Source organism: Acanthochromis polyacanthus, chromosome 3 (genome assembly GCF_021347895.1).
Source record: "Acanthochromis polyacanthus isolate Apoly-LR-REF ecotype Palm Island chromosome 3, KAUST_Apoly_ChrSc, whole genome shotgun sequence".
Lineage (NCBI taxonomy): Eukaryota > Metazoa > Chordata > Actinopteri > Pomacentridae > Acanthochromis > Acanthochromis polyacanthus.
The window spans coordinates 32,652,497-32,776,621 of NC_067115.1; the positions used below are offsets into that span (position 1 = coordinate 32,652,497).

The following is a 124,125-nucleotide window of genomic DNA, read 5'->3' on the forward strand; positions in this document are numbered from 1 at the left end:
ACTGTGGGTGAAATGGAAACTTCAGTCTCCACATCACCGACGACGTCGTCACACTCCAAAGCAGAGCACCTGTCTGCTGAACAGAGAATAATAAACTGCTGAAACAGTTGGTCTGTCCTTCTGTCAGTGAAAGCTAAACAGGAAGTGATTCACTGAGGATGTCGTCCATTCAGTCTCCTTCTTCACAACCAGATGAGGTTTTCCTTCTGTTGGCTTCACTCAGAAGCTCCTCACAGTGAACATGAGACACCTGAGATGAAGACAGACGTCACAGCATCAGCATCAACAGCAGAGGTTCATTTTAAAGTATCCCTGGAAAGATTTCCTCTGTCATATATATTTTCCAAGCACTGAAAGACAGAGAGGCCTATAGTCACTTTAGCATTAGGAGACAGGATTTTATTATCCAGCTTATCTGTGGTGCAATTTAAATGTAATAACTGTAGTGTTCATCATTACTTTGGACATATTCAGGGAGGTTATTTTTCTAATCTCTACTAAGCTGTACTACAACATGAATCATTCATTAAACAATGTTAACGACTAGAGAGTAGATTAACTGTTTTCTCCAGTTTAACTTTAGAGACTCAGCAGATATTCAGGACTACCAACAACACAGAACCTTAAACTTACTGATTTAATCACATTTAGGTTTTCTAAACATTACATTAATGTGAACCAGCGTCTCCATGAACAGTTCTATTAACTAAAAGTACCACATTACACAAACACAACACACTTCAGCTGTTTACATGAAACTCAACCCAAACATCGTTAGCTTAATGCTACGTTAGCTTTAGTCAGGCTACAACTGAGCAGCTAGCTCGGTTAGCATCACTAACATTAAAGCTAATATTGAATGCTAACTCTCTTCTCTGGTCAACACACAGAAATAAACTCCACCAACATCTGGAGTGTATTTCACACATTATATATGACACTAAAGTTGCATATAAAGTGCATTAAAAGCAGCACCGATAAGAAAATAAACACTTACTGAACTATCAGAGTCTTTTCAGTCTCTGCTGGTAGAATCAGCCGAAGGTAGAAAACTGGTTAAAACAAGCCAACGGGCAAGAAAACTGTCTATGGAAAGGGTTCTGCTGCTCCACTCATAAATAAACCAACAGTGATCATACCAGAGTTAATCCAAAGGAGGAGAGCAGAGTCTGGGCTGCCTCCTCCACAGGACCTGTCAATTATTCCAGATTGGACTCTCCATAAAGTTAGAGTCCCTATATTACCAGAGTAGCGACATAACGGGTCCAAAAAATTTTGGTCACGTGATCTATTGGCGCCATTTTGTTTCCCATTCATGAACGCTGGGTTTTCCTGTTAACGTTGTTTACAATGCAGAGAGTAATTCTAGGTCCTTTTTCGCTTCCTAAATACCTGAAAAATGACGGGCTGTTGTGCCTTTGGGTGCACAAATCGATCGGAGAAGGGATTCCACATGTTTAGATTTCCCAGTAATAGTGAAAGAAGGAAACTGTGGGAAAATAAAGTCCGGAGAGTGGGATGGAAACCGACTTCATCATCATTTTTGTGCCAGGTTAGTCCCATGTATGTACTTTCATGTTATGATGTATGGGTGAATGACAGATAGAAAAGTTTGATGTGATTTTAGGCAGTTGTGGTTATTTTGACTTTGACCATTTTCATGCATGGAGATGCATGAAATACAGGCCGCTGAGATGTGCAAACGTATTTTGCTAAATTGACCAAAGCTGCAAACTCGATGATAGAAACATTATACACCCATGGAAAGCTTACATTCTCACCACTTTCGGATGTGATTACCACAGCAGGTAATATAAACACATTTGTCCAACAAACAGCAAATAACGTAAACAGCACAACTCACCTTTGAAGGCTCATAACTAGTCACAGATGAAACTAGACGAGCCCTCAGTAGAGGGCAGAATCACGCCCTCTACTGGCGAAAACCCTGTCCTCCCTATATAAATGATGCAATATATATCAATTTTGATCATCATACGTATCTCCCTTCCTACTTGATCTGCTGACCTGTAACTCCACAACAGAGTAGGGGACCTTAGACTGATCTTCAGTGCCAAGTTTGATTATCCTGACTTCAGCACTTGCAGAGATATCGGAACGGACATAGCCACATACATACATACATACATACATACATACATAATACATACATACTTACATACACACTTACCCAGCAAGCCAGATACCGCACCGAATGCAGTAACCCCGCTGACGTTCGTCAGGCGTGGTTAAATATTCCACAAAAAATGGCCATAATCCAACCTTGGACATCCAGACAAAACAAGCCAGTAAAATATTTTGTCCAAAATATGTCTTGACATCAGTAAGCAATCCACAAATAGCTAAGTGAGTACACACACAGTCACGGGTGCATTAGTGCGTGGCACAGTGAATGGAAACAAAATGGCATCAAATCCCCAGTTGTCGCTACTCTGGTAATAGTACTACTCTACATAAAGTAGCCCCGCCCCCTGTCTTCACAAAACTTTAAAGCTCTATAAAAAAAATCAGTATTGATTTATTTTAAGATCGGCCACCTGATGTCTCATTTTGACCATGAAAACTAACGAAAAAAATTATACTTGGATTCGCCTTGTATTTCAATTTTAATTTTTGCATTATAAAATGAAAATCAAATAACCACTCCTTTTTTTGTTTTTTAATACCCATTTCAGAACGGAAAATCCAATTGCCGGAAAAATACACGGACCTAAAATCAACGTAATGTAAAGTGGTACTATGTTAGATTCAAATGTCAACAAGTGGAGTCTGTTTTGTGTTTTTTATTCGTACTGAAGTTAATCCATCACAGCAAAATGTGACTGCCAGACTCTGATTAATATTACATAATCACACTTTCACCTCAAACTAAGAGAAAATGTCAATAGTTTGCAAGAAAATTGGTCTTCTCTGGCTCAATGAATGACAAAAAAGCTGTTACAGGTTGGGAACTTGCAAAACAACAGTGATTCTTAAAAATTGCCAGTCAGTGTTGAATGTTGCATACATTAAAAAAAGAAAAAAAAATGGAACTCCATTTTATTACAAGAAAAAAATGCTTTCATTTTACTTAACAATTTCCTTCTGTCATGTATTGCTTTAAATAAATCAAACTAGCTTGTCAGCACATCGTTGCTTTACAGTTCTGTGAGTTATTACTCTAATCTCTGATTTTCCACTGTCTGATGCGATGTTTCTAGAACCTTCTCAAACAACAAAACTCTTAAGTTAATTACTGATAAAAGGAAATTTTTCAATAGAACCTATTTTAATTTGTGTAAATTGTGCTGTGTAGTGTAGCTGCTGTTGTAACAAACACTGGAAACTGAATTTTGTGACAGGTTTCTCTCACACTGTCGCTTGAGCCTTTGTAGATGCTACCATTATGTACAGACAAACACAATGGAAAAGGGTTTCTGTTCAAAGAGTTTCAAAAAGCTAAAACCCATCATATCCAGTCTGCAAACATGACTAATTTAGTCCCTGCACGAGCAACCTTTAATTTTAGTTCGTGTGTCTGAACCTTGACATTACAAATGGCCCTGTCATCTTGGCCTCAATGTGCTGAAGGTCACATTTCCTTGATGTATGTCATGTAGAACTCTGTGTTGTGTGAAAGTGAGCTGCTTTAAAGGTCTTGGTGGGACAGAAGAACGTGAGGCAGGAGTTTTCGTCCCGTCAGAGAGTTTAATCAGCAGGTGGTTTGAACTCCTCTGAGACTCAAACCTGAAAGAGTCGGAACTGAAAACACGAGGACAGCAGGGTTTGTTCTACCAACAGTTTGTCTTTGGATAGTAATAATCTACAAGCCACAGTCGTTACAGTCTAATGAGCCAAAACAGATGGGTATTTAAAGAAAGGGTGAAGCTGGTAGTCCAGGTCTGGGTGTGATCCGGATTAATCTGGAGGTCTTAATATCTGTGGTTCATCCTCTGACTTCATTCTGTTTTGTGGTTCTTGGATTTTAGTTCGTTGCTGGGGCAAAGATCCAACACATAGGGCTTCCTTCTCTCTGTATTCCATATCTAACGAGCAGATCCTCTCTGTGAAGAACTCAGGTGAAGTGGGGCATTCGGCTGCAGGTTCTGGAAGAACAGACGGAACATTTGATGGACCACATCAAAGTTGGTCTTTTCATTTGGGCAGTTGTATGTGTTCATTTTAACTGGATAGAGAAAAGCATCAAGAAAATCCAACCAGACTGACAAAAAAGGTCAAACACAAACAGATGTATTTCTCTGAGAAATGTTACAGAACTGGACATAATTCTAATCAAAAACCACACACTGAACACAAAACCCCATTAACACCGATGAAAGATCAAAGGTGCATCGTTAAAATGGAACCACGACTTTTAGGAATGAACATAGGAATTAGTTTTTAAGCTATGAAGTTATCGACTACAACATCGATCTCTGTGGATGGCGTCAAAGAAAAACATTCTTGACTGAAACTTTGCTAATCTAAACTGTGAGATTATAATTTTACTCAAGAGCAGATACCCTTTTGTTCTACTTTAAAGTGATGCTACTGTTGAGAGGTAATTCAATTTTGAATCAGTTGATATTTAGGTGACACTGTACCTCTCCTGTGAGCAATATGCACAAATAAAGTCACATCTAAGAGAAAATTTAATGACACCCAGGCTGGCAAAAATAAAGGACAAATTGTAATAAGTGATGAGACACAAAGATCACAAATTAATCAGACAATAACTGTAAATTTGGCACTTTCTTCCACACCATCTAACCAGATAGTTTTTCTAGATGGCATTGCCTTAGTTTCCATTTTTACTGTTAAAAACCTTGGAGTTATTTTTGATCGGAATATGTCGTTCAACATACACATAAAACAAGTTTGTAGGAAAGCTTTCTTTCATCTGCACAGTATTGTAAAAATCCAAAACATCTTGCCTCAGAGTGATGCTGAAAAACTAGTCCATGCATTTATAACTTCTAGATTGGACTACTATAGATCCTTATAATCAGGATGTCACAATAATTCTCTTAACAACCTCCAGCTGACACAAAATGCTGCAGCCAGAGTTCTGACAGGAACCAGTGACGGAGATCTTATTTCTCCCATATTAACTTCTCTTCATTTTGTCTCTGTTAAATCCAGCATAGAATTTAAAATCCTTCTTCTAACATTTATAATGACCAAGCTCCATCATACCTTAAAGACTTTTTGTACCATATCACCCTAATGGAGCCCTTCGCTCTCAGACTTGTAACTAGTAGACAGATTAATGGCTAGAGGGGATGATGGGACTTTAAAAAGATGAAGTGATGTTTACATGAAGAGCTATTAAGAATAGAACAGAACTTTGGAAAATAAAGGACCAATAAGTCCAAAATAATCGCTGCAGAAAGGAGTTAAATGCAACCTTAATGAGCATCATTCACAAAAGGAAAACATCCCGTTTATTTTGGCCATGGAATCAGTGTGATTAATAAGAAATAAAAACTAGAATCTTGCAGTAGTCTGGCCACAACAAAGCAACACAACCGGTTCGCTGTGTTACCCTGACAGATTCCTAATCCTGGTGTTGACGCTTAATGTCGTCCTCTGAAGACTCTGAACTACACCAGCCTGGGATGACTCCATTCAATTTCTCCTCCAGTGTCTTTTGTGCTGTTTTTGGTTCGAAGTGACATTTTGGGATTTAAAATAAAGATGTTGTCACCTGACACACAGCTATAACCCTCTTATCTAACCACTTCCTGTGTCTTCTCTGATGTGGGGTTCAGCATTCCTCCATGCAACATAAGCCTTATTTACCGCTTACGTGGCCTTTGCTACTTTTGTGCGCTTCATCCTTTTCCTCCTCATGAGGGTCACCTGAGGCCTCTTCAACCCTGCGATCAGCAGCAGCAACCTGGGCCGCGACTTGGTGAGCCAGCTTCTCAGTAGCGTCCCCTTGGGAAACCTGCAGGAACAGCAGTCAGTTAGAGACATGGTGATGTCCACGAAGCTGCTAATTTCAACAGTGTGTGGTTTTACTCATTTACTGCTTCATCATAGTGTGTAAAACTACCAAGATGGTAGAACGCTTTCCTAGACCTCCCAGTCTAGTACAAAGAATGCAAATCAAACAAAACAAAATAAAGATAGTGGACATGGTAATATTTAAACTTCAGTCCAGACACTTTACATCCATACAGATAATCTAAAAACACTATCATATTAATTGGAGCTTCACAGTTCTTGGTAATGCATGGGAAAAGATGAAATACCAGTGGAAGAAAAGGACAATAAGAAAAAGTAGACAGCACATTGTGAACAATACAAGAAATAAATCATTGTTTATACAGTTGACTGGGTCATGGACGTAACCATAGAAACAGCTTTCTATCACACAGACAATGCTGTGTTTTGTAATAGATGAAAAATAAATATTGGATCATCTATCTGATCTTCAAGACTGTGAATTTGTTCATTCACATCAACTCTTTCTGTGCAAGAAGCAGAAACGCTTGCAAAGGTTAGAACCAGACCTTCAGCTTGGATAAAGACCACATGAAGGTGAGCAGTAAAAATGTGGTGTTAACAACCATGCCAGTACCTCCAAACAGAAAAGCTTTAATAAATCTGAATTATCATTTAATCACAAGGTCTTCTCAAACACAGAGCCAAGCTGCCACCTCTGAGTCTGAAAAATAAAGCCAACCTTCAAGAATCAGAGAGTTGCTTGAATGAATAAAGTGAGTTCATCCCAACAGACGTCCATGTCAAAATGTCCAAGTACAAATTAACAAAACAACAAAACAGTGTAGGTATCAATAGCTAATGTCCTAATGACAACTGGATAGAGGGAGAATTTTATTTGAACTCAAGAATTTAAATTCAATTGAAGCTTCAATTTAGCGTTCCTCACAGTCGTACTATCTCTGTGTAGGCCGGCCTTTTCAGAGGAAACCTGGATGACAACATTGATGTCCAGGATACTCGTTTTTTCCCACTGTTGGTTATTTGAACAGATGTCGCTCCATTCACTTCTAAACAAGATGTCAAAAGCAGTGCTTTCCTGGGAGTTCATGGCCCAGAAACATCTGAACGACCCATCTCCCATCATTTTTGGATTAGCCAAGAGTTAGAAAGAGTCGGTTACCGCCAACATAGCACAAAGCCACCATATGCTTACTGCATTCTCAATCACATAATTTTTCTGTTTCCTTTAAGCACAGTTGCACATACAAGTTTACATATACCTAATACCATGGAAGCATTGAGTTTCAAATGTCTCCTATAACTCTAAATTTACTGTGATGGAGTCATCAAAGCCCACGCTTTATCACAAACACACAAAACCCACAGTCATGGTCTTCTAGAAATATAACAAATCTGCTGGGTGGAAAATATACATACAGCAACTTAAACCATCAGTTGAGGTGATGTAGAATGCGGTGCAAAGTCAAATTTGCCTCGCAGCCTCTTGATTTTCTCCTGAGTGATTACAATTAACTACAGCTGCTGACTTCTCTGAGTCAGTTCAAACAAGGCCCATCTGATACAGTCTTCAGACTCAGCCACAAACTGAACAGTAGGAAAGTATGAGGGGTTCAGCAAAGATCTGAAAAAGGAAATTTTGACTTCAACAAGTCAGAAAGTCACTTGGAGCCATTTCAAAGCAGCTACAGATCCCAAAATCACTCATGCAAGCCAATTATTGTAAGAATAAAGTGAATGGTACAGTTGTGTCACTGCCACAGTCAGGAAAAAAAACACAAACTGTCACCAGATGCTGAGAGATAACTGGTCAAGATGGTCAAGAGTCAAACAAATATCACCAGCTCCTGAAGACTCGACTGAGGTTTGCTGCTGATGACACGAACAAAGAAAGAAGAAGAGTTCTGAGATGAGATGAAACAAAACTAGAGTTGTTTTGGAAGGAGACGTCTTTAACCCCAGGAACATCAAACCTACTGTCAAACATGGGGGTGGTTGTATTATGTTCTGGGGCTGTTTTGCTGCCAGCGGAAGTGGTACTTTACACAAAGTAAATGGAATAATGAAGAAGGAGGATTGTTCAGGATTGTCCACATTGTTCAGCCAATCCTAACATCCAGAAGGTTGGATCTTTGAGGTAGCTGGGTGTTGCACCAAGACAATGACCCAAAACACACAGCTAAAGCTGCAAATAAAAGACTAAACCAGGCTAGAATCAGCGTATTAGACTGGCCTCCCCAAAGTCCTGACTTAAATCCAATTAATAACATGTGGAAAGTGATGAAAAAACAAGTCTGTGTCAGAAAGCCAAAAACTGTACCAATTTGGCAAGAAAAGGTGGTCAAAGATACACCAGAAGCTTGTGGATGGCCACTAAAAGCTCCTTGTCAAGATGAAATTTGCCAAGGGACATTTAAGAAAATATCAGCATTGCTATATGTGTATTTGTGACACAACAGATTTTGTCATATTTCCAGAAGACCTATAATAAAACTATGAAAGAATGCATGCCTGTTTTTTGTCTGAAAATACTCATTTGTTTCAGTGAGTCCATCAATTAAAATTCAGAGCAAAAGGAATCAATGGAAACTCAAGACTGTAATGATATACATGGTTTTAAAAGTGTATATAAGCTTTTGTTCATGCTGGTTGTACAAGCTGGCCTTACAAAGTACACTGTTACATGTAATATGCATACAACTGAAACAGACCACTCAATCATCAGAACATTGCACCTTAAGCTTTGACTGTCTTGATTGTACTGTATATCTATCAAAGTCTGCACCCTATTAGCTGGTCAGGTTTGTACCTCAAGGGAGCTGCCATGACATATGTATGTGACATACCTTTGCTGTGCGGAGGATTGTGGGTCAGACAAGTCAGAAAAGCTGGCTTACATTCTGCAAAATGAGGATGTAGTAGCACATCCTGATGTTTTTGACATACTGCATTTGACATACTATATATGAAAGGTTTGGAAGTAGAGTGGTCTAACACACTTTCTCTAGTTTTTGAGAAAAATGGGTTCCAGGTTTTGTGTTTTCAAGCATGGTCTAACATTCAAAGTGCCGCTGTAATGCTACATTTGGGTTTGCCACTAAAATCTAGACCATAAAATATTACATAAATTATATAAAACTCAGTCTGGATTTTTGTGGGTTAGACCAGTCTGATTCTAACCCCCTCATATGGGAACATATTCAATCTTTCTCTGGTAAACTGTAGGGTTTGTCAATCTTATATGCATTTTTATACATTTAAAAATAACCTAAATAAAAATAACCTCACATGGAAATCTCTCTATTCCTCTCGACTGCTGGTGCACCAGCTTAATAAAGCCTAGATTAGAAAGCAGGACAGTACCTCAACCAGTAACACTCCTCACCGAAGCACCATCATAGCAAACGTTTTAGCCTTCTTTAGACGTCAGCCTCACATTCTTGACAATCACGCAGCAGCTTTTTAATGGCAGCGGTGTTCAACGGCAGCTGCCACCTTTGTGTCTTTATACGAATTGTGACATGCTGAGCTCAATGGAAAACAGAAAAACCTCTCAATTGTTTGGACTTTGTGCTGTTCGAGCACACTGAAACCAGCCAGAGAGAAATCTAGCAACGTTCAGATGTGGAAGGGCCTTGCTGATGCCATTGTTGTCGCCTGCGGGGCTCGATGTTAAATGTACCGAGTGAAACATTGTTTGTGTAGCTGACCCTGCTCCCGCCTCCCACCTCCCTTTAGCCTTCATCCCTTTCATTATCTTCGTGTGATCAGCTCAGGTTTAGCTTCTTGCTCTCTTCAAGAACTCCTGAAGGTTTCAAAGGCAGAAGGAAGCTGCGTCTTGACTTTTAACTGAGTTGTTTTCTTCTCCTCCAATGTGAGGATCAGCTGCCATCTTCAAATCCGTCTTGGGTTCCATTGAAGTTCAGAATCCAAGACCGTGTCTTTGAGCTCTAGCTGACCTTGTCTTCTCATCTCACACATTTGAGTCGCCTCTTCTCTTGTCCCATTTCCTTTTTTTTGTTTCGTGTTTCCTTGTAGATTCTTGCCTTGTCCTGGTCCTGCATTTTTGTTGATTTCTTTTTCCTTGGTAGTTTTGTCCTTCCTCTGCCAGTCCGCCCAATAAAGCAGGTTCAGATCCTTACCTTCTTGCAGCTCTTCAGTTCAAGACTCCTTGTTCTGAACTACACATCCTGCTTTTGCAGCAGTATTCTTCCCCCCTGTTGTTTGTTAAGTCATCCAAGTTTTTTTTCCCTATCAAGCCTACCACCTCTTCCTCCTCCTCCACAGCAGTTGTTGTCTGTTACTGACCGGTTGCCGACGTCCTTAGAGTCAGAAGAACCAGGTAACTTTGACATTCTCCTCGTCCGTCCAGCCTGTAGCAGCTAGCAAGAGGAGCTCACTCTTAATATCTGAGTCACCTAACAAACAAGCTGGCAGATCATCACGAGCAACGTCACAAACACTCCCTTCTGTCTGTTCCAGCATGAAAAGAACCATTCACCCCAAAACTTAGTAATCCAAGTGAGAAGTTTATTTTCACAAACACTCACACATATCAGAGAATAGAGGTACTACTAAGTTGTTAAAACTGTTAAAAGCAGATCTACAACTTTATGGCACCGACAAACCAAACACTTGCCTCAAATTCATCAGGAGTCCAAGTCCTCACTGTGAGGCTCTGAAGTGCATCGAGTTTAAAAGTTAGCAGTTTAATTGTAGAACATGGAGTCCTTGTCGATGTTATCCACATCCATGCTCTCCATCACCTCCACTCCTCACCTCAGCACACAACTTAGCAGTACTCCCTACCTCTGCACAAGGAACACAACAGAAAGCAGTCCTTACCAATTGACCCCACACATTTGTTAGGTTATGCCCCCGGCGTCCCTGCAGAGGTACATATATGATCCCCACTGCAGTTTTTTCCTCGCACACTAGAAGGTTCAGCCAGGATGCAAAAACAAATCTGCTAAATAATAGGAGGCCATGAACCGGCTGGGTGGGGTGGGGGTGGGGGCGGGGGCGGGGCCAGGGCCTTTAAAAAAGGAGGGTCCACTCAGCACTTCTGTCTGCAAACGGCAACGGGTGATCCCAGGACAAACAGCCAATCAGAGAGCTTGCTAAACCTGTTGCCATGACGCCTGGCGCTGATCAGTATAAAAAACCTTGTGGTGGGGTGGGAGGGTTTGGAGAGTGAAGGAAGAGCCTGCAGACAAAACTCTGTCACCTCGTGCACCAAAAGCACATGTTTAACACACAAACATCCTGTTTGAAACTTTCACTAAACATATATTATATCTCAACTGCAGTCTGCAGTCTGTCTGGAAGCTGTTTCTTCCACTGGTTTCCAGTCACCTCCCTCCACTGAGATAATGAACTTGAGATGTCAGTTTTCCTGTTGATCAGTTTTACTATTTTCCTTCCAAATACACTCACCGCCCACTTTATTAGGCACACCTGTTCAATTGCTTATAGCTAATCAGTCAATCACATGGCCGCTCAATGCTTTTATTCATGTAGACGTGGTGAAGACAACTTGCTGAAGTTCAAACAGAGCATCAGAATGGAGAAGAAAGGGGATTTAAGTGACTTTGAACATGGCATGGTTGGTCTGAGTATTTCAGAAACTGCTGATCTACTTGGATTTTCACGCACAACCATCTTTATGATTTATATAAAATGTTTCAGAAAAAAAGTAACCAGTGAGCGGCAGATGTGTGGACCAAAATGCCTTGTTGATGTGAGAGTTTAGAGGAGAATGGACAGACTGGAGATGATAGAAAGACAACAGTAACTCAAATAACCATTGATTAGAACCAAGGACTGTAGAGCACCATCTCAAAACCACAACACGTCCAACCTTGAAGAAGATGTTCTACAGCAGCAGAAGACCACACTGGGGTCACTCCTGTCAGCCAAGAACAGGAAACTGAGGCTATAATTCACACAGGCTCACTAAAACTAGACAATGGAAGACTGTCTTTATTTAAGCTGCGACATTCAGATGGTCAAAATTTGACGTAATAACATGAAAGCACAGATCCATCCTGCCTCGTATCAGCAGTTCAGGCTGCTGCTGGTGTAATGGTGTGGGGGATGTTTTCTTGGCAGACTTTGGGCCCCTTAGTACCAACTGAGCATCATTTAAACATCACAGTCTACCTGAGTATCATTGCTTACCATGTCCATCTTCTGATGTTACTTCCAGCAGGATAATGAACCATGTCACAAAGCTCAAATCATCTCAAACTAGTTACTTCAACATGACAATGAGTTTACTGTATGGCCATCATTCACTAAATCTGGCTGGATACACTTTAATCGTGTATCCAGCCAGATTTAGTCAGCACATGCTTTTCACAAGGGTACTGGACTATGGCCATGCCACGCCACCCCAAGGTGAGCAGGAACAGGTTGTTACAGGCAAACCACTCCTGGGTGTTTTTAATCTCTTGCTGATACTCCTTTTGGCTGGTGATGTTGAACTAAACCCTGGGCCAGTGCCAGCTGGGCCTCCAATTTTGCTAGCAGGGCCAACATCACTGCTAACTGGGCCTTCATCTCGGGCAGCCGGGCTAACACCCCTGCTAGCTCTACTAACATCACTGCTGGCTGGGCCTCCATCTTTGCTGGCTGGGCCTCTACCACTGCTGCCTGGGACCACAACGCCGCTGGCTGGGCCTCCACCTCTGCTGGCTGGGCCAACACCACTGTTAGCTGGGCCCCCATCTCTGCTAGCTGGGCCAGTATCACTGCTAGCTGGACCTCCACCTCTGCTAGCTGGGTTAGCACCACTGCTAGCTGGACCTCCACCTCTGCTAGCTGGGCTAGCACCACTGCTAGCTGGGCCTCCACCTCTGCCAACTGGATCTCCACCTCTGCTAGCTGGGATAGCACCACTGCTAGCTGGGCCTCCACCTCTGCCAACTGGACTTCCAACTCTGCTGGCTGGGTTCCCACCCTTGCTAGCTGGGCTTGGACCTGAGCTAACAACACAGCCAGCTGGACCTACACTGCAGCCAGTCGAATCACCTTCGGTGATGGCCAGGCCACTTCCGTTGGTGTTTGAGTCGTCATCGCCCCCTGGCTGGGCCTCTGCTGGCACCGGTTTGTCTGCAGTTGGCGCTGGACGGATCACTGCCAGCACTGGCCGGATCACCACATTTGCCAGGGACAGCATCGAGTGTGTGCGCTGTGACGACCGTCTCGTTGTCCTCTGGTCGCCGGGGTTCTGTTGTGCTGGCGGGTGGGGCTGGGGCCCCGTCTTCGCTCTCCTGTGGGTTTGGGGGATGGCAGCGTAAAGGTACATGCAAACACTGCCAATAAAAGAAACAGAAGGCTGCCAAATCCCGCAATATTAAAACACCGGAAATTCAGGGTGTTTCAAACCGTTAATAACTCTAAACTAATATGGGACCCAACACATAAACCAAAAGGCATTCTTTGTGCACACTTAAATATACGAAGTATTTTAACAAAAGTGATCAGGTCCATCACCTTCTCACTGACTTCAATATTGACTTCCTTTGCCTATCTGAGATGTGGCTCTGTGAATCTTCGCCCTCAGCAGTACTATCTGTACCTGGTTAAAAAATGTTTAGAAAAGACAGACAGGGTTCCAAGGGAGGTGGCGTTATGATTTATGCCAAGGACACTTATAATTGTCAAGAGATACGTGTTATCGATGAGAATGGATTAGAATTTTTTGGACTAGCTGTTTCCTTGTCACAGCAAATGTCTTTTATTCTTGTAGTTATTTATAGGCCTCCTTCATCAAATGTAGATTTTTATGAAAAGCTGGAAATTTTATTGAAACAACTCAATCTTGAAAAAGAGGTGATAATAATGGGTGACCTAAATGTTAATTGGGAAGTTAACAAAGTTAGAAAAAAATTGACAAAGGTTATGGATGATATGGATATGACTCAGGTAATTAATGGCCCTACAAGAATTACAAACTCCACCAGCACTCAGATTGATCTAGTTTTCACTAATAGGCCAGAAAGGATCTTGAAGTCATATAATATGCTCACAGGACTGTCTGATCACAATCTTGTAATGGTCACTAGAAAACTAAATAAAAAGCACTTCAAACCCTTGGCTGCCACTGAATTTTATAGGATACCAAAACAGGAACAACAGAATTTTCAAGATTCAATCCAAGAAGTAAACTGGGATGAATTACTCGCTGGCAAAAATTTAGATGAGGATTGTTCTAAATTTACCAACAAAATACAACAAATTATTATACAGTTTACGCGGATACTCAAACTACAAGCTAGAAGCCTTCCTTGGTTAAACAAATCAATTCTGAAACTGATGAAAGAACGAGATCACTCTTTGAAGTTATCAGTCAAATCAGTACATAACAGACACCAATTTATTTCATTGAGAAATAGGGTAGTGAAAGAAATAAGAAAATCTAAAGCTGATTTTTTCATTACTGCTTTGAATAGTGCAAGGGGAAATTCTAAAATAACCTGAAATTATAATAAAACTATTGGGTAATTCCCAACAAAACAAAACAAAACCAATTCAAATTCAATTAAACGGAAATATCCCGACGGAACCTCAAGTGATGGCTGATGCTTTTATAACTACTTCATTGAATTTGTGTCAGAAATCTCTGATAAGTTTGCCGTAAAACAAAGGAAGGAATACCCTGCATTATCTGCAACGCAGTCTTTTAACATTACAAATATTACTGAGACTAAAGTTATTGATGTAATTCAATCACTCAAGCAAAGGATGTTTTTGGTATGGACACGAACATGCTCAAAGATCTAGGTTCAGCTCTCGCCACCCCTATTGCCTCAATCATTAATCTTTCAATTTCATCAGGTCACTTTCCAAAGGCCTGGAAATCTGCTATTGTTACCCGTTTTTAAATCCGGTGACTCAACTTCTCTGCATGACTATCGACCAATAAGCCTTCTTCTGGCCATTTCCAAAATTGCAGAAAAATGGGTTGCAGAGCAGATTGTCCATCACTTAAACAGCAGTTCCCCCTCTCTCTACACCATGCAGTTTGGTTTTAGATCTAAGCATTCTACTGAAATGGCTACATGCCTCTTCATTGAGAAAATAAAATCCTTTCTCGATAAGGGTGGAGTTGTAGGGGCGGTGTTTTTGGACCTCAGGAAAGCATTCGATACAGTAAATCATTCTGTTCTTCTTACCAAGCTCTCAAAATTTAACTTTTCTCATAATGCAGTGAGCTGGATTAAATCATATCTGCATGATCGAATACAATCTGGATCAGTTAACAACTACAGTTCTGATTGTCTTAAGATAACCTTCGGAGTCCCCCAGGGATCAATATAAGGCCCCCTTTTATTTAGTCTATATATCAATGATTTGTTCACTGTTTGTCCTCACGCTGAATGCTTAATGTATGCAGACGACACGGTTTTCTTTGTCGATGGTCGCTGCAAAGACACTGTTGCTGCTAAACTCATTAAAACAAGGTAGTGTCTACAGATACGGACCCGTACCCGTAGCCTGTGGGCTACGGATACTTTCCATTTGCCAGACAGATACGGACCCGTACGCGAGTCTCGCGAGTCAAGAAGCTGCTAACCACTGCAAACTGTTGAAAGGTAAGCAAAGGTTAAGGTTCGGGTTAGTGTTAGGGTCAGGTTTAGGGTCCGTACCTGTAGTACCGATGCTACGGGTCCATACCGCTAGCGTCTACCGGGAGTCACGTGACCAGATCTCGCATATCTGATTGGCAAATGGCAAGTGCCGTATCTGTAGTCCACAGGCTACGGGTATGGGTCCGTACCTCTTGCAACAACCTTAAAACAATGTCCTGTGTCACAACTTGGTTGCAGGAGTGCTGTCTACAGCTAAACATTTCTAAAACTGTAGACATGTATTTCACTAAAATAAATAGAGTATCACCTGATCCTGACATACATGTTAATGGAGAAAAAATACAAATCGTCAGCCAATATAAATATCTTGGGTTAATAATAGATTCACAGCTTTCCTTTAAAGCCCATATTGACAAATTGTGTAAAAAAAAAATCAAGTTAAATCTCGCAAATTTTCGTGGAATTTGAAATGAAATGTCAACTGAAGCAGCAAAAATGTACTTGCATTCAATGATTTTCAGCCACTTCAACTATTGCCTAACCAGTTGGTCCCAGGCAGGTCGGAGTGCAAAAAAAAAAAACCATTGGAAGCTTTGTACAAACAAGCAATTAAAGTTATGGATAAAAAACCTAGGCACTATCATCATTGTGCAATTTTTTTTTTTTTAAAGTCTTTTACACTGGGACAGTCTTCACACATTTGCAGATTTAAATTTGACTTATAAAGTACTGCATGGTTTGGCTCCAGATCCTCTGGCAGAGTTCATCAGCCAAAGAAACAGCTCTGAGCGTGTCACTTGAGGCTCTGCCAGAGGTGACTGTTCCATTCCTCTGCGCAGGAGCACTTTCAGTAAGTCGGCCTGGTCAGTGAGGAGCGCTAGGGAGTGGAACTCAGTACCTGAGGAGATTAAACTGCTTACAACATACAAGGTCTTCAGAAAAAAATTGAAAATGTGGCTTATCAACACCTACAGCTTCCAACACTAAGAGACAAGCCTGTTGTGATGTTTTGATGTTGGAATCAAATGTTATGTTGTGATGTCTCATTCTCTTAATTGTATAGTAAGTGTTTGAATATGTATCTTGTATTGTATAGGTATTGTGTGCCCTGTGCTCTCTTAACAGTTTGTCATGTATGTGTTATTTGTTACATTAGTGCCGTATCAATGTGTCTAACCATGTTCTATCTCTTGTAGATGTATTTTACTGTTTTTTTATATCATGGCCAGGGGACTACAGATGAAAACTAGCCTTTTGGCTAATTCTGGCTTTTTAAACCATGTATAATCATGTGTTTTATGAAATTGTATTGTCCCCTTTCAAATAAACTAAACTAAATCTCAATCCAATAGAACCTTTGGGATGTGGTGGAATGGGAGATTGGCATCATGGATGTTCAGCCGACAAATCTGCAGCAACTTCGTGATGGTATCATGTCAAAATGGACCACCTCGTTGAAAGTATGCTACGAAGAATTAAGGCAGTTCTGAAGGCAATAAGGTGTACTTGTTCTAATAGCCAGTGAGTGTATAAATCTCATCAATAAAAGCAGATGTCTGCATAAATTCACTCTGAGAAAGTGGAGAGGATCTCCCAGGCAGAGGACTCAAACTGCTGAGTAGCAAGAATCCAGTGAATCGTAAGAATCCGTTTGATCTGGAGCAGTATCAATTTGCCTTCTCTGGAAAGTCAGAATATTTTTTACAGCTTTAACTGAAAAATTTCCCCCATACACTGCCTTTAAGCTCCATGGAGGAACGTGTCTGCTGTTATCTTCTTTGATGCAGCAGAACCAGACATTTCATCTTACTTTACTCTGCACATTCCTCTTCCAGGTTTAAATCTGGCACCTGCTCTTTCTGCCTCACATCCAGCACAAACATCACACTGTAAAAGCAGTCCATAAGGAAAGTGCTGCTATAGGAAATATGTGCGAGTTTAACCAAGCAAATACACTTAAAATCCCTCTTAAAAATCCCTCAGTTGCATATTTAGCTTTTTTTTTTGTTCTTTTTAGCGTAAAATGAGCAGCTTACATAGGAATCTGCTCAAACACTGTGAAAACTGATCTGCGTGCTCATCAAACATTCTCATTAGAGCTGATCTGTGGCACCAATATTGCACAGTGGAATAGTGGTTAGCACTTTCGCCTTGCAGCAAGAAGATCCCCGGTTCAAATCCCGGCCTGGGATCTTTCTGCATGGTGTTTGCATGTTCTCCCTGTGCATGCGTGGGTTTTCTCCCGGCACTCCGGCTTCCTCCCACAGTCCAAAAATATGCTGAGGTTAATTGATAACTCTAAATTGCCCGTAGGTGTGAATGTGAGTGTGATTGTTTGTCTGTATATGTAGTCCTGCGACAGACTGGTGACCTGTCCAGGGTGTTCCCTGCCTTCGCCTGAGTCAGCTGAGATACGCTCCAGCACCCCCCGCGACCCTAGTGAGGATAAAGCAGTGTATAGAGAATGGATGGATGTGGCACCAATATGCTTCTGTAACTCTGTGACCACAATCCATTACATATCATTTTATTAAGTTACTATGACTAATGCACTGTGCCAGTATAATGTGACCGATGAAGCTGTAGGTTAGGTCACTCATAAATTTTTCTAATTTTGTATTTGTAAGCTTAAAACTAAATTGTTTTAATTCTCTGCTGATAATTTTCTTGAATAATCATTGAGTGTTTTTCCAACAATTCTGAAAATCACTAGTCTAAACCTTAAAGCTGCCAAAATAAATGGCATCTCATTTAAAGGAAAGGCAGTAAATCCTCACAGTATAAAAACTGGATCATGTTGCCAATTAACCTAAGGCCAATCGTAGTTCAGCTCTACTTGTACTTCATGTCGAGGAGTTGAATGTAAACGTATGTGTGCAATTGAGACAATAAATGCACTCATTCATTCCAGCACAGTCCTTTACATGAAACTCTCTAGACAGTGAGTAGGAGGCAGTGAACGAGAGAAGACACGTCTCCAGAAGTATAAAGAATGAGGAAGAAAAAGCAAGAGGATGTGTGAAAGATCAGTTCTGATGTTAGCATTTAGCTCAGAACACGACTGTGCAGAGGTTCAGCTTCACAGGATGCATACTCTGATGTTACAAACAGCTGCTTTCTATGATACATAGGTACATCTGCTAGCTTTTCTTTATCCAGATAAAAACTAGCAGGCTACAGAGGTTCCCAAGGTCAAGAATGAACCGCTTTGCTAAAACATAGTTGTAGTCCTACTCACTACAGAGTTAAGCTTTGAATTTGCAGTCTCTTCATGCTTTTTTTTAAGTGAATGTAAACAGTGGATGGGTGTAATTAACAGTTCTAACTGGCACTGATTCTGAAAACATCTCAAGTATTAAGAGGATGAAGCCTTCAGGGACCTCATCAGGAAGCTGACTGTGATGTCGGCTGTCTGCTCTATAGAGGGCGCCGTGGCATCAGGATGACAGAGATGCAGAGGGAGGAGGAGAGAGGAGGTGGGAGGAGGAGAGAGGAGTGGGAGGGAGGGAGGGATTGAGGGATTGAGGGAGGGGAGGCTGTAGATGCATGTTTAGTCTCAGACTGCGAGGATCACCCTGCTGTTTGTTCGCTGCAGCAGAGATCAACCTGGAGGAGGAGAGGAGGGGGAGGACGACTGGCACTGCAATGCAGATCATCAAATGAGGAGGTGGAAGGAGGGAGAAGGGGAGGAATGAGGGAGCTGCCAGCTCTGCAGAAAGATTTTTTTTTCCAAAGGGGAGGTTCAGGGATTCCCTGTTGGTTTGGAAAAGATCCAGAAGGAGGAGAAGCAGTGAGAGGAGTTGAGCTCAGAAACAGACGAGTGGGCGCTGATTTAAAGCAGAGACGTGTTTGTGATGCTGCAAATTCAAATCAGATTTCCTCTTCTTTAGACAACAACAGAAATGATTTGATAAAAAAACAAACAACCTTCACCTGAATATTCCTGCTGATGCAAGTCAAGACACACAGTTATGATTTGTGTAGTGCAGATGAAATGACTGCAAATTATGTCATCTATTTGAAATTCTATCATTCATTGTAATCAAGTATTGTTGTGCTGTTTTTATGGTAGTGTGTTCAGCTGTTTTTATCTTGGAGTGGTAGAATAAAATGGAACCAGCTGCAGGGTGTGAGTTGTTTCATCTACATACACATTTATGAATTAAGACATATGCACATTTAAGCAAACAATCCAACTAAAAATACAAAGAAAACAGGCTTGAACCCCATAAAGAAATAATCCCACAGTGGTACAAGTTCAATAGGGAACCCCAATTTAAAGCTGCTGTCCGGAGTTTCCGTTTGTTTTCAATTTATGTATCATTTTTTTAACAAAGCTTAAATGTGTTAGTCTAGTTCGATACTATAATATAATGTTAGTATGATGCGATATGAAAAGTTATTCCTGAGCTCCGCCTTCCTCTCATAGACCCCCATGTTATTCCAAAAAGCGCCGGTCGCTGCCGACCAATCAAGTTCGAGCTTCAGCTTTGTCATGCTGTCAATCAACGGTTACGCCCACAGCAAGCAAGACCATGCAGAGGTGGGCGAGCTACGCACTACGCAACCGCGCGCACATTTGTTTTGCTTGTGGAGGAGAGAGCATCAGGGCTCAGCAACTTCCAGAAAAGTTACCAATCCATCGGCTTGTCAGGCCAAGAGACTGCAGGACGTTTTTTGGCTCGGGGTGCTCGCGTCGCTCCCCGACCACGGCCTCCATAGCCCGCCTGACGGCTTCGTTTAGATGCCCGACCTCTGGAGGAAGATGTTGGGGCGTCTGGGACATACTCTTGGTCAGAGGAGTCATGCAATTCTGAACTCTAGATAGAAATAAATAAACAATGTAACACATATACACGCGTAAATGTACTAAGTTTGATAAACAACGTAATCGAGAGGGATACATGAATGTAATCACATATTGAAACTTTACTCGTTCGTCCTAGCAGATTCATGTTATTTTGGTATTGGGACAAGTTAGACTCAATACAGCATTCTAACGTAATTCCTTTATTATTTACTAAATGTAGAAGAGTGGAAAACAGCAAAACAGGCAAGATGCTGCAGCACTCCGGGCACTTCTCTCATGTACTGCGCGCATGCACAAATAAAGGGGCGAAATCAGAGGGAGGGAGGGACCAACAGTGTTTTGGGAGACGCTGCGATTCAAACTCCGGACAGCAGCTTTAAACAATCCCAGTACTTGTTCCACATCTAATATAACCACTTCTTTAATCATTTATCAATACCAGTAAGGTTCACGTGGCTGTATGTATCAGTCGTCCAGGGTTCTGATATATTGTACAGAGATGTACTGACAAATGCATGGCACTTAAGTAAATGGTTTCTAAAAATAACACTTTTCTCAAGGTGCGCTCACACCTGCTAGATGGATGACTTCTTGTGGTCGTGTGATTGCTCAAACTCAGCAGAAGAGAAGGAAGTAATGTGGTGTTCGTAGTTAACCACAGTGACTCACGTACTTTTGTAGTGAAATATGCACTGATCTGCTCCAACTAACCTAAAATGATTGGGATTGGTCTTCAGTGGTTGTCAACGATTCACATATCATATTTGAGAATGAGAAACAGTTTTAAATTGGAGAAACACACAAAACCATTTATTTTCCACATTCAATACGAGAGGACAGTGTTGCAGCTGCTAATGACATAATTAAAGTACCCAGTTAGGCTCTGTCCTGATTCCATCACTCAGCTGGAGCCCCATTTGCGTAGAACTGACAGTTGGTAATTTATAAACGGATTGAAAAGTGGTGGACCCAGGATCATACCCTGAGGAACACCTCCTGTGTTGTTTAAAAGGCAGGACTTTCCTCAGTCAGCTCTCACACACTGCTCTCTAGTCTGAAGATATAACTCTAATCTGAGCTCTAGAAAACAACAACTTAAACAGGAGAATGTCATGATTGACACTGTTAGTTTTCTATTTCGGGTAAAAAAAAAAAAAAAAAACCTTCACCAACATTTCCATTCTGCAAGGAACACTAAGAAAACAACAATTTTTAGTTCCTGTTTAATAATATATTTTAAAACCCAATTGGTGGCAATGAAGGTGTTGATTTGTCTCAAATGGTTCTAACACAGTGGAATCACATTAGGTTTGAAAGATTTGGAGATGAAAAATGTTTGACACAGTCTCATGATTCACATCCTGTCTCTTTTGCAACAGCAGGTGCTCATTTGACTAAGCTGATGTAAAAAAAAAAAAAAAAAACAACAAAAAAGACATATTTTGGAAGGCACTGAAATCATGCTTGTGGACTTTTAGCTCATTTTTTCAAGGCAAAGAAATTTCTGTTTTTGTTCATTTCTGGTTACTTTACAACTATGATGATTTGATGTCAAAAGGAGCATTGTCTTTCATAACTGTATAAACAGAAAAATAGCAAAGACACAAGTACAAAGTATAAAATCATTTATTGTTGACGTTTGATGTGATTTTTTAAATAAATATTCTTTGTGCTGACACAGTCTGAATTCCTGACAATAAGTGAAGAACAGAAATCTGTGGTTACTACAAGTTGTCTTCCAAGCCTTTGCTCCAAGTTGTGAATTTCCAAAACAGTGCATACGTGACATTAGTAAAGACGTTGTACCATTTTAACATTGAGGTGCTCTTCATGCACAGACGGCGGTCGTAACATACACGTGACCAACAGCAGTAGGTAGTAAAGTTTAGAGAGAAGGAAACCTCAGAGTCCTCCGAGATATTTCAGAAGCAAGGTAAAGTCAGCTCAGGTTTCAGTCTTTCCTGTAGAAAAACAAGTTTCAGACACCAGCGTCATGCAGGGACGACAGACGACCAAAGTGCATCAGTGTCGATACCAGCATGCTCATGGGACAGCGTGAGTTACACAAAGTACCACAAACAACCACCAGTCTCTCCATAAAAACAGCATACATGGCAATAATTGCATATTATGACGATATATTGTCACACCTACACAGGATACACGAGATACCACATTCAAGACAAACGCACATCTCAGGTTATCATTTAGACATTTCAGGTGAGTACATTTTCAAATGACAGGTTACATTTCCTGTGATTAAATGGAACAAAGCATCAAATTTGTTTTGATTCATAATTTTTCATTTCAAAATCGAGATAAGGTTGCTTTTAGTTTGGTATCATTAGATGATATTGAACTTAGGCTGCATAATATAACTTTTATATTAAAATGAAATATATTCTTTATTCTTAAACTGGTTTGTTTGAAATTTGCATTAAAATGATGTTCAGATACTTCAGGGAGGAAACACCTTCACAAATCAGCGTTGAATTTCGATATTAAGGAGCCGGATAAACTTCAGCTGAACACTTGCATGCATGTGGTGTCCATGCAAACTAGTAGGGACACAGGAAGATAATTACTTTACACAGTGCTTTGTAGCTATGTAGACACGTGATGTATGATTTTTTTTTTTTTGCTTCACTGTGTTCTGCTGCAGTTCCTATAATGTCCACTAGATGCAGCTTCAAAAAATTCTGATTGTACCAAAGTGAAGTAGAAAATCTCAAACCTCCACAAATAAAAAAAATCAATAGTTTGACACAGAAAGTTCAGCTCGGAGTAGATTGTTACATCTGATGTCAACCTGAGCACAGATTTTCAGAAATAACGTCAAGAAGATGCTTTGATAAACAGTTGTCTTGGCCTGTCACACTCAGTTACTGCTCATCTCATCTCAGTTCATCCCACGTCATAGACTGTACATAAAAGATGGACATAATGTCTGAAAAGTGAAGCCTATGAGAAAAGCATCGTAAACTTAGATGGTTTACAGCCAGCAGGAGAAGGCAACACCACAGAAGGTTGCAAAAAGAAGACAGATTGTATAGAAGTCAATCAGGCAATCACCCTAGTTCTCCCCTGATTTAACTCAATGTACAGTTTCCTAATGAGTTTATTGTCTAGTTCACTAGTTTAAAAAATGGGAATACAAATGATCTTCATTTTGTAAATTAATTATCCCATTTACAGAAAAAACAGGTCATTAAACAGGACAGAATTCAGGGAGGAGCTTATTTGTGATTGATTTCTATCAACGTTCACGCTGTTCTTGAGTTAAAACCAAGATGGCCACAGCCAAATGTTAAACTCAAGGATTGACGAGAAGAGCAGTCTATGTCCATGTCCATCTCTATCAGGTACGTGTCCACAGGATCGTCAAATCTGGCATCCCATTCATTGTCTATGTGAAATGCACCGCATTGCATGCTGGTTGCCCCAGAGTAACCTGGCAATAGCCAGATTAATAATTGTGTCTTGATAGTACTCCACAATATCAATCTGGGACCGCTCCATGTAAATCCGGTCGGAGGAAAGAGCCACGGATTGGACAATGCAACAGTATGTCCCGCCTCTGACAGGTTTGTTTTTAGCCAATCGCGGGAGCTTCACAACGAGCGGAGCCAATTGGTAGATTAAACTCTTACCAAAACCCGTAGGTAAAAAAAGCACAAACATCTTTACCATCCAGAAATGCGCAAAGCGCCTCTCGTTGTTCTTCCTTCAAAGAAGCGATAGGAGATTCAGCTAAAACTGACTTAATAGCAGCATCTACACGATCGTTGCCCTCCGTTGCCATGTTTGTTTTGATCTACTGGCGCTTGGTGTCGTCTTCACACCCGGATATCCCGCCCCACACATGAATACTGCTGCGTGATTGGCCCGTGCCAACTTGGCTCTGTACGAACAGTGAATGCGGGAGCGGTGCAAGATGCTTTCTTGAGAGATTTGTGAACTCACAAATATCGCGAGAAATCAACTTGCTGGCAAGGTTAGCCCCAGAGTTCATTTGAACAAAGTAGAATTGACTTCTACTTTATACAAATTCAGTGTGGGGAGTGGAAGTCCGGCCCCGCATGAAACTTTAGAAAACGTCTAAACCAGCCATCGTTGAACTAAAATGAGGACAGAATCTGTCCTCATTTTAGCAGCTTATTTCACACTTCAGATGCTTCCAGAAATACCCTTTACTGAACAGTTTTTGTAATAAAAGAGAAAGTTTGCAATCGAGCCACTATGTTGGTTCAACTCTTGTACGGACTAAAGGTCTGAAGGGCTGCCATGTGACCACCAAGTGGCCCACGAGTGCACGTGATATTCAGATGCGAGAAAAAACACCCCTGTGGACACCTACCATTATATACAGGCTATGGGCCATATCAGGATTTTTGGCCTTGCTAACAATAGCTGATTAAGGTGGTGACGAGCAGGCTTCATGTTTCTTTAGAAACCTGTGAGAGACCTGAGACAATGTAGAAAGGTCTTAACAGAATGGGGAGTTGTATGTGATTGACCAGCAGATGATGTGATGAGAAGGTGAGGCTGGAAACCACAAAGTGGAGAGTCACAGAAGATCAAAAATGTAAAGCTAAATGTGAAAAACAGCAGAGAAGGTTTATTATTGCAGCTTGATTATCTTCATTGTGTTCTTTTCTGAAGGAGGCTCGGTCCTTGACTGTGGTTAAAGAGGACATGAAGGTAGTTGGTGTGAGAGAAGAGGATGCAGAAGACAGGGTTAGATGGAGGCAATTGATTCGCTGTGGCGACCCCTGAAGGGAAAAGCCGAAAGGAAAAGAAGAAGAAGTCCTTTAAAATGACTGACTGCAAACTAAGCTGCATCTCTACTGATGAACTCCAGTTGGAAAGGTTTATTTGCAGACAGTTAGGAGAGCTTCTGACAAAATTACTTAATTATGAAAAACTACCAATACAACTGACTTCCTCCTCCATAATTGGTTCAACTGAATGTGAAATTTCCACCAAAAATGACAGATGGCCTGTCAAAGTTTTCATCAATACGACTGGAGGATGGATATTGACATGATCTGCAGAGCTTCACAGATCTCCTAGGAGGGAAACCTGGGAGTCTTTTGGTTGTTGTGGCCTCCAACTAGACAGGACATTATGCCTGTTCCATCACAGTCAGCTCTAAAACAATCTACTAGTGAACTGCAACTAATGTGTTGGTTTTGGTACATTTGACAGTAGAGTGAACAAAAAAACAGCTGCTGTCACTGATTTGTGGACAACACCTGTCCAGAGCTGACAACATGCAAAGCACTTAATGTTTGCTGAACAACTTGATTCAGTGTTTTACTTTTGTGTATTCCACAAATGTAAAGTTGTCTTGTATCATCATGTTTGCAGTCCTTGACATTATCGGTGAGCCCTCAGAGGCACAAACAGCAACATCTGCAGAGGAATGAATGTCCCAAGAACCAACAGCGAGACACACCAGCAAACATTAACATAACAGGCTCATTAAATTTAAAAAAAGAAGAAAAAGTCTGAGGAGAAATAATGCATCTCTCCCCAGGAGGCACTGACATGTACCTAAAATACAGAAAGTGACTAAAACATCCTGGTGACTTTCTTTCAAGACAAAAAGGACACTTATTTTGGACGCTTTCTGCAAATTAATGCTCTAATATTAATTAATGCAACTTGAATCACAACAAATTTCACTCCTTTTTGACATTTACAATGCTACTGGGGTCATTTTTTAGTTTTAGGGACTGGATGAGGAACTCAAAGCAGCCGCTTATTTCACACAATTATCCCTCAAAGCAACACTGTTGTGGACATTCCTATGATCTACAGTACGCAGCAGAACTAAGTATAACCCTGTGCAGTATCACTTAAATGTCAGTGACTTAAAATTGAATTGAATCACCTTTCAACATCTGCATTTAAGTTGACCACTTGAGTAGAAACTCAATGCAATGAAAGTGAATACACCTGTGTTTCCTGAGGCACAACTTAAACAACCTGTGATCACTTAAACCTCCAATGTCTAATCAGTCTATAACACCATGGTGATAAAATGAGCTGTGAACAAGACATTCTCAGTTATGGACCTACGACTCCACATAGAAAAATTCTAACTGAAAAATCTGATTGTGAGACTTCATAAAGATGGACACAGATAAAGGGAGATCAATGAATAACGAAAGGGTAAAACACAGTTTCAGTAGTAATCAGGAAGTATAGAACGATACCATAGCACCACTAATCAGAAGTGCAGTGGTGGTGTTTCTGAAATTACACCATGGACAGTGCACTACTGTCACAGACGGGCTTGTCCTTTCAAAGCGAATCCTTTCTGTGGCAACTCAGACAGTGTGAAGGACAGCACACAATGTCAGCCTCTATAGATGGCAATACTGGAAAAAAGTCTCGCTTACACTGTGGCACAAAATGGCCAGATTAAGTTTGCAAAACAACATGACAAGAAGCCTTATGAATATGTACTGGGAGTAGATTCTTTAGTCAGGATACATTTGTTCGGCTCAGATGGAGTCCAGCATGTTTGGCATGCATCTGACAGGACTACCAGAGTGAATGATGGGCCCTACAGCAAAGCATGTAGGCCACAGTGTGATGATATGGGGCTTCATGAGTGAAACATTTGTTGGGAGATTTATGAATGTTAAATGAATATCTGTGCATTTACCAAATACTGACTGACAGAATGAGACTCAGTCTGCAGAAGCTTGGCAGAAGAGGAATATTCCAGCATGAAAATGATCCAAAGGACAGTGCCAAAATCACACAAGAGTTTCTAAAGAAGAAATAAGTAAAAACTATGACTTAGCAGTAATTATGTTGCCCAACTTGAAACTAATAAAACACCTTTAGGGTATTTTAACGTTGTAGAGTGACACAACGATGACAGAGCATCTCTCCAGAAATGTGGTATTGGGCGTCACTGAAAAAAATAAATGAAAAGGGACGAGTGAGGTCTTGGAATAAATCAAAGATTTGGATCTCATAATGAATTTTCTGGCAATGATTTCTCACTATGGCTGCTGTATTTTAAATATAGTGCATCTGAAGTTTTTGAATCTTACTTATTGGGAAAAGTATCCTGCTGCTCAACTTGGAAATGTAGTTATTGGGAGGTGATGCAACATTGAATCATTTGACATTAAAGTGATATTGCACACAGGAGTACTCACTGTTGTTGTATAATGTACAGTCAATTCCTGACTGATGGAGTCAGCTTGTATAAGGAATTAATGAGGTCAGGAACCATGAGTAACATTACCATTTACAGTGTCCTGTAGTTCCCAAAATGTTAAGTTCTTTCACAGCAAACAAGTGTGATCATGAGGGACTAAACAAACAAACTGACTTCTCTGCTGATCAGATAGAAATCTGATCACTCAGGAAAATAAGAAAAACAAACAAAAAGAAAGAAAAATCTTGCAGAATTTGACATGTAGTTGCTTCCACTTTTCACAAAACTGAGGCGGTAAAACCAGTTCAGAATTTTACAATGACTGTGTAAAAGATCTAATTTCCATTGGGCATCGGGGTTAACTCATAGTTTAATTAGATCAGATCAGTAGTTGTCATCTGGAAGCATTAAAGAAAAAATTACTCTGCATCTTCCAGCCATGTCAACCTGCCTGTCAAAATGCAAGCCTCTTATTCATCAATGGAAGAGAGCCCGTACAGCAGCATTGGTTTAAGAGAGCCTCAGAAGACCACTACAATGCAAACCCATAGATTAACCAAAATAGTTGCAGTGCCAGCGAGCTTCCTGACTTACTATGATTACCTCCTTGAAATAAGTTAACCCAGTGACCTTTTCACTGTGACGTTCTGTGACGAGACTCTTACCTTAACTGTAGCAGTCCCTTTAAAGCAGGGGCGTCAAACTCAGTTCCTGGAGGGCCACTATCCTGCATGTTTTAGATGTTTCCCTCTTCCAACACACCTGATTCAAATGATCAGCTCATCATCAAGCTCAGCAGAAGCCTGATAACGAGCCTGATTATTTGAATCAGGTGTGTTGGAAGAGGGAAACATCTAAAACATGCAGGATAGTGGCCCTACAGGAACGGATCTTGACACCCCTGCTTTAAAGTGTTCTGCATCTTGCAATTTACCCCAAGATGGGCCAGATTTTCTAAAACGTTTGCCAATCCTGTCTGTCTAATTTCCACACTGAAATCATGAAATCACATTACATTAAATGGCAGAATGGAAATGATGAAAACACATATTATTGCCAAGGGAGAATGTAAGGTCCTGTGACAGCTGTAAAACACACATCACAGGTTTATACGAGGTGGAAATGCCACCTGCCTTTAACATACATCATTAAATGTCATTAAACATTTCTTCAAAACACCTGAATTAAAGCGTATAAGTACTGTAAGCTACAACATATACATATTCCACTTGAATTCAGAGGCATTCAGGCAACCAGAGAACGTCAGAATTACCGTCCAATACATGTTGTCTTTTAAAGTGAAGTGACCAGATGACAGTTTGAATTTGGAGGCGTTTAAGAGTCTCCAAATAGCGCTTATGCTTACGTTGGAAACATGCAATTTTATAAAAACCAATCCAATAATTACAATGAACCACTCAGTTGTCCAGTTCTGCGCAGGAATCAAACATCTAAGTCAGAAACATTTAGGCTCTCATTTTCACTTTACCTTTCACATTCATTCCAGATATAAAAACGCTACTGATTCTAGCAGCAAGACTCCTCTGTGATGTTTGCACACACAGTGTTTATTCTGCATCCAAATTATTCTGGAAAAAAGGAGTTTAAGTCTGCTAGTCTGGCCGGTTAGCTTGTCTCACCAAACCAAACCAAACCACTGACCCTCAGCTGAAAGTCTGGTCCATGATGTTCAGCAGCCTCCTACTTAAACTGAATGCCAGTCTGTTGACTAAAGCTCTTCACAGCCAATCACACAGTGTTGCTTTGATATGATGTTTCGAATAAGCTAGTTCTCAAACAACCAAACAAACTTTTATCTTGACCTCCAATTGTTGACGCTGCAGTAAAGCCTTTGTCTGTCCACTAGAGTCAATGAGATATGCATCTGTTCAATGCCAGCAGACTGAAATATGTAAACCTTCTTTTCATTTGGAAGTGCACAAAGCCAACCAGAGTGGACCCTCTAGTACCTGAAGGCTCTGAGCAGGCTTTTTGGACCAGACTTCATAACAGCAAGTCAAAGCCACCAAATCAATCCGAAGTACACAATTTCCTTTATCACAGTGCCAAAGTCCTGTTTATAACAACATTAAAGCCATCTATTATTGCCAATATTCTGCGAATGTCTGTAGGTTTCAAACCCTCCTGAGGGCTGAAGGTGCCATCATGACTGTCATGACTCTTAAATAAAAAATTACTTTAGCCTTATTCCAGTTTCCATCTGCAACATCTCTACAAGCAGAGAGATGCTAAGAACAAAACAAAGTGTCTTTTTTCATCTGTGTGATATGATCATTGACCATCGCCATCAGTTTCACACTGCAGTCAGAAGCTTTTCTCTGACATCTGAAGGCTGACTGTCTAAACTGACTCCATGCTTAGCTTAAGAGAAGCTGTCTTTGTCAGAGTCAGGGGAAGGCGGCCGAGAGATCTCGAAAAAGGAGCCAGACGACTTCCTGGATTTCAGAAGTCGAAGCATCTCTGCCAGCTGAGTCTCCAGTGCCTCCATGCGACTGTTCAGAGATCTGATGTCTCCTCTTAATTCCTGTTTCAGTTCGAGGAAAGAGGCTTGCATGCTCTGCTCTGGTATTGGGCAGAAGACTTTCTTTTCGTCAGATTGGACTGGACTTCTCTCCTGTGGGGTTCTTGCATCTCCAACATTGTCCAAGCGGAGGTCACTCTTTGTGATGCCGCTGTCACAGGAGTCAGTTTTCTTGAGGGACATCTCATCGTGAGACTTAGTTCTATCAGGCAGCGTCTCCATGGACTCAGCCTTGGAGACACTGCTCCATGAATCAGCTTTCACAACCGATTCCTTGAATCGTCCCCAGCCTTTAGCTTTCGGTGGCTCTGCAGATTTGCAGCCAGTTAAGTTGCCGTTTTGAGTGATGGGAGTGTGTAGCATGACTCGGCTGGAGGTCCTACATGAAGAGGATGCAGTGGAAGATGTGGGTATGGCTGGACTCTCAGTCACCATTACAATACTGGTGGAAGCCAGGATCTCCGGACCTCTGGGTGGCTCTGAGTGAGCAGCACCTTTCTCCACATCACTGGTTCCCTGACCAATCCGCTCAGCGGTGAGTCGGGCCTCCTTCTGCTGCCTGAAACGCTGGAAAAGTCGTCGAACTGGATGATCTGGAGGGAGGTTCAGAGGAGCCTCATTCTTCCTCTTCAGCATCTCTTCTTCCTCACGTTTCACATCACTGATCTTCCGGAAGATTATCTGATAAAAGACAAAAAAACAGCTTAGCACAAACCCAACATAATGCATAATTTTATTAAGCTGTGTAAACTTTACTGTCAGCAAAAATACTAGGTCGTCCCAAGAGAAGTCGCTACATCACCAAGCCTACAGCATCATCTAGTTTTGCAACTGGAGTATTTGTGATTAAACTTCACGGAGCTGCTTTGTGGTGTGACCACAGACTGTACATCAAAGATAGATGAAGTGACTGTGACGCCACTCAATAGTTTGTGTAATACCATTTTGAAGCCTTGAGTTTTGAAATTGGCTGTCCCCATTTTGCTTTTTGTAAGCATACTTACAACAAAATCAGGTGAAGCATGGTACAAATTACAACACCTGTGTGTGCACACCACCTTTTAAAGGGATAAAAATAATTGGACAATTGACAATTGTCCAGCTGTTCCATGGCCAAGTGTGTGTTATTCCCTCATTATTTCATTTACAAGGAGCAGATACAAGGTCTAGAGTTCATTTCAAGTCTGGTATTTGTGTTTGGAATCTGTTGCAGTCAATTCTCAATATGAAGTCCAAAGAGCTCTCATTCTCAGTGAAACAAGCCACCATTAGGCTGAAAGATCTAAACAAACTCAGAGAGAGAGCAAAAATCTTAGGTGTGGCAAAATCAACTGTTTAGTACAATCTTAAAAAGAAAGAACCCATCGGTGAGCTCAGCAACACCAAAAGACCCAGAAGACCACAGAAAACAAGTGTGGTGGATAACAGAAGAATCCCTTCCCTGGTCAAGAAAACCCCTTCATAACAGTTGACCAGATCAAGAACACTCTTCAGGAGGTAGGCAAATCAGGTTCAAAATCAACATTCAAGAGAAGACTTCACCAGAGTTGATATAAAGGGTTCACCACAGGGTGTAAACCATTGGTGAGCCTCAGAAACAAGAAGAACAGATTCGAGTTTACCAAAAACATCTTCAAGAGCCTGTGCAGTCCTGGAACAAGATCCTATGGACAGGATGTAGTGGAATGAAGGGAACAGTTTGGAGAACGGAAAGAACTGCTCAAGAGCCAAAGCATTCCACGTCATCAGTGAAGCATGGTGGTGGTGGGCATGTATTGCTGCCTATGGAACTGGTTTTCTTTTTATCTTATGGATAATGTGACTGCTGATAAGCAGCAGAATGAATTCTGAAATGTTTCAGTCGATATTATCTGCTCATGTTCAGCCAAATGCTTTAGAACTCATTGGATGGCGCTTCATGATACAGAGGGACGATGTAGGTCTAGACAAGAGATTAAGGAGAAACAAGACGACATGGTCATCAATATCCCCCGCCACATGTGATGTGTATGAGTCTACATCCAAAATAGTGATCAAGGGCCATAACTCTGTTAAATATTATCGCACAGGTCTCATTTTCGAACTTGATCAAGGTGTCCATGGTATGAAGTTACACACTAAATTTCGTAATCCTAGCTGTAATAGTTTCCGAGAAAAGCTGTCCCCTTCATGTCAGGACGGACGGACGGACGGACAGACGGACAGACGGAAGCACGGAAGCACGGACGGACGGACGGACGGACGGACGGAGGGAGGCCAAACCTATATCCCCCTTTTCCACTTCCTGGAGGCGGGGGATAAAAAAATAGCAAAATCTACACCCCAAAAAATGGAACTACGCACTTGTAGATTTTATTCACATTTACAATGTTGATAAATATGTAGCTTATCATTCTTTTGAGTTACATTAACATTTGGTGTGAGCATCCTTTGTCATTGAAACAAGTGCTAAAATACTCAAACACACCTCAGTACATTTAAAAAAATTCATGAACATATCCCTGTTCAGAGGCACCTCAGTAGATACAACAGTAAGTGAATGTATATTCAAGTGCCCTGATGTTCAGAGCCGCTTTAATCCATCTTCAATAGTTTGCCAGTCTCCAAATTAACCTCAGCATGTCTTTGGACTGTGGGAGGAAGCTGGAGCACTTGGTGAGAACCCACATATGCAGGAGAACATGGAAACTCCACACAAAGATAAGTAAGACCCCTTGCTGAGGTTTAAAACCAGGATCTTCAAGCAGTGGAGTGCCACTGCTAAAAGCATCTTATTAAGTCAGTGGTAATAGTGTGACCATCGGTTCACTCTGAAACTTCACTGATGGATGTTTGTTCACTTGTGTACTGAACGCCTCTAGAAGACAATTCTTTATGACTCTGGCTGGATGTCTAAGCTTGTTGTATGGCTGCAGAATGAATTTAGGAAGAGCGGATGCCTCCTGATGTGCGTACATGTTGAAAGTCTTCTGCTTCAGAGGCACAAAGAGGCGTGATGTAGAGAGCTGAAGATTCAAAGTTCAAATACCTTTACTTTAATGTGCACAAATGAACAGAAGAAATTCATTTAAAATAAGACTATCTTGTGTGGAACAGCTTTTGCTGCATAAAGGACTTTTAGGCACTCTTCAAAGAGGCTTTAGCCAGCTTCCAAGGAAAACCTACTGTACCACAATGTTAAGAATTGAGAATAAAAGATGAGGTTTAATTTACTCAAACATTTATCGAATGAGCCAGAACTAACAGGAAAATGTATAGATTTCTGTCAAATAAGGCAAAACAGCTTCACAGCCTTTACTGTAAGTGGACTGATCTTACCGTCATGCATAATCACTCCTGAGCCTGGAAAAACCCTCAGCTGCTGTGTGTGTTGATTAGCTTTCATCAGAACTTACAGCAGCCAGCTCTCTGAAATCTCTGGGATGTAAAAGTCAACAATAAAACTTTAATAATTTAGGGGTGTCCAGGGGCTCAGAGCACAGACTGTGAACCATTGTCAGAAAACTTACTATGATAGGTATGAGAGGTCAGGCTGTTAGTAGAAAAAAGTATTAAGATAAGTAACAATCACAATAATATTAAAATGAAGTCAAATCATTACAAATAAAGGATAAGAAGTCATGTGTTCTGATTAGATTGGGTAAATTAGATTACAAGCCCATGATTCAGCATTTCCTGGCAGTGCATATGTGAAGCACAGTTGGCAGTTTTCCTCACAAAGACATGTCTGGACTTCTGCTTTACCAATCCTAGTACACAGTCTGCAGGCTACACCATCTCCGTGCCTGTCCACCCTCGCTTGGTGACATAACTCGGTGTGAAAAATACTTATGTGCACTCCTCTCTGCTGTTTGCAAGATTTATAAGTACACAGAGGTTTAATCCCTAACACGGTGAATTTGTACTTTGAGCTCTGTGTTCTTTGGTGCAGCTGTGTGGAAGAAACAAAACTAAAGTTCCTACAGCTACACAGTACATCTGTTAACAGACACACATAAAATCAGTAAAACTGGAATGTATCAGTAAAACCTGTGAGTTCAGGTCATTTTACATTTGATTTGTGAAATACAGTGAAAACAATGCCAGCCTGGAGGGATGGAAATTAATGTAAAAGGAAAATGATCAACAGGAATGTGAAGTAGACTGGGCCTGAGCACGTTGCACAACAGAGGTACAGTTCTGTGTTTGTTACAGGTGCTGCAGGAACTTCCTGAAGGTTACGTTACATTTGACCTTGCTGTAAATCGATGTGTGGTAAGCGGGTCAGATAAATGACTTTAATGTACATTAAAGGTGTCGAGGGACTGTTGGCTACATGTGACCTGATGACCTCTGAGAATGTTTTCATTCAGTGTGGACAGTGCAGGGCGTTTCCCTCAGCAGTGTCATCAGTATGTTGAACTCAGATCCAATCATTGAGCTCCTGACCTGCTGAAATTGGATCGCGTGGACGGAGCAGCAGCAGTCGGACAGTTCTATCAGAGCGCTCTCAAAGTTGAACACAGAACGTGAGGGAGCTGATAATGTTAAAGCAGTGCTGGTCCAGAGAGAAACACAGGCTACAATCTGTTTTCAGTACTGAGCTGCTGTGTTTATGCATAAAACTCCACAGCCTGCAGCGACTTTAAAGATTTTCCGAACAGAATTTTAAACTTTGCAAAATTATACAATATGGTGTGTCAAACACATTCAGCAGAAGAACCATAAACAGAAAGTAAATAAATGTTCTGAAATCTGCTTGGCAATCAGAGAACAGGCTTTTCGAGTATCACAGTACTTTACTGATAGCCATCTGTACATCTGTGGGTACATTCACAGACAAACTACTAATTGCTAATTCAGCTACGCTTACTAGCACTCAATGCAAACAAATTCAGGATAATAACAGGATTCAAAGAGAAGAGCAGCACCTTGCTATAGCTGACATTACAGCAGAATATTTATGAGCAGATCGTAGCTTGCCTGATTGCTTTCCATCAACATTTGGTTCAATTCAGTTTTATTTAAATAGCTCAGATTCACAACATATGAAATCTCAAAGCGCTTAGCATAGTCAGGTACAGACCTCGCAAATGACAAAGAGAGACAACCTAACAATCCAAAGCTGCTTTTGGATTCCATATGAGCGATGGTGGGAAGGAAAGGGAAAAAACCCTGAAATAGTGAGGAGAAAATAAAACTTCGGACAGAACCAGGCTCAGTGAAGGCGGCCATCTGCCTTAACCAGCTGGGTGAGAGTGGGGATGATGGGGGTGATACTGATACACCTTCATGTTAGTAGTGGTAAAATGTGTCCATTAGATTTCCAAAACATTTTTAGCAAAGCAGCAAAGATGGCTGAAAAACAAGGTAGGAAGAAAGCTAATCTAAAGTCATCCCACCACCTGAAGAGAAACAAACCTTTTCTGAAAGAGGCTTTGGTCTCACACATACAGGACTTCAGTTTTACAAGTAACAATGGAAAAGAAACAGTTTTTACATACTAATTTGGTGCTGATTATCATTCAAAAGACCTAATATTTAGCAACAGTAAACAGTACATACAGATATATTTTTAAGCAGTGCCGTGGTGCCTCTGATGAACAGGAATGAGGTCAAGATTTTTCATAAAGATATGATCGTGAATGTGATATTTACAATCTAAATGTGGAAAATTGTAGTCGGGTGTCATTATCGCGTATCTTATGGAAATGATGAATACCAACATGAGGAACTTTATAGTAGATATTTTGAGTAATTGTATTGAAAATAAGGTGTCATTAAAAACAGTCTTAACTTTTTAAGACAAGGTGGAAAAAGGTGAAACTAAAAACAATCGGTTTCTATGTAAGAGCCATAATTGCTCCAAACAATATTACATATGAACACAAAATATAAGTGGAATAACAATTAGTTAAATTAAATTTAGCTAGATTAAATTTCTCAGTTGCACTCCAGGCCACTTTAGGCACTCAGTTCTTTTAATTCTATACATTTTATGTTTCATTCTAATTTTAAATTCTTTATTCCAGTCTTTTAACTTCTTTTGTATGATGCCTACGGTAGGATTGCACCTTCAATTTCTTTGTACATGTACAATAAAAATAAAGACATTCTATTCAATTTTTTTGCCAAATTAGTTGAGGTTTCCCATTTAAAAAAATGTAAGTTCTTCTCCGAAACTTGAGGCTAAAAATCTTTAAACTCCAACTGTTCAGGCCAGATGTTGCTTCCTGTGCAGATGTGCGATGAGGCTCTCAGCTGTGAGACTGTGGGCTGTCCGAGCGTTTGAAGGTGAGAGCTGCTCTGGTAGGTCGTTTCTCTTTTCCAGCATCATTACTGCACAGCCAAGCAGAACAAGACACGGAGGCTTTCACAGCGATTTACAGCAGAACAAGAGAGCGAGAGCCGTGCTGAGAAACTAACCAGGAGAATGTGAGCGGCAGCGTCTTATGGCTGACAACAGTGTTTGATCCATCATCTGAATTCCAAGTCTCTGAGTTTGTTTTCATCTAACTAAAAGAAATATATCATGTTGACTAAATAATCTTGGTCACATTCAGCCTTGACCTAAAAAAACAGCTAGATTTGGATGTTGGTGTCAAATTGAGTTATTTAGTTTTCAGGATGAATATATTTGGCTGGTGTGGATGGATTAATCTGTTTGTTTTTTAGTTTTCTTTTGATGTTGAGACCAGACATGTCTGATAAATCTATCCAGCTGATGTTTTGTTTTTCTTTTTTGTCTGCTGCATCACACACTATGTTTTCCTGAAAGCAAGGAAAACTAGAACCATAAGGGAGAAATGTAAATTTTGTATTGTTTGTTTCATGATAGTCTTATTTGAACAGAGCCAATCAAATCTCACTGCAATAGCACCTGTCAGTGGGTTGGATATCTTCGGCAGCAAGTGAACAGTCAGTTCCTCAAGTTGATGTGTTGGAAGCAGGAAAAATTGCCAGAGTAAGCATCTGTGCAAAGCTGATAAGGACCAAAGTCTGATGGCTAGACAGGGTCAGAGCATTTCCAAAATGGCAGGTATTGTGGGCAGTCCCAGATATGCAATTAATAGTCCAAGGAAGGACACCCACTGGACCATAACAGGGTCCAAGGCTCAATGGGAGTGAAGGCTGCTGATATAAAGAGGTCCAAACACAAAGTGCATCGCTGCTTGTCGTGTATGAAGCGGAGTAGCTTCAATTGGTCAGAGTGACCATGCTGATCCTGGACCACTGTAGAAAGCATTTGGTGTTCATGTAAATGTCAGAACATGACCATGGCCAATGGACAAATCTGGTCTGATGAATCACGCTTTCTTTGACATTATTTGGACGGCTGGGTGTTTTTACTTGGGGAATACATGGCAGCAGGACGCATGTAAAGAAAGCGAGCTAGCAGAGGCAGCGTGATGCTCTGGACAGTGTCCCGGGTTCTGGGTCATGCATTCGTATGGGACATACCATCTACCTAAACTTTGTTTTAGACCATACACACCCCTTCATGAAAGCAGTATTGCCTGATGACAGTGGCCTTTCAGTGGAATAATAATCCCTATTAATTCAAGCATCCAACTAAGCATCTATGAGATGTGCTGGAAAAACAAGTCCAATCAATGGAGACCCCACTTCACTAGTTTCAGGACTAAAAGGATCTGCTGCTGCCGTCTTGATGTCTGATTCCACAGGAAATCTTCAGGGGTCTGTGGACTCAATGAGGTACAAAGGGACTTACATTATATTGGGTAGGTGGACTGTAATGTTGTGGTTCGTCGGTTTACAAGCGGTTGTATCAGTGATGTATCATAAAGAGGCTATCACACTGAGACAAACAGACTGAACCACCACCCATATTAGCGTTCCTGCTAAAGTCTTCACTTTATGTAACCTATGAAACTTTAGGAAGTCGTTGTGACCAAGTTCAAAATGATTAAAAATCATTTGGAGAATACAGAATTTCAAAAAGGGCAGATTCTTCATATGTTCCACTATTAACAGACAAAAACAAACTTTGACATAAGGCAGACCTTGCAGAGCAAAAGGTTCACAGAACGACATTAAACTGAAGTTAGAAGTAACTGAGGGGTTAAAACCCATCAGTCACTTCTGATTCACAAGAAGTGTTTGCTTTATAAGCCTTTTTTAAAAACACAATTTTCAGTCATTCATTCTGCAGTAGAAAAGCAATTTTGGGGAAGGAAATTATGAATAGTAGTGTGGTAGAGGCAGCAACAAAGACGATTCAAGTTAATAGTTGAAGATCTAATTTCATCACAGGGTCTGGTGTGTGATTATGTTCCATTTTTTGACTTGGTGTCAGGACTTCCTTCTTCTCCTCTCTCTGACAGTAGGAATGGGGTGACCCTAATGAAGCTGTCTGAGCGGTGAAAGCAGATGTGAGAGTGTGCTGACCTATTACTTCAAGCTAGGTGTCTTTCATCGGGTGTTTTCACTTCAAAGAAAAATTTTAAGCAGTTTCAGGTCCTGTGGTTTTAAAGCAGCTGTTAGTTTCACTTCAGTTTCTCATCTAGCTTAAATTAAATGTCTTTTAGTGCATCTTGCGATACGAGTTACAGGTTGATAACTGAGTCCTGCTGGGCTCCCATTTGTTAGGGATACATACAATATGGTACAAGGATTAGAGTCTGAAAGAATTCAATTCCTAAAGCATTAATGTTTCTGGGCCTAAAAAATGTTTGGAGGTTAGAGAAAGAAAGTGTTTTAAGATCTGTGTAGTCTTGTCAAAAAAGCTTCAGGCTACGCTTAATACATTTTTAATTTTAAACTGCCTAATTTCCTTTATGTTTATGCCTAGTGTTCACACTGCTTTTAAGTTTTAGGATCCTAAAATGGTGACTTTTGCAAAAGCTGCTCACTCTCTTGCATTTTAGAAATGGAGACCTTTGGGAACGGTGACCCAGGCATCTATGTTCACTTTCTGACTAGACTAATGTCAATATGTTCATTTGCTGATTCACTACAATCTTATCACAATGTTTTCTGGATGAAAATGCCATCAGTCTCTGTGTCAGCAGTAATCCAACATAGATGAGGCATTACATGTTACTGTTCTTGTTGTCTCTACATGCAGCTGTTGTGCTGTTAACCCTTTCATGCACAGCATGGATCAAAAGTGACCAATATTCAATTAAAAATGAATATCTCCGGACCCATGCTGTGCATCAAAGGATTAATACAACAGCACCAAATCAAATATTTTCTTATTTGTAAAAATGAATCTGAAAGGTCAAAAAGGCAGAATTGTAGAATTTAGGCACAGAGACCTTAAAGTCACGTGACTTTCTTGTTTCTCAGATGGTTTTATATTCTGTGTCAGAGTTAATGTGTACAACCTTTAGCAAGATAAAAAAAAACAGTTTATTTTCCATTTATATCCATTCACCTATCATGCTGGAACCGAAGTTACATCTCATATGAACAGTGTGTCTGAACACGCACAGCCATATCTGATAATTTAATGGCTCACTGATGAAATCAGTAAATCAGTGCACTTATCGTCTTGATCAATAGAAGGGCTTATTAAATTGACCTCAGAGGCCAAGGATGCGACACAACAACACACTGTAGCTGGTGTCTGTTTGGTTCTTACCTGGAATACACTTTATTTAACTAAAGCCTTACATCAACCCCAGCGCAGTGCAAAGCGTTGGATGCAGTGATGTAAAGCAGCCGCCACTGGACTCCAGAGCAGTAAGACGTGTTCTCTGGAGGGACCAATCACACTTCTCTGTCTGGAAATCTGATAAACCAGTCTGGGTTGGTACTTGAAAGGAGAACGGTACTTGCCTCACTGCACTGTGTGAAGTTTAAAGTTTGGTGGACGTGGGATTATGGTGTGGGGTTGTTTATCTGGGGTTGGACTCAATCCTTTAGTTCCAATGAAAGGAACTCTTAATGCTTTAGCATACCAAGACATTTTAGACATTTTCATGCCCCCAAATTTGTGGGAAAAGTTTAGGGATGGCTCCTTCCTGTTCCAACATGACTGTGCACCAAAGCACAAATCAGTTCAGTAAAGACATGGATGAGTGAGTTTGGTGTGGAATCTGACTGACCTCAACTTTATTAGAGTGGAGACTCAGAGCCAGGCCTTCAATCTGACATCAGTGCCAGACCTCACAAAAGAGGGCTTTCACCTTGTGAAAAGGTGAAAGGAAACTTTTGGCAATACAGTGTATTAAAGCTGACCTTGAGGACCAGGAGAAGATATTTCAGATGATAATTTTTGTTCAAATGTGCATTTACAAAATGATAACATCAATTAATAAAGGTAAATATTCCTCCAGCTGAGTTCTGAAAGCTAGGCTTCAGTTTGATTTATAACAGAAAGACTGTAAAGATGATATCACTTCTCTGCAGGAGAAATGATAATAAACTTAAGTAAATGTTCCCTGCCTTGTCTAGATTAGAAACTTAAAGGTCTTTTATAAATAGATACACGACATGAAATCGTGGATTCAGCTAAAGCTTACATGTTGCTGTCACATCACCTTTTATTGATTCTAATAACTGACATTGCAGCAACATAATATGAGCCAGTGAGCACAACAAATCAACTTTATAATTAAAGCATTGATGAAAATAAGGCAGGTCTTTGTTGACTAGTTGTAAGGTGAGATAACGATTTATTGTGGCCTGAATTTCCTGTTAGACCTCTTAGTTGTACACACTTGCAGCTGAAAGAAGAGACTTTGACTTTTATCTTCACATTCGGCCCTCGAGCCATTAATATTATTCATTAATATAAATGTTAATACTGGCTAACTTGCTGCCAACATGTCCAGAGCTCTTATTGGTTAGATGATCGGCTGTGGTGCATTTACAAGTACGTATAGTAAATATAATGGCAATAGTCTGCCACTTAGGTGTAGACTGAAATATCTTGACGAATGCTGGGTGGACTGTCATGTAATTCTGAGATGATTTTAGTGATCTGTAGTATAATCACATTTAGTCCTTTTTAAATAGTTTTAATGCCTGATAGCATTTTATTGTTTAAATTGTTTTTTTTAGGAATTCTTTTAAGTTTAAATATTTTCCTTTAAATATTATTTTTGTGACATAAGCATGTATTCAGGCAACAGAAAGCTGACATGGGAAACAACAAGTCTTGTACCTACCATGTGATGGATGAGCAATGACCACTAAAAATGTGTTTTTATCTTGGCTGTTCGACCTTTACTGTGCAGAATGATCTGTGTGCTGGAAGTTTCTCTGAGTTCACCTGAGACCTGACTTTATGGTGTGTTTAAGAAGCCGTAAGTCAACCTTCATCCAGGGAACTTTAACCTCCATCCCGTTGGACTGATGAGCCAAAACATTATGACCACCTGCCTTCTGATCCTTCTTGTTTGGCCAAAATAGCTCCAACCTGCTGAGGTCTGGACTCTACACAATGAATCCTGTGATATCTGGCACCAAAACATTAGCAGCAGATGTTTTAAGTCCTGAAAGTCACATCCCAGAAACCCTGTGGTTGAGTCGTGTTTCTTTAGTTTGTCCCCTCTCATACTTGCAACAGCTGAACAGGATTCATATGCAAACTTCAGCTGACTGATTTGCCGAATGTTCAGGGCTTGACAACACAGTGGAATCACAGAAAATAGTCACTTGGAAAGTTGCTGGACATTATTTCCTAGAACTTCTAACATGGGGCACTAAGAGTCGATAGTCACCCTCCTGAAACTAAAAAATAGATTTATAGATTCTGAATTTTTGAATGTGGGAGGAGATGGAGATTAAATATTAAAGAATTCCTAACCAGTCAGAGACACAAATTATTATTCAAAGAACAACATTTCGGCAAAACATGCCCAGAGGGGACAGTATAAAGTGGTGTGGCTGGTTAGACTTTAAAACACCAATTTGTTTGCATTTTGTGGTCTCTTCAGGCTGAATGAACAAACTGAAGGTTTAAATTAAGCAGAAAGCGTGTGATCGGAGGCTGCGGTTGAGGTGTTAACACATCTGTCTGTCATCATCCACCTCCGCACTGTTTGCTTTACTGACAGTCACACCTGCTGTGTGGAAGAGGAAGAGCTGAGAACAAAGCAGCTTATGTAAAGTCTTCAGACGACAACAGAACGAGCTCAGCACCGAGCAGCAACAACATCCCAATCCACATGACTCACACACTGTCACTCTGGTCTGATTTTAGGAACATTTTGGTGTTTTACTGAGTCACAGTTTAACATTTTAAGACTCTGCTCTATAAAATATTGATTTAATCAAGTAATTTCTCTCCATAACTGAGCAGTTTAAACATAGGACTAAATGAAGCAGGATGCTAATAATCTTCACCACACACACACACACACACACAGGTGATTTTCTCAGTAAAAGCATGTTAAATAAAATACAACTGCACTAAATATACATCAGGAAAGCTGGCTCACCCTCTTCCTCAGGTTGTAAGTGAGCACCAAGTTTCTGGCAAAGTGGTTGGCAAAGTTGGAGTAAAACTCGAGCACTTTCTGCAGCGCATCTCGCTTGATGATGTGAAGGTCGCAGTAGGTCAACGCTCGGACGTTAGCACAGGACTGAGCCAAAGTCATCTCCTTCCAAAACACGTCGCCAAACACGTCACCTTTACCTGCAGACAGACACAGTGTGACAATCAATTAACAGGTTCTAAATGTTCATATGCTCAACAAAATGCACCGCTTCTGGCTAAATTTTGGAGCTTTGAGGAGGATAAAAATGCAATCAGAATGCATGTATTTAGTTACATTTGTGAACCAAAGTTTACATCTATTTGTAAAGAACATTCATATCAATGCAGTCTTGGGTTTCAGATGACTTCTTAAACTCTTAATTTTCTTTGATGGAATCACTGGAATAAAAGCATGTTTGTGACAAAAACAATCCTGCATTTTGGTTCTTTCATGGATTTATTATAGGTCTTTTGGAAATATGACAAAATCTATATAATTAATATGGCCAAAGTTAAAATGTTACACCATTTGAAAATTAAATGGGCAGTTTGAAGAGGAGTTCAAAACTGGTGCCATTTCTTTTGAACAAATACAAATGACAAAGTACTCAAACAGTCTTACTTTGCTATTTACTGTCAGCTGCTTGGTCCACCCTGTTTTAGCTGTGTGCTAAATCATAACAGTGACACTCTGGCAGAAACCATCACACAAGATTCACACAGACAGCTGCAGAGCTGATGTCAGAGAGCCAGGATTTAGTCTAAACCGACGACACAGAGAGCTGTTTCATAGCTTTACCATGGTCTCCGACATGAGCTTATGTTTGAAAACATGATGGTGATGCAGTTCTGTGATTGTGATTAAGATTAAGACTGTACACCTTTAATGAAAGTCATCAAATGGCATCTGTCAGCACCTATTCAGCCACCAGGACAAATTTGATCAAAACAAGTAAAGATTCTCTCAGTATAGGGGAATAATTTAAACTCATGTCAGTACAGTATCAGCCAATCTTGTGATGTTTGTGAGAATAACAGCTACTTTTGAGTAATTAACTGTATATTTGCCAGAAGGTGCTTGTTTCTTGTGTTGTATTTTCCCATTCCTTAGAAACAACTTTCACTAACTTAATTTCATCCCTTGTTCTAAGTGATAAGGGGTCACTGTCCAAACACATCAAGGCTAAAACCACTTCACAGGCATTAAAGTTCAATTCCAGTGTTTTAGTATGTTCAGGGCTTGACAATATAATGGAATCACAGAAAACAGACCTGAGTCTGATCTTTCTGGGTTGATGGGTTCATATTATTGTATTTATCCAGATCCAGGATGAACACCACTGAGGCCCTAAATGTATCTGAAATGTACGCTGCAAGTATACGACAAGAACAACATCTTCTGCATAACAGTCCAATTCTAAACACTGCACTGTATCTTTCAGTCCACAGGCAGGAGTTTAAGCTTCCTCCAGTTTGGATTGAACACAAACTTCTCATCTGTCCGTTAACTCTTGCTACTGTTTTTGCTCCTCTGCATTTATTTTTGCTGGCTGAGAGGTGCTGACACTAAACAGTGATGACAAGTGAAGTGCACAAGGGTGTGAGATGTTAAGAAATAACACAAGAATTCTAACTGACCAAGCAGAGAGCAGATCAGATAAACCCAATCTGTTTATCTCACATTGTTATTAAACCTCAAAAGTAAATGATTAACGGTTGAAAAGTTTAAAACTGTGTGTTCAAAATGTGCACAACTATTAGATATTTAAATACCAAAAAAAACCTCAACTCACTTGTTTATTTACAATGTTTAAAGTTAGTAGAACAAACAGGTAACAAAACTGGCATTTTTTTTTGCCTCACAGAAATATTCAGTGACCAATACAGTCACCATTCCCTTCAATAACTGCCACAAGCTTTCCATCCATGGAGTCTGTCAGTTTCTTGATCTGCTCGGGATTAAATATCACTGAGGCAGCAGCCACAGCCTCCTGAATGTGGTTCAAAGAGGTGGATTGTCTTTCATCACTGTAAACCTCACGTTCCAGAAGAGCCAATAAGTTTTCTACAGAATTTGAATCAAGTGAGATGGGATGCCAGGTCATTATTTGGTCATCTGTGAGAATTGTGCTGGTCTGCTGGGCAGGGAGATACTTGTATGCATATGATGAAGGACTGTCCAGCATAAAGATCATTGTGAATGCTGTAGACTCCTTTGTGTACTGCTGCTTGGAGAGAGAATCTTTCACAAACTGGAAGCAGGTTCGGAAGATGATTTTCAGTCCATCTTCAATCTGAAAATATATCGCTAGTTTATACTTAAAGACCATTGCTCCTCCTCCTCCTTAAACAAACTGTCTTCAAGTACGTGCGGCGGCGCGGCGACTTCCAATCGCTGGGCCGTTTACAATCGTTGTTAACAAGCTATCGTTAACGTCGTTACCATCGCGCGGGAGTATCAGCGACAATAAAGTGTTCAAACTTGTGAAATCGGTGTTCAAACAAATGAAATCCGCGGAAATCCGCGGATCCGGGGTAAATTCCCATCCCTGAAAAAAAGCGGAATTCCGCGAATTCGCGGAAAAATCACATCCCTGTGTTCGTTGCGCATTTGAGCTTAAAGGAGTGGTAGTGAGGCTAGGGGGCGCTGTGGAGATAGGAGAGGGTTGAGACATAGATAGAGAAGAAGAGGAGAGATGGGAAGAGAGCGGGAGCTGACGTCTGTATGTTGCCGGAGCTCACTAAAAGTTCTGAAAAGATGCAGAATGTGTCCGGAGTGATTCTGTTATGCACCTCAAACACCCACGATGCTCACAATAGTAATCAGTCGGTAATTTTTTCACCTCCATTCCAGTCAGAACAACCTGGTGTATTCTAGTAAATCTGTTTATTGTCCCGAACTGAAGCTGAAGCAGAAGTTTAAAAATCTGTTCAATCAACATCTGTCTCTGTCCTTTTGGGTATTTAAAGAATCCCCACAGCACTGTTCTCTGCTTTACTTCCTGCACTGTCAAAATCACTCTACTCCCAATCACCTCATCACCACTTTTGTCCAATAATCCGTCTGCCTGTACTCCGAGGGCCAATCGGCTTGTTGGTTGTGTTGTTTAAATTCATTGCAATTCCATCATTCTCCTTCCCCATCTCCCCCTCATCTGATTGTTCAGGACACCCCAGATATTTTCCATCAGTCACCTGCAAACCCGCCTCTACCACCACCAGTGTCTAGACTCCAGGAGGGGTCCTATCCTCATCTCCTACCTTCATCTGGCATTTCACGCTGCCACCTGTGCTAGAGTCAAACCGTGAAAAATATTTTAAATAACTTGTTTCTCAACTCATGTTTCCCCAATGAACCATCCTATAATCTCTTTAGAACCAATTTAGAACCAGTCTGAGCACTGCCACCAAAAATCTGTACATTTGAAACCAAAAAAATTAGCTCATGTTATGAACCAGAAAATCTCAGGTTCTGAAGTCGCAGCTGCAACGTCATCAGTTGCTGGATCTCATTTAAAAGGATTAAAAGGAAATAAACAAGTCCAAATGTGTTCTGTTGGCCAAAGAAGAAACACAGTTGTAATTATTAGCATAAGTCACAAAATTAAAGTCATGAGGAGAAGACGACACTGTAAAATATCACGAAATGTCAACTAAAGGCGCATACTGCTATCCTCTTATTAGCACTGTTTTTAGCCTATATTTGTTGACATTTTGGGAAGTTGATACTTTTATTTAGCTATAATGCACCCAAGGAAAACAAATCACTATCACTTGATGTCTTTTACAAAGAACATAAACACTGAAATTCTCAAGCAAGTTCTGAAGCATCTGATTTTCTTGCAATTCACATCTTTGATTCCACCAATAACTAACACGTCTGTCCCCTCTGGTGAAGTCAAATAAATGACAACACATCAAAGGGTCAAGATGATGAACACCATCATTAATGAAGCATCAGAGCACTGCAGCAAAAGCACATTTATCAGAGTGAAGAATGACTCTGATACAGGCTGCAGCTGTTCAGAGAAAACATTTGTTTTAATATAAAAAGAGGAACCAAGACGAGCATATGGACTTTAAATAGCGTCTAATGTGATGTGAAACTACAGAGGCGGAGGTGCACAACTCAGAGTGAAATCTAAATATTTATCCAGAGAGGAAGTGAAGCTGATTCAGTCTGCTGATAACACGTCTCTTCTGGTGACTGTCTGGAAGTAAAACCAGAGATCCAAAGGACAGAAACAGGTCGCTCAGCTCAACTTATTTCCGCTCAGCATCCCAGTCACAGCGAAGATGAAAAGAAAGGTTCCTGGACCTAAACCACGATGGCAGGTCAGTTTCCTAGCTGCCATGGTAGTCTGGCTGTAGGAACGAAGAGACACTTTGACAAGAGAAGAATGGTTTTCACATCTAATCAAACAGGAACAAAGCTCCAGACTAACTTCTCACTGCACTGGTGTGATCAGCTTTATTATTTAGTTGCGCGTTTAGAGTGTGTTTTAAAATGTACATTAAAATGCACCGGTGAAATCATTTATGTTCATTTATTTTTGCCACCCTACTTCTTCGTTTGCCATTTTAAGTAAATGGATTGCTTTTCCTTCACTGGTTCAGTATCTTCCTGCCTCCACCTGCTCTCTGATCATCAGGAATCAGACCTCTCTGTCTGCTCTTCTCTCATTTTGTGTTTAAATAATCAGCCACAGATCACCTTGTCTTTTAAACAAACAGCAGCTAAACAGCTTCTTTTTAAGCACCAGACATAGCAGACTGACAGATCCACAGAAGTTATAAAAGTAACTACAAGCTGTAATCAAAAGGAAAACGGTTCCATGAGCCTCCTTACTTATATTTGTGTCGGAAATATGAAACATTCATGATGATTATTTACTACAGAACTTCAAAATATCAAAAGATTCCACACTGTTTTTGTTTTTAAAGCTGCAAAAGCTTCCCTTTTATTTAAAAAAAAAAGTCTCTCTTTTTTGTTTCACCAAAGGAAACTATCATTCTTAAATCAAGAGCTCACAATCAAGTGAGTTCAAAATAGCAGTCAAAGCTGAGACAAGTTGGCAATTTCCTTGTTTTTCCCACTCTGTGGACACGGCATGTCTTCATACACCAATGTTCTAGTGGTAGATAAATGTAAATTCAAGGTAAATGTAGCATGTAGGAAAATGATACATGGACTACCATTTATAATTTGTTCTGTAAAACTATGTTTACAAGATAAAGAATTAACCTTTTTCTGTTGCTAATTAAAATGTACCAACATCATATTAATGTGCTGTACGTGTAGTTATTGGTTGTTTTTTTTTCCTTACATTTGAAATTTTGTGAATTTCAGCAGATTACATGGATTGTATGTATGTATTATTTAGCATGTTAGCTTTTCTTGCTAAACAGATGTCGATTTCACATTCGAAACACTGTACGTACAAGGTTTCTAGTAATAATCACAGAAATTTAGCATAAGCTAGCAATACCAGCTAGCATCCTAATGTCACTGCACCAATTACTACTAAAGTATCTTTGGTATGGTAGAGGGGGTTTTACCAGATGTTAGCTCTTTTATACACGAGGCCTGAAGAAATTTATTCATTAGTTTGAAACTGAAATACTAACTTGGTGTTGCACTACAATAAATACAAGAGGATCACAAAGTGAGTGTGTTTATGTCAGGTTACCTCTGGTAATGATCAAGATTGTTGTAGTGACTTGTTTTTGTGTTTTCTCGTGGAAACACAAAAACATTTCTGGTTTTGGTTGGGATACTCGGAAACAAACTACACCCATACAGTAGCGCTCATAAGTTTACATATCCTGGCAGAATTTGTAAAAAATGAACCATTCTTTAATGAAAACATGAATGATCAGAGCAAATACAAATGTGTGCCAATAAATTGTTTGTCTGACCACTAACCCTAAATGAAAGGAAAGCTTTTCCTTGATCAAACATATTTTCTAAAAAAAAAAAAAAAAAAAGGACAATATTTCAAGAGTTTTGCCAGTGTTTGTGAACCTATTAACACAACTGTACATCTCATGAGGTTTCTAAATGCTGCTCAGCACCTGGACAGCCTCAGTTTTAGTCAAGTGATGTAAGAAAAACGCACGGTGGAAGTCTCATTTTTGCTGCAATGCAGAAAGTGAACTCTGCCTTTGGGTGATGAAAGAGTTGAATACATTTGGTCATTTAGATGGTGGAAAGCATGAAAATGCTGACCTATTCAAGTCGTGATCAAGCAGATTAAAGGGAGTGCCGGTTTCCCAGCATGAACAGTGAACTAAGCCAGGATCCAGCTGGCCAATAATGGCTGATTTAAGCCTCTTTCAGACAGAACTGCTTTCTGTGAATCTTACAGCATCTGAGAACATCAGCTTCATGTCTAAATGAGCACTGTTCTCACTTTTTTTGTAAAAGTGGTCGTGACAATCTTAGTAGGTCAGACCTAGTACGAAATATGGTCGGTACGTCCATAAAAATGATGAAAACAGAGTCTGTTTATAATTATTGACATTTAGAAGTAATTAATGCAATCTGGGTTCTAACAAAACATTAACAGGAGCTAAAGTTTAGTTTGCTGCTTCAGTCTGCGCAAAACAATCTTTCATTCAAGTTTATTAAATACCTGCAGCATCAGACAGCAGTAGGATCCATATGAAGCTCTCCAAAGATAGAGCGTTTTGCAGTTACACACAGTATACTGTATATCAGGACCTCTTAAGCAAGAGAGCAAAGCACATTTGTGCAAATGGAACAACAGCAATAACTTAATTATTTAGAATTATAAATTATCCCAGGCATGGTCAATCAGTATCTAATAGCCATTCACATCGTGTACTTTCTTTACCTCAAAGAGTCACAGCCTTTTATTACTGGTAAAGTGGTAGCTGGATTTTCATCACACATCAACAGACTTTCCGTGTTTCAGGAAATCAGAAACTAGGATGTTAGATTTTGAGGAACAATAAAATAACCCATGAGTGAAACACAGAATCCCATCATTTCACATCAACAGACTCATGAAGCAAAAATGTTCCATATTCCACGTGTGAAGGGGATGTCATCACTTGGAGAGGTATGAGTATTTCTACAAACGCTGTTTCATTTCTTCACACAACTCCCAAGACAGAACTAAACTGTTGCACTGTTGAACTGCCAGATGTTTAGATGTTTATATTTTTATTATAGTCTTATTTGTAACTTGCATGCTCTCATGTTCTCTGCCTTTCATGCTGCTGGAACTGTGAATTTCTCTTTGGAGATTAATAAAGTATCTATCTATCTATCTATCTAAACAGGAAGTGGACACACACACTGTTAAGACCGTCCTCTGATGAACTGTCTGTTGTACTGAATAGAGACATGGACGTATTTTAAAGGAACAAAGCACGTGTGATTATGTAAGGCATGTTAAATGTTAGAAATACATTCATAAAATAGCAAGCATTGTAAACAACAAAGAAATGTTTTGACACTCACAGCCTGTAATGAATCTCAGGACTTCTCACAAACATGACCTCTGTGTGTCGCTGACTGCCAGAACCCAACGGCAGCTTTGAATTACTGGGTTCTCCATTCCTTGTTTAACATTTGTGAAGTCTTCACCTCACTATGTGAAGTGCTATGAGATCATGTGTCACGATTAACGCTATATAAACAAATTTGAAATGCACTGCTTGACTGCATCACATCAACAGTGACAGTTCAAGTGAAGAAGTAAATACAGAAGGTGTTCTGCTGTTAGATCCTCATTGATCATATCCAGACAGCACCAATAAATACTCAAAGTAAAACACAGCTCCTCTCTCACTTCGGAAACATGTTGCTCCTGCTGCTGTGTGATGGCGGCCAGGAATGATTAAAGTCAGAAGCTCATCCTCGATGCAAAAGCAAGAAGAAACAAACAGCTTAAGGAGTTTTTGATTACATTGAGTGTTGGCATGTTGAGCTAGCTAAATCTATAGATAATAAATATACGGAACACAACAAAAGTCAGTAATATCACTTAAATGTCATTTTAAATTGTATTACATCTGAATAATTGCATTATTTCTATTTGACTAGCAGAATATTTTCCCTTTATTAAAAACTGAAGAAACAAATTATTTAGAATTCTGTATTGAAAATGCAGGAACTATAGTACAAACTGTGATCAGTGGAACGAAGCAAAGCATCAGCCTAATAACATAAACAAGTTAATAAAATGACCTGTGAACACCAGAACTAGTGAGTCTTCAGAAAGATGAACAATTAAAAAGGGAGATCAGTGACCCGTTAGGAATCATTTGACAGCTGCAGCAGTAATCAGGAGGTTTAGAACGAGCGACAGCATCTGAAATGTTGTAACGGGCAGTGTGCTATTTATTCAATATAGCCCTTAAAACACACAGGCAGGTTTCTGTGACAGCTCAGATGAAGGACACTGCATCTATGCACACAACATCCATGGATGGTGTCCAAAAAAAGACTCTTGTGTAGATGTTCTGGTCAGGACTACCACTATGAATGCATAGTCCTGACAGTAAAGGTGAGTATGTGATGATATGAAGCTGAAGAAGTCATTGCTGAGATGATATTTCTAGATGATCCCATGAATGCCTGTGAATACATGAAAATACTGGCTGACAAAATGACTCAGTCTGCAGAAGCTGGGCAGAAGAGGAATAATCCAGCATGACAATGATTCAACACAAACTGGCAAAATCACACGAGAGTTTCTAAAGAAGTAAAAACTACTATCTTGCCAAGCATATTGCCTGACCTCTAGTAGAACAGCTTTGGGTTATTTTACAGAGAAAGACAGAGAAAAATGACTCCTACAGCAAAGAGCAGCTGAATAAACGGTCTCTGAAGACTGACAGAACATTGCTTAAGAATTTTGGAATCATCTGCCACAAAAATAATGGTGCACATGGGAAGTACAAAAAAAATAAAAATTAGATTAAAAAGTATTTGAATCCCTGTAGTATTTTTGTTGCACAGGACTGTACTCCTCTGTTGCATACTGTAGCTGATGAAATACATCTAAGATCAAATGACAGGAAATGTCACATAGTTTTACTTCAGTTAATTTGTAAGTGTTTTTGTAAGTACTGTTGTGTTTCCTCATTTAAATATCACTCATTTCACATTGAATGCTACTCCAAGATGTTCGGTTAAAAATGTAGATGTCTTCTGCAAACAGAAAGCTGAATGTGTGTTTTTTTTCCGGCCGCTGACTGCAGAATGATGCTGAATATCACGCTAAAGAGCTGAGAGGTTTTGTGAACAGTCAGAGTGAACTGTATAATGTCTCTGACAGCTGTTCATTCAGCCGTCCTCCGCCTTGACAGCTTCCTCTGTCGTCTTTCACACTGTAGTGCTTCTGAACCGGTGAACACTCTCCCTCTATCAGCTCAAAAACGAGGCAGCATGTTCTGCATGCACAAAAAAACGATGCTTTGGCTAATGAGGGCCCCGGAGCACGATTCCTACGCACACTGACAAAAATAGCAAGCACGTTTAATTTTTCTGTTTTGATGTGCTGAGGAGGCAGCAGTGCTATTTTTTTATTTTTGTGCGTGTGGCAGGTGACTCTACAGTTTAGTATTTTTGTGTCAGAGCTCAGGTGTTTCCTCTGGGTGAAGCAGTGGTGGTGTCAGCTGGCAATAGCACAAATACAATTTCACTTCTCCATTTCACTTTCAGACTAAAACATAGTGACATTTCATTTCTGTTCCTACTGAAGGAGTTTTCATAAAGCCGAGAAAAGAAATGTTAAAATTGAAATCCAGAAGATTCCGCAGAAACAAACCTTGTTTATAACATTATAGAGTCCAGTATACTAAGAAAAATATCTCCAAAAGTCTATTTTCCAACCTGCCGCCTATTAATTTAGTAATTAATGAAGATGCCAATACTCTTTCGAATCTAATGTCCCTGAAACTTTACTTACTCTGTTGCCAAAATGCTGGCTCATTGAGAATCTTTAAAAAACTTTAATTCTTTAATTAGTCAGGGTACATAATGTGGTGAGTTATTAGCCATAATATCTAAGTTAGTCAGGCTATTTGCTTTATATATAACATAGTAGGTTCTCAAGTTTAATTTATTACCAAGTCATGGATCTGTATTTGATATAATATTTATATGTATCGTATATATGTAGAAATATGGATGTATACACGCTGTGTTCCAAATTATCATGCATATGCTTTTTTTGTTAATTTTTCCTAAATAGTCAATAGAAATGACAGCCGGTACAATTATTTTAATCCTCAACAGTTATAATCAGGATTTTATTGAACAAAACTTCAGAGGATGTCAGTATTTTCTTTCAGTAATACAAAATAAAATGTTCCAAATTTTTATGCAGAACAGAGTTTCAAAGCATTCAACAGGGAAAATGGAAATCTGTTGTATTTTCTTAATTAGGAGACATTTTTTCAGAAAATAAATCAATCAAAAACCTCTTTACAGGTCAAGTTACATGTTAACATAGGAACGCTTCTTGGACATCACCTTCACGACTCTCATCTAACGAACTTGTGAGTCCTTGTATAGTTTCTGCCTGGATTTCATGTGTATGCCAGAATTACCTCCCAGAGCTGCTGTTTTGAGGTACACTAGCGCTCACCCTCACAGATCTTCCTTTTAAAGATGCTCCACAGGTTCTCAATAGGGTTAAGCTCAGGGGATGATGGTGATCATACCATGATTTTCTCTCTCTTTATGTCCATAGCAGCCAAGGACTCAACGGTATTCTTTGCAGCGTGGGATGGTGCATTGTCTTGGGTGACAATGATTTTACTTGTGAAGGCACAGTTCTTCTTTTTACACCACGGCAGGAAATGATCAATTAGGAACTCCACATATTTTACAGAGGTCATTTTGACAACTCTGGGCACCTTAAAGGGGGCCTACCAGCTCACTCCCCATTATTCAGCCCAAAACATCCCTCCACCGTCTCCTTGCTGACATCGCAGCCTTGTTGGGATGTGGTGATCATCCACCAGCCATCCAGAACTTCGTCCATCTGGACCATCCGGTGTAGCACGACATTAATCGGTGAATAAAATTGCTTGAAAATTGGTCTTCATGTATTTCTGAGCTTACTACAAAGGTTTCTCCTTGTTTGGAGAAACAAAAGCATTGGTTAGAGGTGGCTGAAATGCAGCTTTATGCAAAACCTCTGAAAGATCGTACATCAAGAGCTTCTTGGGACTCCAGAGGCACCAGCAGCTTCAAATGCCGACACAGATCAGACATAACATTATCACCACCTGGCTAATATTGTGTTGGTTCCCCTTATGTCGTCTAAAATGCTCTGGACCATTGGACCTGGACAAGGGGTCTGGACCGGGACATTGGCAGTGGATCCTTTGAGTACTCTGGACTATGCAGTGGGCCTGTATTAATTTCACTGGTTCACTGCATCCTGTTGATCTTTGATCAGAGTGGGATCGAGGAAGTCTCTTGGAAGTCAAATCAACATCTTGGGCAACTGTCATGATCCCCAAGATGTTCCTGTTTGTTTGACGCTTTGTGCTGAGGTGCATTTTCCTGCCAGGGTAGACCAGTGACATATGGGATTTCAATTTGCACGAAGGTGTGTTCTTGTGCTGGGACAACATATATTTGGGTCTCATCAACACGGAGACCAAAATCCAAGGTTTTCCAGCAGAACACCCCATAGCACCACTATGATCCATGTTATTCACTTCACCGGTCAGTGTTCATAATGTTGTGGCTGATTTATGTATTTGCTGCTCTCAGGAGCTTTTTAACAGCTGCTCTCTTAATATGATTTATTTGCTTGATAGAAATCTTCCTTAGTACCTGTCTGAAATTGATGTTGTGTTTTAAACAGACAGGAGAATCAACACAGGTGAAATGTTTCGTTACTTGCGTAATAATTTGGAACAGTGTGCACGTTTTCTTTTGTAAAGCCAACACATGTCACGGAGGAGGGGGAAGGGGTGTGAGGAGAGGCAGATTCTGGGTGTAGAGAGAGAGATGCAGACAGGGAGAGTAAATATAAGCCCCTCAAAGAAACAGTCCCAGCTTAAAAACTAGAAGCCTTATTGAAAAAATAAGTACAATTTTGTTTTGAACACGCTAATGTATTTTCATGTGCCTACTGTATATTATTTTGTAAAATTGGTGGCAGGTTAGAGAGATTCACTGTTTCTGATTTTCACCCAATATTTGGAGCTTGAGACTTAATATGAGTCAATGAGTGTTTTTGGCGACACATTGTGTGTTCTGAGGTGTTTCATGAAAAAAAAAAACATTAGTCCTACAGCAAAGACCATGTGAAAGATTGCAAAAATGCCTGTATTTTTAGGTATAAATTGTTCATGTACAGTAGAAACAGTGAGAAGGAGACAAAATTAACTGCAGTTTAAAAAAAATTACAAATTCTGGTCGAAGTTTAGAGGGCTCTAACTGAACGAAAACTCAGAAAATGACAAAAATTCATGAAAATTTAACTGTGTGTAAACAGTAAAAGATATTAAAACACATATTTAGAATGGTAACATTCAAAGTCTTGTGTCCTGCTTAAACTTTGAATAAAGTTTCTCCTGTAAAGTATGACAGACCTGCAGGGTTCCAGAGACGGCTAGATTGTGGCAGTTGTTTGGCTGACTTCTCATTCTTATTAATGGGGAATTTTAACACAGTCTATTAACAAATTTTGTAAAAAAAAATAAAAAAATTATGAATTGCTACCAAAAGGCAGAGCAAACCATTCCAAATTGAGCTGCATGTTTTCATATATAATTTGTATGGGTTTTCTAAAAGCTGTGGGATGAGTTAGGTGCAAAAAAAACATGTTGAAAGAATCAAGAATAAGTCAGAGCAATAAGAATACGTGCACTTTAATGCTCATACACTGGCACATTTTATGGATTTTAGTTTTTTTAATATAAAATGTAATATTTACTGCTTAGGTACATTTAGACAACAAATTATGATGTAGAGTCCAAACCCTAATGCTTCAACTTTTCAGGTAAATTTGTAACACCGGTCTTATTTCACTACTTTGTTGTTTTAAATGTCCTGTACACACAATGGTAACTTGATTTAAAGTGGTCTTCAAAAATATTTCATTTTTTGAAACTTATTCCTTGCTTTCCTCTGAGATATTCTATTTATGTTAGCGCACTTATTGCTTTTATGTCGTATGGTGTAATATCTGATTTAATCTGTCATGCTAGCTAAGATTGTTATGGGTGGATTCAAGGCAAAACACAGGGAATTGATTTTTTTAATATTGCACCAAAAGTAAATACATTTTCAAACCTTACCTAAAATGGCCACCACCTCATCATCCTGGATAACCTCCAGCGATCCCGAAACTACGAAGCACAGGCTGTCTACACTCTCTCCAGCGTGGTAGATGAGGTCTCCCGGTGCGCTGTGGATGGTCTGGAACTCCATGGCGAGGGCCCGCAGGCAGCCGTCACTCGCCAGTCGAAACGCAGGGTGTTCTTTAAACACCTTCCTGTTCAGGTGCACGCAGATGTCTGCTCGCATGTCCTTGGGACAAATCTGCAGCACCTGCAGACACAAGTAGGTCAGCTTAAACTGAGTTCACATAAAGTCAGACCAATATAGCTCATTACAGCCCATGTCACTGTCTGATAGATGATACGCAGCATAGCAAAGAACAAAAAAATGTAGCACAGACGCTTTATGTGATGCTGTTGTTCCCGTGGTTAAAAGTAATTAGATAGACCTTTTCTTTTGTTCTGAGTGCGGTTTTCCTGGATTGGGCTCTTAATTAAAAATGAAAGGCAATTTCAATGCAACAGCTGTTTATTACTGATGCCAAGGTGATGCAACCCACCACATCAGTCTTGGAATAAGTCCTCTTTCATAAAGGTTAATGTTTGAATTTCTTGTCTTAGGATTTAGTTTTAGCAGGCTAAACAGAGCATTCCATCCTTCTCCCCAGCCATGTTCTTTTCTGTTCTTCCTGGAGGATCCGCAAGCCTTTCAACCCAAAAAAAAGCTGGAGATCGTTACAAAAGAATAGTGGAAGTAAATTCAAATGGAGACATGTAGAAATACTGTATGAAGTGTTTGACTGATGTGGAGCTGGTTTGATGCAAGAGTTGACACAAAGTTGGCTCTTCAGGTGCAGCTCAAAAAATTTTAATCTCGCTCAAATGTTCTGTTGGTAAATTTTCATGTATTCCACAATAATTGCATGTGAAGAGAAATATTTCAAGCTTTTTTTTTTCTATAATCTTGATAATTATATTATTAGAATATTAATTCATTTCATCGACTTGCTGAAGGTTCAAAGCTGCCCAGGGACAAGCTTTTCTGCAGATTTCCTGATTTTTTTCCACCAGAAAGCCATTTTGGCAAGGTTGCTTAAACTATCATCTGAAAAGCAACTCCAAAGCTCACTATCCTCATTTGACTGTGAGGATAGTGCTGCTGGGGTTAATGCTTTTTGATGAGCTTTTGTGTGTGTGTCTTGGAGAAGCGGAGTCTTGGTTTTGCTCTTGGTTGGCATCTATTGAGATCATTCTTGTTCAATGTCTGGTTGAGATGTTGGTACCAGAATGTCTCATCAGAAATGTAGAAGTGTCTTGGTGGGAAATTCTTCGATGGCAATCAAAAGGACTTGAATATAGGTATGGATCTTAACTCTAAAAGCAAACTCTGCAAGCATTTTACCCAAGACTTGCAATTGATGTTAGAAATGACCACAACCATTTAGGAAGTCATAGAAGCTGCATATCTTCAAAACCTGGCAATAGTTGCAAGGAATATGAGTACTTCAGGACATTTTTAGTAAATAAAAAAAACTTTGTTGTGTTGTTCCTCCACTCTTTGCCAAAATCCATTCTGCTGACACAGCAAGCTGTATTCAAGTGTTACCTTGTCAGTGTCGATGCCTCTAGACATGGACCAAGTGGACACAATGTAATCCATCACCCGCTCACTCAGACCTTTGGGGACCTGGTAGAGTTTCAGGAAGTCTCGTACGCTGTTAAGCATCTCGTGGTAGCGGTTGGTGTTGGCGTACATCTGCTGGAAGATGGTGGTGACATTACCGAAGATGGTTGCATACAGCAGCGCTGCAAAAAGTAGAGGGAGAACAGTTAGTTCTTGAAGTTCACTACAAAATCTACAATTACTTTTGTTTTGGCTGGCAAATCTTATATTTCCTAAAGTTGTCATGTATATAGTATCATGATGTCAATGTATTTCATTAAACAGTAAAGGGAAGAAGCAGCATTACAGCAGTGGCTTCAATAAAACAGCGGTACTGTGGACAGAAAACATTTAGTTAAAAGGAGCTGTTCTCTGCAGGGGCTGCACAATGGTATAGTGGTTAGCACTTTCGCCTTGCAGCAAGAAGATCTCCGGTTCAAATCCCTTTTAGAGCCTGGGATCTTTCTGCATGGAGTTTGCATGTTCTCCCTGTGCATGCGTGGGTTTTCTCCGGGCACTCCGGCTTCCTCCCACAGTCCAAAAATATGCTGAGGTTAATTGATAACTCTAAATTGTCTGTAGGTGTGAATGTGTGTGTGATTGTGTGTCTGTATATGTAGCCCTGTGACAGACTGGCGACCTGTCCAGGGTGTCCCCTGCCTTCGCCTGAGTCAGCTGGGATAGACTCTGAGGATAAAGTGGTGTATAGAGAATGGATGGATGGATGTTCTCTGCAGCTCTCCTCAGTATCACACATAGTACTGTATAGTATGTCATTGTACTTCCTTTGGTGATAAAACAAAGTTTTATTGAACACATTACTGAAGTTTCTCGAGCAATACATCTTCATTACGGTGTCTCAGTCAGAGAGCTGCCATGGTTGGTCAGGGCCTGCATTTATCAAGCTGCTTAAAGCGACATTTTGGACTTCAAAAGGGTGAAACATGAATCAAAAACATTCCACCTTCACTCCTACTCACACCTTCAGAATGAAAAACAACTCTTTTGACTGAAAAACACTTTCCAACATTAACACAACACTGTCTTACAAAGACAAAGAGCACTAACTGCAGAAACTATGAAACTGTGAAAAAGAGGTGTGTCAAAATGTAATGTTGGAAAACCTTAATTTTATGTCTTTTCTGTAATTATTTATAATTATCACAGGCCCAACGTAAAATTGTTCAGTTTTATTTTTGTGCAGGAACAAACTCACCTAAAAACTCAATCACTACTCATATTTCAAACTGTATGAAGCTGGGAAAAATGTGTGCATTTGTTTAGCCATCTCATCAGCCATATCTTACTGGTCTGGGTTTTCACAGTGTCTTTATGGTATAGTAAGCTGTGGGAAACTACGATTCTGGTTTCTGAAAGTGTAAGAGTATATCCAGTACAGAAACAAGGCAAAATGACACATCACTGCATGATAAGAACATACAATATTCATTCTTTGATCAGACATATCACTCAAATGCCACCTGTGCCTCATATTTTAATCTCTGCCAACTTTTTTTTCCTGTGAAGTTGGTACTTCAGAGCTTTCTGTTGTGTCCTTGTTGAAAGTCTGATAAATATGGGCCCTGTATCTGTGTGTATCGACAGATTAACTGTTAATGTCTCCTCACAGCTGCAGCTCAGCTCATCAATACATGCTGCTGCAGTCCATCCTGACTCAGCGCCCCTCCCTCACAGCTTGTCAGCACTATGCACCCAGGTCACCAGATCAATAACGCCCCTGTCCACCTAACCTGATGGTTGGTTGCACAAAACTATCTGAGAAGCTGTCCTTGGAAACTGGAAAAGGACAGGGATATTTAAAAAAATACTTGGTAAGTGACTGAATAAATAGATAAATCATTGCACATCATGAGCTAACTCGCACCTAAAGCAGGTTGTAGCTACAAGAAGTTCATCAAAGGATGCTGACTTGTCCGACCCGCTGCAGATTTGCAACAACCACGTAGCTTGATGCCTGAAAAGATGAAATCTCTTATGAGTTTGATCTTGCAAATCTCGCAAGAATCCCGCTGCCTCACAGCAGCAGAAACCTGCTGTCATCGACTCTGATCACAGGGACAGCAGCTCACACTGTAGGGCTGAATGTAAGTGTCAGAATCATTACACAGGAGTCACAGTGACCTTCAGAAAGGTTGCTGTCCAGCTACAGCACAGCGCCGTAGCTGAGCTGGCGCTGAAACAGCAGCGGCAGGTCCAGAACCAGAGCCAGGTCTGGAGGTCCACCGCTGAGAAGCAGCAACAGCAGCCAAGGAGTTTGTGTTATTTTTTATCCGTACAGACAAAAGTTCGAGAATAGCTCAGGACAATATTTATTCAAAAACAGATGCTTTCAGAGCAAACCCTGATCATTTAGTAATAACATCAATACAGATAAACCTTTTTACAGCTGTACTTAATTTATATTATTTGTACAGATATGTACTTTCTGAATTATTCTTTAATCAGATAGTTCCTGATTATTTGTCCAGTCTCAGTCCTGACTATATTCAAACATTAAACAACTTACTTTATTGTATAATATTATACATAAACATATTTTTTTTCTATCAAAATAAGGACTCAACAGGAACAGTGCTCTTTTGTTTTTATTTCAGATGCTACTGAAACACTGGTCATTCACACACCAATGGCAACAGAGCTGCCATGTAAGGCGAAACAGGAGCAACTTCAGTTTTGGATTATCGAACAACCAGCTCTACCACTTCAGCCACAGCTGTCCTTTAGCCCTAAAGTGAGTACTGCTGCAATGTGGGAGTGTGTTTGGTATGCCATGATGTTTAGGTAGGTGGTAAATATCAAAGTACTATTCCAATTAATGCCAGGACCAGAACACAAGATGTCAATGTTCAATCAGCATCATTTACTTCACCCATCAGTGGCTTTGGACTGACAAAAAATTAATATGGAACAATCAGTCATTTTAGTTAAACATTTTCTTTGACACATTTTCTTTCACGTGGCTGCACTGTTTTCTCTGCTTTCATAGTTTTAATAGACTGAACAATGATTGAATTAATAAGCGGTGAACAGGTTTATTGATATTTGCAGTCCCTCATGTGATAAAACTGCTCCTGTTCTAGGGCAGTGACGCACATTAAATCTGGGACAGTGTCATACTCTGACATGTCAACGAGCATCTGACTGTAATGGCATGAGTTTAAAACTGCCAGACTGTGGACTTACAGCTGATATGATGGATTTTTGTTAATTATTTGACATTTTTCCTTTTGCAATATTAGTGCATCAAATGCTAACAGAAGATGTGTCTCTGTTATGCTGAAACTACAGAAAATTATGAGCTGAATCTGCAGCTGTCCTTACAGAGCTTCACAGTGAATTACAACACTATCACAAGAATAATTGTCATATATAACTTACATATAGCTCAGCCAACTGTGTATCTATCTGGGTATAATTTTATTGTTTTGGTTTACTGTCATAGTGCTGTTAATGGCCAAACAGTTAGAGACTAGATGATTAATATTGAGCATTTAGCATGTAAACAACCAGGATTAACGGAGTCAAAAACAGAGGTGGGAGAGAGTGAGTGCTGGATTTGGATTCATCAGGTGGATACCAACACAGCTGCAGATGAATGATAATATTGCTCTGCAACTCCTGGGTGTGTCACTAATCAACTGTTGTTGGCTAACAAAGTCACCATATCAACTTCACAGGGGATGATGTACCGGTGTTGCTCTCAGGAGGGAAAGAAACAGTTCCTAGTTCTCTCCACTGAAATACGTTTTCTGGTCATGTTACTTCTCTTGCATGTTTAAATATCCCTGTATAGCAGGTGTTCTCAAAGGTAAATCAACCCAGTGCCACTGTGTCTACCTAAAACCTGAATTAAAGTCTTTTGGTTTTTCCCAGAATTTCTTCATTTCCTCTTTGAAAAGGGCTGTAGGGGATCTTTGTATAACTCATCATTATATGCTGCTGCTGTGTGCCATTTCTATTATATTGTAATGAAAGTAGATACAATGAAAACAATCATTAACAACAAGACGGCTGCACATGATGAGAGATCTCCTGGCCGCATCACAGAGGTGATAAACAGGACTTTGGTCCAGTCTCTCTGAGAGTACTGATGTTCTAATAAAAATGGACCAGCTATTTCTGTTCTTCCACTCAGATCCTATCCTGATGTCCCAGTAAGCACTACAACACTCACACTCGCTATGCTAATAACCCAAACTCTCATCTTGAGCCCCGGATGCAGGCTGTCATAGCAACCGCTTTCCATCAGCCTCCAGCGGCTTTCAGCCACTTTATGGGCCAGGAAGCTGACAGACGGGGCATGTGAGGGGAGGGCTCAATCCAAAGCTCAGTTTCTTTCAGTGTTCCTCATGAATCTAAATAGAAAATCAAAAGGTTTTATCCAAACTGCACTGCAGCTTCAGTACAGTGTGTCTACAGGAGCCCCAGAGGGGCAAACTGTCAGAGCAAGATGGAGCTCTGCAGACAGGAACTGAACTGGGTTAGAAGTTTGCTTTCATTGGATATTCTGTGACCTCTTGATTTTATTTCAAGTGCATTGACGAATTATATTCATTTCCTTTTAGATGTGCAATAACCCATACTGCAAAATGGAAAAATGGTCAGGTAAAGGGTAAGAAATAAAGTAAGAATATTATTTTTCATTTTCTAGGGTTTAAAATCTAAAAAAAAAAAAAAAAAAACTTCAAACAGTCTCCTGTTTGATGTCCTCTTACCTTCTCTGGAAGGTTGGGTGTGATAATGTGAGACTAGCAGACTGTAGATCCTGACGTGACACGAGATGACGGCGGCTTCCGATTGAGGAGACAAATTGTCAACATAAAAGCTCTTCATCCTTCAGCTCAGTGAGGAAAAGCTTTTACTTGCAGATGTCATTTCTGCTCTGGAAAACCTCCACAGTCTGTCTTGCCTTCAATGTCAGGAATTATGTAACATAAGGTCTGTACCTAGGGTAGCACTGGAGGAAGGGTCATAAGGTCACTAAAATGTAAAGTGTTCTTCCTCCAGAGAGCAGAAACGGAATTAGAACATTTTAAAGAATATATTATTGTAGGAATATAAGTTAACTTGCTATAAATTTTGGTCTGACACTGGTGCTTGAATTAGGCTTCAAAATGAAAATCCAAAAGGTCATCTTCTTGGGACAGAGACTACATATTATGAACGCATGCAGAAAATCTGACTGGTGAAGGCTGGGCAATGATGGCAAAAAAAAAAAAAAAATCTCAATTTTCTGTCTTATGGATGATTCATAGTTTCAATCAGATTTTCTCTCTCTACCTTTACTCAAGATAAAAGCTGGTTCAAAAATTGTTTTATTAAAGTCATACATCTTTCCCAAGTAACTAGGTCTATATGTACAAGACCAGCAAATAAAAACACCACTGGGAAGGCTGTTATCTCTTCACATGTTAGAAAAATTGCAAAGACAAAAAACAGAAGCTGTTGTGCAACAAGAACAAAACAGCAGCACTTGCAAGGGTTAGTATTGTATATGAAATGTCAATGCACCTTTAATCTTCTTCTGCTGTGCCCTGCCTTGTCATATAGGTGACACTGGAATGTGACACAGCTAATGTTAGCTGCTCTTTGACTGTACTCCTGGAATTGGGACAGGATCTGAATCTCCAGAAGAGACACGTTGCTCCCATTCCACTACTGCTTTAGTCTCTCGTGCCTCCACTTTAAATCTGAACAGAGTTTTGACAAATTCTCCACAGCACGGAGATCTGTTCAAAATCACAGACCACTGTAGTCCTTGTGGCTGTGGTCCAAGTGGTGAAGCGGGCTGTACACTAATCGCAAGGCTGTCGGTTTGAGTCTCAGTCCCTCTGCATGCCGAAGTGTCATTGGGCAACACACTGATTCCAGATGTTTTTTCATGGATCAAGTTGATGGTCAAGAATCTTGAAGTAATTGGAACTAAAATGATGAGAGTGTGACCAAAACAACCAAGTTCTGGTGCTTGCAGGTGCTGAAGAATCTTCAAAGATTCTCTAGAGACTCTAAAGATGTCTGAAGTGGTAAACAGATAATGAATCACACAGCTGGCAGGATATAAATGTACCAGGCAGGCCATCGACAGCGTACTGGCAACGAAAATAACGGGAGATGTTAAATTAATTGTTGATGGAAAATGTGTTGAATTTCTGTTGGTAGTTATAATTGTGGGAGTTTTTGATTCATTTCAAGCAGGGTGTATGTGACATTTACCATAAGCCTAATATGGATTTCACAAACTCAATAAACGACGTGATTCGGATTGATTGCTTCTGTACTAAAGCTTTTTTTGTTTTAGAGGCAATATGCACTTCAGACACATATTGTTGTCAGTAGTGTTGTTATACTACTGTGCAGAGGAGCAGGATCAGTCACCTCCAGCTCTTAGGCTGAATCAGGCATCCTGCTGAGCAGTTGCATGTGTGCAGACTGTAGCAGACAGCAGGGAGGGCTGGGAATCCAGCCACTGTGACAGTACAGTTAATATTTCAGTGAGGAACTCCACTACATAAGACCGTAGAGTGTCAGGCCCCATCACATCTCTGAGGAAGCAACTGCTAACAGAAAGGCCGTTCATCTGTCTGCATAGATCGAGTCAGACAGGTCTTTCTAAATCTTGAAAATGCTCACAAGTGTCACACAGTTCCAACTGCGCCCATTAGCAAGCACAATCTTGAACATGTAGACCACGAGTCTTCAGGAAAGACCAGCACATCAGCAGGTAACAGCAGCAATCAGTGTAGACAGGGTCCGCCTGCATCCAAAGGCATCTCTGTCACAGTTGTCTGAGGCGATCCAATGCCTCTCATGTGCGCCTTTTTTCCGCCGCGGTCAGCTATTTTTACACACGGGTCGGTTTTTCCTGGAGCAGCTCTCATCTCTGGAGCATGAACGACTCGGGGGAGTGGGGGGAATTATCCAGATAATCCCAACTAAAGGTCCCCTTACACGCTTTTCTGAAGCTTGCAATGAGCTATCTCTGTTACATCTGCACAAACTCCATCTACTGAAGAAGACATTGAAATGCAGACTTTGCTATAACCTGTAAAAACAAAAATCAAAACTACTTCTAGTACCACTACTTTGCTAACTCTTGTTAAACAAAGTGTTCCAGGAACTAAGGGGCTACGGGAACTAAACTACTACAACTCAACTTCTGCTTCTTTGAGTGTTGTAGTGCTTATATTTTGTCAAATTTTGATGCGACAATCAATCATTTGCATCAAATTATGAACTCTTAAGGTGCCATTTATCAACATTATGTAAACCTTTTTGTTTTTGATTTGGTGTGATTAAACAGCAGACATGACTGCAAGGCAACACATTTCAGTCTTTGGATGACTGAGATAGATGGTAAAGAAAGACACTCAGCTGGCCTATTGTGCCTTATGGTCAACATTTAGTCACTGTTTCTTATTGTGGATGAGGTGTGTCTCTGTGAAACTGTGTGAAAGCAACACATCATCCTTCAAGCTAATGGCTGCAGGCGGAGCCGACGAAACAGAGGGCGATCAGACAAAACAGGAAGAGCTTGTAGGTTCAGATGACGGATTGTAGAAAGGAAACCACCAAAACAAAGCTGCAACATCCCATCCCTCTGAGAATGACTGACAGCTATTTCAATCCAAACACTACAGAACAAATACATCAAGTCAATGTTTTCTGATGTTTTCAAGTGCTGGTTTACATCAGGTATGTTTATAGACAGCGGTTCTGATTCTAAAGACTCTCAGTGCCTCAGTTAGCTTTTAGAAGTCAAGACTCCTTCGAGAGGGGTGACATGGCTCAGTGGGTAGAGTGGCCTTCTTGCAACCGGAAGGTTGCCAGTTCGATCCTCGGCCCGTCGTGCTCATGTTGAGGTGTCCCTGAGCAAGACACCTAACCCCTAATTGCTCCTGATGGGTCGTGGTTAGCGTGGTAGCTTCCGCCATCAGTGTGTGAATGGGTGAATGTGACCGTTATAATAACAGTGCTCTCTTCCTGGCACACAAATGTTTGAACTTATAATTCTTCTGTCACTATTGTGCTGGGGCACAATCACTGTATACTGGGCATAACACCATCCAAGATGAGAGTGATTGTTCTTTCCTCTATAGCAGAACGACAATAAGGTGCAGACAGATGATGTTCCAGCACTGTGGAGATAAGTGTGGATACGCAAAACTACATGACACATACAGGAGACGCATATGGTGAAGCAGAATAGATCAGAGAGGACATAGAAAAGCATCAGTAGAGGCTGTCATACTGAGCTAAAAATTAAACAAATGAAGCTCAATAGTGTAAATATCAAATACAAAATCCCCTTTTTTTCTAGTCATCCACTGTCTCAGAAGATTTGTCATGGTGATCCTTTACTAGGCTAAACCCTCACAATGCTTTCTACTTGAAACTGCCCATACTCTACAGTACTAATCAGAAAAAGTGTCGACTTCTTGCATCCAGATTAATATATTTTTAATTGGCTTAATTATAAACAGGGATTAATAATTAACACTCTTAGTTTAAAGTTTATTCAATTCTCCCTGAGATTTATCTGGCAGGATGTGTCAGATAATGAAGTCATCCATCCATCAATAAATTATTGACAAAACTTTGTGACTCTTATGTTTGCTCTGCTCTGTTTATGTACAGAAGGATGATGGGATACCATATTCATTTTGCCAGGAAATACAGGTGAAGGATGGATTCCTTGATGTCTGGAGGTCTAACAGGGTCATTTTATATCAGTCAGCGTTATATAATGATACTGACCAAATTTGACAGGTCCTGCATTTATGTATTAACATCAAACTAGCAAATTACATGTTAATAAGGTTGATTAATTGGCCAAATCAAAACAGGTGCTGTGTTATTTATGAATAAATCCTACTTAAAATCACATGTAGGCTTATTGACACAAATCACAAACTATAATATCCTTGGAAATTTGGGGTTACTCTGTCTCTATGTTCCTGTTTGACTGCATTATGAGAAAATGTGTTTTTGCTTTGGCTTCAACGGGTTAATCCTGTAATCAATCAATATTTATAATCAGCCCTCCACAGCAGTTTCATGGTTTAATTCCCGGCCGACCCGAGCTTTAGCTGCATGTCACTCCTCTTCTCTTTCTCCTCCAGTTCCTATCTCTCTACACTGTCCCTATTGAATAAAGGCATACAGTCTAAGAAATAAGTCATTAAATTTAAAAGTGAAAAGAAAAACAGTATCAAATATGAGTATCAACAATTATTTAAAAGACTGTGTATTGTAAAAAGGTATCTCTGATAGTTACGGATGCTACAACACTACAGAAACTTCTTTAGCGTCTTTATCCTTATTTTGAGTAGGAAGTAGCTACAGACCTACCAACATTTTCTGTTACATAAGTCTGTCAGACAAGCTCCAATGCGTAGCAACTGCCTTTAAAACAACTTCTAGGTGCTGTAATTTATATTTAAATTCTTATGCATCACACAATACCACTAAGAAGGCATCTCATTAGCTCAAATTCATTCTGGTCCAAACATCTAGTCAGATTCAGATGGTCTGACCTGGACAGAGCTCTGACCCCAGACTGTGATGGTAAGCTCACCTAGATGCTGCAAAACAGCCAACGTCAAGAAACAACTAAAGAAAATAATAAACCAGACTAGCAACCACGGAAGAAAATGACAATGACTCACATCCGATCATCATCATGGCCACAGCGAAGATCTTCTCTCCGTCTGTGTTTGGTGCAATATTTCCGAAGCCGATGCTGGTCAGACTGGTCATGGTGAAATACAGCGAGGTGATGTAGACCGAGTCTTTGCTGGGTCCGCCCTCCCAGCGGCCCGAGCCTGAGGCATTGAATCTGTACGGCGTCCCCACCGTCTCTCCAAGAAGGTACAACCAGCTGTCCATCCTTACTCGGTTGGTGTCCTCGTCAATCACCTCGTAGTCTCCAATGCTGTACCAGATGCAGGCTAGCCAGTGGGCCGCCAAGCCAAACACACACACCAGTAAAACCAGTACGGCAGCACCGTATTCAATGTAGTGGTCCAGCTTTCTGGCAACACGACCCAAACGCAGCAGACGGACCACTTTGAGAGAGCTGAAGAGGCTGCTGATTCCCTGGAGAGCAAGAGGAAAAGAAACAGAAATAATTTAATTTGTGGCATTTATTTCAATATTTTTAATTTTCAAGTCAAGATAAGCAAATACTTTTCATCTTTTCGGGATATAAAAGTTCTGAAACATTTAGATCATCATGAGACACAAAAGATCCTGTTGCTCAAATGGAAACTAAATCACCAGTATGACAATACTGGCCAACGTATGTCACACTGTATCTACAACAACTTAAAATATCAGCTTATGTTATTTGATCAAACATTTTTACATGAATTACAAACTGTGTTACAGATTAATTTTCGATCAGGGACTCTGTGTGCAGAGAGGACACTTTTATTGATGCTTTTATTTTGTAAACGCTTTTAATGATTGAGCTGCAAGCACAACGGACATTTGTATGTTCGATCACAGACTGTTTTGTAGTCCCATTGTTAGTCCTATTCTTACTTGCCTCTTTGTAAACGGTGTTTACAACTTTGTTCTGATTGTTTTTAAATCTGATTTCATGCCTAAACACTATCAATTTATTGATACATCTTAATATTGACATACTGTCAGTTAAAGTGATTCACTCACCCTGGTTGGTCATTTGGTTGGCTTATTTACTGGATCTGATCAATCTAAAGATGTCTCATGTTCTGTGATCCATGTAAGTCGATGGTTAATGCGATCCAAATTCAGACACAGAAGACGGTATCAGAAAAATCATGAAGTCTGATTTTGGGTAAGCAGACAGACATACAGTGAGCAGTTTTCTACATTATAAGAATTTACACAATTGAGCTACTCCGTTTATATAGTAGCATGTGGTTTTGGATTTATGTAATTCTTATACAATGAATTAGCTACTATATTTTTCAGGATATATTACATTTTGTCCTGTTTGTTTCATTATCTGTTGTGACATGTCTTACTGTAACAATGTCTTGTGTTGCATCATGACTTCTATCTACTTGAAAACAAAACAAAAAAGAAACTTGAATTGCAAACAAAAAAAGAGCATAAAGAGATAAAAAATAATGTACAAGTGAGCTCTGATTTGTTTTTGGTAAGGGGACGTTTCTGCTTTAATAATACTCAGTTCTAGTTGGGTGAAGATTGTTTTTTGGTCTCCCTTCAGCTAAAATGTGATGCTGATAGTTTTCGGTCCATACGTCATAGTTTCCCAAAGGTTCGAATCCACGCTTTAGTTTGGAGAAAGTGGCTTAAAGTTGAGACTGAAAGGGTACCGGCTCAGTCTCCAGATTACAAAGTCAAATCTGAACAGAGAAAGAGGAAGAGCAGCACTTGTCTGCTCCTCATCATTTCTAGAGATGCACCCTTGAACAAAACCACTGAGCAACTTCACCGCTTTAAGAAGCACTGATGGTTGCTGCTGCTGTGTGACGCTGCAGGTATTTCTTAAAGTCAGAGGACTGAATGTGGGCAGCAAACAGGACTTCAAAGTATTACTGTCTATTAATGTCCCAGTAAAATCTGCAATTACATTCAGTAAAATCTGAACAATACTGTTTCTGACATTAATGTTTCATGTCTGCCAGAGTGACAGTGATAGCTGCATTTTAACAGCCATGTCAATGTGTTATGTAAAAGATTCCCATTGATGGTGCCACCTGGACTCAAGCCAGACATTGGTCTATCCCAGTTAGAATGCCTGGGTGCTGGTGTGTGATATTGAAAGTCCCGAAACATCCGATGACCCCAGGAAACATCACTGACGATGTGTATATAAAAAAAGAAGGAAAACAACCAAAAGACATAATGTTGACTAGAGATGTTGCAGAGCTCTGTGTGTGCAGAAATGTCAAGAAAAGCTCTGCTCACTGCAAAAAAATGTACTTTACCGTCTGTAATACATCCATTAGCAACGACGTATTCCTCCCTCTCACTGATGATTCTAAGTTTTACTCTTCTACATTAGTTTTTATGACCGGAGAGGCTTTCAACTCTACATATTCCAGTAAAGTAATCAGCGGCCCCAGAACCTATAAGGACGGACCCAAAGCCACAACACCAGGCACCACACACAAAGCTGTTGTGTTCACTTTGGTTTCAAGGACACAGCCAAGTGAATGATTGGGAGGGAGTGTCACACATTTATGTTTCCTGAACAAATGGAACTACAATAAATACTGGTAGAAACTAACAACAGACACATCAATTTACAGGGTTAAAAAAGGATAGGATAGATTTAATATTTTCTAATGTATGAGTGTATGCTAACATGCTTATTATGTTTATTATCTTTTATCTTCAATTGTTTGTTGTGCTAACATTTCATGAGCATGGAGTTTGAACGGTCCAAAAACATGCTGAGGTTGACTGGTCATTTCTCTCTCTGAGCCCTGTGACAGACTGGAGACCTGTCCAGATGTCCCCTGCCTTCACTCTGAGTCACTGGGGATAGACTCCAGCTCCCCACGACCCGAGGAAGGAAGGAAGGAAGGAAGGAAGGAAGGAAGGAAGGAAGGAAGGAAGGAAGGAAGGAAGGATGGATGGATGGATGGATGGATGGATGGATGGATGGATGGATGGATGGATGGATGGATGGATGGATGGATGGATGGATGGATGGATGGATGGATGGATGGATGGATGGATGGATGGATGGATGGATGGATGGATGGATGGATGGATGGATGGATGGATGGATGGATGGATGGATGGATGGATGGATGGATGGATGGATTTTGTCATGAACCAAAGCACTGGACAAACAAAAATTCTGTTATAAAAAGTCACGAAAGAAAATCACAAAAGCCAAATTTATGTCCATTGAACAACTGTTTATATGGAGCTATGCTGCTTCCATGGTTTTAAGTGTGGTCATGTTATAACCTCTTTATTTTATCGCATGTCTTTATTTGAAAGTCAGGCATTCTACAGCCATGGTTATGGGAGAAAATATCTCAAGTGCAGTAGGCTGTACAAATGATTTCATGAAACAACTGGTTCTTAACTGAGGTTGATAGTCGATTTTTTTTCCTTGCTCTCTCTGTTCTCCATTAGTATTTTTCAAGTTGGGATGAATATAGTGTGTATGAAACATGTATAAAGAGCATATCAAACATGTATGACGCATGTAGCAGCTGCCACCTACAGAAACATCCTGTTTGACTCATCTGTCACGTCACGCAGCCTCTCATCAGACCGCTCAGCCACTCTCCATCTCCTCTCAACAACACTGTTTCCTCACCAGGGATGCACCCAGAATGCACTGCTGCTCGATCGCAGTCCTCAGCGCCGGCACTGAGAGACACAGAGCATTCTCACTGTGACTGAAGGGGGAATGAAAAGGTCGATCTCAGTCTGATGGGCTGCAGCGACGGGGTTAAATCTCTTGACACATCTCCCTTCACTCAACAACTGTTTTTCTCTTCTCTGTAGAACATAACACGGGGTATTAAATAACACTTCATTGTTTCTGTTCTTTTTCTTTGCCTCTGATCACGACATAATTATCTAATCACTGGGACTTTGTTTTCCTGCTGTCAGGGGTGAATTGTCCTAGTAAGAAGCTGTCAGGGCAGGTTCTCTTTATGTTGAAATCACAGCTTTTTGAACAAACTAGACAGACAAAATGGACTTCTAGATCAACATTATAATCTGATTTGATTTTGATCGCAACTGATGCAATCATGACTTTATGTTCTGAATTTAACAGGTGACGATAACAGCATAAGAAAGTGTTGATAAATGATTTTTATTTCCCCTCTGTCTAACTTCTGAGGTACTATGACGAAAAAATGCTGGTCGATACCCGATTCTTCACAGCAAAAACTAGATTAAAATAAAAAGTACACTAAACAATAATGTGAGGTGTTTTTAATACCTTCTCATGAGTGAAAGCATTTTACATTCAGACAGTGTGTGTCTGTAATCTTATCGGTTGTAACTGGTGGAATCATTTTTGGACTGAATTCATTAATCCCCTGAGAACGCAAAAATATCTTAAACTACAAAAACATGGAAGCAACACACAAATAAGCTACGGTCGTATTGCTGTATTTTCTGCAGTTGGCAGAGGAGACAAATGACCGATATGGTTGTTCAGGACCTGTTATCTCTTCTGCAAGTTCTACAAACAATGGTACTGTATTCATGATTTCGGTTTTCGTTTTGCCTCCCAAGCTAAATCTAAAGAGCAAAAGAGCAATTTAGCAAACAGCTGTCATCTGACTTTATCGCTGCTCTGCCATTCAGAGTATGAGTTGCTGTTATAATGCTAATGCCAAGTGACCTGTAAAGATAAAAACAAACTTTTTCTCTTCAGCAAAGTGTGTGTTGTATTTCTGGGTCGCATTGTTGTAAGCTACAAAAACAGCAGACAGTTTGCAAGGAGACAAGAAGTTGTTTGTCCAGACATAATTTATTGATGCTTTAAGCAGCACAGAGGAAATCAGGCCGCCCTCACTTGGGTTAAGTTGAAAAAGATGTTTCATAGAGGAAAGCAGGTGCAACTCTCCAGAGATGCTTTGAAATTGGGTTGTTTGTATCAAAGAAGAAGTTTTTCCCCCTTCTCTGATGGTGGAAAAATTATCCCAAAATCATCAAGACATTACAAGACTTTTCCGTTATCTTCGGGGTGTCACCTATCATTTGGGAGGGAAACAAGTTTAAAGTCAATATGTTTGTGGACACAAAATTATCTGGTGAATGAGCAGAGTGGACCATCTTTAAACAGATGTGCAACAGACTCCTGTGCTGTTAGTCAGCCTTAGAGCAGTTTAAGATAAAAGGGATTATTCTGCTCAAAGAGGATTCCCCCTTCATCTTTTCTATTGTCTGCTCTGAATAAAACACTGGAGAGACGTGGAACTAGAGTGATTTAGAAGATATTTTTGTTGCTGCACTGGACATTTTTGACACATCAGCACTTTTGCGGTCCTCAGTCGCGACCTTTCTCTCTGGATCTACAGGAAGTAATGACATGCTGTGAAGTCACTGGATGAATGTAAAACAGTGCACTCCATCATTTTGATTAGGCTCCCAGAAGCCAGCAGGCCACTGCATCGTCTTTAATTTCACACCTCAGCTGGATAGACCATCGCTGCTGTGGGTCACATACGACTGCACAACACTGTAGACAGAGTAAGAGCCGACGTTTCTGTATTTAATGACTTATGTTGATACTTTTTTTTTTTTAACAAAGGACATTATTGAGTATGAGTTTCTTTCCTCAGAGGTAGCTCTGGGCAGTGCAGTGTGAAAATAAAACTGCAGAGAATTGAATCTTACTTCAGTTAGATCATTTATCACAAAAAAATCATTGCCACAGCAGCAACACAAGAGCTAAAAATGCAGATATTGTCCTACATCTACCAACAAACTGTGTAGTCCCAGATATCCAATCCATTGTAACTATTAAAAAAAACAACTAACTTTTGCAGTCTATGTTTTACAGGAATTACGTGTTTGTAAGTTTGTTTGTTTCACTACTATTAATATTTATACTAAAATAATGAAACATTTACAGTTGAACACATTTAAGTATAAGGCAATAGTTAAAATGGAAGGTGGTTAATCCAACAAAGCACATACTTCACTAGAATGAAAAAATAGGATTGTACCAGCTCGTATCGGCTGATCTCGTCGCCAGCTAGCAGTTTAGCTGATTTTTCCTTCTAGACCATGAGCTCATCTAGCTGCTGCCTTATCTTATTAAGTGAAATAAGAAACTGAAGAATCAAAAACAATACCATTGCAGCACTTAGTTTTGGTGTGATATCGTGCTTTTAGCAGAGAGTGCAGCAGGTGTGCTACGAGTCCAACAGCACACAGATGACACATTTACAGGGCAGAATATTTTTATATGAAATATGTATAAACTGGATGTCAGAAATTCAGACATAGCGTTAAACTCAATTTTTTACCAAATATCTATTTATTTGCTCTACCTCCTTGTGATTAAATGTCAGTAAATACAATTGTTCACATTACGGTAATTAAAGGAACGTAATTTTCTATCACATACACAAATGAAGGCCTAAAAATAAATTTGCAAGTCGCATCCTAAAGATCAATAATTCCATACAAAATATATATTTACGGCACAAGCGTCTTCTTCAGTTTCAACAACAACCATACTTCTGCGAATGAAATCAAATGAGAATCAGCCAAAACATTTAATAAAGAAAGGGGTTAACTAAACAGCTCCAGTGATTGTGAATCCAAGCCATCTCTATAAGACCCTACAACATGTCCTGCACTAAACAGAGTGAGCTGCTGTGAAGAAAAGCATTTTGAACAAAAAATGAATGGACCTAAGAACCACTCTCTCACTCTTTTTGCTCGGTACATATAACAAGTTAGTGAGTAAATACAAAAATATAAAGAACTAAATTAACAAATAACATTGAAAACAAAAATAGCTGAAAGCCTTTCCTCTAACAAGCTAAAAATACTGCTGCTGCAAGGCTCATTCCTTGCTGCATTCACACCAGCAGTGTGTGTATTTAGTTGGTTGTATGTGACTCAGTAGTATTTAAATGGAAATATTGGGCGTGAAACGATCACATTTGTTTTGTGTTGCATAAACAATGCAGAGAATTTTTAAAAAAAAAAAATCAAAATAGAATCAGAAAATATTTTCTAAATAAAGAGTTTGATTATGATTGTGACATTGGCTAGAATAACAAATATATCCATAACTGAAATTAACCAAATGGTTGAGTTTTTTCTCAGCACACATCCACTGTTAGATCTGACAGTGTGACATCACCTACTTCAGGCCACGATTGCAAGCAGGTTGCTGGATTTCCTCATCACCAAAACACCATTAGAAGCAAAGTGTGTAGCTGTTCGCAGGCTGCTTCAGTCCTGAACAGACTCCAAATGATTGAGCAGTAAAACCTATGGACTTGACCAAAACTACAGGCTGAAAAACAGAGGAAACCCTCAGTCGACTCACCCCAGACGATGGACACATGCCACCAGAAATGTTTTAAACCACAGAGTCTGTTATTATTATACACGTCTGGTTCATGTCACGTCAAAACAGAAAGAGAAAGCACTGCCACTGTGATGTTTCAGCTCCACACTCCAATTAATCTGAATGAAAAACAACTTGATACGCGGTGTCAGCTGTAACTTAATGTGAACCCCCTGACTGTGTTATTTAACATCCAGTGAGGAAGAAGACAAACTTCGAGCAGTGTCCAGTGACAAGATAATTAATAAGCGGAGACCAGCTGCTATCATTTGTTGACTGCAGTGCAGATAAACATGACTGAACCTATTCTGACCAAAGGAACTAGTGGTTATTTTAAATTATATGCCATGTATTTGGTACTCATTCACAAGTTTTGGTTAGTATTTGTCGTTTCTATTTTGGAAATTCTATGATTTGAAACCATCTCGCTCTTTTTGTGTCAGGTAGTTGTGACATAATCTGGGTCATTACTACAGAATTAACCCCCGACAAATGTGGAGGAGACCAGAGGGTATTCCATGGCTCTGCAAACTGCAGGTCATTTGATCTGGGAGTCTCAGACCATCCTGTTTCTTTCTCTACGTTTGAGCATTTCTGATGCTCACTGATGCTATGGATTTTTTGTATTTTTATTTCTCCAACAGAAAAGCCAACACTTCTGTGAGATTCTACCAATTAACCTAGTTTCTCCTCTGTTTTATCAGAATTTCTCAGCACATAAACTTACAGTAGTTGTTCTCTGTGGGGTTCTTACTGTTATACAGACAGAGAGGGTTTTTAGCTAACCAACAAAAATTAAGATACCCAAAGGAATCATTTGCATCAATGTCCAATGCAATTTCTATTGTACAATTTATTCCACTGCAAAAGAAAAGCAGCAAGTCGTTGATTTGTTACTTCAGCCCCATAAAGGCCTATTTAAGCACATTTCCATTTTCCTTGTAATTAATAGATAGATATGAAAACTAATATATACTTGCAAATTTCCCCACTGTGGGACAAAATAAAGGGTTGCCTTTACTTGAAAGAGCTTGCTGGCACGGAAGAATAAGAAATACTAGACTTTGATCCCCAAACAATACTCTGATTTATTCTTTATCGATTTGAATCTGCAAATAACACCTAATAATAACAACTATATAAATATGTTGCAATCTTACAATAAGCTTAATCAAAACCAAATGACTTAAACATAAACCAAATCTGTGAGACAAAACGGTTTTGGGTCTGATCTAAACTGGCCCTGAAACTCTCATAATATTGAAATTAGTATTGGAAACATTTTGATTAACTGAATCCTTGGGGTTTTACTGCAATAGTCCAGCCAGGTATGGTACATATTACAGCCAACATGCTGCAATATTAGAGCTGTAATGACTGAATGGCATCAGCATATGCTACGTCTTTATTTGTCAATATCAAAGCACGTCAACTCTTCAGACAAACAGTCGTTTTGAGTTTGCTCCTCAGATTGGCACATCCTGACTACTGTTCACTCACTAGTCCATGCTATGACTATTCTGTCTGCTACTCTTCTGTCTGTATGATGCACCTGCTGTGTGCTATGAACACTGTTAGAATAACATCTAATGGATGAGCCACATGCTCGCATGTATTACTTTTGACTTCTTTACAGTGTTTAAGGAAGCTGTTGTATTGTGAAATACTAAACAAATAAAAGTCCACTGACCTCATCAACATTCTCAAAGGCGTTGATGACATCATAAGGCAGGCAGGACAGCAGGTCAATGACGAACCAGGTCTTCACATAGTTCATGCGAATAAGTTTTGGGTCAGAAATCACCTCTCCGGCTGGACCAACGAAGGTGGTATGGAAATTAAGGACGATGTCGACGAGGAAGATGACGTCCACAATGCTGTCCACTACCAGCCAGGTGACGTTGTTCTGCTTGGTTTTGAAGGAGACATTGTAGGGCACCATGATGGCGGTATAAAAGGTGAGGATGAGAATGACCCAGTCCCACGTGGTCTTGAAGAGGCAGTAATGTAAAATGATGTGTGGTGGTGTCTTCGGCGTTTCCTGTTTGTACTGAGGCAAGATGTCCGAACCCAGCTGAAGAACCTGAGACGCACAGAAAACATCACAATCAGAGACTCAGGCAACAAATGTAACAAACTCTTCATGAAGACAATGGAAATACAGCTCAAGATGATCAAGATAGCTTGGGGAAAAAAAAGTCTTTCAAGGCAATGTTTCACAAGATCACCTCTGAGGTTATTGTTTAGTTAAGTAAAATGCCGGTCACTGCATAGGATGAAAACGGTTGTCTCCAGTGTCAAATTCGGGAGATTTTACAAATTTAACAGATTTTGAGAGTGTTGTTGAGATTGAAAAGTGGGTGATCGTATGCCACTTCTGTTCAGTATTGACAGGACAGGAGCCGGAGAGTTCTACTGCGATAGGCCACAACAGTCAAGAGCCAACGGGATTCCCACCCTGGAGGCATAGGCAAATCTTTTGTCAGGTTTTATGACAGGCAGTTAGCGTTGTCAAAAGTTTTGTAATTCAAGAATGTTAGAACATAATGTAACTGCAAATGCAACTTAAAAATTTGAAAGAAAAATCATGAGACTTTAAGTGTCCCAACAGTATAAGCTGTGGACTGAAAGAAAGACAATCATTCAGTTGTTCAAGGAAAATTTGCCACGACGTATGACATTGTGAAATTTACATACTTACTGGGGCAGTACTGGTATTACAGTAAGACATCAATTACTACTATGGCACAAGAGTAATAATTTGATGTGTTGGAGGCAAATAAACAACATACCACTTCTAGAGGACCAAAGGGAAATCAGGATAGACCACAAGCATATTAGACAACTTTGACCAGCGTTTTAACAGTGTGTCTAAGCAGTCAGGGTGGCAGCAACAGGACAACAGGTCACTATTTGTTCAACCACAGTTAAATGCAAAATTAATTTAAAGGTCTTAAAGGTTGTTCTTGTTTTTTAGCAAATTAATGAAAGTCTCACATGTCCCCAGAATGTGGCCTCGAGAAGGCTCTGGCAGCCATTGGATGGGGAGACTGTGTTCCTAGTCCAGGGAGAAATGCTGACCCAGACTAGGAACTGCTGGGCAGTGGAAAGAGTACTTTGAGGAACTCCTCAACCCAGTTAGCACATCCTCTGATGAGGAAGCAGAGCTAGAATACTTGTGGGAAGCTTCGCCCATATCTATAGCAGAAGTCGCTGAGGAAGAAAGTCCTCTTGTGAAGTGTAGAACTGATTCACCCTGACATGCTGAAGGCTCTGGACATTGTTGGGCTGTCTTGGCTGACACACTGCTTCATTGTTACTTGAACATCGATACAGTGCCTGTGGAGTGGCAGACCGGGGTGGTGGCTGTGATTTTTAAAAAGGGTGACCAGAGGGTGTATTCCAGTCATTGGGGTAGCACACTTCAGCCTCCCTGGGAAATTCTACAATCCCACAATTTCACTTAGCAGACACTTTTATCCAAAATGGTAAAAGGAATTTATTTATGTTTCTGCAGTCTGTCGAGTGCAAAGGTGTTGGTGCAGCATCTGCAGCAATGTGTCCAGTGTACCGAGCCATCACTGAGCTGGAAGGCAAAGTTCACAATCTACCAGTTAATCCTGTCAACACCTGTGGTCGTGAGCTCTGGGTAGTGACCGAAAGAATGAGACTGCAGGTACAAAGGGGGGAAAAAAAATAGCTTTCTCTATAGGTTGGCTGGGCTCAGCCTAAGAGATCAGAGTCGAGTTGCTGCTTCTTCGTGTCAAATGAGCCAGTTAAGGTGGTTCGGACATCTGATTAGGGTGCTGGACGACTTACTTCCGAGGTTTTCTGAACAGGTCATCTATCTGGGTCGACCTGAGGGATTATATATACACTGCTCAAAAAAATTAAAGGAACACTTTTTAATCTAAATATTGCATGAAATCAGTGAAACATGTGGGATACTGATCTGGTCAAGTAAGTAACTGAGGGGCTTTTTAGTCAGTTTCAGCTGCTTTGGTGTTCATAAAATTAAAGCTGCTGTCCGGAGTTTCCGTTTGTTTTCAATTTATGTATCATTTTTTAACAAAGCTTAAATGTGTTAGTCTAGTTCGATACTATAATATAAAGTTAGTATAACGCGATATGAAAATTTATTCCTGAGCTCCGCCTTCCTCTCATAGACCCCCATGTTATTCCAAAAAGCGCCGGTCGCTGCCGACCAATCAAGTTCGAGCCTCCGCTTTGTCATGCTGTCAATCAACGGTTATGCGCACAGCAAGCAAGCCCATGCAGAGGAGGGCGAGCTACGCACTACGCAACCGCGCGCACATTTGTTTTGCTTGTGGAGGAGAAAGCATCAGGGATCAGCAACTTCCAGAAAAGTTACCAATCCCACGGCTTGTCAGGCCAAGAGACTGCCGGATGTTTTTTGGCTCGGGGTGCTCGCGTCGCTCCCCGACCACGGCCTCCATAGCCCGCCTGACGGCTTCGTTGAGATGCCCGACCTCTGGAGGAAGATGTTGGGGCGTCTGGGACATACTCTTGGTCAGAGGAGTCATGCAATTCTGAACTCTAGATAGAAATAAATAAACAATGTAACACATATACACGCGTAAATGTACTAAGTTTGATAAACAACGTAATCGAGAGGGATACACGAGTGTAATCACATATTGAAACTTTACTCGTTAGTCCTAGCAGATTCATGTTATTTTGGTATTAGGACAAGTTAGACTCAATACAGCATTCTAACGTAATTCCTTTATTATTTACTAAATGTACTAAATGTAGAAGAGTGGAAAACAGTAAAACAGGCAAGATGCTGCAGCACTCCGGGCACTTCTCTCATGTACTGCGCGCGTGCACAAATAAAGGGGCGAAATCAGAGGGAGGGAGGGACCAACAGTGTTTTGGGAGACGCTGCGATTCAAACTCCGGACAGCAGCTTTAACAACAGATGCACTAAAGGGGTAACAATGAGACAACCCCCAAAACAGGAATGAGTTTACAGGTGAAGGCCACTGACATTTTTTTCCTTCCTAATATTGTCTGACTGTTTTTCACTAGTTTTGCATTTGGCTAGGGTAAGTGTCACTTCTGGTAGCATGAGGCGATACCTGGACCCTACAGAGGTTCCACAGACAGTCCAACTCCTCCAGGATGGCACATCAATGCGTGCCATTGCCAGAAGGTTTGCTGTGTCTCCCAGCACATTCTCAAGAGCATGGAGGAGATTCCAGGAGACAGGCAGTTAGTCTGGGAGAGCTTGACAGGGCTGTCGAAGGTCCTCAACCCATCAGCAGGACAGCTATCTGCTCCTTTGTGCATGGAGGAACAGAATGAGCACTGCAATAGCTCTACAAAATGACCTCCAGCAGACCACTGGTGTGAATGTCTCTGATCAAACAATCAGAAAGAGATGTAATGAGAGTGGTCTGAGGGCCCAGCGTCCTCTAGTGCCCGCTGTGCTCGCTGACTGGCACTGTGGAGCTCGGCTGGCATTTGCCATAGAACACAGGAATTTGCAGCTCCACCACTGGTGCCCTTTGCTTTTCACAGATGAGAGCAGGTTCACCCTGAGCGCATGTGACAGGCATGAAAAGGTCTGGAGAAGCCGTGGAGAACGTTATGCTGCCTGTAACATTGTTCAGCATGACTGGTTTGGTGGTGGGTCAGTGATGGTGTGGGGAGGCATATCCATGGAGGGACGCACAGACCTCTACAGGCTAGACAATGGCATTCTGGCTGCCATTAGGTATCAGGATGAAATCCTTTGACCCATTGTCAGACCCTACATTGGTGCAGTGGTCCTGGATTCCTTCTGGTGCACGACAATGCCCAGTCTTATGTGGTAAGAGAACTCATGCAGTTCCTGGAGGATGAAGGAACTGATGCCATTAGCTGGCCCCCATGCTCACCTGACCTGAATCCAATAGAACACCTTTGGAACATTATGTTTTGTTCCATCCGACACCATCAGGTTGCTCCTCAGACTGTCCAGGAGCTCAGCGATGCCCTGGTCCAGTTCTGGGAGGAGATACCCCAGGACACCATCTGTCGTCTCATTCAGAGCTTGTCCCGGTATCGTCAGTCATGCATGCAAGCACATGGAGGCCATACAAACTACTGAATACCATTCTGAGTTGCTGCCAAGGAATTTCAGCAAGATGGACTAGCCTGCCACATCAGTTTTTCACTTTGATTTTGGGGTGTCTTGAATTTAGCCCTCCTGGGGGGTTGATAATTTTCATTCCCATCAAACAATGTGGCACTTTTCATTCCTAACACATTATCCAGTCCATATCAATGCTAATATCCAGTTTGTTTTTTCCCCGTATTGAAATATGATTTAATTTTTTTGAGCAGTGTATATCTTACCTGGATGGAAAAGTCATGGGATACCTTATCACCAACATGACATCCACTCAAAGAATGGTGATTTTGACTGATTGATTGATGCAGCTCAACAAAAAATATGTACTGTATCTCATTTAATGGAATAGCTGTTAATTCTTTAAAGGTCCAGTATGTAGGACTTAGAGGGATTTATTAGCAGAAATGGAACATAACATTTTGAATAAAATTTTTAATGTGTAATTAGCTGCAGATATGAACTGTTGTGAAAGTTTGCATTGTGGAAGTTTGCACTAGTAATTAATGAAAATCAAGTTTACACTGCCATTACACCAGATGTAACTTTTACTGTGTAAATTTTCCATTTTGTTTTGGAAAAACTCAAGATTCAAACTTCTTACCACAGAAAAGTCATGTTTGGGAAACTATCTTTAGTAATAATTAGCTGTGCCACTATCCATTACTGCCATGTTCTAAACTAGAATTTTCAACAGGCACGACACTAGTACACTATGAGATGCAGTACAACTCAACACTATGACAACAGTGATACAACAAGAAACCTGATAACATAACCAAGCATCTCTGTATCTCTTCAGTCGAAATTATTGTCAAGTTTCTGTATTAAAGTTGTATTGTCATAGGTTATTCACTGTCCAGCTAAAGAGAAAATTAAAAAAACAAATATTATCGTCCTATGGCCCATCAGTCATGTGACACTCAACATGCAGGTCTTAACAGGAAGTCTCCACCAAAATACCTCTTTTCCTTTACTCGCCGTGTAAACACAACATTTGTTTGATCAAATTTGATTTGGACAAGCCAACACCTATTCCTTTCCTAAGAAAACGTGCATAATAGTATGCAATAAGAAAGATAATTTTTCCTTGACAAATTATCTTTCTCAAACAGTCCCTGAATTCCTTCATTGTACCTCCTACTAGCATATAACTCTTAAAAGCCGATGTTTGGTCCAAAAGGACTTTATCATAACATTGCAGCACTCCAACATTTCAGTAATTTGTCTGTTTCCAAGATGAGGCATTTACTCAGTTTCTAAAATATGTAATCCTGCCACATGGTCTGTTTATTATGTCACATCACGTAAGCTATAACTTCAATTTAGTATTTTCAGAGTGAGATATTTTTGAACATCTAATCGGTGATAAATCAAATGCTTCAGTGTGTACAAGGATCCAGAGGAGCTCTGGTGACCCATGGATGACAGAATATTCAGGAAGAAACAGGGCCAACCTCCATTTTTAATAACAGAGTGGTTGTCTCAGTCTGAAAGCAGGCCATCAGTAAACAGGAACTACTTCAATGTTCTATCAGCCCATCTGAACACTCTTGTCTGCCAAATAACAGGATGGCAGAGGTGCTTTCAGCCGTTGGCATCATTTCAGATCAATTTAAAGGAGATCAATGATAGCACCACTTATCTCATGGCAAAACAAAACACCAGTATTCAACACAATCTTCTTATACTGTCATATCCGTTCTGTCTTGTGCCATAGTGCATTCAAGACGATTACTTTAAAGGGCTAGTCAGTTTCTCCGGTGTTCCTAAGAGAAGTGCAATAATTCATAATACATCAGGTTCAACCATCCGCTCAGCTCCTGGAGACTGGAGCGGGTCATCTGTTATGAAGTCTAAAAGAAGCAGGAAGCCTTTCAGATGGCGCTGAGGTATCTGGGGACTCTGGTGAGGCCACCTGAAGGGAGTTTCTATCGCGTAAGTACACAATATCCGGAAAAAAATTTACACAAATGCAGGCATTCCAAATTATTTAGACATGTGCATACAGGCTACAAAAGCCAAAGTTTCCATTTTTTAGAGAAGGACCTGCCACTGCTGTTGGTCGCAGCTAAAATAAAACAGATTTACAGATTGAGATGAGTGTACATTTAAAGGCAAGATTTCATTTTACAGCAGAGCAGCTGGGTACACAGACAACTACAAACATCATTTAGTTTCTTTAATATTAGAAATCACACAGAAAGGAGAGATGAGTGAGTCTTCATTGCCCTAGTGAGACAGTCCCAACAACCCAAAAAGTAATGCTGTAGATACATTAGGTAGCGATAGCAGTTTTGTGCAGAGGCCATGACTACTTAAGATTCATTTGACCTCAAACTGGATGAAAGGGTCGCCAGTGCGGCTACTTTACGACAGACAACACTGACTGCTTTGATGTGTCACATTAACATGCATACAGTAGATGTCCGTTAACACAGGAAACATCACAAACTCACTTTATGCATCACAAGCAGAAAAGCTTTTTGCTGAACATGTAAAGGTTCTGACCTCTGCCAGCCGTGAATGTTTGTGGACGTTCTCTCCTTTATGGACAGCCGGAGCAAGCTGCTGAAGAACTCCTCGACTGCTGGTTAACGCACGAGTCAGACGGGCAAATTTACCCCAACCTGCAAATGAGACATAATGACCGCCTCAAGACAGACAGAAAACTCAGCAAACATCAGTGAAATTTTAAGCTAACTAATTACTACTACAGTCAACTTATTGTTTGACCATCCACATATTAAAACTACCGAGGTTACACTCTCTATTTACCATCAGAAATAATCATGGCATTCTATTCAACTATGCCACCTCTGGACATTACATAATGTACAACAACCTAAAATGTATCATTTATATTTCTGTTAGATCAAGTGTCCTGAAAATTTCCTTTGACACTTAAATGCACTGGGTTAATACAATGTTTAATTCTGACAAACCAATGTGGAACTGACCTACAGTAGACTTTTTTAGAGAACCTGTAGTATGAAGCGAGTTCAACATACCCAGGCTATGTTTTCGTTATCTCCCTTCACTTAACAACTGCAATCAGGTTTAATTGTCTTACGATGCTGGTCATCATCTTGGTAAGTCAACCCAGAGTTTGTGAATCTACCTCTGAGCGTGTTCACATGGAAGAGGCAGAGTTGGCAACAGATGACCAATCACAGACATGCAGAGGTCTACTGGCATCAGAGTGGCATATTTTAGAAACAGACTACACTATTAGAGAAATACAAAGATTTTAAATCCATAATCCAGACTGAAAGTAACACTGCTGCCACAGCTAAAGCAGAAGTGCAAAGTTGTTTTTTTTTTAATTTTAACAGCCATATCAATGCCACTCCCAAATTATTAGGGCACTAGTAGATCAGACTATAATTACAACTGTATATTCTGTTAAATAAATATTTTGCTTAGCTGTATAAGCCTGGCTTGTGAGACAGAAAAAATAATTAAAAAAAAAAAACATTGTTCAAAGCAGTAAGTAGACCGTCTCTCATATTGTATAGAAGGCTACGTGCCTCTATGCTACTCACAAAAACAAGTTATCTTGAGAACAAACTATCTAGCAAAAAATATCAAACTTTTTTCATGGTGACGTGGACAATAAATTCAGTAATGTGACGTTATGTGTCATTCCTTAGGCTGTGGGACAGTTTTAGTTATATTCTTTCAGCTGCTTGAACAAAAAAAAATAAAATAGAAGTCATATCGTTACCATGGACTTATTGCTAATTATAAGGTCAAAAATCAGACTATCAGGCTTTAAAGTTTTCTGATCAGTTTTTGTCAAAGAAAATGCATCAAATCCTCACACTGAGAAGTTACAAACAGCAAAGAGTTGGCATTTTTTGATTAGGAAAAATTTGGGAAACCATTACTTAATTGTCAAACTAGTTTCCAGTTAAATCTTAACTGTTGCAGCTCTGCTTAGTTGTATTTTTTCTTTCTTGAAGTACATGTAGAGAAAAGAGAGATTCTAATTGTGGGATCAAATGTAGATAGACAGTGACCACAGTAAATGTTTGGTTATCTGTCCAAACAGATTTAACACAAAAGTATAAGATATGAGAGGAGTCTAGAACACAATCTGTGTTGTATTTGGCAGTTTACAAAGGGCGTGAAAACATTTTCTCATCTTCGTATCACTGTCTAAAATTACACCAATGTCAAGTGATGCTAAAATTTTGATGTCTGACTATTGCTTAAGAAAACTACAGTTCATTCAGAGTATTGTAGTCAGTTACTCTGACCAATACAAAATCACTTTAATCCCCTCCTTGCTAGGCTTGCGCTAGCCGATCGCCTCAGCGCCACTGACGCATCGTTTTGCTGGATGGCGCAGTCATTCTGAACCGTGTGAGCTACAGTGGCGCTCTATTTTTCTTGTAAAAAGCAACAAAAAAATGGTTCGACTTACTTTTTCTTCGAAACGGCCAAGCGATAATATAAGAAAAACAAACTTTTTCTCTCGGCAAGCGTCAGAAATGGTCGGAGCCACCCGAATCTTGATCACGGGTGGCTCTGAGATTGGCCGAGATCATGACCCGCTCTTGGCCAATCACAGAAAAGCATGCCATTTTTACTGCGTGAAATCTCTGAACGGTGTGCTACAAGGCGAGTCATTTGCGATCAGGAAAAGGGAGAAAGAGGAGGTTTTTGTTGAGTTTATGCTACAGTTGTGAGATATGGTACATACTGAGGGTTGAAGAATTGGACATAGGAGGAAAAGAAGGTAAATTGGACATGAAATTAATATTTTTATGGGTCAAAAAGTTTTGATCATGACATGTTTCTGGTACAGGTTTTTAAATGGCCAAATGCATATATACATGGGAATGTGTCTTCACCCCTGACTGCCTGTTTTTACGAAACGAACATTAAATTTGGATCTGAAAGTTTAGCAAAATGATATAGACTCGCACTTTGTGATGATATTTATATTCAGGACTTAGACTTAAACATTTCATGTTGCTCAGAGCAGCCGAGGAGGAGTGTAAAAATAATGAAAATAACAACATACATACATATAAGTAGAAATAAAATAGTTAAAATAGAACTGTTTGAGCATTTTTTACCTCAAAATGAACCAGAATGCAGGAAAATGACTAAATTTTTTCCGCTATCATTGACACAGAAATTTGTGGCTTTTTGTGGCTCATTGTTATTCTTATGAGTGAGCCACAGTGGCTCTTCATTTCAAATTCCTAGTACAAGGATAGCTTTGGATATCTAAATATTTCAGATTTAATTAAGTCATTGTTCTCTCTTATATAGTCTTACATCACCAGTACCTTGCCATTCCTTTAATTTTATGTTCCAAGAAGAACTCTCAGACCTTCCACTACGTTGTCTTCAGAGGACTCATGTTGTCACACAGAAATCTAACGAGGCTGTTGCTTCTGAGAACAACCAAGTCTCTTGGTATTTTTTACAGAAATCAAATACATATCTTTTAAATCTGGCTTTATATTGGAGTAATCCCAGCCTTCATTATATTCTAGCGGTTTATTGGTATCACACATTTTCTTTATTGTTGTAAATTTAATTTTTGGTTTTGGCCCAACACTACATTTCATGTTAACCAAACCTGAATTAGTTCATCTCAGAAACCAAAACTCACTCTGCAATAAAAGCAGTAGTGGGGTGACCAGAGTGCGCTACCCTGCATTTAGGAACATGACCCACCTTTTGAAGAGTCATCCTCGATTGGTTGCTTGAAGGCGGTGATGTCGCTGAAGGTGCAGAGGAACAGGACAACTTTGTCCTGCTCATTTCTGATTGGAGCAATCTTTACGAAAAACCAAACTGGCATCCCTACAGCATAAAGCGGGACAAAATCAGTGTGCTGTTTCTCACAAAAATAATCAGTAAACACTGACTGGAGTGTTGGACTGTGTAACTTTGGTGCTTAATTTATTCTGGTTATTAAAGTGGCATTAATGGCGTCAAACATTTCTCCAAGAAGTCTCAAGACATCACAGATCTTCAAGTACTTGCTTTCATTTATACTGAAAATAATTTTTTAAAGGTAGATTTTAAATATACAACAGACTCCTTTGAAAAAAATACTTCTGGAGTCTTTGTACAATTGATTTGTAATATTACATCTGGCAACGTTGTGTCCAGCCCAAGACTGTATTGTTTTGTTTCACTCTCAGCGCTCTCATAGCACAGCTGGAAACTAACTGGTGCCACAATGGTGCCTTTAGGAGCTAACAAATACTCAGTAGCTGTGGAGACCAAAGACAATGGTAAAAGAGGGTGAATTTTAGACTTGGATTCATCAGGTGGACGCAAACACGATTCCAAACAAATGATTATGTCATTCTGTGTCATCCAAGTGTGTTAATAAACAACAGTTTGCAACCAAGTTCAACATATCAACTGAAAGGATACATGTCAGTGTTGAGTTCACAATGTTTTTGCTGCCTCCAAAAGACCAAGGAAAAAAGTAAGATCAGAGGTAATGACAACACTCTAGAAGCAAGGTTTAGGTGTTCATAGTCTCAAATTTTGTATTTAACCAGAAAAAAATCACCTGAGCATATCCCAACATGAGACCCACCATCCATCCAAACCCCAATCTACAGACTTGTCAGCAACAGAGACAAAGATAAAATGACATGAAGAGCCCCCAGTCCAGAGTGTTTTTGCTGCTATGCTGCCACCAGATAGACCCGAAAATACTTGTCAAGTCAGTTATTTTTATACAGGCCAATATCACTATTCTCCTGAAGGGGCTTAACAATCTGTGCAGCTTGTAACACCCTCTGTCTCTAAAGTCCCCCAAAACTCTTTGAACTGGAAAAAAAAAATGGAAGAAACCTCAGAGAAGCAAAATGAGAGAGATATCTCTTCCAAGACAGACGGATATGAAATAAATGTTCTGGTTTCGGAAAAGAAATATCATGAATTTACAATTGAAACAGTGGGGATGATAAGGTAACAGATTTTTTTGTATATACATAAAAATATTATCTGGGAGAGCATCAATCAAATTACCGATGTCACCAAAACATCTGTCCACATGTCCATTTGTCCGAAATTAACCCTCAAACAGCTTCCAAAGGTCAGACCAGCAGTTTAAATGGTATCTCACAACCACTAGCAGATTAGTGGAAGAATAGGTGAATAAGAAGCAAAATGTACAGTGCTTTCTATAACAATGAGCCAAAGCATGATGACCACACAGATAAAGTGATTAATGTTCATTAGCTCATAACAACGGTGCAATAGCTGTGAAAGAAACTGGCAGGTATAAAGACCTGAGCCACTCATTTTGGCCAGATTACTGGGTCAGAGCATCTCTGACCTCTTAGTGTGAGGTTCTCCAAGTCAACAGTGGTGAGTAGATTCCAGCGGTGGTCCAACAAGGGACTAGCCATGAACTGGCGACAAAGTGTTTGAGGAACGTGATGGATAAAGTCTGATTTACAGCTGTTCTAACTTTCAATTTAGGGATTTAAAGGTTCTGTTGCTACCATCATGGCACCCGATACCTCAGGACACCTTCAGAGGTCTAGTAAAAGCCTGGCCTCCTTGGTTGGAGTAGTTTTGGTGGCAAACACACAGTTTTGTCTATTTTTGTCAACCTGTGGGACATACATATAGAAAACAAACTTGCAAAAGACATAAAGGGAAGCTGCACTAAATGAGTGAAATTGCTGATTCATTGCTGAACAGTCAGCCAGACAGCGTTCTCTTTTACTGTCTGCCTATGTTGCCAAATTTGACGAGCTCAAGCGGCTGAAGTGCCGCCAACTGTCAGCATGGTGTGTCCCAGTTTAGGACCTAAACTGGGTCTTGAGGTCTTGAGATCCTTAGGTTTCTGGGTTTTAGGGGATTCAGGTCATAGAAACACCTTTTATGCAGACTACAAGACATACGCAGTATTTTCAAGTACTCACGGTTTTTCTTGTACATCAGAATCTCAAAAGAGTTCATCTCGTAGTTTTCAAAGGTCTGCCGAACCTTCTCACTCATCTCCTTATCCGTGAGCTCTCCATACATGAAGCTGCAGGAGAGAACAGTCTCCTTGCAACTTTGATACGCTATTTACACACTCAGGACAACCATTATGTCTCGCTAATACAACAACAGTGTGTGACGGTGGTGTTGTACCTGCAGGTGCTACTCTTTTGCATGACCTCTGCTCGATGGTAACCAGATAGTTTGCAGAACCCATCGTTGCTGTAGACGATCGGCCAGTCCACAATCTGAGCGTTCCCCAGCACAAAATTGGTATCTGATGACAAAAACTAGTAGGTTAGAAACTGTATTATGTCAAAGCATCACATAATAGAAACACTATGATTATGTTTTGTACATAAGGCTGTGCATTTCTACTGGGGCTGCAATTAACAGTTAATTTAAATGGTTAAAAAAAAAACATCATGACAGCTTCTAGAGTCCAAAGGGGAATTTTCAAACATCCAACCAGCAGTCCCAAACCCAACACATGGCTACTTATTACCCCAAAAGAAAAACAACGCCACAAAAAAATATATAAATATAAGAGGCTTTTACATGACACAAAGCCAAATGCTGGGACAGAATTAAACAAGAACAGTCAAAAGTAGTGTATGTTCATTCTAAAGTAGCATGTGTTTGTTTTTTTTGTTATTTTTGCACATTTCTGTGAAAATTATTTTGTTCCCAGCAATTGATGAACAGTCCTTAATCAAGATGAAATAAATAATTATGAACATAACTTTAGCAAAGGAAAAAAACACAGTCCTGGCACAAATAAACAACAGAAAATCTTGTTTTTTTTCTGTTCTACTTATCCGTCCGTCTATCTGCAGTAGAAATATAAGTGGTCATTACTAAACTAGGATTTGTAATGATATTATGGTAATAGTATTTAAGCTTTAGATCACACGCTGTGTTTGGGATTACTAAGTCTGTCCGGACACAAAAGAATAAGCAGCTGAAGGCCATTCAGTCTCTCAGCACCACAACTGTACTGGTTTACAACAGTAAAGAAAGGTTTATCTGTCTGTGGCAGTGTTGGTTGACATGTCTTTTAAAACCATTCTTGTGTGGCGATATAAGATGGTCCTTTCAATTTTAAAGGACAATTTGAAGGTGAATAGGTTTTAGAGTTAATTAAATTTAAGTTTAGGTTAGAGTAAGGGGATGGTGACTGCACTATGTCAATGAATGTCCCCAGTGATAGTGCTGAACATCAACCTTAAGCAGCGTATGTTTGTGGTGCTGACTGAAAGGTGTCCACAACGCTGAGCATCAAATACTGTCAAGTACTGAAAGTTATCCTTCAATGTCTGGTCAAGCAGCTCCTAAATTAAATCAACATTCCTCACCTGTACAGCCTCACTGGGACTAGATTTATTCTCGAGAGGTTTGATTTTAATATTACCCACACAATGCTTTTTATGACCATCTGGAGTGCATTGCTACTTTTGCTTTTTTATAATTAGAACTGCAGTTACCTTCTGTTATCCGAGTACTGACTGTTCCTCCTATACTCCTCCCTTCTCAAGGGATGTCTATTTTTTTTTCCTTTTATTACCATTTATATTTTTTGTAAATAGTGTAGTGTGGAAGTACGTTTTTCTGAAAAATTGAGCAAATGTTTTTGCTAATCTGATAGACGGAAACCATAACATAAATGCTTATTAGAGATTCACTACGGTTGCAGAAAAAACAAAAACAGCAGGAGCGCAGGACCCAGTAAAAGATGGTATTCTCTCTGGAACACATTTGTTCTCATTTGTCAAATTGGCACCAATGAAACTGATGAATTAGCCATTTGTAGTCCTTGTTTACAATGTACTTATGCATGGATAAACAGTATCCCTGATTCTGGAGAATAAACAATACTTACAATATTTTCAGGAAGTGCAGGTTACAGTGGTTGATATTTAGCTATACACACTACTGTTCAAAAGTTTGGGGTCACTTAGAAATGTCCCTATATAAAAAAAGCTGTTTTTTTTCTCAATGAAGATAACAACAAATTAATCAGAAATACAGTCCAGACATTGTTAATGTGGTAAATGACTATTCTAGCTGGAAACGGCTGATTTTTAATAGAATATCTCCATAGGGGTACAGAGGAACATTTCCAACAACCATCACTCCTGTGTTCTAATGCTACATTGTGTTAGCTAATGGTGTTGAAAGGCTCATTGATGATTAGAAAACCCTTGTGCAGTTATGTTAGCACATGAATAAAAGTGAGAGATTTCATGGAAAACATGAAAAAGCATGAATTACCTCCTGTAATGTAGTCGATCATCAACTATGATTTCAATGATTAACATGAGCATTTTTACATATTTCCCTAAAAGTTTGAACAAAACTAAATATCACAAACTTTCAAAAGGTAATAGCTGGCTGGTTGTATTAAATTGTTGGTTGAGTTGTACTTAACATTTAATGTAACTATAATGCAGCTGTTATAATGCAGTATAAATCTGTAAAAGAGTTAAGAGTTTTCCTCAATTTTTATTGCAATATCAAGAGTAACACTTAAATTCAGGTATGGTTTACTGAATATTTCACACATCTGCATCCATTTTTAAACAAAAGCCTGAATTAAATCCCAGCAGAGTGGAGACTAATGTGTGTGGTGCAGCTGAAGTGCAGCCTGCAGGCTTTAACATGCTCCAAAAAAACCTCCAAGGACTTGGACTACATGCCTGCTCCAATGCAAAATACATGATGGGATGTCAACGTTATGTATCCAGGGAGGAGATTTGTTTTGAAAACGAAAACACAATCACGCAGAAATATGAAGAATGAGGCAATGGTGGGACAACGGTTAAGTCTCTGGACTACTTATCAGAAAGTCAGTGGTTCAAACCCCAATGCGGCCACTGTTGGGTCCTTGAGCAAGGCCCTTAACTCTTCCTGCTCCAGGGGTGCTGTACTGTGGCTGACCCTGCACTCTAACCCCCCCCACCCCCCCACCCCGCCCCGCCCCGCCCCAGATGGGGGGATATGTGAAAATCAGAATTTCTCCTCGTGGGATTAATAAGGGATAATACAAAAAAAATACGTAAATCAACTGAAATTTATGTTAATCCTGGAAAAAGCTAAATAATATTCACCAATGCACCAGTTCAATTTAAGGTTTCTTCTTCAATAATTCCTCTGACATATTTCTGTACTGCAATAATGGTGTGATTATTACTTTGTCAAGGAAGCGGAGTCTCAGCGGAGTTCTGTGACGATCAGTGTTGGTTTGTCTGTCTGTCTGTTAGCAGCATTACTCAAAAACAGATTAACAGATTTAGATAAAATTTACAGGGGAGGTCAGAAATGATACAAGGACCAAATGATTTGATTTTGGCAGTGACATGGCTTATTGTCTGGATCCACAAATTTTTTAAATATTTCAGCTGTTGGAAATTATATGACTGAACGGCTTTGGCGAAGTGTTGCACTCTCTGAATGTTGTTCAAGTTTGACAATAACACAGTTGTGTTGGTAACTAACTATAGAAGGATACTGATACGGACATGAAAAAAATCTAATTTATATAGCAAGTGAAATGGCTGCACAAGACAGAAACTATCGCAGTGATTAAAATGTTTTATTAAATAATTTTGATGACCCTGTGACCTTCCCTGCAGCTCCACCATTAAGACAAATTTTCCATATTGTGCAATATAATGAACAAGAGAGTCTCTCAGGGCCACCAGCAGCTCGTTAGAGTTTATGGTTTGATTTCATTCTTTGTAATTTAATTAATTGGGGTGAATTGGTCTCACCAGCAGTATGTCATGTTAGTTAACTGTTCAGCACTGAATGAAACAGCAGCCATTCGTGCAACATCTCTGAGCTCTCCAACGCTGCTGGCCATTTACACGATTACATGACTGTACCAGATAAATACTTCTGACAAAGATAAATATGTTTGTTTTTCAGATTAACAGTTATCACTTGAGCCTTGTGTGTCTTCTGGACATACACAGCATGTACAGCATTCTGTAAAAACCTCTAAGTGGTCACTTGTTAATATGTAATAACAAGCAGCATTTATCTAAGGATGATGGGAATCTTTTTTTTTTTGCAGCATTTAAACAAACTAAGTATCGGATGCATTAAAATTTTGACCTAACAATGAAGGTTAAAAGTCAAAGAGGTGTCAAAGTTATCACAGCTTCTCTTTAGGGGAACATGAATGTCCAAGCCAATTTTTAATGACAGTCCATCCAAACGTTGCTGAAACAAAAGTGGTGTGCCAACTGGCAGACAGTTGTTTCAGGTGAGACATAGCTTGGAAAGTCCAAACTGAATCTCCATGTAATCTCCTATCTCCATGTTAGGAGATACAGGAGAATCAGTTTGGCATTGGGCGAATTGAATCGCATTTCCCTCCAAGGAAAGTTTGGTACGACCAATCATAGCACGGGAGGCGGGAGTTAATGCTGCGTCATCTTCCGACGATGAGGAGGCAGTGGATGGCTCGTTACTTTCGGCTTCTAGCCATTGTTTGTACAGAGGAAAATCCGGTTCCAAACGTGTGAGTAAATTTAAGAAACTTTTACACATACGAACCGACTTGGTTTGGCTCCGATTTAAAGTTATGCCTAACACCACTAATCGTTCGGAAGGAGTCTTTTGTTGCGTAGCCTTTTCAAAAATAAGTGCTGTACTTGAGAGTACCCCATGTATTCGCAGATTTTTGTGACAAAAACGGCAGTAATTCACCGCGACGCTTTCTCGGCTGCATGCCATTGTTGTTTGGACTACATGGACTTCAAGGTCGATTTGTTTGTGCGTCACATCCGTGTTAGGCTGATTGGTTCTTTCTCGTTCAAGCTGCATTCGTTAGCCCCTCCTTTTTGAAAACGTCTCCTGTCATCACAATGCCAGACTGCCTTTATTTGTATTGATATTAATACATAAATAAAGTCAGTCTGGATTTTCCAGGCAAGGTGAGACAATGAAACACAAAGTCAGATCGTGTTGCTTACAAACACAGGGCGGCTCTGATGCAACAGCTGTCAGTCAGGGTTCTGGATGGTTTTGCATGATGATGACGGCAGTACCTGCTCTTACTGCTGCATAAATTGTAAATAAACAATCACAACCTTTAGCCATCCAGCTGTCTGCCTGGCTCTGCTAGCTGTGGCATTTGCATTGAGGAACATTGTAGCATAAATATGTGAAAATTCCTTGATTTTAAATGAAGTGTTTATCTGTTCATAACTCATAATGCACTCTGACTTTGCAGCCAACATAAGTGTCAGTACTTATAAAAGCACTTCCTGTCCACTGTTGTCAAGTGCTTGGTCAAAGGGAACCCAAAGGAAACTTTGTATTTGTGGTGTTTCTGTTTAAATTTGTAAGGTTTTCGCCTCACTATGTGAAGTGATATGAGATGACATGTTGTGATCTGGCACTGTACAAATAACACTGAATGAAATTGAATACTTTAGTCAATTCACATCCATACTACTGAACTCCTTGTGCATTATATAAGTTTCTATGACTCTCATATTTGTAAGGTCAATATTTAATATTTAAACACCAATACAAAGAGAAAAACATTATGTATTCAATAATTTCAACTGTCAATAAAAACAAGAAAAAAATCAAAAAGTTAATGGATGTTGAACACGCTGTTTGAAAGGGACAGAAATAAACTAATACATACAGTGTTTAATGGTAACGCTAATCAAATCATGGTGTGTGTGTGTGTGTGTGTGTGTGTGTGTGTGTGTGTGTGTGTGTGTGTGTGTGTGTGTGTGTGTATATATAACACAGATCAATGGAAGGAAGGGATTTATGTAAACAACAGGATATGGAAACACCAATATACACCCATCTATGTGATTATGTCTAAACTAAAAAATTGAAAAGGAAAATTGTTCAAAGGAGCTGAAAGAGTTGAACTCACCTAATCCTGATGTATTTGAACAATCTCAAGAGCCACTGAGGACCCAGAACAGAAATAAAGGCTAACCAGAGAGTTTTCCTGTCTGTTTTCTGACAGATGTGTTCACTTTATTTCTTCCAGTGTAGGAAGCTTTGCTAACAGAGCTACCATAAATAAGCCTGCTGGCTCCTGTGACCAGTTCTGTCAGTTGCTGATTCCTCATCTCGCTTATTGTTTCACTGCCTTATGCACAGTAGAACTACTATTTCCATGGACTCAGACAAATGGAAGATTTTTGTCACCCAGAATAAAACAGGAAGCAGAAGCTTAATTTGATTCACTTTCACTGTATGGAGATGAAAGCAGACATCTCAGACAAACATAGCCACAATTACTTGTATGAAGAGATGTCACTAAAGTAAGAAAAAATACTCTTGTAATTTAGTTTTTAGTCATTTTTAACACTAATATGACACTTTCACAAAGTTGCTGTTGGTAATCTTACCAATAAGTATTGTTTCTAAAAACTTTCCCAGTAAGTCACTCTTTAGTAATGGCTGTTTTCACAAATACAAAATTGCTATTCTTGTACATATCTGTGTGCCACTGATCTGAGCAGCACTGAAAACACTTTCACATTTGAAATTTTAATCATTTTACATATAAAAAATGTATCTGGTAGTGCTCAGCAGCCCATTAAATTAAATGACTATTTGAAGGTCAGCCTCCAGACCAGTGTGCTAAAATTCATAGCAGGACTGTATCCATGTACAGATTTTAGAAGAGCTTTGTCTGATAAACACCCCAAAACAAATGTATTAAATTGACAGTTACATAACCTCAAGATAAGCAATTAATCCTTGCAAAAATCTTAGAATGCTGATGGACTTCACACTGATTTTGGGAGTAATTATACAGCACTTATCTGGGATTAGTCATGGGTGATTTACCCCTTGTGTTGCTTGGATTAGCTGCACTTAGGTGCTATCCCTGACAGTGATGAGTGAAGCCCAATAACAACAAACACTTTCACCACTTTATGTATGGCAGTTTCAAAATAAAACAAAATCTGGAGGTAATAAGCTACAGACTTATTTTATAAGAGAATTGTCTAATTAATGAGCACAAATGGGATAATTTTCAACAGCCCAAAGTGATGTCTTTAAATATTGTACTTTACTGTGTAATTTAACGTCACAGAGATAAAGAAAATCATTGCCTTACATTTGTCAAGTTTGAAACAAGAAATGTTGACATTTCTGTTTAAACTTGGAATTACTGTGTTGCAGTTGCAGGCCTCTGCCAACTAGTCAAGTTGTAGTTTACATCCATGCTTGTGCAGATTTTTTACCTTCAAACATCACTTAATCATTGTAGACATTGGTGTGGAATATTGGCCTAATCTCACAGCAAAATGTGGAACACCTACATTGATCAACAGCGTAAAACATTCCTTTAGGGGCTATTCTTGTGGCAGGATTCAACCACCCTGGCAACCTAGAAAACAACCACAGTTTTGTGGCTAGCTTTTGCACAAATTATGTCAACCAATAAACCATGACTTTCTCCTAAAACTTACCAGGTCGTGTTGAACAAACATTCAACCAGGTAGTTTTTTTTTTGTAGAAACCAAAGCAAACAATGACTGAAAAAGACTAAAAGCAGCACCAGAAAGTAAACAGCAGCTAAAAACCCAACAAAGACTACTAAGTATGATACAAAAAAAAAAGAACGGTACTTCATTCTCCTGGAACAGTCTCCAGGGTTCAAATCCTGTGTTTGGTCAAAATCAAAGAAACAAGTAAGTCGTGATGTGAAAATTCCCTGTCACAAGACGTGGACATGGGGCAACAGCAAAGCACAGGCCTAAAACAGAATGCATCTCACAAGTTTATATACTTTAATTAGAAACATTTTCTGGGATAGACATTTTGGTGTGAGACCGTCTTGCCTTTGACCACCAAAATCTAAATTGTTCACTTTTGAGCCCAAGTTTGAAGAATTTCGCTCAAAATGTTCAAGAGATGTTTCTTTGGGCGGATGAAGAACAAACATAATGTCTTACCCTCCTACGACCCTGCGTCCTCATGTGTGGACATCACATTTTGGGTTTGCTACGCCGTATACTTCATTATCCTTGATAGTAGGCACTTTTCTGTGTCCTCTAGCGGTCGCAAAACCAGAATACACTGATCAATGTAAAAACAAGACGTCTATCATTTCAGCCTAGTCCTTCTCTAGCCGACCTCAAGATAAAAGTTGGCAAGGTACAAAATCTTGTCAAACTTTTTGGTTAAAACTTGTGTATTTATGCTTGATAATATTTGTAATCTAATATGGCATTTTATTAATAGTAAGAAGGTACAGCCATGTCAATTAGGAAGCATTTGTTTGAGGACACAGACTTTTTATTTGAGTTGTCACATGACAGCGGGTCAGGCATACTTGATCAAGTGCGACACTGATGTCCAACATGTAGAGGAAGTGAAGGTATGTCTTCTACAACACGGCAAAAAGCATCAGATCACTCCAGTAGCCCATCTCTTAGTCCACATAACTTCTACTGTACATTTTCCAGAAGTGGTCAACCCAAAAAAAACCAATGCACTGCAGAGAGAAAGGCTGCTCTTAGCTTGGAAACTCAGCATTTCAAACAAGCTAGTAAGTAAGACAGACTGTTACTACTGACCTAAAGGACATTCCTAGTCTTAGTTCCTAGTTTCAAATGAACCAGCCCACTGTTTTTCCAGTTCCACGCAGCTCCAAAGAAATTTTTTTTAAAAGTCAGAAAAAGGTAAACAAATGTTGCTCTGTTTGCATTTTGCTTTTGTATAGCCAGGTGTAGGCATTAAAACTGTTTTAAACAATGTTACACACCAGTGAATTTATCGTAGCATACAGTTGGTGTGAGATTATGCTGCCTTTGTCCACCAAATCCAATCAGTTAATTTTTGAGTCCAAGTAAATGTCTTTGCCAAGTCTGAAGAGTTTCCCTCAAAATGTTCGAGATGTCTTGTTGGGTGGATGAACAACAAATTGAAAACATGTTTTTCCCGAAATGATTTCCTGTTCAAACGTAGTTCTTGGCTTATGCACTTATCAGGCCCTACTAGTCCCAAATAGCTCTGGAAAATTAAAAATGCACACCAAACAAAAGCTCGGGTCTCAGGAGGTTAAGACTGGGCTGTCTGTTGTTCTACTGTCAAAATATTTGACCAGTTGTTTGACAATTGGATCTGTTGTTTCCCAGTAAAAATATTTTTAAATACAATGGAATTACTATAATATTATAATGAAATTACTCTGAGACTCTTCCCTCTAAAATGTCCAGTTCTTCGGTTTCTCGTAGTCTGATGGTCGTCATGCACTGAGCTGAGCGTAATGAAGGAATTCCGGTGAAGCTGCCATAATGAGCTACACCTGAGCAGGTTCCTCCACAGAGGAGCTGCTGCTGTTGGACAAACAGCCGAACCGGGCCACGACACGCTCCGCTCAGCAAACACACTGATACCGTTTAAATCCAGGTGTGACAACCGGGCCGCGTCTTACCGTTGGACCGGCGAACGATGTTCTCCAGGAACGTGTTCTGAGGGGCCACGAGACCCCGCCGTCCTCCCGCCATCCTGCCGTGGTCGTACAGCGCGAGAGCTCCGCTTCACGTCCGCTCACATATCTGACGATGCACGAGCGGCGCGCCGTAAGAGTAGCAGCTCGTGCTCTCTCTCTCTCTCTCTCTCTCAGCAGGCTCGCAATTGGCAGATGGTTGCAGCACGAGCCGCGAGAGGAGAGACGGTAGGCGGGCTGGTCGAGCGAGTTGCAATCACCGGAGGAGAGAGAGAGAGAGACATATAGCCGGTACATACATCATGACATCACTGCTGCTGCTAATTAAAGGCTCGTTCCGCCCAAATATCAGCACAGAATAATCTCTGGCAGCCACACATTTTAAAGCAAGAATGTCAGGATTTAATGGAGAGCAGGCCCCTCTAAAAAGACAAAAACAAACCAACACATCTCCTTTGCAGCACACATGCTGTGTCTCTTTCTGGGAAACTGCAGGTGGAGGGCTAAGGTCTGGACTACAAAGGAGGCTCTGGGGTTAGTGAGGTGACTTCCGGTTTAACTCGGGGTCTTCACCAGGTACATCCCCATGGTATGATGCTGAACTCTCAAACTGCTTCAAAGCAAGTTATGTTCCATTCAAATAACAAATCAGAGGGCCAGTTAGGAGAACAGATCCAGTGGAAACTGCACAGTCAAAGCTCTGCAGATGATCCAGAATGGATTTTCAACCAGCCAAAGTCAGCACGTCATGCTGCTGTTCACGTCACTTCACTGGTTTCCAGTTGCTGCCTGTATAAAATTCAAAAATCTGACACTTGCATACAAAACTACAATGAGAACAGCTCCATCAGGTCTACACTCGCTCACTACACTCAGCCAACAAAAGGTTCCTGATACAAAAACCACAACACACAAGTCGATACCTTGACTCTTCTCCTCTGTGGTTCCACGGTGGTGGACCGAGTTGCCAAACTCTGCTCAGTCTGTAGAGTCTCTCTCAGTCTTGAGGAAAAGACTAAAAATCCAGTCCTTGACTGAACAACTTTGCATTTGGCAGAATGCCATCCACACTGCTTGTGAACACCACAGTCCTATTATCACACTTGAACTTGTTTTATGGCTCTTATCCAGGTTGTTTCCTCCTGACTAGATCCTTGCTTGTGATCTACTCTTGGATATACTCCACTTTGGATAAAAGCATCTGCTAAATTAAATTATAGAATTATATTTGTGCACAAATAGTGAGAGGAAAGCAATTTAAAAACCATCTCATCAATCAACAGGCCTTTTTATTCCAAAATAATCCTAAAACACAGATTGATGAAGCACTAAAGCCTTGAATTGGTTGACCTGTTGAGGTTATACACTATAAAACTGAATGTGAGTTCACTGCATTCATTCTCCACATCACCATGAAAATAGCTTAATTTCAATTAAGATTGGATTCTGTCCTATGCCATTCTATTTAGGTATTGGATTAATTACTTTCCAAATGTTTTTTCTTGTGAGTAGCATGATGGGACTACAGCTGTAAGTTTGTCCTACAATCTTGTGCTGCATAATGATAAATAAACTGAATCTTGAATAAGAAACCGACATTCATGCAACGTATACACAAATGTAACTGAAGGGTTTGGAAGCAGAGTGGTCTAACCCACTTTCTTGTATTTTTTTTAACGGGTTCAAAGTTTTGTGTTTTCAAAAATGGTTTAAGATTCGAAGCACCACTGTAACTCTATATTTAGGTTGTGGGTTAGACTAAAATCTAGACCATAAAATATTACTGAAATTACATAAAACTCCGTTCAGATTTTTTCGTGGGTTGGACCACTCTGCTTCTAACCCCTCAATTATAATTAGATGTGGCAGAGATAATGATTAGCCTATTAACTTATATTCACACAATTTCTTGCCGGCTCCCCTCTCTGACCTTGACTGCAACAATCGTATTTCTTATAGCCTGTTTTTTTTTTTTTAATTATTATTTAAATTCCTCATATTGGTTTAGGATTATAGTTAGTTCTTCTTGTAAGAAATATACAGCTCTAGATTTGTGCACATTTGTGACAGGTCATCTGGTGCCAGCACTGCTTAACAAGTTCATAACCAGCTACTTTACAGGACACTGGAGCCAAAACCAACAGCCCAAGGAAGAGCTGTTATCCACAAACTGTCAAATACCTTTTCCTTCTCCCCTGAATGTACAATATTTATGCTTAATTGCAATATTTAAAGTTGTGTAGAGTATTCATATTCATAGAAAACCAGATGTTAAATATTTTAATGACAGCCACCATTCACAGTTTTTTTTCGTCATTTTAGATTAAACAATGCAGAAACATTAATGCCAAGTATTTTGATAATTAGAATAATGAATGCAATGCTCCTTTACAGTACTTTTACAATGAATAATACGATTGTGCCCAAGGTTTTCTCTTTGTTAATTACTTGACATGGAAAAAATGAAGTAATTTGGTAGAACAAATACAACCCTCCATTTTATGTGTTTAAACTAGATTTGATCAGGAAGATGGAGGACCTGGAACAGTTGATTCTAACACACATTTCTAACAAACGTGCAATTGGTCCAATTTTGTAGACTGAGAGGATATTAACTTTGGAACACCTAAAGTCTGAGGTCCCGGCAGAGTTTATACTTTCCAATTTTAACCATGTTTTATGGATTTAAGAATTACAGACCCTTAATCTATATAATGTATAATATATATATATATAGCTATGCTGTTTTGCTGGCATGTATTTAAACAGTCATAGAAGTGAAGGTGAATTATGAATAAAACTACATTAACTAATAGGAAAATGAGAGGAGTTAGAAAATCTGTAAGAACATTCAACAATTCCTGAACTGTAAAACAAGACTTTCTATGGACAGAAAAGCAGCAGGAATCCAGAGCCAAATTGTTCTGCAGCCAGATGTCAGATTGTTGTGTGGTGTCTCCCTCTGCTGGTTTTACTGAGTTAGTGCAGAAGAGTCACAGATAAACAAGGAGAAAAATAACAACAAAAACAAAATAACAGCCTGAATTGCCGTCAATATTCAGTCAGTAGTGGTACATATAATATCATTTTGTGATCACATTTAAAAAGAGGAATATCTCTAATTTATATTTATCTGAAAAAATGATCTTTTTCATTTAATTTATCTGTAATATTTGCAATTTCCAGACATTTCATCTTCAGTTTTGGTTTAATTTCTTTTATTATCTGGTTTTGTTGTCGTTAAACTCCATGTTTGTTGCTGTTTTCTATTTATTTCGTGTTTTAGTTTGTCAGTTTGTGTTGGCGGAAGGATCTGCTGCGCTGCCACAGGGTCCGCAGCAGCAGGAGTCGCACTGCCGCCCCACGGTGCGTAAAAAGCCTTCCGCTACGACGGCTAGACCCTTCTCGGGCGCAGCTGTAATACGGCGAACATCTGCCTCGGGGGAAATATTAAAATAAAAAACCGTAGAGAACTCAGCGGAGACTGTGCTGCTATTATCGCCGACGTGCTACAGCGTGGAGTGATCGTGAAACACGGTGGGAGCGGGGAGCGGGGCGCTGCAGCGACGCGGACGGAGCTGCGGTGAGTCGGAGAACCGCAGCAGAAAAACCGTCCAGCTCCTGCTGACATTTTATGTTCGACCCAGCGGCTGAAAACCGGGATTCAGAGCGCCGAGATGCCGGGGATGATGGACAAAGGCTCGGAGTATTTGGGCAAAGGTCGCTCAAACGGCACCAAGAGTCCGTCCAACGCTTCTAACGGACATTTTTCTGACGAGAGCGGCAGCGACGACGAGCACGGTGAGGGTAGCCTCGAACAGCCTCTTATCGCTGCCGCGTTCAAAACGGGACTTTAAAAAAATACTAATCAATCCGTTATTTGGTGTTTGTGTTTTCCAGATGTGGGGATGCGCGTTGGAGCCGATTATCAGGCCAACATCCCGGAGTTTGAGCCCGGTGAGGTTTTACTGGTTTTGCTGGTTTGTACCAGAGTGACGGACGGTGGTAGCCTCGGCTCATGTCTGCTTCATGTCAGTGGATTCAAACTGCAGCTGGAGGGGACTCTTTAACTCAGCTGTTTTCTGGGGCTCAAACCAGTACTACTGTGTAATAATCCAAGGAGAAAACCTCCAACACGAACCGAGGCTACCTCACTCATAACTTGAGATATTAATGCATGATTTATTAATATATTTACTCTGATCTTTCATGATGTGAAACAATAACAGTACTCTAAAATAACTTTTAATATTCCTTTTCCTTCTATCCACGAACTGTTTTGTCTCTGAAATGTCGCATTACACTCAGATAAGTGAGGCTACAATATTTCCTCTATAGCAGAAATGTTTAATTAATCCATTATTACATCAGAAGAACATTAAATGCCAAACATTTGATTGAATGAATCTATTCAAATTTTGTAGCTGTTGCAAATGAACAGTGTTTTGGACCGTTGGTTGGACTGAACAAGATGTCATGGGTTCATTCCCCCAACTTTATGACAATTTATAGACAAAACAGTTCATGGATAGATTGAGATAACTCTTAACTGACGGTGAACATGAATGTTGCCTATTTAAAAAGTTATTTTAAAGTATTATTCTTGTATCAAATATCGGGAGGGTAAATAAAATATCGGTGTGAATAAACCAGCTGCTCTGAGTGCAATATTTAAAAAGATAATTTGATAACAATACTGAGGAATATGAACCTGTCTAGTGTTTCTTTGATGTTTGGCATTTTTAGGGGTCTCTTACTATACTTCTGTCTTTTTAATAAATCATAATTGCCAGCTGCGTTGAGCAGGACATCCTACTGCCTTTGCTCCTGTGAAATAAATTACTGCGGTTCAAATTCATGTCATCTCAGTCCAAAATGAATTACTTGCGATTCAGCTCTGCTTGTTTATTTCTATAAGATACTCAGATTTTATCCTGAAAATTCAAGTTTCTCCCATATTCAACAAGTGAGCAACACTATTGTTCCTATGAATATACAGGTTGGCCAAAAGTAGTTAACTTAACCACCCACCCTGGGCTTTCAAATGTGTTTCTTATGCGATAAATTGCCTGGCGTGAAGGTGGAGGAGTGTTATCGGCTCCTTGCCATGATGTGCGCATCTACTCAGCATTTTCACGCTTCCAATTCTGCTTCAGTTTTCACTTTCTTTGCTCTTGATTTAATTTGTTTGCCATTGCTCACAATCCCTATAAAAAATAAAAAATAAACATAAAAATTTAAATAAAAATTGGAAGAATGAGCTTAAGAACATTTCCCAAATGTGAATAATGGATATGGAATATTGGTTAGGAATTATGGTTAGGATAAATTAGATCTAAAACGTGAAACAAATAGTGAAACAACTGTAAGCCTACTTTTGGCCCCAATTGTTAAAGATGTAAAACAAGTGAAGGATCATTAGACACCGTCAAAACATTTCCAGCCCTACAGTCTAAGGCAAGGATGGGCTATGCTTCAATCAGTTATCTGTTATATATTTAGTTATCATTAAAGCTGTTAAGTTCAATAATCAAAGTAATAATATTAAAACAATAAAAAAAAAACTCTGTTAGCAGAGAAACAGGTCTTTCATGGCCCACTACCCTGTAATTATATTGAATTATCAATGTTGTTTTTCTGTGTATACACTCAGGTTCCACCAAGTACACAGATAAAGACAGTGGAGGGATGCTGGTTTGGTCTCCGTATCACACCATCGTGGACTCCAAATGTAAGTTAACTTGACTGTCTGACTGAGACGATTCAGTCTGTCTTCTGCGGCTGTTTCGACACAGCTGTAGTCTTCTATCGGGTCCTCAGATCATACCAAACTGACAGAGTGTGCATCTCTCCACAGTGGACGAATACATCGCTATCGCCAAAGAGAAACATGGATACAACGTGGAGCAGGTGAGTCCCTCAGTAGCTAAGTTTCCATCCACTACTGGTATCCAAGTATTAGGAGCTGGTACTGTTTCTCCAGCTGTGGTGTCATTAAACCACTAAATACTGAGAAAGATATATGAGGGTCCTCGACTTACATCAGAGTTCCATTCTTACGGATCAACGCAAGTCAGTTTTCGCCGTAAGTTGGAACTCCGGCCAAAATGTAAACAAAGTCGTTTGTGCGTTCGGATATGATGAATACCAATGACTTTCATGCATGTACGAGTCACTTTACAAGAAGATAACAGAATATTTTGCTGTTTTTAGAACTTAAGTGTTTTATTAGATCTAATTTCACCTCAGTGGAGATGGTTTTCCTTTTCTTTGAAGCACTGCCATCAGAAGAGTCTGACTTACGCTTGGGAGCCATAATGAAGGGCAAAAAGTTAGCTAATGTTGCACAATTCAAGGTGACGTACAACCGACAAATGTAAACAAAGCCGTCTAACAGCGCTGCATTAAGACGTATTCATCCACTCCGCTCTCCAACTAGTTCCACATAACCAGTTCCAATGTAACAACGAAACACCGTAGGTCGATGATGTCGTAAACTGAGGACCCCTTGTACAAATAACAATTTTTCATGTAATATTGTGAAGTTGACAGTTTCCTTGCTGCTTTGCACACATCAGATCTGTTTTCCATTTACACAACGCCATCTTTCCACCTCAGCCGAGCGTAAAAACTTTTTTCTTTTTAATGAGTATGTAGAAACAGCTGGAAGGAAATGTAATTCAAACAGCTAAAATGTTAATGTATGCATTTATTTGTTTTACTCTGCTGGACATGCTGCTACTCTAGTTGGTGTCACTATCAAGTGTTTAGTTGTACACATTAGTTTTTGCTTCCATAAAATATGAGATATATTGAGCTTCACCGAAACAATGATGTGAGCTTTATGACAGTAAAATTAAGATGGAATGTCTGTCGGCTATAACTTCTGCTGCGATTCATCATTTTATATGACAGTATATTGAAACACAGCAGAGCTGAGGGTTGTACTATGAAGCAAGTTCAACATAGCCAAGTTCTCTTTGTGTAATTTGGCTCGATAAAAACTAAAGCCTCAGTCAGAGTTAACAGGTATGACGAAGGTGGTTTTCAACTTTCCACTTCAAACTCTGTGTGCATAAAAGTGGACATTTAATGCATCATTTGATGCTTCTTCCGCACAAAATAAAATGATCGTGTGCAGCTGCTTAAGTCAGCAGGTTGTTTTAATGGAGAACATCCTTATTTATCTTTAAATGAGGATTTTGTCAGCTGGAGAACAACATCTGGTTTATGGCTTCATACCAAGTTCACATTTTGTACTCATTTAGTTATCAGACAATGGAATCATAAGTGCTGGCTGATTTGCTGCCTTTATTCCTCAATAATTCTTGCTATTTTGGCCACATACACCATTCCACAAAATCGCCTCACGTAAGAAAAAGAAATAACACTGATAACACAAACCAAAACTCCAATTTCTTGCTCTGCACATCAACATCACTAACAGAGTTTCTGGAAATCTTCAGCAATGAACAAGTTTACTGAAAGCTCTGTTCTGAGTGATCTAAAACTGTGTTTCTCAGTAGGTGAAAAGTCAAAACACACAGAAAAAGCAACATTTTAAATAATACCAGTGTAGGTGTGCAGAGGGTCTCAAGCTGACTTGTCAGACAACATCTAGACCAGAGGTGTGAAACTCATTTTAGTTCAGGGGCCACATGCAGCCCAATTTGATCTCAAGTGGGCAGGACCACTAAAGTCAGAGCATAACCTATAAAGAACCACAACTCTAAATATTTCCCTTTGCTTTTGTGCAAAAAAAGGTACATTCTGAAAATGTTCACACTTACTGAACTATCTTTTTACAAAATATGATGAACAACCTGAAGTTTCTTAATATAAGTGCAATTTCAACAATATTATGTCTCAGTTTTTCATTTATGCATTAAAACGTACAGATCACAGTTCATCTACAGAGGCACAAAATATTTAGAAACAGGTATCTGGAAGTGAACAATATAGTGTTTTATTTTATGACCAAAACAACTTGTCAACATCTAGAAATGTTTTTAGATTTACATTGATTTCCACATCTGTGTAGTAATCTGCCCACCTGAACTGACTCACCTAAAAAATATAGTGGGAACTATTAAGGAAGAAGTTTTATTTATCCCCCTGCCATGTAAATGTATAAAATTTTTACATAAGAATAGATAAAAGTTGTGGCAGTGCAGTGGACAAATTTAAATTAAAATAGAGTTACTTTTATTTGAAAACTTGCAGTTAATGTCGTCTCTGTAATGTTTACGCTTTGCAAAGTCATCCTGCAGGCTGGAGTGGACCCTCTGGTGGTCCGGTTTTGGCCTGTGGGCCGTATGTTTGACACTCCTGATCTAGACAATAAAATAATTATGTCATCAGTCTAATCACTCACCAAATGCTGTCTGTAATGTAGTTTTACTTGTTTACTAACTGAAAAGACATTTAATTGTTTTCATGTTGTTCGCATGTTTCACTGGAAACTCTGACATGGACAAAAACAATGTTTTGAAATTTACACAGTTTAATATAGACATAGTCTGGAGCTCCTGCATGGTGTTAAGACTGGCTATATGTGTGTGTGTGTGTGTGTGTGTGTGTGTGTGTGTGTGTGTGTGTGTGTGTGTGTGTGTGTGTGTGTGTGTGTGTGTGACAGGCTCTTGGAATGCTCTTCTGGCACAAACACAACATCGAGAAGTCTCTGGCTGACCTGCCGAACTTCACGCCGTTCCCGGATGAGTGGACGGTGGAGGACAAGGTGCTGTTTGAACAGGCCTTCAGCTTCCATGGCAAGAGCTTCCACCGCATCCAGCAGATGGTAAACACTGGCACAACGACATCACTGTCAAAGATGGCAGTGTCAAACGATGAATATGAGACAAGACACCAACATTTCACCTTTTAGTTCCAGGTATTTACATCTGGATCTGAAACACAACTTAGAAGACAGCATTATTTGTAGCAGAACACCAAATTTTTAAGTGAACAAAAGTATTGGAACAGATAGACGACTTAATATTTAGTTACACATTTTTGCTTGCAATAACTGAATCAAGCCTGTGACCCTGTGACATCAGCAAACCTTTGTATGCTTCTTTTGTGATGCCTCTATCAGTTATTGTTTGTTTTGGGGGGCTACTCCCTCCAGTCTCGTCTTTAGCAGTTCAAATGCAGCTCTATAGGGTTGAAGTCTGGAGACTGACTTGGCCAGCCTAAAACCTTCCACTTCTTTCCGCTGATGATCTCCTTTGTTGTTTTGGCAGTGTGTCCTGAGCCATTATCTTGATCACTCGCTCAGTTTGGTTGCATGTTTCTTTAAATTGGCAGACAGAATGTTTCTATAGACTTCTGGGTTCATTTTGCTGCTGCCATCGTCAGTAAAGGTCACTGAGCCCGTCCCAGAAGAAGCCATGCAAGCCCAGGCCATGACGTTACCTCCACTGTGTTTCACAGATGAGCTTGTATGTTGGGGATCATGAGCAGATCATTTCTTTCTCGAAACTTTAGCCTTTCCATCTTTGTCTCATCAGTCCATTAAATTTTGTGCCAGAATTTCTGAGGCTCATCTCTGTGCTTTTTCTTCTTCTTCTTCTTCTTGCTAATGAGTGGTTTGCATCTCCTGGTGTAGCCTCAGTATTTTCGTTCATGAAATCTTTGATTGTGATTCCTTCACTCCTACCTTCTGTAGGTTGTTGCTGATGTCACTAACAGTTGTTTTGGTGTCTTTCTTTACAACTCTCACAATGTTTTCCTTGGTTTACCTGTTCGATGTCTGTTGCTTAGTACACCAGTGATTTTTTTTCTTCTTTGTGCAATGGATCTTCTCTCAGCTTCACACCTGCTTGTTTCCCCCCCCCCCCCCCCCATAGGCAGCTCTCTGGTTTTCATGTTGGTTCCACCTCTAACTATAGATGCAGTCTGAAGAGGCAAAACTCAAATCTGACACTGAACATAGTCATTGAGTGCTATTTATTGTTTGAATAATCAATGTAATAGGACAAACCAGGACAACAAAACACACCTGTCAGCCATGTTAGAATACTTTTGCTCGCGTGTTTTCAAACTAAAGGTGCTGTCTTCTAATTTGTGCATCAGATCCAGATGTAAATATTTATAAATAAAAGCTGAAATGTTGGTATCTTGTCTCAAATGTATCGTCTGATGTCAAACCCAAATGTTTTCAGTCTACAGCAAAAATAAAGGAATCACTGTTCCAATACTTTTGGAGGGAAGTGTATATGTGACATAATAATTACATCAGAGGTGACATTGTTGGAAAGCAGCGTTGCCCGAGTACTGAACTGCATTTAATTCTCCCTGCATTTAAGTTACGGCTCTACCAAGTAAATAATTTTCAGATTAAACATTCATAATAAAATTTCAATACAATGGAGATTTTTTTAATGTGATGCTTATGTTTAGTGACCTGACTTTTTCTTCCACCACTGCACACAGTTAAGAGTCCACTGTCTGACAGATAAATCCCTGATGATCCACAAGATCATTTGACAACTTACTTTGAATAGAAAGTCTCATGCAGAGGACTGCAAATGGCTTAATCTGTGTTGGCAGTAAATTTGAATTTTTACTGTGTTTCATTCAGTTACCGGACAAATCCATCTCCAGTCTGGTGAAGTACTACTACTCATGGAAGAAGACGCGCTCCAGAACAAGTCTGATGGACCGACAGGCTCGTAAACTGGCTAACAGGAGTAACCAGGACGACAGGTACAGCTCAGTGATCAGCACAGCTCCTGCCACAAATCACGTTCGGTCGACTGAGTCCCACTGTCAAAGTCTGACTTTCAGAATGTCAAGTTTTCAAAAATGATTTGCATTTAGAGTTTAGGTTTATTCATAACTCAATGCAAGTAAATAGTCAGACCCAAAACACTAAATACAACAAACATCACTTAAAAACAGGGAAGTTTAACAAATAAGTGAATTCTGAGACAAGACTTTTTTTTCTCTCTTTCTTACTACAAATTACAATAAAATAACTGTGTTTTGATAAAGTCGATAGTAGTGACATGGAGCCCTAAATATATATATATTACATGACTTGTTCATGAACTAAAACATTTGTGTCATGCTTAATTAAGGTTAGGACTGTCACCACATTAGTAGAGACATATTTACTCTCCTCCAGTGTGTTTAAAAAAATCTTTCCTCCATACTTCCATGCAGGAACACATAAACTACCACAAATGTTTAAACATTCTGAGCAGCACAGTGAGCTTAAAAGAAACACTTGTGAGGAGAAACTATACAAGGAGATTCTCCATCATTTGCACCTTTAAAATTCATCATTAAAAGAGGTGTATTCAGAGTAGTTACTGCAGGACTTTGAAGGAGCTTTAACAGAAGTTTTATAATCTCCAGAAATCCTGTGTTTTGTTCACCAGCTGTGCTCAACGCACCTCAGGAATAACAACATTAACAGTGCTAAATGCTGTCACAGCCTTTCAGATGTATCAATAGGAGCCTGTGTGATTAATTGTGTTCTACATGAGGTGTAATAGGACCATCTGCAGCTGACCTGTTGTAGTAGATGCATGTTCACTGTCTGGTTTTAAAGTTTGCATTGGTCGTGCAGAAACCATGAACTGGCCTTGAGTTGTAAACTTCTAATTGGCAGGGCTAACCAAATGCAGAAAAAACTGTTTACTCTAAGTAAACAGTTCACCATTGCTGCTGTTGTTGTTTCAGTTGTGTGTTCTTTGGACAAAGCAATAACCTTTCATGGACACACAGCAACACAATTTTTAACAATCTGCAATTAAAGGACTAAAGAAAGTCTGGGTTTGAGGCACCTAAAATGGCATTTGTGTGTGGATGACGAGGCAACAAGTTGAAGGAAAATTTACTTTTGCATAATATCCTGATGAGTGTGGATTCTCGGGGGTCTGACTAAATTTGCAACATTCAAAACTGCCATCTTGCTAAGTTAGATGGTGATGTTTTATCTCTGTAACCTGTCAGACTCACCAACGTATCAGTTTGTAAGACAGACTTCTGGACCTCTGCAAAATACCACAAACAGAACAATGTCAAGGAAGAAGAGAGCAGCTTCTTGATCTGAATCAGTGTACAAGCTGAAGTTCTTTTAATCAAGCAGCTGGTAATTTGTGGGTTTGAACAGCTGATGGTGCTAAAGCTCTCCTAAATGTTGCCTGTAAAAAGTAACTGACTAAATTGTGTAATCAGTTTAATTTCCCTGATAAAGATCTTATGATAGATACTGTTGTATTTGCATGTTTTCTAAAGAGAACCCTGTCTTACACAGCTCTCTTTCCTAATTATCTGTTCAGTGTCTTTCAGAACATAATCACAATCAAATAAAAACTCAAATTAAATCCTATGTTTTTGGAACACGTGGGCAGTTTCCCAGAGTCAGATGTGTTTTGTTGTCAGGATATTTTCTTTGTGACAAAATGTAAAAACAGAGAACAGAGAAAGTTTGAGCCTTTTTGTTAAAGATGATTTTTTTTTAGCATTACTTGATTTGTCAGTTTGGGTTGATATACAAAACAGATTATTTCTGTTTCAAGGACAACGGAGAACTTGTAAGGAGTGAGTTTTGTATTCAGATGTTATACCTGCTGGTGTGTGACAGCTCTTGAACACAGAACTTTGGCTTCTTGTTTTTGCTGTAGTGACGAGGAGATGGAGGATGCCAATCCCATTGAAGCTAACGACAGTGACTATGATCCCAACAAGGAAACCAAGAAAGAGGTAACAGAAACACATATCAGCTGCTGTTGCTATGGCAATAACTCACTCATATTTATGAATTCATGAACAAGATAAGAAACAATTCTTGGTAATATTAGCTAGCTTGAAATGGTACAAAGGTAAGTAGTGAACTGCCAAAGGTAAAAAAAAAGAAAAGAGGGGAGGTTACCCAAAACAGAAAGATAATGAACATTTCAGAATTAAACAAAAAGGAATATGGAACAAGAAATGGGTTAACAACTTAAAGCTGTTCTGCAGTGATGGAGGTCGATCATTTTGATATACAACATAATAAATAATATTCAACATTCTTTATTAATGCAGTCACTTAAATTTTAACTTGCCTGTTAACCTCAGTCCATTTCAGGGCTCCATAAACACAGTGTTTGAATTATCAGTTCATCTTCTCTGTATCCTCTCTCGTTCAGAATCAGGCCGAGCCGGTGGTACCGGGCTCTAAGGTGGCTTTGGGTCGAAGGGAGCACCAGACCCTGATGCACCGACACCATCAACGCTCCCGCTGCCGCCCCCCCAAAGGCATGTACCTGACCCAGGAGGACGTGGTGGCGGTGTCCTGCAGCGCCTCCGCGGCCAACACCCTCCTCCGTCAGCTGGACATGGAGCTGGTGTCCCTGAAGAGACAGGTAGGAGGCGCTACTGCGCCATGTGCTGCTCCTGAGGGAGAACAAATGTTTGTATTTTTACTTGTCTGCTTTAGTTCATCATTTCTAAAAGTTATCACAACGGTAACTCAACCATCAATCTAAAAGTCAGCTCTACCAAACCACAGTATTGAAATTTGATCACTTTTCTAGCTTTTGTGTGCTCTCAAAGAGTGCACTTTGCAGTTTATTTAAAAAATATATGAAAAAACACACCTTTTCTCTTCATTTCAGTGAAATATTGTAAATGTACAACAGTTTCATAGTCTGAAATTTCACCTCTGAGACTCAATGGGACACAACACACAGTTTTTAGAAGTAAACTGACTTACAGTTTCTGGTAATATTGTGTTGTTGTTGATGTTTATGAAATTAAACACATCAACATCAGAAAAAGACACTCATTACTTTCGACTTGTCTGTCAGTCATATTTTTTTGTTTGTCTTCAGTATCACAACATCCATCCATTCTCTATACACCGCTTGATCCTCATTAGGGTTCCCAGCCAACAAGTCCTCCAACTCATACGACCACACAGGTCGTATGTAACATGCACCGGAATACGACCCATGAGAGCGTATTTACGTTAGCGCTCCTATGGGGAAAAGGAACACATTACGGGATTTAATTCCCGAAACGGCTTTTCCCTGGCGAAACTGCTTTTTCCTCACTTTTGCAACACGGGTTTAGGGTTAGGGTTAGGGTTAGGGTTAGTGTTAGATAAGTTTGTTCATGGTGACGTTTCACCTGCGACACCGGAGTGTCGATATTTACTCATCCGCTAGAGGCCACTTAACGTCAAAACGTAACACTCGGTCGTAATACGGGCGTGTACGGACGACCTATGTGGTCGTTTTTTGTTTGAGGACAGGCTGTTCCTAGCTGACTTTGGATGAAGGCAGGAGACACCTTGGACAAGTCACCAGTCTGTCACAGGGCTACATATAAAGACAAACAATGATACCTAAGGACTGTCTAGAATCATCAGTTATCCTCAGCATATTTTAGGGCTGTGGGAGGAAGTCGGAGAACCTGGAGAAAACCCACGCATGCACAGGGAGAAAATGCAAACTCCATGCAGAAAGATCCCTGGAAAGCAGGGACATGAACCAGGGATCTTCTAGGAGAAAGTGCTAACCACTACTCCACTGTGCAGCCCCGTAAAATGGTAAATGGTTGTATTTATATAGCGCTTTACATGATATGTCACATTTACCCATTCACACACTGATGGTGGAAGCTGCCATGCAAGGCGCTAACCACGACCCATCAGGAGCAATTAGGGGTTAGATGTCTTGCTCAGGGACACCTAGACATGAGCACAACGGGCTGAGGATCGAACCGCAACCTTCCAGTTACAAGACAGCCACTCTACCCACTGAGCCATGCCGCCCCGTATCACAACAATCCAGTGATATTTGTCTGTACATCTATGAGTACAATGCAAACAAGAACTGCTAAGGGACTGAATTCAGCAGACTTTTATTTATGCTAGTTTGCTGCAGACTATATAAATATAAGCTAAAAAACAAAACAGGGACTTACCCTTTCTAATGATACTAAGTGTTTCTTTATGTGCCCAAGAGTGATCTGATTTTTAAATTATTTTCACTTTTTCTCCATCAGAGGGCTGACATTACAATCAACTACAGATAATTAATAAAAACAATATTATGGGTTTGCTTTTAAGTGCAATGATTCAAGTGTTTCATGGTCAAAAATCAACGAGTGCAGGTCACCTCTGCACAAGTAAGTTCTTGATTTAAAACAAGGGGTCATTGGAAGATCCATGTGGAGAGTCTTTACGGCAGTTGTTCAGTGCCTGCAATATTTAAAACTGAAGACAAACATAAATCACCTGGAAATGCTAACATTAGCTGTTAGCATGCTAACATTATCATGCTGCTTTTAGAATATTTCATGCATTAGCATGTTAGCATAAAGGTAAAGACAGCTGCTGTATCTGTAACTCACCAAACAGTCAGAGAGCTTCACAGGAAACATAAACCACAATCTTAAATAGTAAACGTCTTCCTCTTGGCACTGGCCAGCTTTACAGGCAAAACATGTTTGAGCCCAAGACCCCAGTTTTCTTCCAGAGCCATCTTGCCTGATGCCTGTCCACATTACCAGAGATATGTAGATAAGACTGAAACTTCCATCTTCCATTTTTTCACTGAGATAAAATTTGTTTCAGTAAATTGATTCATAGCTTGCATCAGATGAATAGTAGAAGTCAGAGTCTTCAGAAGACATTTCACTGAGTTAGTGTCCTTTTAAAGCTTCAGCTAAACATGACATGTAATGCAGCACTTATGAACAAGAGTATTGTTGATTCTTGGACTTCTATTGCACTCATGTGAAGTGATATAAATCTTGCAACTAGTGAGTTGTTGTAGTGGTTCAGTACCAGCCTTGAAATCCATATATTAGTTTTGGAAAGCCAACAGATATCAGTGTTTGTACATTGACTAAAGCCCCAAAGCATCAGATTTGTCATTGGGACAAACGTAAGGAAAGCTTTATCAGGTTGTATCTTATCATTGCTACATATTACTGCTCTGCCTGGACTCCACTGCCACCTGGTGGTTGTTTCAGTACACTATGAAACCGCTTTTCTGGTGTTCAGTCATTGATAAAGCACTCAACCGTTAGCCATTGAAGGAGGGAAGCAGTAAAGGGTTAAATTGAGTTTTCTGGTGAATCTAACCTCAATGTTTCTGGTCTGTTCTCCAGGTTCAAAATGCCAAACAGATGAACAGTGGACTAAAACACATGCTGGAGACAGGGATCGAAGACTTCCGGCTGCCTGAGGTACAAACACAACAAAGCATGAATATTAGGATCAATATGTGTAAAACTCTCCAATTGAAATGATTTAGAATAATATGTTTCCTGCAATGACAACAATGTATGTCAGGATTCCTTGTTTGGAGACCAGATGTAACTTTGATATCTAAGTACAGTTTCTACCTGTCAGTCACCATAACTCTGATCTTTAATCTTGTAGTGTAACCAGAAGGTGAACGCCCGCTGGACCACAGACGAGCAGCTCCTGGCTGTTCAAGGTGAGCTTCACCACTGTTCATATTAACAGCAGGTGACCAGAGGGCTGGACTACGAAGCAAGATTAGTGGTTAGCAAGATATGTCGAGCTAAAAGTCAGAGTTTTCAGTATCACAAATGCAACTCGTGCTAGATCAGAGCTAAGCTGGTCAGGAGCAGGTTTTGTTCAGAGTTTCAGATTTAAATCAGCAATAAGAAGAATCTCCTTTTAAACAAAGGATTTCTTGATGATCATTTATAAGCGATATAGATTTTCAGCTGAGGGTAAATGTTTTATCTCCAAACCTGTTGAGCTGCATGTTACTAAAACCACTGAATGAAGCTGCATAGTTACAATGCTGTACACTGTATGCATGGGACCCTGCTTGTATTCAGTTGGTGATGCAGAAATCGTATAAATACATTTTAAGTTTGGTCCTGATTTGCTGTCAATTCTGTTTACAAGCTGGTACTGCAGCTGATAGAACACATTAGAATATTGATTAGTTCATTTGTATTATGAGAGAGCATATTCAATCAGTAACAATAGTTTCACTTTGATTTGTTCAAAAATTACAGTGATTTCCTGCATTATGGTAGCCTAGCCATGCTACACCCATGTTTCTGACGGCACAAGGGTCTAGGGAAGCTCGACAGAGAGGGAGGCGGGCTAAAAGGTTGTCTATCAAATCCCTCTGCAGCAATTGGGTAGGTATACAACCAATCAACGCAACGAATAGGCTGACGTAGTTCCGAGAGCACCGGCGGATTGTGGCTAAGTCCCATTAGCTTCCCAACCAGCGGAGCCAACTGGTATATTAAGGATTTGCCATATCCCGTCGGCATAAGTCCAAATACGTCTTTCTTCTCAATGAAACACTTCTGTGCCGTCCTTTGTTTATCTTTCAAGTTGAATTTTAGCTTCAAATCTTTAAGGGCTGTGGCCAAAGCCGAGTCGAAAGATAACTGTTTATTGTGCGCTGGTTGTTTCTGTCAGAATCGTCACGCCTCTGTCGTCACTTCGTTACGCCCGCCTTCTGACTCTACACTTCATGGTGATTCGTCCGGCCAGTTTTAGGAGAATCCAGCCTCGAGCCTTATGGAGGGTAACTAGACCCACCCTGGCAGAGAATTAAATTCGTTGCCGTGGGTTGTCTAGCGTGGCTAGGCTAGCATTATGGGACAGTGTCAGACCTAAATCCACAATATCATGTTTATATACATGAAGTTTAACAGCTCTAATGTGCAGCTGTCTGTTATCAATAATCAGTTGCATTGATCGGAAAAATAAATATATAATGCTCATTTAATAGTCTTCTACCAGCTTTCCTGTCTTGCATCATTTCTAATAGCAGCTTTTTACTGTCATACATTTTATAGTCCTCATTGTTTTCCATTAAAATAACCTGCTGACTTAAGCAGCTGCACACGTCAGTCATTTTATTTTGTGCAGAAGAAGCATAAAATGACATGTTTATTGCCCACTTTTATGTGAACACGCACAGACTTTAAAACAGACAGTCTGAGTTGATAAGTAAAGTTGAAAACCACCTTCATATTTGTTAACTCTGACTGAGGTTTTAGTTTTTGTCGAGCCGACTTCCACAAAGAAAGCCCAGCTATGTTGAACTTGCTTCGCAGTACAGCCCTCTGGTCACAGGTTTAAAGGTGAAATCCAGCTGACCCCATACAGAACATCTGAAATGTTACATGACTTATTTCCCATTTTGTGACATTTTTTTTAACATTGTATGAAATGACAGACATAAGAGCTGAATCTGCACTGAGCTGAATAGTGGGTTTTAGCTCATTAATTATCTGTCCAGCTGCAAGTTTACCGTTTTGATTCACTCTTCGCACTCTATGTTTTTGGCCACAGCAGGCAGGCAGCCCTAAAAAGCCACTGTGCCCTACCTGCTCAGCTCCAAACAGCAGACAGACACAGTTAGAGGTGAGCTGGTAAACGTAGTGGAGCATTAATTAGCAACAGAGTCAGATATGTCCCTCAGGAAACAAAAACAGAGCTAAAGGAGACTGAGTGTCTTACCAAGTTTTCTTTTTCTTTTTTAAAAAACTTTGTTCAACTGGACATTTGATTACATCATCATAATCCATCTTCAACACTCTCCAGGTGTCAGGAAGTATGGAAAAGACTTCCAGGCCATCGCAGATGTCATTGGGAACAAGACGGTGGGCCAGGTGAAAAATTTCTTTGTGAACTATCGGCGGCGGTTCAACCTGGAGGAGGTGCTGCAGGAGTGGGAGGCGGAACAGGGAACTCGAGCTCCCAATGGAGACAGCGCCACCTCTGGAGAAGAGGGGAAGAACAGCTCGACCACTCCATCAGGAAAGAGCACTGACGAAGAGGATGAGGAGGTGACACGTCTAACAATACATGATTACATTTCAACAGACTGTTTCCCCTGATTTATGTGTCGAGTGCATGTTGCCAAGCACATACTACACCTGTGTGCTCAAATTTCTGCATCACATTCTTAGACTGATTTCCCTCCTTCCAGGAAGTCATTGCTTATTCATCTCTAAAAACCTGTCTGCAGAGAGATAATGCACAACTTTCAACATTTAGTCAACCTGCTTCGTTTTTCCTTCCCATCATATTACAGATGACTGTCTTCAACTTTTCTTTTTGGCTCCAGTACATTCTAAACGCATGCGTCATGGTTATCCAAGAAGGGTTGATTCAGGGGCAGCTAGACATGGTAGCAGATGCTTGAAGATGTTTTATCTCTCATCCAAGCATAACTCACACCTAAGAAGCCTATTGACTGAGAGGTGAAACATCTTCAAGCAATACCAGGACTCTAGACTAACATTTTCGCTGGTAGCACCACTGCAACCAATTTTCTGATTTCGTCACACCTCATCACAGGCAAAACACATTACTTGTTAAACATCTGTTAATCGATAGACACTACAATTTCCCAATGTTCCCTAAACATCTCACATTGCAGGTTGCAGCAGCTGCTGCTTTGGTAGCTGTGGTGCTCAGACAGGTGTGTGACCAAAAGAGTAAACTAGGGCACTCTAATGTCATATTTGTCCAATATAAAGACGAGTGATTTTTACATGTAAATACCACAGTACACCAAAGTTATAAAAGTACTACTTTCCTCCACTGTGGTAGACACAGTAGCTGCCTGTGTCGGTTAGAGTGACATCAGTAATAATCATTGTGACCTCGCACACTGCAGCCAGTTGAAATTTTATTTGTACACTCTCAAAAAATGCTTTAATGTGTGCACTCTGGAGCCCTGAATAACACATCTCATTGGCCTTGAGCCTTCTTTGGTTGCAGCATGTTTTTTTACCCTTCTCTGCTGTCTCGTGAGTGATTCAGTAGCTGACCTCCAGGTTGACTTGTATAAATAATTCAGTGTCCTGCCCTCTCCTCTCTGCAGAGTCAGGTGACCTCTTCAGGAGCATCTCCGGCTGCCTCCTCTTCTTCTTCTGCTCAGACTCCTGTGACGTCCAACGCCTCCTCCTCGTCCTCCTCCCTCCACCAGCCACCTCCCCTCCTGCGGCCGTCCCTCCCAGCCACCCCCTCCCTGCACCGCCAGCCCCCACCCCTCCAGCAGCAGGCCCGCTTCTTGCAGCCCCGCCCCACTCTGCAGCAGCCTCCGCCTCTCATCCGCCCCTCTAACCCCCTACCACCTCGCCTCAACCCTCGCCCTCCTGCTCCTATGACCCTTGGTGGTAACCCCGGTGGGTCGGGCCCAAGCGCCGCTCAGCAGCCCTCCAGCCTGACTGCCCACCAGTCGGACACAGCCCCATCTTCCTCCCTTCACTAGCGAACATCAGACTGATCTTCTGTTTAAGAAACTGAAGAAAGATGTTCAGTTTCAACCTGAAAGCTGCCTCTGCATACCTGCTGCGTTCAGATCCTGTGGCAAAATCTGACTGAATTACAAACAATTGAGATTTTCACTGCTACTGATCGGCGTCTCCACTCTAACCAAATTAGGGCATAAAGGTGACACATTTATACAAAACAAGATCTAAAATAGTTTGTTATTGATTTAAGTGTATATTTCCCACAGTACTTACATGCAGCACACTGGCAGGTTTAGGGTCACCTGGGTTTTAAGATTGTTGTTTTATAAAGGAGACTGGAATGGAAGTCATTCAATCTTCAGATGTCTGTAACAGAAAATATGCAGAGCATTAAATCAGAGCTTGCAACCCTCAACTAACCCCTAGCAAATGTGACATCCCACAGGGTTCAATTCTGGGTCCCTTTGTTTTCTCCATAAGTGTCTCCATCTGGAGTTAATTGCATTAACCAGCAGCAGAAATTTAACACAGTGGTACTTGTTCAATATTTAAGTAATTTAGTCACAATCATAAACATGCCTATTAAGAGTGCAGTAATGCTAGAAGGTCTGTGAAGCTGTACTTTGGGAAAACTTGGAACTAAATGCTAATGTCAGCATGCTAACATGTGTGCAATGACAATGCTTTATTAAATTAGCAGTTATATTGCTTTCCATCTTCACCATCTTAGTTTAGCGTGTTAGCATGCTAATATTTGCCATTAGTTTTGCAGGTATTTTGAGCTGTTGGTGGCACAAGAAAAGTAAAAAGTCAGAGGATCACCAAAGTTGTTACAATTCATCCATCATTCCATCCGTCTTTGTTTTTTGTACAGCAAGGTGGTAACCTCAACAGGCCAACTTTTCTACAGCTATGGAGCCATATAGGCTATAAAGCTTAATTTTGCATTACTGTCTACAGAAAAAAATCATACATATCTGAAAACACTATATGTAAAGAACCTTAATAAATATAATATTAAGCATGAAGCTCCTGATTTGTTGAAATCCTTATGTGCCTGTTGGGGTTAAAAAGTTATCTCTGCGGTGGGGATGAACTCTTTAGACTCTAATGACCTGTTCCTATAGCGCCACCCTCAGAACAACGTGGATTTTTTAGAAGAGATTCATTATCAGGATATTATTTATTCATAACTTTCACTACAGCCTCTACAGGACAAAAGCAGGACTATTAGACTTTTATTGAAAGGATCCCTCTGGTAGCTTTCTGCATTTTTCTTAATGTCAAATCTCATACAGATCTAAACCAACAATGTGTCACACTTCATCTCAATACTTTTATGACTTCCCAGCTCTGTCTGCTGCTCTCAGCTCAGTCCATCTGTTCCTTCTAAAGATCAGAGACTCACAAATGTGTAGTTTTATCAGCTGATCACTGCACCTGGCCAACGACATTTGGAAATTTGTTTGGGACTATTTTTTTACCATCATATCAGCCTACTTTTGGTGCCCTTGTGAGTACTTGGGACAGAAGCTGAGTTAACACAGCTACAGTGTGTGTTCGTGGTGATGAAAGAACTTGTTGCCCAGCGCAACAGTGCTGCTTCAACTCACAATAACAACATACAGAAAATCCTCAGAATTATACTTTAATGCTCTGTTACTGAGCTAAAAATGGTTGATCGCAGTTTACATGATCTGTCCCCGAAAATGGCATTGTATCCATGATAACCGGTGGTAGATAAATGATGGTCATGATGAAGATTGAACTCAAGGCCTCAGTGTTGTGTACAGTAGCATTAGACTTCAACATGTACAGTTTGGTATGTTTTTGAATAATTTGTAACTTGAGGTCCATCCAGTCAGCTGTCAGGAACTTGTTAACCGTCACAAACAGCTGCAGTACATTACGTTTTATAGTTCATTTGATGCGTTCTGAAAACACTAAACCTTCGCCCAGACGTCTTTCAACATCTGTAGAAATAAAACATGTTCCTTGCTGTTCTACTAATTGTTCTGTTTTCAGAGTAGCTGTTGTTTCCTACTTGAACTTTCATTTGGAAGCTAAAAAACATTTCATTATCCCCTGGACTCATGTGAATCACGCGTGCTGTCTGTCTGTCTTGCCATTATTTATTCTTCTTCCTGGTGCTACCAGTTTGGACTCGGTGTAAAATATCATTGTGAAAGTGCTCTTAATGCTTTTTGGACAAACATGTATCACAGCATTAAATGTAACTGGAATCGTACATAGAGTCCTTTGAGTTTCAGTAGAACTTGTAAAATATTGATGTTCATTTGGAGCAGCTGAGAGCTCCCTCTGAGGTTGTTGGCTGTTCTCATTAAAAACTTCATTTGTACCATCAGTGTTTTGTTATTTTTCTCATGTTTTCACTGAAGCTGCAGATACAATCACTGTTATTTTGCTGCTAGTTTCTGCCATTATTTTATGCTATTGTTTGACATCTGTACAGTGGTAAAAGACATAAGATCATTTACTTAAGTCACAATACCTCAAAAAGAGTGAAAAGTCTGTGCATCTAACAAAACTTAAATTACCAAAAGTGGTCCATTTCACAGTAATTGCTAATGTATTCCTGGATTTCAATTATTGATGCATTGATATGCATGTCAATTTAAGTTGCTGGTGAACTTTGAGTTAATTGTAATACCTTTAACTTGCTGGGTAGCTTGTGGATCTTTCTCTTATAACAATCCATCATTTATTTGTTGATTATATTGTGAATTATTCATCTGAAGAGTAGGTATAGATATTACATGGACATACAGTAGTTACCTCTGAAGCATTGTGAGGTAGAAGTACAAGTACCTCAGTGTAGTACATGAGTAAATGTACTTTGCATCAACCACCTTAACGTGGATAGTATTGTGCAACAAAAAAATAATTCCAATGAAAGTGGCTGCCCTGCATAATCTTCACTTCTAATTTTTATACTTTCAGTACATACATCTGATTCTATACTTCAATGCAGGCCTTTTACTTAAGTACTGTACTAGTTTATGCTACTTCATAGATGAAATTCATTACATGTCACAGGAGAAATTTTGTGAGTTTTAAAGTATTACACCGTGTCTGAAATGTTTGTTCTCCCCACTGTACAACACGCTTGATTGTTTGTCATCAAAATGGGTCCCACCTGGTCAACCAGGTTCTGGTTTGTTGTTGGTCTGGTCAAACTGTTATGTCCCAGTATATACATTTCTTGCTTGATTAAAATGGATTACACTTACAACCAAATTTTGGAAGCGTTGTTATCATAGCCAAGAGTAAGGGTGGAAAAGCTACTCTTTCAGACTCTGAGATTTGCGCACAGACCATTGCTCTTCAACATGCAGGAAAAACTCATTACCAGGTAGCTCAAACCCTTGGCAAAAGTATCCGCTGGGTGCAGAAGTGGTGACAAAGGTACAACAAAGGACAATCCTTCAAAGACTTGCCTCACTCAGGACTTCTATCTGGCCTAACTGCAAAAGCCCAGGATCTGATGAGAAAGGCCAAGGGTAAAACACACTAATCAAGCCAGCGACTCAGTCAGAGGCTGAAAAATCTTGGAGAAGATGTTTGTAAGAGCTCTGTGCTTCGCAATTTAACAGAAACATTGGAGCTGAACGCTTACAAGAGGCAACGCATCCCACGACTCCAAACTGCAAACGGAGAAGAGACTGGCTTTAGCGAAGAAGTAGATAATTCTATAAGACTGGGAGAACTGGAAACGGTGTGCTTGCATTAATTGTGTCAAATCAACATTTTTAGACGTCCCTGTTGGATTACCTCAGGGCTCAGTATTGGGCCCTCTGTTATTCTGTATGTATATTAATGACTTGCCAAATTCATATGCTAACGTCGAATATCACATGTACGCTGATGACGGCGTTATCTTCACTCGGTCCAAGACTAGTCAGGCAGCATCCTCTATTCTGACTTCAGCTCTGGTTCATGTGAATGAGTGGCTTTCTAAATCATGCCTGCTTCTGAATTCAACTAAAACTGTATGTATGATGTTCACAAAGCAACCATCAGACATCAAACATTCAGGAGTCTTTTTGGTAGGACAGGAACTAGAAATTGTCCCTGAATTCAAATATCTTGGTGTGACACTTGAATCCACCCTGCATTTCAAGAGTCACATTAAAATAACATCTAATACAGTGAAATTCAACCCCATCAATTTTAGACAAATTAGACCTTTAACAACACTTGGTGCTGCTAGAATGTTTCTACATTCCATGACATTATTGCACATTGAATACTGTTGGTTGCTAATGAGTGTAAATACATGCAAGCTCATACAATCGCTTTATAAAAAATTGTTTAAAGTATTAGATAGAAAACAAGTGTCATATCACGTCTGATATATTATCGAGAAGCACAACCTATTGAGCTTTGAGAATTTTAAAAATGTTAAATGTGCTTGCTTGATCTACAAGGTGTTCCATGGACTCACTCCACCCCCCATGTCTGGTTTTAGGAAAAGAAGGACTCACAGCAGATTTAGGACCAGGGCCTCCTTTAGAGGGGACTGTGAGGTCCCATACAGAAGAACAGCCTTTGGACAAAATGCTCTTTCTGTGAAGGTAAAATCTGGAACAGTCTTCCACTCTCCATGAGGGAGTGTCTCATGTTAGCAACTTTCAAATCTCACCTTAAACACAACCAGAGCTGGGCGGAATGAAACAGTTTTTATTGTTGGATGAAGGATTTATGGAGATGGGTGAGTTCCTGACAGCTGGCGGCAGATGAAGGAGGGAAGCCGGTGGGGAGACAGACGCAGGGGAAGTGGAGCCGGGAGTCCAGGGAAGAAAGACAGGAGCCGAATGATTTTCTGATGAGTTCCAAGGGGACTGGGCAGGAGAGAACCCGGACAGGCGGAGTCTGGGCAGAGCAGAAACAAAGAGATGTTAGAACCTCCAATTTTGCAAAGTACCTTTGTATTTGGCTAGAATGTACTGACAGGTAGTCAAGTTTAACTATCTGGCAGGGTGTGGAAGGTTCAGCCGGTCTTTATTGCAGCAGGTGTGATCATGGCAATGAGTTTCAGCTGTCCGGGTCTCATGGTGACGCTAATCACCTGAGTGGCAGCAGCTGTGAGGCCACACTCCACTCAGGTGAAGCGCTGAGGAGGGAGAGCAGAGAGAGAGGGAGAGGAGAGCAAGAGCAGGAGAGAAAAAGGAGGGAGACAGATAGGATATTTGGGATGCCAGGTAGGAAAAGGGTGAGGAGAGGATCCTGACACAGTTGGTGAAAGTGAACCAATCCTGTGACCACTGACCTATAACTTCTTTGTGTACACTTTGTACTGTCCTTCTATTGTGGTCTACTGACGTTTTATTGTGACCTATTGACCTTTTATTGTGACTTAATGTCTTTATTGTGACCTATTGACCTTTTATTGTGACTTAATGTCTTTATTGTGACCTATTGACCTTTTATTGTGACTTAATGTCTTTTATTGTGACCTATTGACCTTTTATTGTGACTTAATGTCTTTATTGTGACCTATTGACCTTTTATTGTGACTTAATGTCTTTATTGTGACCTATTGACCTTTTATTGTGACTTAATGTCTTTATTGTGACCTATTGTCTTTTTATTGTGACCTATTGTCTTTATTGTGACCTATTGTATTTATATTACGACCTATTGTCCTATGTTTGATTGTATGTGTCACTGTTATGTTTTCCTTGCGCACTTTTTGCAATGTGCTTTCTTTGTGACTTTTTTTTTAACATATAAAGCTGTAAATGGCGCTTTGACATCAAATTTAAAAGAGCTGGTAGTCCCATATGAACCAGCAAGGTCCTTGT

The 124,125-nt window shown here is 40.0% G+C and overlaps 2 protein-coding genes and 1 long non-coding RNA gene across 3 annotated transcripts; 1 reads left to right on the plus strand and 2 right to left on the minus strand.

Moving 5' to 3' along the window:
* Positions 1-2,789: 2,789 nt before the first annotated feature.
* Positions 2,790-13,798, minus strand: LOC110962052 (uncharacterized). Its single transcript, XR_007941012.1, has 3 exons — positions 13,003-13,798; positions 5,803-5,950; positions 2,790-4,106 (listed from the first exon to the last, which is right to left on the minus strand). It is a non-coding gene; the product is annotated as an uncharacterized LOC110962052 (long non-coding RNA).
* Positions 13,799-21,986: 8,188 nt separating this feature from the next.
* kcnh1b (potassium voltage-gated channel, subfamily H (eag-related), member 1b) lies at positions 21,987-98,301 on the minus strand. The gene is made up of 11 exons (XM_022209916.2): positions 98,072-98,301; positions 88,792-88,915; positions 88,578-88,684; positions 86,356-86,484; positions 83,170-83,288; positions 76,213-76,605; positions 67,162-67,591; positions 57,419-57,618; positions 55,831-56,083; positions 42,494-42,690; positions 21,987-30,782 (listed from the first exon to the last, which is right to left on the minus strand). Exons 1-11 carry the CDS (start codon positions 98,142-98,144, stop codon positions 29,943-29,945), a joined length of 2,865 nt encoding a protein of 954 aa, XP_022065608.1. The 5' UTR covers positions 98,145-98,301; the 3' UTR covers positions 21,987-29,942.
* A 3,149-nt stretch (positions 98,302-101,450) lies between these two features.
* rcor3 (REST corepressor 3) lies at positions 101,451-120,665 on the plus strand. The gene is made up of 12 exons (XM_022209913.2): positions 101,451-101,887; positions 101,987-102,043; positions 103,740-103,817; positions 103,944-103,996; positions 106,722-106,883; positions 108,669-108,793; positions 110,722-110,800; positions 111,229-111,444; positions 114,200-114,277; positions 114,474-114,531; positions 116,640-116,884; positions 117,928-120,665. The coding sequence occupies exons 1-12, from the start codon at positions 101,764-101,766 to the stop codon at positions 118,315-118,317; spliced, it is 1,665 nt and encodes a 554-aa protein (XP_022065605.2). The 5' UTR covers positions 101,451-101,763; the 3' UTR covers positions 118,318-120,665.
* Positions 120,666-124,125: the final 3,460 nt, after the last annotated feature.

Coding starts and splice junctions, on each gene's coding strand:
- kcnh1b (XM_022209916.2), bottom strand. CDS start 98,144: ATGGCGGGAGGACGGCGGGGTCTCGTGGCCCCTCAGAACACGTTCCTG. Junction 42,691..55,830: donor TGAGGTGGTGGCCATTTTAG/GTAAGGTTTGAA, acceptor GTCTGTCTGCAG/GTAAAGGTGACGTGTTTGGC. Junction 30,783..42,493: donor CTTACAACCTGAGGAAGAGG/GTGAGCCAGCTT, acceptor GTCTTTTATCAG/ATAATCTTCCGGAAGATCAG.
- rcor3 (XM_022209913.2), top strand. CDS start 101,764: ATGCCGGGGATGATGGACAAAGGCTCGGAGTATTTGGGCAAAGGTCGC. Junction 110,801..111,228: donor ACAAGGAAACCAAGAAAGAG/GTAACAGAAACA, acceptor TCTCTCGTTCAG/AATCAGGCCGAGCCGGTGGT. Junction 116,885..117,927: donor CTGACGAAGAGGATGAGGAG/GTGACACGTCTA, acceptor TCCTCTCTGCAG/AGTCAGGTGACCTCTTCAGG.